The sequence below is a fragment of the Pseudorca crassidens genome, chromosome 21, assembly GCF_039906515.1.
Source record: "Pseudorca crassidens isolate mPseCra1 chromosome 21, mPseCra1.hap1, whole genome shotgun sequence".
Taxonomy (NCBI): Eukaryota; Metazoa; Chordata; class Mammalia; order Artiodactyla; family Delphinidae; genus Pseudorca; species Pseudorca crassidens.
The window spans coordinates 154333-294751 of NC_090316.1; positions in this window are offsets into that span (position 1 = coordinate 154333).

Genomic DNA, 140419 nt, shown 5'->3' on the forward strand with positions numbered 1-140419 from the left:
ACGTGGCCCGGAGAAGTTCTCACGGAGCCGAATCCAGCACCCTTCCTCCACCACGTGTGTACCCAAAGGAGCGCTGGGCAGTGGGTGTTCTCAAGGCCAAGAGAGAAGCCCTTGTTCTGTGCTGCACCTGCTGGGTGGTTCGAAGGTTTTCTCACCTTCCTGCTCTGGAAGCTTTTCAGAGCTGAGGCTACGCCTGGGCTGCGAAAGCAGAGAGGCGTAGAGGCCTTTCACACGGAAGGCGTGGGCCTGTTTCCCATGGAGAAAGTGTACGTCGCCCAACCCCCACCCCCACCCCTCCCCACCCCAACCCACCCCCAGCTGGAGGCGTGCGGCTTGACACCATTTTGTCCTGCCCATGGAAAATACAAAGAGGCCTACACGATTTGGGCTGTCTGGCGAAAGAATTTTGAATCGGCGGCACCCTGAGTACCTTTCCCGAAGTTTGCTTCCTAGCTGGTTAAACTCGGCATTCGGAGGCGAGGTGAGAGCAAACTTGCTCCGCGCGCGGCCAAGTGCCTTGATGCCCTGCCCTAAATGTTTGAGCTTCTGGCCAGCGTCACGCAAGTACTTTGACACGTAGGATTCTCACTTTTACTCCAAGCTGTCCCTGTTGGCTGAAGCAGTCGGCGTGTCTGTATCGCAGCCTGGGAGGCCGGGCGTTGGGGGAGTCTGCCAAGTGACTGGCCTCCATTTATAGCTAACTGAGAAACGGCGTCGAAGCTTTCGGGAGCCTCTTACAGGGAATGGTTGCAGTTCGGAATTGGAGACTGTGCTGGCCAACGTCAGCAGCTCCTCTCCCTCGGAGGGCTCTTGGTGTGCCGACCCCTAACAGCCAGCACGGTCCCCAGCTCGTGAACGGTCCCATTGCGAGCCGGTCTCGTCCGTGAAAGAGCCACGTGAGGCTGATCTCCAACAGTCGGGCTCCACACCTGGAGCCTTTGGGACAGGGCAGTCCTGAGCCGATGTGCCCACCAGGGGACGCGACCAAAGTTTACGTACCACAGGAAAGCGCCATCAGGGCCTCGTGTTCTCTCCATGAAATGAACGTGAGCTTGAAGGGTGACGCGTCAGCGTGCACTGTGAACAGCTCGCTGGCACGCCTGTCTTCGGCCCCTCTCACGGTCTCACGCACCCGGGCTCAGTTCCGTGTAGGAATGCTGAGTGGGAGCGCCAGCCTCGCTTCTGGACTCTAAAGCCTTCCACCCCCTAATGGCAGGTTGTGTGTGTCTCTCACGTGGGGGGAGGAATGAGGTCGCCCACAGAGGTTCTGCCATGAAAGATCTAAAGACGCACGCTGCTGAGGAGCTTGCTCCTCATGGAGCGTCCCCGAAGGCCAGAGGAATGCCGAAGGTCTCTTTCAAAGCTGCCGGACGCTCTGCCGTTCTAGGCCTGAGATAGGGACCTTGTGACGGCACTGTAACCCCGCGAGGTCCAGGAGACATCGCCAGTGCGAGTGGCAATCCGCAAGGAAGAACCTTCAAGGCGGAGTGTCCTTCCCTGTACAAAACGGCGCCCAAGTGGCTGAGGCAGGGAGCATTTTCCTTCACAGAACCGGCATCCTCGTAGGCCTGTGGGTTACTCTAAAGAAACGACACTGTGAGCAACCTCTTCGAAAAGGCCTTCGCAAGCGACTTGGAGACAACAGCAGCGCAGTGGAGGCACAGACCATTATCCTAGAGAGCAGCAGCACAGTGTCTCCAGCAGCGATCGCTTCCCGGAGGATACTTAAGCCACACCGAGATTCCAGCAGGGAGTTTTGCCTTGTAGCAGTACAACTCACTCAGGAAAGAGGGATGAGGTGTAGGGCTAATCTACGTGCGCTCACGCTCTGTGTCCCCGAGAAGGTTTCACGGAGCAGAATGCATCACCGACCGCTACCACGTGTGTGCACCAAAGAAGCCCTGTGCCGTGGGTGTTCTCAGGCCGACAGCGAAGACCTAGGTGTGTGCTGCACCCGCGCTCGGTGGTTCACACGTTGCGTGACCCTGTGCCTTTGGAAGATGTTCAGAGCGGGTGGCACCTGCGTGCTGCGAGCGCAAGAGGTGTAGAGTGTAGAGGCCTTTCACACTGGAGGAAGGGCTTGCATCTCATGGAGAAAATGTGTACGTCGCCCGGGAGACGGAGGCGCGCTCCTGACACCGTTTCCTCTGCCCGTTTAAAGCACAAGTGTTTGTACTCGATCTGGGCTGCCTGGTGAAACGCTTGGCAGTCCGCATCACCCTGAGCACCTTTCCTGAAGTTTGATTCGTAGCTGGGTAAACTCGGGCTTCAGAGGCTTAGATGGGACCAAACGTGTTCAGCTTGTGGCGAAAGCCTTTGACCAGAGGCATATACGCTTGTGCTTGGGGCGAGGGCTAGGCAAGAACGTTTACACACTGGGTTTTTATCTTTACCCTAAGCTGTCCCTTTCGGCGGCCGCAGGCGGAGAGAACCCGCGGAGAGAGAACAGCTGCGAAGTGGATGCACAGAACAGTCACCTCGATACCAGCCCCGGGGTCCCAAGCAACGATCCTTCCCCGGAGGGTACTTAACCCACCCAGGGATTCAAGCAGGGAGTTCGCCTTGTCCAACTCGCACAGGAGACTGGCATGAGACGTAGGGCTCATCTACTTGCGTTCACACTACGTGGCCCGGAGAAGTTCTCACGGAGCCGAATCCAGCACCCTTCCTCCACCACGTGTGTACCCAAAGGAGCGCTGGGCAGTGGGTGTTCTCAAGGCCAAGAGAGAAGCCCTTGTTCTGTGCTGCACCTGCTGGGTGGTTCGAAGGTTTTCTCACCTTCCTGCTCTGGAAGCTTTTCAGAGCTGAGGCTACGCCTGGGCTGCGAAAGCAGAGAGGCGTAGAGGCCTTTCACACGGAAGGCGTGGGCCTGTTTCCCATGGAGAAAGTGTACGTCGCCCAACCCCCACCCCCACCCCTCCCCACCCCAACCCACCCCCAGCTGGAGGCGTGCGGCTTGACACCATTTTGTCCTGCCCATGGAAAATACAAAGAGGCCTACACGATTTGGGCTGTCTGGCGAAAGAATTTTGAATCGGCGGCACCCTGAGTACCTTTCCCGAAGTTTGCTTCCTAGCTGGTTAAACTCGGCATTCGGAGGCGAGGTGAGAGCAAACTTGCTCCGCGCGCGGCCAAGTGCCTTGATGCCCTGCCCTAAATGTTTGAGCTTCTGGCCAGCGTCACGCAAGTACTTTGACACGTAGGATTCTCACTTTTACTCCAAGCTGTCCCTGTTGGCTGAAGCAGTCGGCGTGTCTGTATCGCAGCCTGGGAGGCCGGGCGTTGGGGGAGTCTGCCAAGTGACTGGCCTCCATTTATAGCTAACTGAGAAACGGCGTCGAAGCTTTCGGGAGCCTCTTACAGGGAATGGTTGCAGTTCGGAATTGGAGACTGTGCTGGCCAACGTCAGCAGCTCCTCTCCCTCGGAGGGCTCTTGGTGTGCCGACCCCTAACAGCCAGCACGGTCCCCAGCTCGTGAACGGTCCCATTGCGAGCCGGTCTCGTCCGTGAAAGAGCCACGTGAGGCTGATCTCCAACAGTCGGGCTCCACACCTGGAGCCTTTGGGACAGGGCAGTCCTGAGCCGATGTGCCCACCAGGGGACGCGACCAAAGTTTACGTACCACAGGAAAGCGCCATCAGGGCCTCGTGTTCTCTCCATGAAATGAACGTGAGCTTGAAGGGTGACGCGTCAGCGTGCACTGTGAACAGCTCGCTGGCACGCCTGTCTTCGGCCCCTCTCACGGTCTCACGCACCCGGGCTCAGTTCCGTGTAGGAATGCTGAGTGGGAGCGCCAGCCTCGCTTCTGGACTCTAAAGCCTTCCACCCCCTAATGGCAGGTTGTGTGTGTCTCTCACGTGGGGGGAGGAATGAGGTCGCCCACAGAGGTTCTGCCATGAAAGATCTAAAGACGCACGCTGCTGAGGAGCTTGCTCCTCATGGAGCGTCCCCGAAGGCCAGAGGAATGCCGAAGGTCTCTTTCAAAGCTGCCGGACGCTCTGCCGTTCTAGGCCTGAGATAGGGACCTTGTGACGGCACTGTAACCCCGCGAGGTCCAGGAGACATCGCCAGTGCGAGTGGCAATCCGCAAGGAAGAACCTTCAAGGCGGAGTGTCCTTCCCTGTACAAAACGGCGCCCAAGTGGCTGAGGCAGGGAGCATTTTCCTTCACAGAACCGGCATCCTCGTAGGCCTGTGGGTTACTCTAAAGAAACGACACTGTGAGCAACCTCTTCGAAAAGGCCTTCGCAAGCGACTTGGAGACAACAGCAGCGCAGTGGAGGCACAGACCATTATCCTAGAGAGCAGCAGCACAGTGTCTCCAGCAGCGATCGCTTCCCGGAGGATACTTAAGCCACACCGAGATTCCAGCAGGGAGTTTTGCCTTGTAGCAGTACAACTCACTCAGGAAAGAGGGATGAGGTGTAGGGCTAATCTACGTGCGCTCACGCTCTGTGTCCCCGAGAAGGTTTCACGGAGCAGAATGCATCACCGACCGCTACCACGTGTGTGCACCAAAGAAGCCCTGTGCCGTGGGTGTTCTCAGGCCGACAGCGAAGACCTAGGTGTGTGCTGCACCCGCGCTCGGTGGTTCACACGTTGCGTGACCCTGTGCCTTTGGAAGATGTTCAGAGCGGGTGGCACCTGCGTGCTGCGAGCGCAAGAGGTGTAGAGTGTAGAGGCCTTTCACACTGGAGGAAGGGCTTGCATCTCATGGAGAAAATGTGTACGTCGCCCGGGAGACGGAGGCGCGCTCCTGACACCGTTTCCTCTGCCCGTTTAAAGCACAAGTGTTTGTACTCGATCTGGGCTGCCTGGTGAAACGCTTGGCAGTCCGCATCACCCTGAGCACCTTTCCGGAAGTTTGATTCGTAGCTGGGTAAACTCGGGCTTCAGAGGCTTAGATGGGACCAAACGTGTTCAGCTTGTGGCGAAAGCCTTTGACCAGAGGCATATACGCTTGTGCTTGGGGCGAGGGCTAGGCAAGAACGTTTACACACTGGGTTTTTATCTTTACCCTAAGCTGTCCCTTTCGGCGGCCGCAGGCGGAGAGAACCCGCGGAGAGAGAACAGCTGCGAAGTGGATGCACAGAACAGTCACCTCGATACCAGCCCCGGGGTCCCAAGCAACGATCCTTCCCCGGAGGGTACTTAACCCACCCAGGGATTCAAGCAGGGAGTTCGCCTTGTCCAACTCGCACAGGAGACTGGCATGAGACGTAGGGCTCATCTACTTGCGTTCACACTACGTGGCCCGGAGAAGTTCTCACGGAGCCGAATCCAGCACCCTTCCTCCACCACGTGTGTACCCAAAGGAGCGCTGGGCAGTGGGTGTTCTCAAGGCCAAGAGAGAAGCCCTTGTTCTGTGCTGCACCTGCTGGGTGGTTCGAAGGTTTTCTCACCTTCCTGCTCTGGAAGCTTTTCAGAGCTGAGGCTACGCCTGGGCTGCGAAAGCAGAGAGGCGTAGAGGCCTTTCACACGGAAGGCGTGGGCCTGTTTCCCATGGAGAAAGTGTACGTCGCCCAACCCCCACCCCCACCCCTCCCCACCCCAACCCACCCCCAGCTGGAGGCGTGCGGCTTGACACCATTTTGTCCTGCCCATGGAAAATACAAAGAGGCCTACACGATTTGGGCTGTCTGGCGAAAGAATTTTGAATCGGCGGCACCCTGAGTACCTTTCCCGAAGTTTGCTTCCTAGCTGGTTAAACTCGGCATTCGGAGGCGAGGTGAGAGCAAACTTGCTCCGCGCGCGGCCAAGTGCCTTGATGCCCTGCCCTAAATGTTTGAGCTTCTGGCCAGCGTCACGCAAGTACTTTGACACGTAGGATTCTCACTTTTACTCCAAGCTGTCCCTGTTGGCTGAAGCAGTCGGCGTGTCTGTATCGCAGCCTGGGAGGCCGGGCGTTGGGGGAGTCTGCCAAGTGACTGGCCTCCATTTATAGCTAACTGAGAAACGGCGTCGAAGCTTTCGGGAGCCTCTTACAGGGAATGGTTGCAGTTCGGAATTGGAGACTGTGCTGGCCAACGTCAGCAGCTCCTCTCCCTCGGAGGGCTCTTGGTGTGCCGACCCCTAACAGCCAGCACGGTCCCCAGCTCGTGAACGGTCCCATTGCGAGCCGGTCTCGTCCGTGAAAGAGCCACGTGAGGCTGATCTCCAACAGTCGGGCTCCACACCTGGAGCCTTTGGGACAGGGCAGTCCTGAGCCGATGTGCCCACCAGGGGACGCGACCAAAGTTTACGTACCACAGGAAAGCGCCATCAGGGCCTCGTGTTCTCTCCATGAAATGAACGTGAGCTTGAAGGGTGACGCGTCAGCGTGCACTGTGAACAGCTCGCTGGCACGCCTGTCTTCGGCCCCTCTCACGGTCTCACGCACCCGGGCTCAGTTCCGTGTAGGAATGCTGAGTGGGAGCGCCAGCCTCGCTTCTGGACTCTAAAGCCTTCCACCCCCTAATGGCAGGTTGTGTGTGTCTCTCACGTGGGGGGAGGAATGAGGTCGCCCACAGAGGTTCTGCCATGAAAGATCTAAAGACGCACGCTGCTGAGGAGCTTGCTCCTCATGGAGCGTCCCCGAAGGCCAGAGGAATGCCGAAGGTCTCTTTCAAAGCTGCCGGACGCTCTGCCGTTCTAGGCCTGAGATAGGGACCTTGTGACGGCACTGTAACCCCGCGAGGTCCAGGAGACATCGCCAGTGCGAGTGGCAATCCGCAAGGAAGAACCTTCAAGGCGGAGTGTCCTTCCCTGTACAAAACGGCGCCCAAGTGGCTGAGGCAGGGAGCATTTTCCTTCACAGAACCGGCATCCTCGTAGGCCTGTGGGTTACTCTAAAGAAACGACACTGTGAGCAACCTCTTCGAAAAGGCCTTCGCAAGCGACTTGGAGACAACAGCAGCGCAGTGGAGGCACAGACCATTATCCTAGAGAGCAGCAGCACAGTGTCTCCAGCAGCGATCGCTTCCCGGAGGATACTTAAGCCACACCGAGATTCCAGCAGGGAGTTTTGCCTTGTAGCAGTACAACTCACTCAGGAAAGAGGGATGAGGTGTAGGGCTAATCTACGTGCGCTCACACTCTGTGTCCCCGAGAAGGTTTCACGGAGCAGAATGCATCACCGACCGCTACCACGTGTGTGCACCAAAGAAGCCCTGTGCCGTGGGTGTTCTCAGGCCGACAGCGAAGACCTAGGTGTGTGCTGCACCCGCGCTCGGTGGTTCACACGTTGCGTGACCCTGTGCCTTTGGAAGATGTTCAGAGCGGGTGGCACCTGCGTGCTGCGAGCGCAAGAGGTGTAGAGTGTAGAGGCCTTTCACACTGGAGGAAGGGCTTGCATCTCATGGAGAAAATGTGTACGTCGCCCGGGAGACGGAGGCGCGCTCCTGACACCGTTTCCTCTGCCCGTTTAAAGCACAAGTGTTTGTACTCGATCTGGGCTGCCTGGTGAAACGCTTGGCAGTCCGCATCACCCTGAGCACCTTTCCTGAAGTTTGATTCGTAGCTGGGTAAACTCGGGCTTCAGAGGCTTAGATGGGACCAAACGTGTTCAGCTTGTGGCGAAAGCCTTTGACCAGAGGCATATACGCTTGTGCTTGGGGCGAGGGCTAGGCAAGAACGTTTACACACTGGGTTTTTATCTTTACCCTAAGCTGTCCCTTTCGGCGGCCGCAGGCGGAGAGAACCCGCGGAGAGAGAACAGCTGCGAAGTGGATGCACAGAACAGTCACCTCGATACCAGCCCCGGGGTCCCAAGCAACGATCCTTCCCCGGAGGGTACTTAACCCACCCAGGGATTCAAGCAGGGAGTTCGCCTTGTCCAACTCGCACAGGAGACTGGCATGAGACGTAGGGCTCATCTACTTGCGTTCACACTACGTGGCCCGGAGAAGTTCTCACGGAGCCGAATCCAGCACCCTTCCTCCACCACGTGTGTACCCAAAGGAGCGCTGGGCAGTGGGTGTTCTCAAGGCCAAGAGAGAAGCCCTTGTTCTGTGCTGCACCTGCTGGGTGGTTCGAAGGTTTTCTCACCTTCCTGCTCTGGAAGCTTTTCAGAGCTGAGGCTACGCCTGGGCTGCGAAAGCAGAGAGGCGTAGAGGCCTTTCACACGGAAGGCGTGGGCCTGTTTCCCATGGAGAAAGTGTACGTCGCCCAACCCCCACCCCCACCCCTCCCCACCCCAACCCACCCCCAGCTGGAGGCGTGCGGCTTGACACCATTTTGTCCTGCCCATGGAAAATACAAAGAGGCCTACACGATTTGGGCTGTCTGGCGAAAGAATTTTGAATCGGCGGCACCCTGAGTACCTTTCCCGAAGTTTGCTTCCTAGCTGGTTAAACTCGGCATTCGGAGGCGAGGTGAGAGCAAACTTGCTCCGCGCGCGGCCAAGTGCCTTGATGCCCTGCCCTAAATGTTTGAGCTTCTGGCCAGCGTCACGCAAGTACTTTGACACGTAGGATTCTCACTTTTACTCCAAGCTGTCCCTGTTGGCTGAAGCAGTCGGCGTGTCTGTATCGCAGCCTGGGAGGCCGGGCGTTGGGGGAGTCTGCCAAGTGACTGGCCTCCATTTATAGCTAACTGAGAAACGGCGTCGAAGCTTTCGGGAGCCTCTTACAGGGAATGGTTGCAGTTCGGAATTGGAGACTGTGCTGGCCAACGTCAGCAGCTCCTCTCCCTCGGAGGGCTCTTGGTGTGCCGACCCCTAACAGCCAGCACGGTCCCCAGCTCGTGAACGGTCCCATTGCGAGCCGGTCTCGTCCGTGAAAGAGCCACGTGAGGCTGATCTCCAACAGTCGGGCTCCACACCTGGAGCCTTTGGGACAGGGCAGTCCTGAGCCGATGTGCCCACCAGGGGACGCGACCAAAGTTTACGTACCACAGGAAAGCGCCATCAGGGCCTCGTGTTCTCTCCATGAAATGAACGTGAGCTTGAAGGGTGACGCGTCAGCGTGCACTGTGAACAGCTCGCTGGCACGCCTGTCTTCGGCCCCTCTCACGGTCTCACGCACCCGGGCTCAGTTCCGTGTAGGAATGCTGAGTGGGAGCGCCAGCCTCGCTTCTGGACTCTAAAGCCTTCCACCCCCTAATGGCAGGTTGTGTGTGTCTCTCACGTGGGGGGAGGAATGAGGTCGCCCACAGAGGTTCTGCCATGAAAGATCTAAAGACGCACGCTGCTGAGGAGCTTGCTCCTCATGGAGCGTCCCCGAAGGCCAGAGGAATGCCGAAGGTCTCTTTCAAAGCTGCCGGACGCTCTGCCGTTCTAGGCCTGAGATAGGGACCTTGTGACGGCACTGTAACCCCGCGAGGTCCAGGAGACATCGCCAGTGCGAGTGGCAATCCGCAAGGAAGAACCTTCAAGGCGGAGTGTCCTTCCCTGTACAAAACGGCGCCCAAGTGGCTGAGGCAGGGAGCATTTTCCTTCACAGAACCGGCATCCTCGTAGGCCTGTGGGTTACTCTAAAGAAACGACACTGTGAGCAACCTCTTCGAAAAGGCCTTCGCAAGCGACTTGGAGACAACAGCAGCGCAGTGGAGGCACAGACCATTATCCTAGAGAGCAGCAGCACAGTGTCTCCAGCAGCGATCGCTTCCCGGAGGATACTTAAGCCACACCGAGATTCCAGCAGGGAGTTTTGCCTTGTAGCAGTACAACTCACTCAGGAAAGAGGGATGAGGTGTAGGGCTAATCTACGTGCGCTCACGCTCTGTGTCCCCGAGAAGGTTTCACGGAGCAGAATGCATCACCGACCGCTACCACGTGTGTGCACCAAAGAAGCCCTGTGCCGTGGGTGTTCTCAGGCCGACAGCGAAGACCTAGGTGTGTGCTGCACCCGCGCTCGGTGGTTCACACGTTGCGTGACCCTGTGCCTTTGGAAGATGTTCAGAGCGGGTGGCACCTGCGTGCTGCGAGCGCAAGAGGTGTAGAGTGTAGAGGCCTTTCACACTGGAGGAAGGGCTTGCATCTCATGGAGAAAATGTGTACGTCGCCCGGGAGACGGAGGCGCGCTCCTGACACCGTTTCCTCTGCCCGTTTAAAGCACAAGTGTTTGTACTCGATCTGGGCTGCCTGGTGAAACGCTTGGCAGTCCGCATCACCCTGAGCACCTTTCCTGAAGTTTGATTCGTAGCTGGGTAAACTCGGGCTTCAGAGGCTTAGATGGGACCAAACGTGTTCAGCTTGTGGCGAAAGCCTTTGACCAGAGGCATATACGCTTGTGCTTGGGGCGAGGGCTAGGCAAGAACGTTTACACACTGGGTTTTTATCTTTACCCTAAGCTGTCCCTTTCGGCGGCCGCAGGCGGAGAGAACCCGCGGAGAGAGAACAGCTGCGAAGTGGATGCACAGAACAGTCACCTCGATACCAGCCCCGGGGTCCCAAGCAACGATCCTTCCCCGGAGGGTACTTAACCCACCCAGGGATTCAAGCAGGGAGTTCGCCTTGTCCAACTCGCACAGGAGACTGGCATGAGACGTAGGGCTCATCTACTTGCGTTCACACTACGTGGCCCGGAGAAGTTCTCACGGAGCCGAATCCAGCACCCTTCCTCCACCACGTGTGTACCCAAAGGAGCGCTGGGCAGTGGGTGTTCTCAAGGCCAAGAGAGAAGCCCTTGTTCTGTGCTGCACCTGCTGGGTGGTTCGAAGGTTTTCTCACCTTCCTGCTCTGGAAGCTTTTCAGAGCTGAGGCTACGCCTGGGCTGCGAAAGCAGAGAGGCGTAGAGGCCTTTCACACGGAAGGCGTGGGCCTGTTTCCCATGGAGAAAGTGTACGTCGCCCAACCCCCACCCCCACCCCTCCCCACCCCAACCCACCCCCAGCTGGAGGCGTGCGGCTTGACACCATTTTGTCCTGCCCATGGAAAATACAAAGAGGCCTACACGATTTGGGCTGTCTGGCGAAAGAATTTTGAATCGGCGGCACCCTGAGTACCTTTCCCGAAGTTTGCTTCCTAGCTGGTTAAACTCGGCATTCGGAGGCGAGGTGAGAGCAAACTTGCTCCGCGCGCGGCCAAGTGCCTTGATGCCCTGCCCTAAATGTTTGAGCTTCTGGCCAGCGTCACGCAAGTACTTTGACACGTAGGATTCTCACTTTTACTCCAAGCTGTCCCTGTTGGCTGAAGCAGTCGGCGTGTCTGTATCGCAGCCTGGGAGGCCGGGCGTTGGGGGAGTCTGCCAAGTGACTGGCCTCCATTTATAGCTAACTGAGAAACGGCGTCGAAGCTTTCGGGAGCCTCTTACAGGGAATGGTTGCAGTTCGGAATTGGAGACTGTGCTGGCCAACGTCAGCAGCTCCTCTCCCTCGGAGGGCTCTTGGTGTGCCGACCCCTAACAGCCAGCACGGTCCCCAGCTCGTGAACGGTCCCATTGCGAGCCGGTCTCGTCCGTGAAAGAGCCACGTGAGGCTGATCTCCAACAGTCGGGCTCCACACCTGGAGCCTTTGGGACAGGGCAGTCCTGAGCCGATGTGCCCACCAGGGGACGCGACCAAAGTTTACGTACCACAGGAAAGCGCCATCAGGGCCTCGTGTTCTCTCCATGAAATGAACGTGAGCTTGAAGGGTGACGCGTCAGCGTGCACTGTGAACAGCTCGCTGGCACGCCTGTCTTCGGCCCCTCTCACGGTCTCACGCACCCGGGCTCAGTTCCGTGTAGGAATGCTGAGTGGGAGCGCCAGCCTCGCTTCTGGACTCTAAAGCCTTCCACCCCCTAATGGCAGGTTGTGTGTGTCTCTCACGTGGGGGGAGGAATGAGGTCGCCCACAGAGGTTCTGCCATGAAAGATCTAAAGACGCACGCTGCTGAGGAGCTTGCTCCTCATGGAGCGTCCCCGAAGGCCAGAGGAATGCCGAAGGTCTCTTTCAAAGCTGCCGGACGCTCTGCCGTTCTAGGCCTGAGATAGGGACCTTGTGACGGCACTGTAACCCCGCGAGGTCCAGGAGACATCGCCAGTGCGAGTGGCAATCCGCAAGGAAGAACCTTCAAGGCGGAGTGTCCTTCCCTGTACAAAACGGCGCCCAAGTGGCTGAGGCAGGGAGCATTTTCCTTCACAGAACCGGCATCCTCGTAGGCCTGTGGGTTACTCTAAAGAAACGACACTGTGAGCAACCTCTTCGAAAAGGCCTTCGCAAGCGACTTGGAGACAACAGCAGCGCAGTGGAGGCACAGACCATTATCCTAGAGAGCAGCAGCACAGTGTCTCCAGCAGCGATCGCTTCCCGGAGGATACTTAAGCCACACCGAGATTCCAGCAGGGAGTTTTGCCTTGTAGCAGTACAACTCACTCAGGAAAGAGGGATGAGGTGTAGGGCTAATCTACGTGCGCTCACGCTCTGTGTCCCCGAGAAGGTTTCACGGAGCAGAATGCATCACCGACCGCTACCACGTGTGTGCACCAAAGAAGCCCTGTGCCGTGGGTGTTCTCAGGCCGACAGCGAAGACCTAGGTGTGTGCTGCACCCGCGCTCGGTGGTTCACACGTTGCGTGACCCTGTGCCTTTGGAAGATGTTCAGAGCGGGTGGCACCTGCGTGCTGCGAGCGCAAGAGGTGTAGAGTGTAGAGGCCTTTCACACTGGAGGAAGGGCTTGCATCTCATGGAGAAAATGTGTACGTCGCCCGGGAGACGGAGGCGCGCTCCTGACACCGTTTCCTCTGCCCGTTTAAAGCACAAGTGTTTGTACTCGATCTGGGCTGCCTGGTGAAACGCTTGGCAGTCCGCATCACCCTGAGCACCTTTCCTGAAGTTTGATTCGTAGCTGGGTAAACTCGGGCTTCAGAGGCTTAGATGGGACCAAACGTGTTCAGCTTGTGGCGAAAGCCTTTGACCAGAGGCATATACGCTTGTGCTTGGGGCGAGGGCTAGGCAAGAACGTTTACACACTGGGTTTTTATCTTTACCCTAAGCTGTCCCTTTCGGCGGCCGCAGGCGGAGAGAACCCGCGGAGAGAGAACAGCTGCGAAGTGGATGCACAGAACAGTCACCTCGATACCAGCCCCGGGGTCCCAAGCAACGATCCTTCCCCGGAGGGTACTTAACCCACCCAGGGATTCAAGCAGGGAGTTCGCCTTGTCCAACTCGCACAGGAGACTGGCATGAGACGTAGGGCTCATCTACTTGCGTTCACACTACGTGGCCCGGAGAAGTTCTCACGGAGCCGAATCCAGCACCCTTCCTCCACCACGTGTGTACCCAAAGGAGCGCTGGGCAGTGGGTGTTCTCAAGGCCAAGAGAGAAGCCCTTGTTCTGTGCTGCACCTGCTGGGTGGTTCGAAGGTTTTCTCACCTTCCTGCTCTGGAAGCTTTTCAGAGCTGAGGCTACGCCTGGGCTGCGAAAGCAGAGAGGCGTAGAGGCCTTTCACACGGAAGGCGTGGGCCTGTTTCCCATGGAGAAAGTGTACGTCGCCCAACCCCCACCCCCACCCCTCCCCACCCCAACCCACCCCCAGCTGGAGGCGTGCGGCTTGACACCATTTTGTCCTGCCCATGGAAAATACAAAGAGGCCTACACGATTTGGGCTGTCTGGCGAAAGAATTTTGAATCGGCGGCACCCTGAGTACCTTTCCCGAAGTTTGCTTCCTAGCTGGTTAAACTCGGCATTCGGAGGCGAGGTGAGAGCAAACTTGCTCCGCGCGCGGCCAAGTGCCTTGATGCCCTGCCCTAAATGTTTGAGCTTCTGGCCAGCGTCACGCAAGTACTTTGACACGTAGGATTCTCACTTTTACTCCAAGCTGTCCCTGTTGGCTGAAGCAGTCGGCGTGTCTGTATCGCAGCCTGGGAGGCCGGGCGTTGGGGGAGTCTGCCAAGTGACTGGCCTCCATTTATAGCTAACTGAGAAACGGCGTCGAAGCTTTCGGGAGCCTCTTACAGGGAATGGTTGCAGTTCGGAATTGGAGACTGTGCTGGCCAACGTCAGCAGCTCCTCTCCCTCGGAGGGCTCTTGGTGTGCCGACCCCTAACAGCCAGCACGGTCCCCAGCTCGTGAACGGTCCCATTGCGAGCCGGTCTCGTCCGTGAAAGAGCCACGTGAGGCTGATCTCCAACAGTCGGGCTCCACACCTGGAGCCTTTGGGACAGGGCAGTCCTGAGCCGATGTGCCCACCAGGGGACGCGACCAAAGTTTACGTACCACAGGAAAGCGCCATCAGGGCCTCGTGTTCTCTCCATGAAATGAACGTGAGCTTGAAGGGTGACGCGTCAGCGTGCACTGTGAACAGCTCGCTGGCACGCCTGTCTTCGGCCCCTCTCACGGTCTCACGCACCCGGGCTCAGTTCCGTGTAGGAATGCTGAGTGGGAGCGCCAGCCTCGCTTCTGGACTCTAAAGCCTTCCACCCCCTAATGGCAGGTTGTGTGTGTCTCTCACGTGGGGGGAGGAATGAGGTCGCCCACAGAGGTTCTGCCATGAAAGATCTAAAGACGCACGCTGCTGAGGAGCTTGCTCCTCATGGAGCGTCCCCGAAGGCCAGAGGAATGCCGAAGGTCTCTTTCAAAGCTGCCGGACGCTCTGCCGTTCTAGGCCTGAGATAGGGACCTTGTGACGGCACTGTAACCCCGCGAGGTCCAGGAGACATCGCCAGTGCGAGTGGCAATCCGCAAGGAAGAACCTTCAAGGCGGAGTGTCCTTCCCTGTACAAAACGGCGCCCAAGTGGCTGAGGCAGGGAGCATTTTCCTTCACAGAACCGGCATCCTCGTAGGCCTGTGGGTTACTCTAAAGAAACGACACTGTGAGCAACCTCTTCGAAAAGGCCTTCGCAAGCGACTTGGAGACAACAGCAGCGCAGTGGAGGCACAGACCATTATCCTAGAGAGCAGCAGCACAGTGTCTCCAGCAGCGATCGCTTCCCGGAGGATACTTAAGCCACACCGAGATTCCAGCAGGGAGTTTTGCCTTGTAGCAGTACAACTCACTCAGGAAAGAGGGATGAGGTGTAGGGCTAATCTACGTGCGCTCACGCTCTGTGTCCCCGAGAAGGTTTCACGGAGCAGAATGCGTCACCGACCGCTACCACGTGTGTGCACCAAAGAAGCCCTGTGCCGTGGGTGTTCTCAGGCCGACAGCGAAGACCTAGGTGTGTGCTGCACCCGCGCTCGGTGGTTCACACGTTGCGTGACCCTGTGCCTTTGGAAGATGTTCAGAGCGGGTGGCACCTGCGTGCTGCGAGCGCAAGAGGTGTAGAGTGTAGAGGCCTTTCACACTGGAGGAAGGGCTTGCATCTCATGGAGAAAATGTGTACGTCGCCCGGGAGACGGAGGCGCGCTCCTGACACCGTTTCCTCTGCCCGTTTAAAGCACAAGTGTTTGTACTCGATCTGGGCTGCCTGGTGAAACGCTTGGCAGTCCGCATCACCCTGAGCACCTTTCCTGAAGTTTGATTCGTAGCTGGGTAAACTCGGGCTTCAGAGGCTTAGATGGGACCAAACGTGTTCAGCTTGTGGCGAAAGCCTTTGACCAGAGGCATATACGCTTGTGCTTGGGGCGAGGGCTAGGCAAGAACGTTTACACACTGGGTTTTTATCTTTACCCTAAGCTGTCCCTTTCGGCGGCCGCAGGCGGAGAGAACCCGCGGAGAGAGAACAGCTGCGAAGTGGATGCACAGAACAGTCACCTCGATACCAGCCCCGGGGTCCCAAGCAACGATCCTTCCCCGGAGGGTACTTAACCCACCCAGGGATTCAAGCAGGGAGTTCGCCTTGTCCAACTCGCACAGGAGACTGGCATGAGACGTAGGGCTCATCTACTTGCGTTCACACTACGTGGCCCGGAGAAGTTCTCACGGAGCCGAATCCAGCACCCTTCCTCCACCACGTGTGTACCCAAAGGAGCGCTGGGCAGTGGGTGTTCTCAAGGCCAAGAGAGAAGCCCTTGTTCTGTGCTGCACCTGCTGGGTGGTTCGAAGGTTTTCTCACCTTCCTGCTCTGGAAGCTTTTCAGAGCTGAGGCTACGCCTGGGCTGCGAAAGCAGAGAGGCGTAGAGGCCTTTCACACGGAAGGCGTGGGCCTGTTTCCCATGGAGAAAGTGTACGTCGCCCAACCCCCACCCCCACCCCTCCCCACCCCAACCCACCCCCAGCTGGAGGCGTGCGGCTTGACACCATTTTGTCCTGCCCATGGAAAATACAAAGAGGCCTACACGATTTGGGCTGTCTGGCGAAAGAATTTTGAATCGGCGGCACCCTGAGTACCTTTCCCGAAGTTTGCTTCCTAGCTGGTTAAACTCGGCATTCGGAGGCGAGGTGAGAGCAAACTTGCTCCGCGCGCGGCCAAGTGCCTTGATGCCCTGCCCTAAATGTTTGAGCTTCTGGCCAGCGTCACGCAAGTACTTTGACACGTAGGATTCTCACTTTTACTCCAAGCTGTCCCTGTTGGCTGAAGCAGTCGGCGTGTCTGTATCGCAGCCTGGGAGGCCGGGCGTTGGGGGAGTCTGCCAAGTGACTGGCCTCCATTTATAGCTAACTGAGAAACGGCGTCGAAGCTTTCGGGAGCCTCTTACAGGGAATGGTTGCAGTTCGGAATTGGAGACTGTGCTGGCCAACGTCAGCAGCTCCTCTCCCTCGGAGGGCTCTTGGTGTGCCGACCCCTAACAGCCAGCACGGTCCCCAGCTCGTGAACGGTCCCATTGCGAGCCGGTCTCGTCCGTGAAAGAGCCACGTGAGGCTGATCTCCAACAGTCGGGCTCCACACCTGGAGCCTTTGGGACAGGGCAGTCCTGAGCCGATGTGCCCACCAGGGGACGCGACCAAAGTTTACGTACCACAGGAAAGCGCCATCAGGGCCTCGTGTTCTCTCCATGAAATGAACGTGAGCTTGAAGGGTGACGCGTCAGCGTGCACTGTGAACAGCTCGCTGGCACGCCTGTCTTCGGCCCCTCTCACGGTCTCACGCACCCGGGCTCAGTTCCGTGTAGGAATGCTGAGTGGGAGCGCCAGCCTCGCTTCTGGACTCTAAAGCCTTCCACCCCCTAATGGCAGGTTGTGTGTGTCTCTCACGTGGGGGGAGGAATGAGGTCGCCCACAGAGGTTCTGCCATGAAAGATCTAAAGACGCACGCTGCTGAGGAGCTTGCTCCTCATGGAGCGTCCCCGAAGGCCAGAGGAATGCCGAAGGTCTCTTTCAAAGCTGCCGGACGCTCTGCCGTTCTAGGCCTGAGATAGGGACCTTGTGACGGCACTGTAACCCCGCGAGGTCCAGGAGACATCGCCAGTGCGAGTGGCAATCCGCAAGGAAGAACCTTCAAGGCGGAGTGTCCTTCCCTGTACAAAACGGCGCCCAAGTGGCTGAGGCAGGGAGCATTTTCCTTCACAGAACCGGCATCCTCGTAGGCCTGTGGGTTACTCTAAAGAAACGACACTGTGAGCAACCTCTTCGAAAAGGCCTTCGCAAGCGACTTGGAGACAACAGCAGCGCAGTGGAGGCACAGACCATTATCCTAGAGAGCAGCAGCACAGTGTCTCCAGCAGCGATCGCTTCCCGGAGGATACTTAAGCCACACCGAGATTCCAGCAGGGAGTTTTGCCTTGTAGCAGTACAACTCACTCAGGAAAGAGGGATGAGGTGTAGGGCTAATCTACGTGCGCTCACGCTCTGTGTCCCCGAGAAGGTTTCACGGAGCAGAATGCATCACCGACCGCTACCACGTGTGTGCACCAAAGAAGCCCTGTGCCGTGGGTGTTCTCAGGCCGACAGCGAAGACCTAGGTGTGTGCTGCACCCGCGCTCGGTGGTTCACACGTTGCGTGACCCTGTGCCTTTGGAAGATGTTCAGAGCGGGTGGCACCTGCGTGCTGCGAGCGCAAGAGGTGTAGAGTGTAGAGGCCTTTCACACTGGAGGAAGGGCTTGCATCTCATGGAGAAAATGTGTACGTCGCCCGGGAGACGGAGGCGCGCTCCTGACACCGTTTCCTCTGCCCGTTTAAAGCACAAGTGTTTGTACTCGATCTGGGCTGCCTGGTGAAACGCTTGGCAGTCCGCATCACCCTGAGCACCTTTCCTGAAGTTTGATTCGTAGCTGGGTAAACTCGGGCTTCAGAGGCTTAGATGGGACCAAACGTGTTCAGCTTGTGGCGAAAGCCTTTGACCAGAGGCATATACGCTTGTGCTTGGGGCGAGGGCTAGGCAAGAACGTTTACACACTGGGTTTTTATCTTTACCCTAAGCTGTCCCTTTCGGCGGCCGCAGGCGGAGAGAACCCGCGGAGAGAGAACAGCTGCGAAGTGGATGCACAGAACAGTCACCTCGATACCAGCCCCGGGGTCCCAAGCAACGATCCTTCCCCGGAGGGTACTTAACCCACCCAGGGATTCAAGCAGGGAGTTCGCCTTGTCCAACTCGCACAGGAGACTGGCATGAGACGTAGGGCTCATCTACTTGCGTTCACACTACGTGGCCCGGAGAAGTTCTCACGGAGCCGAATCCAGCACCCTTCCTCCACCACGTGTGTACCCAAAGGAGCGCTGGGCAGTGGGTGTTCTCAAGGCCAAGAGAGAAGCCCTTGTTCTGTGCTGCACCTGCTGGGTGGTTCGAAGGTTTTCTCACCTTCCTGCTCTGGAAGCTTTTCAGAGCTGAGGCTACGCCTGGGCTGCGAAAGCAGAGAGGCGTAGAGGCCTTTCACACGGAAGGCGTGGGCCTGTTTCCCATGGAGAAAGTGTACGTCGCCCAACCCCCACCCCCACCCCTCCCCACCCCAACCCACCCCCAGCTGGAGGCGTGCGGCTTGACACCATTTTGTCCTGCCCATGGAAAATACAAAGAGGCCTACACGATTTGGGCTGTCTGGCGAAAGAATTTTGAATCGGCGGCACCCTGAGTACCTTTCCCGAAGTTTGCTTCCTAGCTGGTTAAACTCGGCATTCGGAGGCGAGGTGAGAGCAAACTTGCTCCGCGCGCGGCCAAGTGCCTTGATGCCCTGCCCTAAATGTTTGAGCTTCTGGCCAGCGTCACGCAAGTACTTTGACACGTAGGATTCTCACTTTTACTCCAAGCTGTCCCTGTTGGCTGAAGCAGTCGGCGTGTCTGTATCGCAGCCTGGGAGGCCGGGCGTTGGGGGAGTCTGCCAAGTGACTGGCCTCCATTTATAGCTAACTGAGAAACAGCGTCGAAGCTTTCGGGAGCCTCTTACAGGGAATGGTTGCAGTTCGGAATTGGAGACTGTGCTGGCCAACGTCAGCAGCTCCTCTCCCTCGGAGGGCTCTTGGTGTGCCGACCCCTAACAGCCAGCACGGTCCCCAGCTCGTGAACGGTCCCATTGCGAGCCGGTCTCGTCCGTGAAAGAGCCACGTGAGGCTGATCTCCAACAGTCGGGCTCCACACCTGGAGCCTTTGGGACAGGGCAGTCCTGAGCCGATGTGCCCACCAGGGGACGCGACCAAAGTTTACGTACCACAGGAAAGCGCCATCAGGGCCTCGTGTTCTCTCCATGAAATGAACGTGAGCTTGAAGGGTGACGCGTCAGCGTGCACTGTGAACAGCTCGCTGGCACGCCTGTCTTCGGCCCCTCTCACGGTCTCACGCACCCGGGCTCAGTTCCGTGTAGGAATGCTGAGTGGGAGCGCCAGCCTCGCTTCTGGACTCTAAAGCCTTCCACCCCCTAATGGCAGGTTGTGTGTGTCTCTCACGTGGGGGGAGGAATGAGGTCGCCCACAGAGGTTCTGCCATGAAAGATCTAAAGACGCACGCTGCTGAGGAGCTTGCTCCTCATGGAGCGTCCCCGAAGGCCAGAGGAATGCCGAAGGTCTCTTTCAAAGCTGCCGGACGCTCTGCCGTTCTAGGCCTGAGATAGGGACCTTGTGACGGCACTGTAACCCCGCGAGGTCCAGGAGACATCGCCAGTGCGAGTGGCAATCCGCAAGGAAGAACCTTCAAGGCGGAGTGTCCTTCCCTGTACAAAACGGCGCCCAAGTGGCTGAGGCAGGGAGCATTTTCCTTCACAGAACCGGCATCCTCGTAGGCCTGTGGGTTACTCTAAAGAAACGACACTGTGAGCAACCTCTTCGAAAAGGCCTTCGCAAGCGACTTGGAGACAACAGCAGCGCAGTGGAGGCACAGACCATTATCCTAGAGAGCAGCAGCACAGTGTCTCCAGCAGCGATCGCTTCCCGGAGGATACTTAAGCCACACCGAGATTCCAGCAGGGAGTTTTGCCTTGTAGCAGTACAACTCACTCAGGAAAGAGGGATGAGGTGTAGGGCTAATCTACGTGCGCTCACGCTCTGTGTCCCCGAGAAGGTTTCACGGAGCAGAATGCATCACCGACCGCTACCACGTGTGTGCACCAAAGAAGCCCTGTGCCGTGGGTGTTCTCAGGCCGACAGCGAAGACCTAGGTGTGTGCTGCACCCGCGCTCGGTGGTTCACACGTTGCGTGACCCTGTGCCTTTGGAAGATGTTCAGAGCGGGTGGCACCTGCGTGCTGCGAGCGCAAGAGGTGTAGAGTGTAGAGGCCTTTCACACTGGAGGAAGGGCTTGCATCTCATGGAGAGAATGTGTACGTCGCCCGGGAGACGGAGGCGCGCTCCTGACACCGTTTCCTCTGCCCGTTTAAAGCACAAGTGTTTGTACTCGATCTGGGCTGCCTGGTGAAACGCTTGGCAGTCCGCATCACCCTGAGCACCTTTCCTGAAGTTTGATTCGTAGCTGGGTAAACTCGGGCTTCAGAGGCTTAGATGGGACCAAACGTGTTCAGCTTGTGGCGAAAGCCTTTGACCAGAGGCATATACGCTTGTGCTTGGGGCGAGGGCTAGGCAAGAACGTTTACACACTGGGTTTTTATCTTTACCCTAAGCTGTCCCTTTCGGCGGCCGCAGGCGGAGAGAACCCGCGGAGAGAGAACAGCTGCGAAGTGGATGCACAGAACAGTCACCTCGATACCAGCCCCGGGGTCCCAAGCAACGATCCTTCCCCGGAGGGTACTTAACCCACCCAGGGATTCAAGCAGGGAGTTCGCCTTGTCCAACTCGCACAGGAGACTGGCATGAGACGTAGGGCTCATCTACTTGCGTTCACACTACGTGGCCCGGAGAAGTTCTCACGGAGCCGAATCCAGCACCCTTCCTCCACCACGTGTGTACCCAAAGGAGCGCTGGGCAGTGGGTGTTCTCAAGGCCAAGAGAGAAGCCCTTGTTCTGTGCTGCACCTGCTGGGTGGTTCGAAGGTTTTCTCACCTTCCTGCTCTGGAAGCTTTTCAGAGCTGAGGCTACGCCTGGGCTGCGAAAGCAGAGAGGCGTAGAGGCCTTTCACACGGAAGGCGTGGGCCTGTTTCCCATGGAGAAAGTGTACGTCGCCCAACCCCCACCCCCACCCCTCCCCACCCCAACCCACCCCCAGCTGGAGGCGTGCGGCTTGACACCATTTTGTCCTGCCCATGGAAAATACAAAGAGGCCTACACGATTTGGGCTGTCTGGCGAAAGAATTTTGAATCGGCGGCACCCTGAGTACCTTTCCCGAAGTTTGCTTCCTAGCTGGTTAAACTCGGCATTCGGAGGCGAGGTGAGAGCAAACTTGCTCCGCGCGCGGCCAAGTGCCTTGATGCCCTGCCCTAAATGTTTGAGCTTCTGGCCAGCGTCACGCAAGTACTTTGACACGTAGGATTCTCACTTTTACTCCAAGCTGTCCCTGTTGGCTGAAGCAGTCGGCGTGTCTGTATCGCAGCCTGGGAGGCCGGGCGTTGGGGGAGTCTGCCAAGTGACTGGCCTCCATTTATAGCTAACTGAGAAACGGCGTCGAAGCTTTCGGGAGCCTCTTACAGGGAATGGTTGCAGTTCGGAATTGGAGACTGTGCTGGCCAACGTCAGCAGCTCCTCTCCCTCGGAGGGCTCTTGGTGTGCCGACCCCTAACAGCCAGCACGGTCCCCAGCTCGTGAACGGTCCCATTGCGAGCCGGTCTCGTCCGTGAAAGAGCCACGTGAGGCTGATCTCCAACAGTCGGGCTCCACACCTGGAGCCTTTGGGACAGGGCAGTCCTGAGCCGATGTGCCCACCAGGGGACGCGACCAAAGTTTACGTACCACAGGAAAGCGCCATCAGGGCCTCGTGTTCTCTCCATGAAATGAACGTGAGCTTGAAGGGTGACGCGTCAGCGTGCACTGTGAACAGCTCGCTGGCACGCCTGTCTTCGGCCCCTCTCACGGTCTCACGCACCCGGGCTCAGTTCCGTGTAGGAATGCTGAGTGGGAGCGCCAGCCTCGCTTCTGGACTCTAAAGCCTTCCACCCCCTAATGGCAGGTTGTGTGTGTCTCTCACGTGGGGGGAGGAATGAGGTCGCCCACAGAGGTTCTGCCATGAAAGATCTAAAGACGCACGCTGCTGAGGAGCTTGCTCCTCATGGAGCGTCCCCGAAGGCCAGAGGAATGCCGAAGGTCTCTTTCAAAGCTGCCGGACGCTCTGCCGTTCTAGGCCTGAGATAGGGACCTTGTGACGGCACTGTAACCCCGCGAGGTCCAGGAGACATCGCCAGTGCGAGTGGCAATCCGCAAGGAAGAACCTTCAAGGCGGAGTGTCCTTCCCTGTACAAAACGGCGCCCAAGTGGCTGAGGCAGGGAGCATTTTCCTTCACAGAACCGGCATCCTCGTAGGCCTGTGGGTTACTCTAAAGAAACGACACTGTGAGCAACCTCTTCGAAAAGGCCTTCGCAAGCGACTTGGAGACAACAGCAGCGCAGTGGAGGCACAGACCATTATCCTAGAGAGCAGCAGCACAGTGTCTCCAGCAGCGATCGCTTCCCGGAGGATACTTAAGCCACACCGAGATTCCAGCAGGGAGTTTTGCCTTGTAGCAGTACAACTCACTCAGGAAAGAGGGATGAGGTGTAGGGCTAATCTACGTGCGCTCACGCTCTGTGTCCCCGAGAAGGTTTCACGGAGCAGAATGCATCACCGACCGCTACCACGTGTGTGCACCAAAGAAGCCCTGTGCCGTGGGTGTTCTCAGGCCGACAGCGAAGACCTAGGTGTGTGCTGCACCCGCGCTCGGTGGTTCACACGTTGCGTGACCCTGTGCCTTTGGAAGATGTTCAGAGCGGGTGGCACCTGCGTGCTGCGAGCGCAAGAGGTGTAGAGTGTAGAGGCCTTTCACACTGGAGGAAGGGCTTGCATCTCATGGAGAGAATGTGTACGTCGCCCGGGAGACGGAGGCGCGCTCCTGACACCGTTTCCTCTGCCCGTTTAAAGCACAAGTGTTTGTACTCGATCTGGGCTGCCTGGTGAAACGCTTGGCAGTCCGCATCACCCTGAGCACCTTTCCTGAAGTTTGATTCGTAGCTGGGTAAACTCGGGCTTCAGAGGCTTAGATGGGACCAAACGTGTTCAGCTTGTGGCGAAAGCCTTTGACCAGAGGCATATACGCTTGTGCTTGGGGCGAGGGCTAGGCAAGAACGTTTACACACTGGGTTTTTATCTTTACCCTAAGCTGTCCCTTTCGGCGGCCGCAGGCGGAGAGAACCCGCGGAGAGAGAACAGCTGCGAAGTGGATGCACAGAACAGTCACCTCGATACCAGCCCCGGGGTCCCAAGCAACGATCCTTCCCCGGAGGGTACTTAACCCACCCAGGGATTCAAGCAGGGAGTTCGCCTTGTCCAACTCGCACAGGAGACTGGCATGAGACGTAGGGCTCATCTACTTGCGTTCACACTACGTGGCCCGGAGAAGTTCTCACGGAGCCGAATCCAGCACCCTTCCTCCACCACGTGTGTACCCAAAGGAGCGCTGGGCAGTGGGTGTTCTCAAGGCCAAGAGAGAAGCCCTTGTTCTGTGCTGCACCTGCTGGGTGGTTCGAAGGTTTTCTCACCTTCCTGCTCTGGAAGCTTTTCAGAGCTGAGGCTACGCCTGGGCTGCGAAAGCAGAGAGGCGTAGAGGCCTTTCACACGGAAGGCGTGGGCCTGTTTCCCATGGAGAAAGTGTACGTCGCCCAACCCCCACCCCCACCCCTCCCCACCCCAACCCACCCCCAGCTGGAGGCGTGCGGCTTGACACCATTTTGTCCTGCCCATGGAAAATACAAAGAGGCCTACACGATTTGGGCTGTCTGGCGAAAGAATTTTGAATCGGCGGCACCCTGAGTACCTTTCCCGAAGTTTGCTTCCTAGCTGGTTAAACTCGGCATTCGGAGGCGAGGTGAGAGCAAACTTGCTCCGCGCGCGGCCAAGTGCCTTGATGCCCTGCCCTAAATGTTTGAGCTTCTGGCCAGCGTCACGCAAGTACTTTGACACGTAGGATTCTCACTTTTACTCCAAGCTGTCCCTGTTGGCTGAAGCAGTCGGCGTGTCTGTATCGCAGCCTGGGAGGCCGGGCGTTGGGGGAGTCTGCCAAGTGACTGGCCTCCATTTATAGCTAACTGAGAAACGGCGTCGAAGCTTTCGGGAGCCTCTTACAGGGAATGGTTGCAGTTCGGAATTGGAGACTGTGCTGGCCAACGTCAGCAGCTCCTCTCCCTCGGAGGGCTCTTGGTGTGCCGACCCCTAACAGCCAGCACGGTCCCCAGCTCGTGAACGGTCCCATTGCGAGCCGGTCTCGTCCGTGAAAGAGCCACGTGAGGCTGATCTCCAACAGTCGGGCTCCACACCTGGAGCCTTTGGGACAGGGCAGTCCTGAGCCGATGTGCCCACCAGGGGACGCGACCAAAGTTTACGTACCACAGGAAAGCGCCATCAGGGCCTCGTGTTCTCTCCATGAAATGAACGTGAGCTTGAAGGGTGACGCGTCAGCGTGCACTGTGAACAGCTCGCTGGCACGCCTGTCTTCGGCCCCTCTCACGGTCTCACGCACCCGGGCTCAGTTCCGTGTAGGAATGCTGAGTGGGAGCGCCAGCCTCGCTTCTGGACTCTAAAGCCTTCCACCCCCTAATGGCAGGTTGTGTGTGTCTCTCACGTGGGGGGAGGAATGAGGTCGCCCACAGAGGTTCTGCCATGAAAGATCTAAAGACGCACGCTGCTGAGGAGCTTGCTCCTCATGGAGCGTCCCCGAAGGCCAGAGGAATGCCGAAGGTCTCTTTCAAAGCTGCCGGACGCTCTGCCGTTCTAGGCCTGAGATAGGGACCTTGTGACGGCACTGTAACCCCGCGAGGTCCAGGAGACATCGCCAGTGCGAGTGGCAATCCGCAAGGAAGAACCTTCAAGGCGGAGTGTCCTTCCCTGTACAAAACGGCGCCCAAGTGGCTGAGGCAGGGAGCATTTTCCTTCACAGAACCGGCATCCTCGTAGGCCTGTGGGTTACTCTAAAGAAACGACACTGTGAGCAACCTCTTCGAAAAGGCCTTCGCAAGCGACTTGGAGACAACAGCAGCGCAGTGGAGGCACAGACCATTATCCTAGAGAGCAGCAGCACAGTGTCTCCAGCAGCGATCGCTTCCCGGAGGATACTTAAGCCACACCGAGATTCCAGCAGGGAGTTTTGCCTTGTAGCAGTACAACTCACTCAGGAAAGAGGGATGAGGTGTAGGGCTAATCTACGTGCGCTCACGCTCTGTGTCCCCGAGAAGGTTTCACGGAGCAGAATGCATCACCGACCGCTACCACGTGTGTGCACCAAAGAAGCCCTGTGCCGTGGGTGTTCTCAGGCCGACAGCGAAGACCTAGGTGTGTGCTGCACCCGCGCTCGGTGGTTCACACGTTGCGTGACCCTGTGCCTTTGGAAGATGTTCAGAGCGGGTGGCACCTGCGTGCTGCGAGCGCAAGAGGTGTAGAGTGTAGAGGCCTTTCACACTGGAGGAAGGGCTTGCATCTCATGGAGAGAATGTGTACGTCGCCCGGGAGACGGAGGCGCGCTCCTGACACCGTTTCCTCTGCCCGTTTAAAGCACAAGTGTTTGTACTCGATCTGGGCTGCCTGGTGAAACGCTTGGCAGTCCGCATCACCCTGAGCACCTTTCCTGAAGTTTGATTCGTAGCTGGGTAAACTCGGGCTTCAGAGGCTTAGATGGGACCAAACGTGTTCAGCTTGTGGCGAAAGCCTTTGACCAGAGGCATATACGCTTGTGCTTGGGGCGAGGGCTAGGCAAGAACGTTTACACACTGGGTTTTTATCTTTACCCTAAGCTGTCCCTTTCGGCGGCCGCAGGCGGAGAGAACCCGCGGAGAGAGAACAGCTGCGAAGTGGATGCACAGAACAGTCACCTCGATACCAGCCCCGGGGTCCCAAGCAACGATCCTTCCCCGGAGGGTACTTAACCCACCCAGGGATTCAAGCAGGGAGTTCGCCTTGTCCAACTCGCACAGGAGACTGGCATGAGACGTAGGGCTCATCTACTTGCGTTCACACTACGTGGCCCGGAGAAGTTCTCACGGAGCCGAATCCAGCACCCTTCCTCCACCACGTGTGTACCCAAAGGAGCGCTGGGCAGTGGGTGTTCTCAAGGCCAAGAGAGAAGCCCTTGTTCTGTGCTGCACCTGCTGGGTGGTTCGAAGGTTTTCTCACCTTCCTGCTCTGGAAGCTTTTCAGAGCTGAGGCTACGCCTGGGCTGCGAAAGCAGAGAGGCGTAGAGGCCTTTCACACGGAAGGCGTGGGCCTGTTTCCCATGGAGAAAGTGTACGTCGCCCAACCCCCACCCCCACCCCTCCCCACCCCAACCCACCCCCAGCTGGAGGCGTGCGGCTTGACACCATTTTGTCCTGCCCATGGAAAATACAAAGAGGCCTACACGATTTGGGCTGTCTGGCGAAAGAATTTTGAATCGGCGGCACCCTGAGTACCTTTCCCGAAGTTTGCTTCCTAGCTGGTTAAACTCGGCATTCGGAGGCGAGGTGAGAGCAAACTTGCTCCGCGCGCGGCCAAGTGCCTTGATGCCCTGCCCTAAATGTTTGAGCTTCTGGCCAGCGTCACGCAAGTACTTTGACACGTAGGATTCTCACTTTTACTCCAAGCTGTCCCTGTTGGCTGAAGCAGTCGGCGTGTCTGTATCGCAGCCTGGGAGGCCGGGCGTTGGGGGAGTCTGCCAAGTGACTGGCCTCCATTTATAGCTAACTGAGAAACGGCGTCGAAGCTTTCGGGAGCCTCTTACAGGGAATGGTTGCAGTTCGGAATTGGAGACTGTGCTGGCCAACGTCAGCAGCTCCTCTCCCTCGGAGGGCTCTTGGTGTGCCGACCCCTAACAGCCAGCACGGTCCCCAGCTCGTGAACGGTCCCATTGCGAGCCGGTCTCGTCCGTGAAAGAGCCACGTGAGGCTGATCTCCAACAGTCGGGCTCCACACCTGGAGCCTTTGGGACAGGGCAGTCCTGAGCCGATGTGCCCACCAGGGGACGCGACCAAAGTTTACGTACCACAGGAAAGCGCCATCAGGGCCTCGTGTTCTCTCCATGAAATGAACGTGAGCTTGAAGGGTGACGCGTCAGCGTGCACTGTGAACAGCTCGCTGGCACGCCTGTCTTCGGCCCCTCTCACGGTCTCACGCACCCGGGCTCAGTTCCGTGTAGGAATGCTGAGTGGGAGCGCCAGCCTCGCTTCTGGACTCTAAAGCCTTCCACCCCCTAATGGCAGGTTGTGTGTGTCTCTCACGTGGGGGGAGGAATGAGGTCGCCCACAGAGGTTCTGCCATGAAAGATCTAAAGACGCACGCTGCTGAGGAGCTTGCTCCTCATGGAGCGTCCCCGAAGGCCAGAGGAATGCCGAAGGTCTCTTTCAAAGCTGCCGGACGCTCTGCCGTTCTAGGCCTGAGATAGGGACCTTGTGACGGCACTGTAACCCCGCGAGGTCCAGGAGACATCGCCAGTGCGAGTGGCAATCCGCAAGGAAGAACCTTCAAGGCGGAGTGTCCTTCCCTGTACAAAACGGCGCCCAAGTGGCTGAGGCAGGGAGCATTTTCCTTCACAGAACCGGCATCCTCGTAGGCCTGTGGGTTACTCTAAAGAAACGACACTGTGAGCAACCTCTTCGAAAAGGCCTTCGCAAGCGACTTGGAGACAACAGCAGCGCAGTGGAGGCACAGACCATTATCCTAGAGAGCAGCAGCACAGTGTCTCCAGCAGCGATCGCTTCCCGGAGGATACTTAAGCCACACCGAGATTCCAGCAGGGAGTTTTGCCTTGTAGCAGTACAACTCACTCAGGAAAGAGGGATGAGGTGTAGGGCTAATCTACGTGCGCTCACGCTCTGTGTCCCCGAGAAGGTTTCACGGAGCAGAATGCATCACCGACCGCTACCACGTGTGTGCACCAAAGAAGCCCTGTGCCGTGGGTGTTCTCAGGCCGACAGCGAAGACCTAGGTGTGTGCTGCACCCGCGCTCGGTGGTTCACACGTTGCGTGACCCTGTGCCTTTGGAAGATGTTCAGAGCGGGTGGCACCTGCGTGCTGCGAGCGCAAGAGGTGTAGAGTGTAGAGGCCTTTCACACTGGAGGAAGGGCTTGCATCTCATGGAGAGAATGTGTACGTCGCCCGGGAGACGGAGGCGCGCTCCTGACACCGTTTCCTCTGCCCGTTTAAAGCACAAGTGTTTGTACTCGATCTGGGCTGCCTGGTGAAACGCTTGGCAGTCCGCATCACCCTGAGCACCTTTCCTGAAGTTTGATTCGTAGCTGGGTAAACTCGGGCTTCAGAGGCTTAGATGGGACCAAACGTGTTCAGCTTGTGGCGAAAGCCTTTGACCAGAGGCATATACGCTTGTGCTTGGGGCGAGGGCTAGGCAAGAACGTTTACACACTGGGTTTTTATCTTTACCCTAAGCTGTCCCTTTCGGCGGCCGCAGGCGGAGAGAACCCGCGGAGAGAGAACAGCTGCGAAGTGGATGCACAGAACAGTCACCTCGATACCAGCCCCGGGGTCCCAAGCAACGATCCTTCCCCGGAGGGTACTTAACCCACCCAGGGATTCAAGCAGGGAGTTCGCCTTGTCCAACTCGCACAGGAGACTGGCATGAGACGTAGGGCTCATCTACTTGCGTTCACACTACGTGGCCCGGAGAAGTTCTCACGGAGCCGAATCCAGCACCCTTCCTCCACCACGTGTGTACCCAAAGGAGCACTGGGCAGTGGGTGTTCTCAAGGCCAAGAGAGAAGCCCTTGTTCTGTGCTGCACCTGCTGGGTGGTTCGAAGGTTTTCTCACCTTCCTGCTCTGGAAGCTTTTCAGAGCTGAGGCTACGCCTGGGCTGCGAAAGCAGAGAGGCGTAGAGGCCTTTCACACGGAAGGCGTGGGCCTGTTTCCCATGGAGAAAGTGTACGTCGCCCAACCCCCACCCCCACCCCTCCCCACCCCAACCCACCCCCAGCTGGAGGCGTGCGGCTTGACACCATTTTGTCCTGCCCATGGAAAATACAAAGAGGCCTACACGATTTGGGCTGTCTGGCGAAAGAATTTTGAATCGGCGGCACCCTGAGTACCTTTCCCGAAGTTTGCTTCCTAGCTGGTTAAACTCGGCATTCGGAGGCGAGGTGAGAGCAAACTTGCTCCGCGCGCGGCCAAGTGCCTTGATGCCCTGCCCTAAATGTTTGAGCTTCTGGCCAGCGTCACGCAAGTACTTTGACACGTAGGATTCTCACTTTTACTCCAAGCTGTCCCTGTTGGCTGAAGCAGTCGGCGTGTCTGTATCGCAGCCTGGGAGGCCGGGCGTTGGGGGAGTCTGCCAAGTGACTGGCCTCCATTTATAGCTAACTGAGAAACGGCGTCGAAGCTTTCGGGAGCCTCTTACAGGGAATGGTTGCAGTTCGGAATTGGAGACTGTGCTGGCCAACGTCAGCAGCTCCTCTCCCTCGGAGGGCTCTTGGTGTGCCGACCCCTAACAGCCAGCACGGTCCCCAGCTCGTGAACGGTCCCATTGCGAGCCGGTCTCGTCCGTGAAAGAGCCACGTGAGGCTGATCTCCAACAGTCGGGCTCCACACCTGGAGCCTTTGGGACAGGGCAGTCCTGAGCCGATGTGCCCACCAGGGGACGCGACCAAAGTTTACGTACCACAGGAAAGCGCCATCAGGGCCTCGTGTTCTCTCCATGAAATGAACGTGAGCTTGAAGGGTGACGCGTCAGCGTGCACTGTGAACAGCTCGCTGGCACGCCTGTCTTCGGCCCCTCTCACGGTCTCACGCACCCGGGCTCAGTTCCGTGTAGGAATGCTGAGTGGGAGCGCCAGCCTCGCTTCTGGACTCTAAAGCCTTCCACCCCCTAATGGCAGGTTGTGTGTGTCTCTCACGTGGGGGGAGGAATGAGGTCGCCCACAGAGGTTCTGCCATGAAAGATCTAAAGACGCACGCTGCTGAGGAGCTTGCTCCTCATGGAGCGTCCCCGAAGGCCAGAGGAATGCCGAAGGTCTCTTTCAAAGCTGCCGGACGCTCTGCCGTTCTAGGCCTGAGATAGGGACCTTGTGACGGCACTGTAACCCCGCGAGGTCCAGGAGACATCGCCAGTGCGAGTGGCAATCCGCAAGGAAGAACCTTCAAGGCGGAGTGTCCTTCCCTGTACAAAACGGCGCCCAAGTGGCTGAGGCAGGGAGCATTTTCCTTCACAGAACCGGCATCCTCGTAGGCCTGTGGGTTACTCTAAAGAAACGACACTGTGAGCAACCTCTTCGAAAAGGCCTTCGCAAGCGACTTGGAGACAACAGCAGCGCAGTGGAGGCACAGACCATTATCCTAGAGAGCAGCAGCACAGTGTCTCCAGCAGCGATCGCTTCCCGGAGGATACTTAAGCCACACCGAGATTCCAGCAGGGAGTTTTGCCTTGTAGCAGTACAACTCACTCAGGAAAGAGGGATGAGGTGTAGGGCTAATCTACGTGCGCTCACGCTCTGTGTCCCCGAGAAGGTTTCACGGAGCAGAATGCATCACCGACCGCTACCACGTGTGTGCACCAAAGAAGCCCTGTGCCGTGGGTGTTCTCAGGCCGACAGCGAAGACCTAGGTGTGTGCTGCACCCGCGCTCGGTGGTTCACACGTTGCGTGACCCTGTGCCTTTGGAAGATGTTCAGAGCGGGTGGCACCTGCGTGCTGCGAGCGCAAGAGGTGTAGAGTGTAGAGGCCTTTCACACTGGAGGAAGGGCTTGCATCTCATGGAGAGAATGTGTACGTCGCCCGGGAGACGGAGGCGCGCTCCTGACACCGTTTCCTCTGCCCGTTTAAAGCACAAGTGTTTGTACTCGATCTGGGCTGCCTGGTGAAACGCTTGGCAGTCCGCATCACCCTGAGCACCTTTCCTGAAGTTTGATTCGTAGCTGGGTAAACTCGGGCTTCAGAGGCTTAGATGGGACCAAACGTGTTCAGCTTGTGGCGAAAGCCTTTGACCAGAGGCATATACGCTTGTGCTTGGGGCGAGGGCTAGGCAAGAACGTTTACACACTGGGTTTTTATCTTTACCCTAAGCTGTCCCTTTCGGCGGCCGCAGGCGGAGAGAACCCGCGGAGAGAGAACAGCTGCGAAGTGGATGCACAGAACAGTCACCTCGATACCAGCCCCGGGGTCCCAAGCAACGATCCTTCCCCGGAGGGTACTTAACCCACCCAGGGATTCAAGCAGGGAGTTCGCCTTGTCCAACTCGCACAGGAGACTGGCATGAGACGTAGGGCTCATCTACTTGCGTTCACACTACGTGGCCCGGAGAAGTTCTCACGGAGCCGAATCCAGCACCCTTCCTCCACCACGTGTGTACCCAAAGGAGCGCTGGGCAGTGGGTGTTCTCAAGGCCAAGAGAGAAGCCCTTGTTCTGTGCTGCACCTGCTGGGTGGTTCGAAGGTTTTCTCACCTTCCTGCTCTGGAAGCTTTTCAGAGCTGAGGCTACGCCTGGGCTGCGAAAGCAGAGAGGCGTAGAGGCCTTTCACACGGAAGGCGTGGGCCTGTTTCCCATGGAGAAAGTGTACGTCGCCCAACCCCCACCCCCACCCCTCCCCACCCCAACCCACCCCCAGCTGGAGGCGTGCGGCTTGACACCATTTTGTCCTGCCCATGGAAAATACAAAGAGGCCTACACGATTTGGGCTGTCTGGCGAAAGAATTTTGAATCGGCGGCACCCTGAGTACCTTTCCCGAAGTTTGCTTCCTAGCTGGTTAAACTCGGCATTCGGAGGCGAGGTGAGAGCAAACTTGCTCCGCGCGCGGCCAAGTGCCTTGATGCCCTGCCCTAAATGTTTGAGCTTCTGGCCAGCGTCACGCAAGTACTTTGACACGTAGGATTCTCACTTTTACTCCAAGCTGTCCCTGTTGGCTGAAGCAGTCGGCGTGTCTGTATCGCAGCCTGGGAGGCCGGGCGTTGGGGGAGTCTGCCAAGTGACTGGCCTCCATTTATAGCTAACTGAGAAACGGCGTCGAAGCTTTCGGGAGCCTCTTACAGGGAATGGTTGCAGTTCGGAATTGGAGACTGTGCTGGCCAACGTCAGCAGCTCCTCTCCCTCGGAGGGCTCTTGGTGTGCCGACCCCTAACAGCCAGCACGGTCCCCAGCTCGTGAACGGTCCCATTGCGAGCCGGTCTCGTCCGTGAAAGAGCCACGTGAGGCTGATCTCCAACAGTCGGGCTCCACACCTGGAGCCTTTGGGACAGGGCAGTCCTGAGCCGATGTGCCCACCAGGGGACGCGACCAAAGTTTACGTACCACAGGAAAGCGCCATCAGGGCCTCGTGTTCTCTCCATGAAATGAACGTGAGCTTGAAGGGTGACGCGTCAGCGTGCACTGTGAACAGCTCGCTGGCACGCCTGTCTTCGGCCCCTCTCACGGTCTCACGCACCCGGGCTCAGTTCCGTGTAGGAATGCTGAGTGGGAGCGCCAGCCTCGCTTCTGGACTCTAAAGCCTTCCACCCCCTAATGGCAGGTTGTGTGTGTCTCTCACGTGGGGGGAGGAATGAGGTCGCCCACAGAGGTTCTGCCATGAAAGATCTAAAGACGCACGCTGCTGAGGAGCTTGCTCCTCATGGAGCGTCCCCGAAGGCCAGAGGAATGCCGAAGGTCTCTTTCAAAGCTGCCGGACGCTCTGCCGTTCTAGGCCTGAGATAGGGACCTTGTGACGGCACTGTAACCCCGCGAGGTCCAGGAGACATCGCCAGTGCGAGTGGCAATCCGCAAGGAAGAACCTTCAAGGCGGAGTGTCCTTCCCTGTACAAAACGGCGCCCAAGTGGCTGAGGCAGGGAGCATTTTCCTTCACAGAACCGGCATCCTCGTAGGCCTGTGGGTTACTCTAAAGAAACGACACTGTGAGCAACCTCTTCGAAAAGGCCTTCGCAAGCGACTTGGAGACAACAGCAGCGCAGTGGAGGCACAGACCATTATCCTAGAGAGCAGCAGCACAGTGTCTCCAGCAGCGATCGCTTCCCGGAGGATACTTAAGCCACACCGAGATTCCAGCAGGGAGTTTTGCCTTGTAGCAGTACAACTCACTCAGGAAAGAGGGATGAGGTGTAGGGCTAATCTACGTGCGCTCACGCTCTGTGTCCCCGAGAAGGTTTCACGGAGCAGAATGCATCACCGACCGCTACCACGTGTGTGCACCAAAGAAGCCCTGTGCCGTGGGTGTTCTCAGGCCGACAGCGAAGACCTAGGTGTGTGCTGCACCCGCGCTCGGTGGTTCACACGTTGCGTGACCCTGTGCCTTTGGAAGATGTTCAGAGCGGGTGGCACCTGCGTGCTGCGAGCGCAAGAGGTGTAGAGTGTAGAGGCCTTTCACACTGGAGGAAGGGCTTGCATCTCATGGAGAGAATGTGTACGTCGCCCGGGAGACGGAGGCGCGCTCCTGACACCGTTTCCTCTGCCCGTTTAAAGCACAAGTGTTTGTACTCGATCTGGGCTGCCTGGTGAAACGCTTGGCAGTCCGCATCACCCTGAGCACCTTTCCTGAAGTTTGATTCGTAGCTGGGTAAACTCGGGCTTCAGAGGCTTAGATGGGACCAAACGTGTTCAGCTTGTGGCGAAAGCCTTTGACCAGAGGCATATACGCTTGTGCTTGGGGCGAGGGCTAGGCAAGAACGTTTACACACTGGGTTTTTATCTTTACCCTAAGCTGTCCCTTTCGGCGGCCGCAGGCGGAGAGAACCCGCGGAGAGAGAACAGCTGCGAAGTGGATGCACAGAACAGTCACCTCGATACCAGCCCCGGGGTCCCAAGCAACGATCCTTCCCCGGAGGGTACTTAACCCACCCAGGGATTCAAGCAGGGAGTTCGCCTTGTCCAACTCGCACAGGAGACTGGCATGAGACGTAGGGCTCATCTACTTGCGTTCACACTACGTGGCCCGGAGAAGTTCTCACGGAGCCGAATCCAGCACCCTTCCTCCACCACGTGTGTACCCAAAGGAGCGCTGGGCAGTGGGTGTTCTCAAGGCCAAGAGAGAAGCCCTTGTTCTGTGCTGCACCTGCTGGGTGGTTCGAAGGTTTTCTCACCTTCCTGCTCTGGAAGCTTTTCAGAGCTGAGGCTACGCCTGGGCTGCGAAAGCAGAGAGGCGTAGAGGCCTTTCACACGGAAGGCGTGGGCCTGTTTCCCATGGAGAAAGTGTACGTCGCCCAACCCCCACCCCCACCCCTCCCCACCCCAACCCACCCCCAGCTGGAGGCGTGCGGCTTGACACCATTTTGTCCTGCCCATGGAAAATACAAAGAGGCCTACACGATTTGGGCTGTCTGGCGAAAGAATTTTGAATCGGCGGCACCCTGAGTACCTTTCCCGAAGTTTGCTTCCTAGCTGGTTAAACTCGGCATTCGGAGGCGAGGTGAGAGCAAACTTGCTCCGCGCGCGGCCAAGTGCCTTGATGCCCTGCCCTAAATGTTTGAGCTTCTGGCCAGCGTCACGCAAGTACTTTGACACGTAGGATTCTCACTTTTACTCCAAGCTGTCCCTGTTGGCTGAAGCAGTCGGCGTGTCTGTATCGCAGCCTGGGAGGCCGGGCGTTGGGGGAGTCTGCCAAGTGACTGGCCTCCATTTATAGCTAACTGAGAAACGGCGTCGAAGCTTTCGGGAGCCTCTTACAGGGAATGGTTGCAGTTCGGAATTGGAGACTGTGCTGGCCAACGTCAGCAGCTCCTCTCCCTCGGAGGGCTCTTGGTGTGCCGACCCCTAACAGCCAGCACGGTCCCCAGCTCGTGAACGGTCCCATTGCGAGCCGGTCTCGTCCGTGAAAGAGCCACGTGAGGCTGATCTCCAACAGTCGGGCTCCACACCTGGAGCCTTTGGGACAGGGCAGTCCTGAGCCGATGTGCCCACCAGGGGACGCGACCAAAGTTTACGTACCACAGGAAAGCGCCATCAGGGCCTCGTGTTCTCTCCATGAAATGAACGTGAGCTTGAAGGGTGACGCGTCAGCGTGCACTGTGAACAGCTCGCTGGCACGCCTGTCTTCGGCCCCTCTCACGGTCTCACGCACCCGGGCTCAGTTCCGTGTAGGAATGCTGAGTGGGAGCGCCAGCCTCGCTTCTGGACTCTAAAGCCTTCCACCCCCTAATGGCAGGTTGTGTGTGTCTCTCACGTGGGGGGAGGAATGAGGTCGCCCACAGAGGTTCTGCCATGAAAGATCTAAAGACGCACGCTGCTGAGGAGCTTGCTCCTCATGGAGCGTCCCCGAAGGCCAGAGGAATGCCGAAGGTCTCTTTCAAAGCTGCCGGACGCTCTGCCGTTCTAGGCCTGAGATAGGGACCTTGTGACGGCACTGTAACCCCGCGAGGTCCAGGAGACATCGCCAGTGCGAGTGGCAATCCGCAAGGAAGAACCTTCAAGGCGGAGTGTCCTTCCCTGTACAAAACGGCGCCCAAGTGGCTGAGGCAGGGAGCATTTTCCTTCACAGAACCGGCATCCTCGTAGGCCTGTGGGTTACTCTAAAGAAACGACACTGTGAGCAACCTCTTCGAAAAGGCCTTCGCAAGCGACTTGGAGACAACAGCAGCGCAGTGGAGGCACAGACCATTATCCTAGAGAGCAGCAGCACAGTGTCTCCAGCAGCGATCGCTTCCCGGAGGATACTTAAGCCACACCGAGATTCCAGCAGGGAGTTTTGCCTTGTAGCAGTACAACTCACTCAGGAAAGAGGGATGAGGTGTAGGGCTAATCTACGTGCGCTCACGCTCTGTGTCCCCGAGAAGGTTTCACGGAGCAGAATGCATCACCGACCGCTACCACGTGTGTGCACCAAAGAAGCCCTGTGCCGTGGGTGTTCTCAGGCCGACAGCGAAGACCTAGGTGTGTGCTGCACCCGCGCTCGGTGGTTCACACGTTGCGTGACCCTGTGCCTTTGGAAGATGTTCAGAGCGGGTGGCACCTGCGTGCTGCGAGCGCAAGAGGTGTAGAGTGTAGAGGCCTTTCACACTGGAGGAAGGGCTTGCATCTCATGGAGAGAATGTGTACGTCGCCCGGGAGACGGAGGCGCGCTCCTGACACCGTTTCCTCTGCCCGTTTAAAGCACAAGTGTTTGTACTCGATCTGGGCTGCCTGGTGAAACGCTTGGCAGTCCGCATCACCCTGAGCACCTTTCCTGAAGTTTGATTCGTAGCTGGGTAAACTCGGGCTTCAGAGGCTTAGATGGGACCAAACGTGTTCAGCTTGTGGCGAAAGCCTTTGACCAGAGGCATATACGCTTGTGCTTGGGGCGAGGGCTAGGCAAGAACGTTTACACACTGGGTTTTTATCTTTACCCTAAGCTGTCCCTTTCGGCGGCCGCAGGCGGAGAGAACCCGCGGAGAGAGAACAGCTGCGAAGTGGATGCACAGAACAGTCACCTCGATACCAGCCCCGGGGTCCCAAGCAACGATCCTTCCCCGGAGGGTACTTAACCCACCCAGGGATTCAAGCAGGGAGTTCGCCTTGTCCAACTCGCACAGGAGACTGGCATGAGACGTAGGGCTCATCTACTTGCGTTCACACTACGTGGCCCGGAGAAGTTCTCACGGAGCCGAATCCAGCACCCTTCCTCCACCACGTGTGTACCCAAAGGAGCGCTGGGCAGTGGGTGTTCTCAAGGCCAAGAGAGAAGCCCTTGTTCTGTGCTGCACCTGCTGGGTGGTTCGAAGGTTTTCTCACCTTCCTGCTCTGGAAGCTTTTCAGAGCTGAGGCTACGCCTGGGCTGCGAAAGCAGAGAGGCGTAGAGGCCTTTCACACGGAAGGCGTGGGCCTGTTTCCCATGGAGAAAGTGTACGTCGCCCAACCCCCACCCCCACCCCTCCCCACCCCAACCCACCCCCAGCTGGAGGCGTGCGGCTTGACACCATTTTGTCCTGCCCATGGAAAATACAAAGAGGCCTACACGATTTGGGCTGTCTGGCGAAAGAATTTTGAATCGGCGGCACCCTGAGTACCTTTCCCGAAGTTTGCTTCCTAGCTGGTTAAACTCGGCATTCGGAGGCGAGGTGAGAGCAAACTTGCTCCGCGCGCGGCCAAGTGCCTTGATGCCCTGCCCTAAATGTTTGAGCTTCTGGCCAGCGTCACGCAAGTACTTTGACACGTAGGATTCTCACTTTTACTCCAAGCTGTCCCTGTTGGCTGAAGCAGTCGGCGTGTCTGTATCGCAGCCTGGGAGGCCGGGCGTTGGGGGAGTCTGCCAAGTGACTGGCCTCCATTTATAGCTAACTGAGAAACGGCGTCGAAGCTTTCGGGAGCCTCTTACAGGGAATGGTTGCAGTTCGGAATTGGAGACTGTGCTGGCCAACGTCAGCAGCTCCTCTCCCTCGGAGGGCTCTTGGTGTGCCGACCCCTAACAGCCAGCACGGTCCCCAGCTCGTGAACGGTCCCATTGCGAGCCGGTCTCGTCCGTGAAAGAGCCACGTGAGGCTGATCTCCAACAGTCGGGCTCCACACCTGGAGCCTTTGGGACAGGGCAGTCCTGAGCCGATGTGCCCACCAGGGGACGCGACCAAAGTTTACGTACCACAGGAAAGCGCCATCAGGGCCTCGTGTTCTCTCCATGAAATGAACGTGAGCTTGAAGGGTGACGCGTCAGCGTGCACTGTGAACAGCTCGCTGGCACGCCTGTCTTCGGCCCCTCTCACGGTCTCACGCACCCGGGCTCAGTTCCGTGTAGGAATGCTGAGTGGGAGCGCCAGCCTCGCTTCTGGACTCTAAAGCCTTCCACCCCCTAATGGCAGGTTGTGTGTGTCTCTCACGTGGGGGGAGGAATGAGGTCGCCCACAGAGGTTCTGCCATGAAAGATCTAAAGACGCACGCTGCTGAGGAGCTTGCTCCTCATGGAGCGTCCCCGAAGGCCAGAGGAATGCCGAAGGTCTCTTTCAAAGCTGCCGGACGCTCTGCCGTTCTAGGCCTGAGATAGGGACCTTGTGACGGCACTGTAACCCCGCGAGGTCCAGGAGACATCGCCAGTGCGAGTGGCAATCCGCAAGGAAGAACCTTCAAGGCGGAGTGTCCTTCCCTGTACAAAACGGCGCCCAAGTGGCTGAGGCAGGGAGCATTTTCCTTCACAGAACCGGCATCCTCGTAGGCCTGTGGGTTACTCTAAAGAAACGACACTGTGAGCAACCTCTTCGAAAAGGCCTTCGCAAGCGACTTGGAGACAACAGCAGCGCAGTGGAGGCACAGACCATTATCCTAGAGAGCAGCAGCACAGTGTCTCCAGCAGCGATCGCTTCCCGGAGGATACTTAAGCCACACCGAGATTCCAGCAGGGAGTTTTGCCTTGTAGCAGTACAACTCACTCAGGAAAGAGGGATGAGGTGTAGGGCTAATCTACGTGCGCTCACGCTCTGTGTCCCCGAGAAGGTTTCACGGAGCAGAATGCATCACCGACCGCTACCACGTGTGTGCACCAAAGAAGCCCTGTGCCGTGGGTGTTCTCAGGCCGACAGCGAAGACCTAGGTGTGTGCTGCACCCGCGCTCGGTGGTTCACACGTTGCGTGACCCTGTGCCTTTGGAAGATGTTCAGAGCGGGTGGCACCTGCGTGCTGCGAGCGCAAGAGGTGTAGAGTGTAGAGGCCTTTCACACTGGAGGAAGGGCTTGCATCTCATGGAGAGAATGTGTACGTCGCCCGGGAGACGGAGGCGCGCTCCTGACACCGTTTCCTCTGCCCGTTTAAAGCACAAGTGTTTGTACTCGATCTGGGCTGCCTGGTGAAACGCTTGGCAGTCCGCATCACCCTGAGCACCTTTCCTGAAGTTTGATTCGTAGCTGGGTAAACTCGGGCTTCAGAGGCTTAGATGGGACCAAACGTGTTCAGCTTGTGGCGAAAGCCTTTGACCAGAGGCATATACGCTTGTGCTTGGGGCGAGGGCTAGGCAAGAACGTTTACACACTGGGTTTTTATCTTTACCCTAAGCTGTCCCTTTCGGCGGCCGCAGGCGGAGAGAACCCGCGGAGAGAGAACAGCTGCGAAGTGGATGCACAGAACAGTCACCTCGATACCAGCCCCGGGGTCCCAAGCAACGATCCTTCCCCGGAGGGTACTTAACCCACCCAGGGATTCAAGCAGGGAGTTCGCCTTGTCCAACTCGCACAGGAGACTGGCATGAGACGTAGGGCTCATCTACTTGCGTTCACACTACGTGGCCCGGAGAAGTTCTCACGGAGCCGAATCCAGCACCCTTCCTCCACCACGTGTGTACCCAAAGGAGCGCTGGGCAGTGGGTGTTCTCAAGGCCAAGAGAGAAGCCCTTGTTCTGTGCTGCACCTGCTGGGTGGTTCGAAGGTTTTCTCACCTTCCTGCTCTGGAAGCTTTTCAGAGCTGAGGCTACGCCTGGGCTGCGAAAGCAGAGAGGCGTAGAGGCCTTTCACACGGAAGGCGTGGGCCTGTTTCCCATGGAGAAAGTGTACGTCGCCCAACCCCCACCCCCACCCCTCCCCACCCCAACCCACCCCCAGCTGGAGGCGTGCGGCTTGACACCATTTTGTCCTGCCCATGGAAAATACAAAGAGGCCTACACGATTTGGGCTGTCTGGCGAAAGAATTTTGAATCGGCGGCACCCTGAGTACCTTTCCCGAAGTTTGCTTCCTAGCTGGTTAAACTCGGCATTCGGAGGCGAGGTGAGAGCAAACTTGCTCCGCGCGCGGCCAAGTGCCTTGATGCCCTGCCCTAAATGTTTGAGCTTCTGGCCAGCGTCACGCAAGTACTTTGACACGTAGGATTCTCACTTTTACTCCAAGCTGTCCCTGTTGGCTGAAGCAGTCGGCGTGTCTGTATCGCAGCCTGGGAGGCCGGGCGTTGGGGGAGTCTGCCAAGTGACTGGCCTCCATTTATAGCTAACTGAGAAACGGCGTCGAAGCTTTCGGGAGCCTCTTACAGGGAATGGTTGCAGTTCGGAATTGGAGACTGTGCTGGCCAACGTCAGCAGCTCCTCTCCCTCGGAGGGCTCTTGGTGTGCCGACCCCTAACAGCCAGCACGGTCCCCAGCTCGTGAACGGTCCCATTGCGAGCCGGTCTCGTCCGTGAAAGAGCCACGTGAGGCTGATCTCCAACAGTCGGGCTCCACACCTGGAGCCTTTGGGACAGGGCAGTCCTGAGCCGATGTGCCCACCAGGGGACGCGACCAAAGTTTACGTACCACAGGAAAGCGCCATCAGGGCCTCGTGTTCTCTCCATGAAATGAACGTGAGCTTGAAGGGTGACGCGTCAGCGTGCACTGTGAACAGCTCGCTGGCACGCCTGTCTTCGGCCCCTCTCACGGTCTCACGCACCCGGGCTCAGTTCCGTGTAGGAATGCTGAGTGGGAGCGCCAGCCTCGCTTCTGGACTCTAAAGCCTTCCACCCCCTAATGGCAGGTTGTGTGTGTCTCTCACGTGGGGGGAGGAATGAGGTCGCCCACAGAGGTTCTGCCATGAAAGATCTAAAGACGCACGCTGCTGAGGAGCTTGCTCCTCATGGAGCGTCCCCGAAGGCCAGGGGAATGCCGAAGGTCTCTTTCAAAGCTGCCGGACGCTCTGCCGTTCTAGGCCTGAGATAGGGACCTTGTGACGGCACTGTAACCCCGCGAGGTCCAGGAGACATCGCCAGTGCGAGTGGCAATCCGCAAGGAAGAACCTTCAAGGCGGAGTGTCCTTCCCTGTACAAAACGGCGCCCAAGTGGCTGAGGCAGGGAGCATTTTCCTTCACAGAACCGGCATCCTCGTAGGCCTGTGGGTTACTCTAAAGAAACGACACTGTGAGCAACCTCTTCGAAAAGGCCTTCGCAAGCGACTTGGAGACAACAGCAGCGCAGTGGAGGCACAGACCATTATCCTAGAGAGCAGCAGCACAGTGTCTCCAGCAGCGATCGCTTCCCGGAGGATACTTAAGCCACACCGAGATTCCAGCAGGGAGTTTTGCCTTGTAGCAGTACAACTCACTCAGGAAAGAGGGATGAGGTGTAGGGCTAATCTACGTGCGCTCACGCTCTGTGTCCCCGAGAAGGTTTCACGGAGCAGAATGCATCACCGACCGCTACCACGTGTGTGCACCAAAGAAGCCCTGTGCCGTGGGTGTTCTCAGGCCGACAGCGAAGACCTAGGTGTGTGCTGCACCCGCGCTCGGTGGTTCACACGTTGCGTGACCCTGTGCCTTTGGAAGATGTTCAGAGTGGGTGGCACCTGCGTGCTGCGAGCGCAAGAGGTGTAGAGTGTAGAGGCCTTTCACACTGGAGGAAGGGCTTGCATCTCATGGAGAGAATGTGTACGTCGCCCGGGAGACGGAGGCGCGCTCCTGACACCGTTTCCTCTGCCCGTTTAAAGCACAAGTGTTTGTACTCGATCTGGGCTGCCTGGTGAAACGCTTGGCAGTCCGCATCACCCTGAGCACCTTTCCTGAAGTTTGATTCGTAGCTGGGTAAACTCGGGCTTCAGAGGCTTAGATGGGACCAAACGTGTTCAGCTTGTGGCGAAAGCCTTTGACCAGAGGCATATACGCTTGTGCTTGGGGCGAGGGCTAGGCAAGAACGTTTACACACTGGGTTTTTATCTTTACCCTAAGCTGTCCCTTTCGGCGGCCGCAGGCGGAGAGAACCCGCGGAGAGAGAACAGCTGCGAAGTGGATGCACAGAACAGTCACCTCGATACCAGCCCCGGGGTCCCAAGCAACGATCCTTCCCCGGAGGGTACTTAACCCACCCAGGGATTCAAGCAGGGAGTTCGCCTTGTCCAACTCGCACAGGAGACTGGCATGAGACGTAGGGCTCATCTACTTGCGTTCACACTACGTGGCCCGGAGAAGTTCTCACGGAGCCGAATCCAGCACCCTTCCTCCACCACGTGTGTACCCAAAGGAGCGCTGGGCAGTGGGTGTTCTCAAGGCCAAGAGAGAAGCCCTTGTTCTGTGCTGCACCTGCTGGGTGGTTCGAAGGTTTTCTCACCTTCCTGCTCTGGAAGCTTTTCAGAGCTGAGGCTACGCCTGGGCTGCGAAAGCAGAGAGGCGTAGAGGCCTTTCACACGGAAGGCGTGGGCCTGTTTCCCATGGAGAAAGTGTACGTCGCCCAACCCCCACCCCCACCCCTCCCCACCCCAACCCACCCCCAGCTGGAGGCGTGCGGCTTGACACCATTTTGTCCTGCCCATGGAAAATACAAAGAGGCCTACACGATTTGGGCTGTCTGGCGAAAGAATTTTGAATCGGCGGCACCCTGAGTACCTTTCCCGAAGTTTGCTTCCTAGCTGGTTAAACTCGGCATTCGGAGGCGAGGTGAGAGCAAACTTGCTCCGCGCGCGGCCAAGTGCCTTGATGCCCTGCCCTAAATGTTTGAGCTTCTGGCCAGCGTCACGCAAGTACTTTGACACGTAGGATTCTCACTTTTACTCCAAGCTGTCCCTGTTGGCTGAAGCAGTCGGCGTGTCTGTATCGCAGCCTGGGAGGCCGGGCGTTGGGGGAGTCTGCCAAGTGACTGGCCTCCATTTATAGCTAACTGAGAAACGGCGTCGAAGCTTTCGGGAGCCTCTTACAGGGAATGGTTGCAGTTCGGAATTGGAGACTGTGCTGGCCAACGTCAGCAGCTCCTCTCCCTCGGAGGGCTCTTGGTGTGCCGACCCCTAACAGCCAGCACGGTCCCCAGCTCGTGAACGGTCCCATTGCGAGCCGGTCTCGTCCGTGAAAGAGCCACGTGAGGCTGATCTCCAACAGTCGGGCTCCACACCTGGAGCCTTTGGGACAGGGCAGTCCTGAGCCGATGTGCCCACCAGGGGACGCGACCAAAGTTTACGTACCACAGGAAAGCGCCATCAGGGCCTCGTGTTCTCTCCATGAAATGAACGTGAGCTTGAAGGGTGACGCGTCAGCGTGCACTGTGAACAGCTCGCTGGCACGCCTGTCTTCGGCCCCTCTCACGGTCTCACGCACCCGGGCTCAGTTCCGTGTAGGAATGCTGAGTGGGAGCGCCAGCCTCGCTTCTGGACTCTAAAGCCTTCCACCCCCTAATGGCAGGTTGTGTGTGTCTCTCACGTGGGGGGAGGAATGAGGTCGCCCACAGAGGTTCTGCCATGAAAGATCTAAAGACGCACGCTGCTGAGGAGCTTGCTCCTCATGGAGCGTCCCCGAAGGCCAGGGGAATGCCGAAGGTCTCTTTCAAAGCTGCCGGACGCTCTGCCGTTCTAGGCCTGAGATAGGGACCTTGTGACGGCACTGTAACCCCGCGAGGTCCAGGAGACATCGCCAGTGCGAGTGGCAATCCGCAAGGAAGAACCTTCAAGGCGGAGTGTCCTTCCCTGTACAAAACGGCGCCCAAGTGGCTGAGGCAGGGAGCATTTTCCTTCACAGAACCGGCATCCTCGTAGGCCTGTGGGTTACTCTAAAGAAACGACACTGTGAGCAACCTCTTCGAAAAGGCCTTCGCAAGCGACTTGGAGACAACAGCAGCGCAGTGGAGGCACAGACCATTATCCTAGAGAGCAGCAGCACAGTGTCTCCAGCAGCGATCGCTTCCCGGAGGATACTTAAGCCACACCGAGATTCCAGCAGGGAGTTTTGCCTTGTAGCAGTACAACTCACTCAGGAAAGAGGGATGAGGTGTAGGGCTAATCTACGTGCGCTCACGCTCTGTGTCCCCGAGAAGGTTTCACGGAGCAGAATGCATCACCGACCGCTACCACGTGTGTGCACCAAAGAAGCCCTGTGCCGTGGGTGTTCTCAGGCCGACAGCGAAGACCTAGGTGTGTGCTGCACCCGCGCTCGGTGGTTCACACGTTGCGTGACCCTGTGCCTTTGGAAGATGTTCAGAGCGGGTGGCACCTGCGTGCTGCGAGCGCAAGAGGTGTAGAGTGTAGAGGCCTTTCACACTGGAGGAAGGGCTTGCATCTCATGGAGAGAATGTGTACGTCGCCCGGGAGACGGAGGCGCGCTCCTGACACCGTTTCCTCTGCCCGTTTAAAGCACAAGTGTTTGTACTCGATCTGGGCTGCCTGGTGAAACGCTTGGCAGTCCGCATCACCCTGAGCACCTTTCCTGAAGTTTGATTCGTAGCTGGGTAAACTCGGGCTTCAGAGGCTTAGATGGGACCAAACGTGTTCAGCTTGTGGCGAAAGCCTTTGACCAGAGGCATATACGCTTGTGCTTGGGGCGAGGGCTAGGCAAGAACGTTTACACACTGGGTTTTTATCTTTACCCTAAGCTGTCCCTTTCGGCGGCCGCAGGCGGAGAGAACCCGCGGAGAGAGAACAGCTGCGAAGTGGATGCACAGAACAGTCACCTCGATACCAGCCCCGGGGTCCCAAGCAACGATCCTTCCCCGGAGGGTACTTAACCCACCCAGGGATTCAAGCAGGGAGTTCGCCTTGTCCAACTCGCACAGGAGACTGGCATGAGACGTAGGGCTCATCTACTTGCGTTCACACTACGTGGCCCGGAGAAGTTCTCACGGAGCCGAATCCAGCACCCTTCCTCCACCACGTGTGTACCCAAAGGAGCGCTGGGCAGTGGGTGTTCTCAAGGCCAAGAGAGAAGCCCTTGTTCTGTGCTGCACCTGCTGGGTGGTTCGAAGGTTTTCTCACCTTCCTGCTCTGGAAGCTTTTCAGAGCTGAGGCTACGCCTGGGCTGCGAAAGCAGAGAGGCGTAGAGGCCTTTCACACGGAAGGCGTGGGCCTGTTTCCCATGGAGAAAGTGTACGTCGCCCAACCCCCACCCCCACCCCTCCCCACCCCAACCCACCCCCAGCTGGAGGCGTGCGGCTTGACACCATTTTGTCCTGCCCATGGAAAATACAAAGAGGCCTACACGATTTGGGCTGTCTGGCGAAAGAATTTTGAATCGGCGGCACCCTGAGTACCTTTCCCGAAGTTTGCTTCCTAGCTGGTTAAACTCGGCATTCGGAGGCGAGGTGAGAGCAAACTTGCTCCGCGCGCGGCCAAGTGCCTTGATGCCCTGCCCTAAATGTTTGAGCTTCTGGCCAGCGTCACGCAAGTACTTTGACACGTAGGATTCTCACTTTTACTCCAAGCTGTCCCTGTTGGCTGAAGCAGTCGGCGTGTCTGTATCGCAGCCTGGGAGGCCGGGCGTTGGGGGAGTCTGCCAAGTGACTGGCCTCCATTTATAGCTAACTGAGAAACGGCGTCGAAGCTTTCGGGAGCCTCTTACAGGGAATGGTTGCAGTTCGGAATTGGAGACTGTGCTGGCCAACGTCAGCAGCTCCTCTCCCTCGGAGGGCTCTTGGTGTGCCGACCCCTAACAGCCAGCACGGTCCCCAGCTCGTGAACGGTCCCATTGCGAGCCGGTCTCGTCCGTGAAAGAGCCACGTGAGGCTGATCTCCAACAGTCGGGCTCCACACCTGGAGCCTTTGGGACAGGGCAGTCCTGAGCCGATGTGCCCACCAGGGGACGCGACCAAAGTTTACGTACCACAGGAAAGCGCCATCAGGGCCTCGTGTTCTCTCCATGAAATGAACGTGAGCTTGAAGGGTGACGCGTCAGCGTGCACTGTGAACAGCTCGCTGGCACGCCTGTCTTCGGCCCCTCTCACGGTCTCACGCACCCGGGCTCAGTTCCGTGTAGGAATGCTGAGTGGGAGCGCCAGCCTCGCTTCTGGACTCTAAAGCCTTCCACCCCCTAATGGCAGGTTGTGTGTGTCTCTCACGTGGGGGGAGGAATGAGGTCGCCCACAGAGGTTCTGCCATGAAAGATCTAAAGACGCACGCTGCTGAGGAGCTTGCTCCTCATGGAGCGTCCCCGAAGGCCAGGGGAATGCCGAAGGTCTCTTTCAAAGCTGCCGGACGCTCTGCCGTTCTAGGCCTGAGATAGGGACCTTGTGACGGCACTGTAACCCCGCGAGGTCCAGGAGACATCGCCAGTGCGAGTGGCAATCCGCAAGGAAGAACCTTCAAGGCGGAGTGTCCTTCCCTGTACAAAACGGCGCCCAAGTGGCTGAGGCAGGGAGCATTTTCCTTCACAGAACCGGCATCCTCGTAGGCCTGTGGGTTACTCTAAAGAAACGACACTGTGAGCAACCTCTTCGAAAAGGCCTTCGCAAGCGACTTGGAGACAACAGCAGCGCAGTGGAGGCACAGACCATTATCCTAGAGAGCAGCAGCACAGTGTCTCCAGCAGCGATCGCTTCCCGGAGGATACTTAAGCCACACCGAGATTCCAGCAGGGAGTTTTGCCTTGTAGCAGTACAACTCACTCAGGAAAGAGGGATGAGGTGTAGGGCTAATCTACGTGCGCTCACGCTCTGTGTCCCCGAGAAGGTTTCACGGAGCAGAATGCATCACCGACCGCTACCACGTGTGTGCACCAAAGAAGCCCTGTGCCGTGGGTGTTCTCAGGCCGACAGCGAAGACCTAGGTGTGTGCTGCACCCGCGCTCGGTGGTTCACACGTTGCGTGACCCTGTGCCTTTGGAAGATGTTCAGAGCGGGTGGCACCTGCGTGCTGCGAGCGCAAGAGGTGTAGAGTGTAGAGGCCTTTCACACTGGAGGAAGGGCTTGCATCTCATGGAGAGAATGTGTACGTCGCCCGGGAGACGGAGGCGCGCTCCTGACACCGTTTCCTCTGCCCGTTTAAAGCACAAGTGTTTGTACTCGATCTGGGCTGCCTGGTGAAACGCTTGGCAGTCCGCATCACCCTGAGCACCTTTCCTGAAGTTTGATTCGTAGCTGGGTAAACTCGGGCTTCAGAGGCTTAGATGGGACCAAACGTGTTCAGCTTGTGGCGAAAGCCTTTGACCAGAGGCATATACGCTTGTGCTTGGGGCGAGGGCTAGGCAAGAACGTTTACACACTGGGTTTTTATCTTTACCCTAAGCTGTCCCTTTCGGCGGCCGCAGGCGGAGAGAACCCGCGGAGAGAGAACAGCTGCGAAGTGGATGCACAGAACAGTCACCTCGATACCAGCCCCGGGGTCCCAAGCAACGATCCTTCCCCGGAGGGTACTTAACCCACCCAGGGATTCAAGCAGGGAGTTCGCCTTGTCCAACTCGCACAGGAGACTGGCATGAGACGTAGGGCTCATCTACTTGCGTTCACACTACGTGGCCCGGAGAAGTTCTCACGGAGCCGAATCCAGCACCCTTCCTCCACCACGTGTGTACCCAAAGGAGCGCTGGGCAGTGGGTGTTCTCAAGGCCAAGAGAGAAGCCCTTGTTCTGTGCTGCACCTGCTGGGTGGTTCGAAGGTTTTCTCACCTTCCTGCTCTGGAAGCTTTTCAGAGCTGAGGCTACGCCTGGGCTGCGAAAGCAGAGAGGCGTAGAGGCCTTTCACACGGAAGGCGTGGGCCTGTTTCCCATGGAGAAAGTGTACGTCGCCCAACCCCCACCCCCACCCCTCCCCACCCCAACCCACCCCCAGCTGGAGGCGTGCGGCTTGACACCATTTTGTCCTGCCCATGGAAAATACAAAGAGGCCTACACGATTTGGGCTGTCTGGCGAAAGAATTTTGAATCGGCGGCACCCTGAGTACCTTTCCCGAAGTTTGCTTCCTAGCTGGTTAAACTCGGCATTCGGAGGCGAGGTGAGAGCAAACTTGCTCCGCGCGCGGCCAAGTGCCTTGATGCCCTGCCCTAAATGTTTGAGCTTCTGGCCAGCGTCACGCAAGTACTTTGACACGTAGGATTCTCACTTTTACTCCAAGCTGTCCCTGTTGGCTGAAGCAGTCGGCGTGTCTGTATCGCAGCCTGGGAGGCCGGGCGTTGGGGGAGTCTGCCAAGTGACTGGCCTCCATTTATAGCTAACTGAGAAACGGCGTCGAAGCTTTCGGGAGCCTCTTACAGGGAATGGTTGCAGTTCGGAATTGGAGACTGTGCTGGCCAACGTCAGCAGCTCCTCTCCCTCGGAGGGCTCTTGGTGTGCCGACCCCTAACAGCCAGCACGGTCCCCAGCTCGTGAACGGTCCCATTGCGAGCCGGTCTCGTCCGTGAAAGAGCCACGTGAGGCTGATCTCCAACAGTCGGGCTCCACACCTGGAGCCTTTGGGACAGGGCAGTCCTGAGCCGATGTGCCCACCAGGGGACGCGACCAAAGTTTACGTACCACAGGAAAGCGCCATCAGGGCCTCGTGTTCTCTCCATGAAATGAACGTGAGCTTGAAGGGTGACGCGTCAGCGTGCACTGTGAACAGCTCGCTGGCACGCCTGTCTTCGGCCCCTCTCACGGTCTCACGCACCCGGGCTCAGTTCCGTGTAGGAATGCTGAGTGGGAGCGCCAGCCTCGCTTCTGGACTCTAAAGCCTTCCACCCCCTAATGGCAGGTTGTGTGTGTCTCTCACGTGGGGGGAGGAATGAGGTCGCCCACAGAGGTTCTGCCATGAAAGATCTAAAGACGCACGCTGCTGAGGAGCTTGCTCCTCATGGAGCGTCCCCGAAGGCCAGGGGAATGCCGAAGGTCTCTTTCAAAGCTGCCGGACGCTCTGCCGTTCTAGGCCTGAGATAGGGACCTTGTGACGGCACTGTAACCCCGCGAGGTCCAGGAGACATCGCCAGTGCGAGTGGCAATCCGCAAGGAAGAACCTTCAAGGCGGAGTGTCCTTCCCTGTACAAAACGGCGCCCAAGTGGCTGAGGCAGGGAGCATTTTCCTTCACAGAACCGGCATCCTCGTAGGCCTGTGGGTTACTCTAAAGAAACGACACTGTGAGCAACCTCTTCGAAAAGGCCTTCGCAAGCGACTTGGAGACAACAGCAGCGCAGTGGAGGCACAGACCATTATCCTAGAGAGCAGCAGCACAGTGTCTCCAGCAGCGATCGCTTCCCGGAGGATACTTAAGCCACACCGAGATTCCAGCAGGGAGTTTTGCCTTGTAGCAGTACAACTCACTCAGGAAAGAGGGATGAGGTGTAGGGCTAATCTACGTGCGCTCACGCTCTGTGTCCCCGAGAAGGTTTCACGGAGCAGAATGCATCACCGACCGCTACCACGTGTGTGCACCAAAGAAGCCCTGTGCCGTGGGTGTTCTCAGGCCGACAGCGAAGACCTAGGTGTGTGCTGCACCCGCGCTCGGTGGTTCACACGTTGCGTGACCCTGTGCCTTTGGAAGATGTTCAGAGCGGGTGGCACCTGCGTGCTGCGAGCGCAAGAGGTGTAGAGTGTAGAGGCCTTTCACACTGGAGGAAGGGCTTGCATCTCATGGAGAGAATGTGTACGTCGCCCGGGAGACGGAGGCGCGCTCCTGACACCGTTTCCTCTGCCCGTTTAAAGCACAAGTGTTTGTACTCGATCTGGGCTGCCTGGTGAAACGCTTGGCAGTCCGCATCACCCTGAGCACCTTTCCTGAAGTTTGATTCGTAGCTGGGTAAACTCGGGCTTCAGAGGCTTAGATGGGACCAAACGTGTTCAGCTTGTGGCGAAAGCCTTTGACCAGAGGCATATACGCTTGTGCTTGGGGCGAGGGCTAGGCAAGAACGTTTACACACTGGGTTTTTATCTTTACCCTAAGCTGTCCCTTTCGGCGGCCGCAGGCGGAGAGAACCCGCGGAGAGAGAACAGCTGCGAAGTGGATGCACAGAACAGTCACCTCGATACCAGCCCCGGGGTCCCAAGCAACGATCCTTCCCCGGAGGGTACTTAACCCACCCAGGGATTCAAGCAGGGAGTTCGCCTTGTCCAACTCGCACAGGAGACTGGCATGAGACGTAGGGCTCATCTACTTGCGTTCACACTACGTGGCCCGGAGAAGTTCTCACGGAGCCGAATCCAGCACCCTTCCTCCACCACGTGTGTACCCAAAGGAGCGCTGGGCAGTGGGTGTTCTCAAGGCCAAGAGAGAAGCCCTTGTTCTGTGCTGCACCTGCTGGGTGGTTCGAAGGTTTTCTCACCTTCCTGCTCTGGAAGCTTTTCAGAGCTGAGGCTACGCCTGGGCTGCGAAAGCAGAGAGGCGTAGAGGCCTTTCACACGGAAGGCGTGGGCCTGTTTCCCATGGAGAAAGTGTACGTCGCCCAACCCCCACCCCCACCCCTCCCCACCCCAACCCACCCCCAGCTGGAGGCGTGCGGCTTGACACCATTTTGTCCTGCCCATGGAAAATACAAAGAGGCCTACACGATTTGGGCTGTCTGGCGAAAGAATTTTGAATCGGCGGCACCCTGAGTACCTTTCCCGAAGTTTGCTTCCTAGCTGGTTAAACTCGGCATTCGGAGGCGAGGTGAGAGCAAACTTGCTCCGCGCGCGGCCAAGTGCCTTGATGCCCTGCCCTAAATGTTTGAGCTTCTGGCCAGCGTCACGCAAGTACTTTGACACGTAGGATTCTCACTTTTACTCCAAGCTGTCCCTGTTGGCTGAAGCAGTCGGCGTGTCTGTATCGCAGCCTGGGAGGCCGGGCGTTGGGGGAGTCTGCCAAGTGACTGGCCTCCATTTATAGCTAACTGAGAAACGGCGTCGAAGCTTTCGGGAGCCTCTTACAGGGAATGGTTGCAGTTCGGAATTGGAGACTGTGCTGGCCAACGTCAGCAGCTCCTCTCCCTCGGAGGGCTCTTGGTGTGCCGACCCCTAACAGCCAGCACGGTCCCCAGCTCGTGAACGGTCCCATTGCGAGCCGGTCTCGTCCGTGAAAGAGCCACGTGAGGCTGATCTCCAACAGTCGGGCTCCACACCTGGAGCCTTTGGGACAGGGCAGTCCTGAGCCGATGTGCCCACCAGGGGACGCGACCAAAGTTTACGTACCACAGGAAAGCGCCATCAGGGCCTCGTGTTCTCTCCATGAAATGAACGTGAGCTTGAAGGGTGACGCGTCAGCGTGCACTGTGAACAGCTCGCTGGCACGCCTGTCTTCGGCCCCTCTCACGGTCTCACGCACCCGGGCTCAGTTCCGTGTAGGAATGCTGAGTGGGAGCGCCAGCCTCGCTTCTGGACTCTAAAGCCTTCCACCCCCTAATGGCAGGTTGTGTGTGTCTCTCACGTGGGGGGAGGAATGAGGTCGCCCACAGAGGTTCTGCCATGAAAGATCTAAAGACGCACGCTGCTGAGGAGCTTGCTCCTCATGGAGCGTCCCCGAAGGCCAGGGGAATGCCGAAGGTCTCTTTCAAAGCTGCCGGACGCTCTGCCGTTCTAGGCCTGAGATAGGGACCTTGTGACGGCACTGTAACCCCGCGAGGTCCAGGAGACATCGCCAGTGCGAGTGGCAATCCGCAAGGAAGAACCTTCAAGGCGGAGTGTCCTTCCCTGTACAAAACGGCGCCCAAGTGGCTGAGGCAGGGAGCATTTTCCTTCACAGAACCGGCATCCTCGTAGGCCTGTGGGTTACTCTAAAGAAACGACACTGTGAGCAACCTCTTCGAAAAGGCCTTCGCAAGCGACTTGGAGACAACAGCAGCGCAGTGGAGGCACAGACCATTATCCTAGAGAGCAGCAGCACAGTGTCTCCAGCAGCGATCGCTTCCCGGAGGATACTTAAGCCACACCGAGATTCCAGCAGGGAGTTTTGCCTTGTAGCAGTACAACTCACTCAGGAAAGAGGGATGAGGTGTAGGGCTAATCTACGTGCGCTCACGCTCTGTGTCCCCGAGAAGGTTTCACGGAGCAGAATGCATCACCGACCGCTACCACGTGTGTGCACCAAAGAAGCCCTGTGCCGTGGGTGTTCTCAGGCCGACAGCGAAGACCTAGGTGTGTGCTGCACCCGCGCTCGGTGGTTCACACGTTGCGTGACCCTGTGCCTTTGGAAGATGTTCAGAGCGGGTGGCACCTGCGTGCTGCGAGCGCAAGAGGTGTAGAGTGTAGAGGCCTTTCACACTGGAGGAAGGGCTTGCATCTCATGGAGAGAATGTGTACGTCGCCCGGGAGACGGAGGCGCGCTCCTGACACCGTTTCCTCTGCCCGTTTAAAGCACAAGTGTTTGTACTCGATCTGGGCTGCCTGGTGAAACGCTTGGCAGTCCGCATCACCCTGAGCACCTTTCCTGAAGTTTGATTCGTAGCTGGGTAAACTCGGGCTTCAGAGGCTTAGATGGGACCAAACGTGTTCAGCTTGTGGCGAAAGCCTTTGACCAGAGGCATATACGCTTGTGCTTGGGGCGAGGGCTAGGCAAGAACGTTTACACACTGGGTTTTTATCTTTACCCTAAGCTGTCCCTTTCGGCGGCCGCAGGCGGAGAGAACCCGCGGAGAGAGAACAGCTGCGAAGTGGATGCACAGAACAGTCACCTCGATACCAGCCCCGGGGTCCCAAGCAACGATCCTTCCCCGGAGGGTACTTAACCCACCCAGGGATTCAAGCAGGGAGTTCGCCTTGTCCAACTCGCACAGGAGACTGGCATGAGACGTAGGGCTCATCTACTTGCGTTCACACTACGTGGCCCGGAGAAGTTCTCACGGAGCCGAATCCAGCACCCTTCCTCCACCACGTGTGTACCCAAAGGAGCGCTGGGCAGTGGGTGTTCTCAAGGCCAAGAGAGAAGCCCTTGTTCTGTGCTGCACCTGCTGGGTGGTTCGAAGGTTTTCTCACCTTCCTGCTCTGGAAGCTTTTCAGAGCTGAGGCTACGCCTGGGCTGCGAAAGCAGAGAGGCGTAGAGGCCTTTCACACGGAAGGCGTGGGCCTGTTTCCCATGGAGAAAGTGTACGTCGCCCAACCCCCACCCCCACCCCTCCCCACCCCAACCCACCCCCAGCTGGAGGCGTGCGGCTTGACACCATTTTGTCCTGCCCATGGAAAATACAAAGAGGCCTACACGATTTGGGCTGTCTGGCGAAAGAATTTTGAATCGGCGGCACCCTGAGTACCTTTCCCGAAGTTTGCTTCCTAGCTGGTTAAACTCGGCATTCGGAGGCGAGGTGAGAGCAAACTTGCTCCGCGCGCGGCCAAGTGCCTTGATGCCCTGCCCTAAATGTTTGAGCTTCTGGCCAGCGTCACGCAAGTACTTTGACACGTAGGATTCTCACTTTTACTCCAAGCTGTCCCTGTTGGCTGAAGCAGTCGGCGTGTCTGTATCGCAGCCTGGGAGGCCGGGCGTTGGGGGAGTCTGCCAAGTGACTGGCCTCCATTTATAGCTAACTGAGAAACGGCGTCGAAGCTTTCGGGAGCCTCTTACAGGGAATGGTTGCAGTTCGGAATTGGAGACTGTGCTGGCCAACGTCAGCAGCTCCTCTCCCTCGGAGGGCTCTTGGTGTGCCGACCCCTAACAGCCAGCACGGTCCCCAGCTCGTGAACGGTCCCATTGCGAGCCGGTCTCGTCCGTGAAAGAGCCACGTGAGGCTGATCTCCAACAGTCGGGCTCCACACCTGGAGCCTTTGGGACAGGGCAGTCCTGAGCCGATGTGCCCACCAGGGGACGCGACCAAAGTTTACGTACCACAGGAAAGCGCCATCAGGGCCTCGTGTTCTCTCCATGAAATGAACGTGAGCTTGAAGGGTGACGCGTCAGCGTGCACTGTGAACAGCTCGCTGGCACGCCTGTCTTCGGCCCCTCTCACGGTCTCACGCACCCGGGCTCAGTTCCGTGTAGGAATGCTGAGTGGGAGCGCCAGCCTCGCTTCTGGACTCTAAAGCCTTCCACCCCCTAATGGCAGGTTGTGTGTGTCTCTCACGTGGGGGGAGGAATGAGGTCGCCCACAGAGGTTCTGCCATGAAAGATCTAAAGACGCACGCTGCTGAGGAGCTTGCTCCTCATGGAGCGTCCCCGAAGGCCAGGGGAATGCCGAAGGTCTCTTTCAAAGCTGCCGGACGCTCTGCCGTTCTAGGCCTGAGATAGGGACCTTGTGACGGCACTGTAACCCCGCGAGGTCCAGGAGACATCGCCAGTGCGAGTGGCAATCCGCAAGGAAGAACCTTCAAGGCGGAGTGTCCTTCCCTGTACAAAACGGCGCCCAAGTGGCTGAGGCAGGGAGCATTTTCCTTCACAGAACCGGCATCCTCGTAGGCCTGTGGGTTACTCTAAAGAAACGACACTGTGAGCAACCTCTTCGAAAAGGCCTTCGCAAGCGACTTGGAGACAACAGCAGCGCAGTGGAGGCACAGACCATTATCCTAGAGAGCAGCAGCACAGTGTCTCCAGCAGCGATCGCTTCCCGGAGGATACTTAAGCCACACCGAGATTCCAGCAGGGAGTTTTGCCTTGTAGCAGTACAACTCACTCAGGAAAGAGGGATGAGGTGTAGGGCTAATCTACGTGCGCTCACGCTCTGTGTCCCCGAGAAGGTTTCACGGAGCAGAATGCATCACCGACCGCTACCACGTGTGTGCACCAAAGAAGCCCTGTGCCGTGGGTGTTCTCAGGCCGACAGCGAAGACCTAGGTGTGTGCTGCACCCGCGCTCGGTGGTTCACACGTTGCGTGACCCTGTGCCTTTGGAAGATGTTCAGAGCGGGTGGCACCTGCGTGCTGCGAGCGCAAGAGGTGTAGAGTGTAGAGGCCTTTCACACTGGAGGAAGGGCTTGCATCTCATGGAGAGAATGTGTACGTCGCCCGGGAGACGGAGGCGCGCTCCTGACACCGTTTCCTCTGCCCGTTTAAAGCACAAGTGTTTGTACTCGATCTGGGCTGCCTGGTGAAACGCTTGGCAGTCCGCATCACCCTGAGCACCTTTCCTGAAGTTTGATTCGTAGCTGGGTAAACTCGGGCTTCAGAGGCTTAGATGGGACCAAACGTGTTCAGCTTGTGGCGAAAGCCTTTGACCAGAGGCATATACGCTTGTGCTTGGGGCGAGGGCTAGGCAAGAACGTTTACACACTGGGTTTTTATCTTTACCCTAAGCTGTCCCTTTCGGCGGCCGCAGGCGGAGAGAACCCGCGGAGAGAGAACAGCTGCGAAGTGGATGCACAGAACAGTCACCTCGATACCAGCCCCGGGGTCCCAAGCAACGATCCTTCCCCGGAGGGTACTTAACCCACCCAGGGATTCAAGCAGGGAGTTCGCCTTGTCCAACTCGCACAGGAGACTGGCATGAGACGTAGGGCTCATCTACTTGCGTTCACACTACGTGGCCCGGAGAAGTTCTCACGGAGCCGAATCCAGCACCCTTCCTCCACCACGTGTGTACCCAAAGGAGCGCTGGGCAGTGGGTGTTCTCAAGGCCAAGAGAGAAGCCCTTGTTCTGTGCTGCACCTGCTGGGTGGTTCGAAGGTTTTCTCACCTTCCTGCTCTGGAAGCTTTTCAGAGCTGAGGCTACGCCTGGGCTGCGAAAGCAGAGAGGCGTAGAGGCCTTTCACACGGAAGGCGTGGGCCTGTTTCCCATGGAGAAAGTGTACGTCGCCCAACCCCCACCCCCACCCCTCCCCACCCCAACCCACCCCCAGCTGGAGGCGTGCGGCTTGACACCATTTTGTCCTGCCCATGGAAAATACAAAGAGGCCTACACGATTTGGGCTGTCTGGCGAAAGAATTTTGAATCGGCGGCACCCTGAGTACCTTTCCCGAAGTTTGCTTCCTAGCTGGTTAAACTCGGCATTCGGAGGCGAGGTGAGAGCAAACTTGCTCCGCGCGCGGCCAAGTGCCTTGATGCCCTGCCCTAAATGTTTGAGCTTCTGGCCAGCGTCACGCAAGTACTTTGACACGTAGGATTCTCACTTTTACTCCAAGCTGTCCCTGTTGGCTGAAGCAGTCGGCGTGTCTGTATCGCAGCCTGGGAGGCCGGGCGTTGGGGGAGTCTGCCAAGTGACTGGCCTCCATTTATAGCTAACTGAGAAACGGCGTCGAAGCTTTCGGGAGCCTCTTACAGGGAATGGTTGCAGTTCGGAATTGGAGACTGTGCTGGCCAACGTCAGCAGCTCCTCTCCCTCGGAGGGCTCTTGGTGTGCCGACCCCTAACAGCCAGCACGGTCCCCAGCTCGTGAACGGTCCCATTGCGAGCCGGTCTCGTCCGTGAAAGAGCCACGTGAGGCTGATCTCCAACAGTCGGGCTCCACACCTGGAGCCTTTGGGACAGGGCAGTCCTGAGCCGATGTGCCCACCAGGGGACGCGACCAAAGTTTACATACCACAGGAAAGCGCCATCAGGGCCTCGTGTTCTCTCCATGAAATGAACGTGAGCTTGAAGGGTGACGCGTCAGCGTGCACTGTGAACAGCTCGCTGGCACGCCTGTCTTCGGCCCCTCTCACGGTCTCACGCACCCGGGCTCAGTTCCGTGTAGGAATGCTGAGTGGGAGCGCCAGCCTCGCTTCTGGACTCTAAAGCCTTCCACCCCCTAATGGCAGGTTGTGTGTGTCTCTCACGTGGGGGGAGGAATGAGGTCGCCCACAGAGGTTCTGCCATGAAAGATCTAAAGACGCACGCTGCTGAGGAGCTTGCTCCTCATGGAGCGTCCCCGAAGGCCAGGGGAATGCCGAAGGTCTCTTTCAAAGCTGCCGGACGCTCTGCCGTTCTAGGCCTGAGATAGGGACCTTGTGACGGCACTGTAACCCCGCGAGGTCCAGGAGACATCGCCAGTGCGAGTGGCAATCCGCAAGGAAGAACCTTCAAGGCGGAGTGTCCTTCCCTGTACAAAACGGCGCCCAAGTGGCTGAGGCAGGGAGCATTTTCCTTCACAGAACCGGCATCCTCGTAGGCCTGTGGGTTACTCTAAAGAAACGACACTGTGAGCAACCTCTTCGAAAAGGCCTTCGCAAGCGACTTGGAGACAACAGCAGCGCAGTGGAGGCACAGACCATTATCCTAGAGAGCAGCAGCACAGTGTCTCCAGCAGCGATCGCTTCCCGGAGGATACTTAAGCCACACCGAGATTCCAGCAGGGAGTTTTGCCTTGTAGCAGTACAACTCACTCAGGAAAGAGGGATGAGGTGTAGGGCTAATCTACGTGCGCTCACGCTCTGTGTCCCCGAGAAGGTTTCACGGAGCAGAATGCATCACCGACCGCTACCACGTGTGTGCACCAAAGAAGCCCTGTGCCGTGGGTGTTCTCAGGCCGACAGCGAAGACCTAGGTGTGTGCTGCACCCGCGCTCGGTGGTTCACACGTTGCGTGACCCTGTGCCTTTGGAAGATGTTCAGAGCGGGTGGCACCTGCGTGCTGCGAGCGCAAGAGGTGTAGAGTGTAGAGGCCTTTCACACTGGAGGAAGGGCTTGCATCTCATGGAGAGAATGTGTACGTCGCCCGGGAGACGGAGGCGCGCTCCTGACACCGTTTCCTCTGCCCGTTTAAAGCACAAGTGTTTGTACTCGATCTGGGCTGCCTGGTGAAACGCTTGGCAGTCCGCATCACCCTGAGCACCTTTCCTGAAGTTTGATTCGTAGCTGGGTAAACTCGGGCTTCAGAGGCTTAGATGGGACCAAACGTGTTCAGCTTGTGGCGAAAGCCTTTGACCAGAGGCATATACGCTTGTGCTTGGGGCGAGGGCTAGGCAAGAACGTTTACACACTGGGTTTTTATCTTTACCCTAAGCTGTCCCTTTCGGCGGCCGCAGGCGGAGAGAACCCGCGGAGAGAGAACAGCTGCGAAGTGGATGCACAGAACAGTCACCTCGATACCAGCCCCGGGGTCCCAAGCAACGATCCTTCCCCGGAGGGTACTTAACCCACCCAGGGATTCAAGCAGGGAGTTCGCCTTGTCCAACTCGCACAGGAGACTGGCATGAGACGTAGGGCTCATCTACTTGCGTTCACACTACGTGGCCCGGAGAAGTTCTCACGGAGCCGAATCCAGCACCCTTCCTCCACCACGTGTGTACCCAAAGGAGCGCTGGGCAGTGGGTGTTCTCAAGGCCAAGAGAGAAGCCCTTGTTCTGTGCTGCACCTGCTGGGTGGTTCGAAGGTTTTCTCACCTTCCTGCTCTGGAAGCTTTTCAGAGCTGAGGCTACGCCTGGGCTGCGAAAGCAGAGAGGCGTAGAGGCCTTTCACACGGAAGGCGTGGGCCTGTTTCCCATGGAGAAAGTGTACGTCGCCCAACCCCCACCCCCACCCCTCCCCACCCCAACCCACCCCCAGCTGGAGGCGTGCGGCTTGACACCATTTTGTCCTGCCCATGGAAAATACAAAGAGGCCTACACGATTTGGGCTGTCTGGCGAAAGAATTTTGAATCGGCGGCACCCTGAGTACCTTTCCCGAAGTTTGCTTCCTAGCTGGTTAAACTCGGCATTCGGAGGCGAGGTGAGAGCAAACTTGCTCCGCGCGCGGCCAAGTGCCTTGATGCCCTGCCCTAAATGTTTGAGCTTCTGGCCAGCGTCACGCAAGTACTTTGACACGTAGGATTCTCACTTTTACTCCAAGCTGTCCCTGTTGGCTGAAGCAGTCGGCGTGTCTGTATCGCAGCCTGGGAGGCCGGGCGTTGGGGGAGTCTGCCAAGTGACTGGCCTCCATTTATAGCTAACTGAGAAACGGCGTCGAAGCTTTCGGGAGCCTCTTACAGGGAATGGTTGCAGTTCGGAATTGGAGACTGTGCTGGCCAACGTCAGCAGCTCCTCTCCCTCGGAGGGCTCTTGGTGTGCCGACCCCTAACAGCCAGCACGGTCCCCAGCTCGTGAACGGTCCCATTGCGAGCCGGTCTCGTCCGTGAAAGAGCCACGTGAGGCTGATCTCCAACAGTCGGGCTCCACACCTGGAGCCTTTGGGACAGGGCAGTCCTGAGCCGATGTGCCCACCAGGGGACGCGACCAAAGTTTACGTACCACAGGAAAGCGCCATCAGGGCCTCGTGTTCTCTCCATGAAATGAACGTGAGCTTGAAGGGTGACGCGTCAGCGTGCACTGTGAACAGCTCGCTGGCACGCCTGTCTTCGGCCCCTCTCACGGTCTCACGCACCCGGGCTCAGTTCCGTGTAGGAATGCTGAGTGGGAGCGCCAGCCTCGCTTCTGGACTCTAAAGCCTTCCACCCCCTAATGGCAGGTTGTGTGTGTCTCTCACGTGGGGGGAGGAATGAGGTCGCCCACAGAGGTTCTGCCATGAAAGATCTAAAGACGCACGCTGCTGAGGAGCTTGCTCCTCATGGAGCGTCCCCGAAGGCCAGGGGAATGCCGAAGGTCTCTTTCAAAGCTGCCGGACGCTCTGCCGTTCTAGGCCTGAGATAGGGACCTTGTGACGGCACTGTAACCCCGCGAGGTCCAGGAGACATCGCCAGTGCGAGTGGCAATCCGCAAGGAAGAACCTTCAAGGCGGAGTGTCCTTCCCTGTACAAAACGGCGCCCAAGTGGCTGAGGCAGGGAGCATTTTCCTTCACAGAACCGGCATCCTCGTAGGCCTGTGGGTTACTCTAAAGAAACGACACTGTGAGCAACCTCTTCGAAAAGGCCTTCGCAAGCGACTTGGAGACAACAGCAGCGCAGTGGAGGCACAGACCATTATCCTAGAGAGCAGCAGCACAGTGTCTCCAGCAGCGATCGCTTCCCGGAGGATACTTAAGCCACACCGAGATTCCAGCAGGGAGTTTTGCCTTGTAGCAGTACAACTCACTCAGGAAAGAGGGATGAGGTGTAGGGCTAATCTACGTGCGCTCACGCTCTGTGTCCCCGAGAAGGTTTCACGGAGCAGAATGCATCACCGACCGCTACCACGTGTGTGCACCAAAGAAGCCCTGTGCCGTGGGTGTTCTCAGGCCGACAGCGAAGACCTAGGTGTGTGCTGCACCCGCGCTCGGTGGTTCACACGTTGCGTGACCCTGTGCCTTTGGAAGATGTTCAGAGCGGGTGGCACCTGCGTGCTGCGAGCGCAAGAGGTGTAGAGTGTAGAGGCCTTTCACACTGGAGGAAGGGCTTGCATCTCATGGAGAGAATGTGTACGTCGCCCGGGAGACGGAGGCGCGCTCCTGACACCGTTTCCTCTGCCCGTTTAAAGCACAAGTGTTTGTACTCGATCTGGGCTGCCTGGTGAAACGCTTGGCAGTCCGCATCACCCTGAGCACCTTTCCTGAAGTTTGATTCGTAGCTGGGTAAACTCGGGCTTCAGAGGCTTAGATGGGACCAAACGTGTTCAGCTTGTGGCGAAAGCCTTTGACCAGAGGCATATACGCTTGTGCTTGGGGCGAGGGCTAGGCAAGAACGTTTACACACTGGGTTTTTATCTTTACCCTAAGCTGTCCCTTTCGGCGGCCGCAGGCGGAGAGAACCCGCGGAGAGAGAACAGCTGCGAAGTGGATGCACAGAACAGTCACCTCGATACCAGCCCCGGGGTCCCAAGCAACGATCCTTCCCCGGAGGGTACTTAACCCACCCAGGGATTCAAGCAGGGAGTTCGCCTTGTCCAACTCGCACAGGAGACTGGCATGAGACGTAGGGCTCATCTACTTGCGTTCACACTACGTGGCCCGGAGAAGTTCTCACGGAGCCGAATCCAGCACCCTTCCTCCACCACGTGTGTACCCAAAGGAGCGCTGGGCAGTGGGTGTTCTCAAGGCCAAGAGAGAAGCCCTTGTTCTGTGCTGCACCTGCTGGGTGGTTCGAAGGTTTTCTCACCTTCCTGCTCTGGAAGCTTTTCAGAGCTGAGGCTACGCCTGGGCTGCGAAAGCAGAGAGGCGTAGAGGCCTTTCACACGGAAGGCGTGGGCCTGTTTCCCATGGAGAAAGTGTACGTCGCCCAACCCCCACCCCCACCCCTCCCCACCCCAACCCACCCCCAGCTGGAGGCGTGCGGCTTGACACCATTTTGTCCTGCCCATGGAAAATACAAAGAGGCCTACACGATTTGGGCTGTCTGGCGAAAGAATTTTGAATCGGCGGCACCCTGAGTACCTTTCCCGAAGTTTGCTTCCTAGCTGGTTAAACTCGGCATTCGGAGGCGAGGTGAGAGCAAACTTGCTCCGCGCGCGGCCAAGTGCCTTGATGCCCTGCCCTAAATGTTTGAGCTTCTGGCCAGCGTCACGCAAGTACTTTGACACGTAGGATTCTCACTTTTACTCCAAGCTGTCCCTGTTGGCTGAAGCAGTCGGCGTGTCTGTATCGCAGCCTGGGAGGCCGGGCGTTGGGGGAGTCTGCCAAGTGACTGGCCTCCATTTATAGCTAACTGAGAAACGGCGTCGAAGCTTTCGGGAGCCTCTTACAGGGAATGGTTGCAGTTCGGAATTGGAGACTGTGCTGGCCAACGTCAGCAGCTCCTCTCCCTCGGAGGGCTCTTGGTGTGCCGACCCCTAACAGCCAGCACGGTCCCCAGCTCGTGAACGGTCCCATTGCGAGCCGGTCTCGTCCGTGAAAGAGCCACGTGAGGCTGATCTCCAACAGTCGGGCTCCACACCTGGAGCCTTTGGGACAGGGCAGTCCTGAGCCGATGTGCCCACCAGGGGACGCGACCAAAGTTTACGTACCACAGGAAAGCGCCATCAGGGCCTCGTGTTCTCTCCATGAAATGAACGTGAGCTTGAAGGGTGACGCGTCAGCGTGCACTGTGAACAGCTCGCTGGCACGCCTGTCTTCGGCCCCTCTCACGGTCTCACGCACCCGGGCTCAGTTCCGTGTAGGAATGCTGAGTGGGAGCGCCAGCCTCGCTTCTGGACTCTAAAGCCTTCCACCCCCTAATGGCAGGTTGTGTGTGTCTCTCACGTGGGGGGAGGAATGAGGTCGCCCACAGAGGTTCTGCCATGAAAGATCTAAAGACGCACGCTGCTGAGGAGCTTGCTCCTCATGGAGCGTCCCCGAAGGCCAGAGGAATGCCGAAGGTCTCTTTCAAAGCTGCCGGACGCTCTGCCGTTCTAGGCCTGAGATAGGGACCTTGTGACGGCACTGTAACCCCGCGAGGTCCAGGAGACATCGCCAGTGCGAGTGGCAATCCGCAAGGAAGAACCTTCAAGGCGGAGTGTCCTTCCCTGTACAAAACGGCGCCCAAGTGGCTGAGGCAGGGAGCATTTTCCTTCACAGAACCGGCATCCTCGTAGGCCTGTGGGTTACTCTAAAGAAACGACACTGTGAGCAACCTCTTCGAAAAGGCCTTCGCAAGCGACTTGGAGACAACAGCAGCGCAGTGGAGGCACAGACCATTATCCTAGAGAGCAGCAGCACAGTGTCTCCAGCAGCGATCGCTTCCCGGAGGATACTTAAGCCACACCGAGATTCCAGCAGGGAGTTTTGCCTTGTAGCAGTACAACTCACTCAGGAAAGAGGGATGAGGTGTAGGGCTAATCTACGTGCGCTCACGCTCTGTGTCCCCGAGAAGGTTTCACGGAGCAGAATGCATCACCGACCGCTACCACGTGTGTGCACCAAAGAAGCCCTGTGCCGTGGGTGTTCTCAGGCCGACAGCGAAGACCTAGGTGTGTGCTGCACCCGCGCTCGGTGGTTCACACGTTGCGTGACCCTGTGCCTTTGGAAGATGTTCAGAGCGGGTGGCACCTGCGTGCTGCGAGCGCAAGAGGTGTAGAGTGTAGAGGCCTTTCACACTGGAGGAAGGGCTTGCATCTCATGGAGAGAATGTGTACGTCGCCCGGGAGACGGAGGCGCGCTCCTGACACCGTTTCCTCTGCCCGTTTAAAGCACAAGTGTTTGTACTCGATCTGGGCTGCCTGGTGAAACGCTTGGCAGTCCGCATCACCCTGAGCACCTTTCCTGAAGTTTGATTCGTAGCTGGGTAAACTCGGGCTTCAGAGGCTTAGATGGGACCAAACGTGTTCAGCTTGTGGCGAAAGCCTTTGACCAGAGGCATATACGCTTGTGCTTGGGGCGAGGGCTAGGCAAGAACGTTTACACACTGGGTTTTTATCTTTACCCTAAGCTGTCCCTTTCGGCGGCCGCAGGCGGAGAGAACCCGCGGAGAGAGAACAGCTGCGAAGTGGATGCACAGAACAGTCACCTCGATACCAGCCCCGGGGTCCCAAGCAACGATCCTTCCCCGGAGGGTACTTAACCCACCCAGGGATTCAAGCAGGGAGTTCGCCTTGTCCAACTCGCACAGGAGACTGGCATGAGACGTAGGGCTCATCTACTTGCGTTCACACTACGTGGCCCGGAGAAGTTCTCACGGAGCCGAATCCAGCACCCTTCCTCCACCACGTGTGTACCCAAAGGAGCGCTGGGCAGTGGGTGTTCTCAAGGCCAAGAGAGAAGCCCTTGTTCTGTGCTGCACCTGCTGGGTGGTTCGAAGGTTTTCTCACCTTCCTGCTCTGGAAGCTTTTCAGAGCTGAGGCTACGCCTGGGCTGCGAAAGCAGAGAGGCGTAGAGGCCTTTCACACGGAAGGCGTGGGCCTGTTTCCCATGGAGAAAGTGTACGTCGCCCAACCCCCACCCCCACCCCTCCCCACCCCAACCCACCCCCAGCTGGAGGCGTGCGGCTTGACACCATTTTGTCCTGCCCATGGAAAATACAAAGAGGCCTACACGATTTGGGCTGTCTGGCGAAAGAATTTTGAATCGGCGGCACCCTGAGTACCTTTCCCGAAGTTTGCTTCCTAGCTGGTTAAACTCGGCATTCGGAGGCGAGGTGAGAGCAAACTTGCTCCGCGCGCGGCCAAGTGCCTTGATGCCCTGCCCTAAATGTTTGAGCTTCTGGCCAGCGTCACGCAAGTACTTTGACACGTAGGATTCTCACTTTTACTCCAAGCTGTCCCTGTTGGCTGAAGCAGTCGGCGTGTCTGTATCGCAGCCTGGGAGGCCGGGCGTTGGGGGAGTCTGCCAAGTGACTGGCCTCCATTTATAGCTAACTGAGAAACGGCGTCGAAGCTTTCGGGAGCCTCTTACAGGGAATGGTTGCAGTTCGGAATTGGAGACTGTGCTGGCCAACGTCAGCAGCTCCTCTCCCTCGGAGGGCTCTTGGTGTGCCGACCCCTAACAGCCAGCACGGTCCCCAGCTCGTGAACGGTCCCATTGCGAGCCGGTCTCGTCCGTGAAAGAGCCACGTGAGGCTGATCTCCAACAGTCGGGCTCCACACCTGGAGCCTTTGGGACAGGGCAGTCCTGAGCCGATGTGCCCACCAGGGGACGCGACCAAAGTTTACGTACCACAGGAAAGCGCCATCAGGGCCTCGTGTTCTCTCCATGAAATGAACGTGAGCTTGAAGGGTGACGCGTCAGCGTGCACTGTGAACAGCTCGCTGGCACGCCTGTCTTCGGCCCCTCTCACGGTCTCACGCACCCGGGCTCAGTTCCGTGTAGGAATGCTGAGTGGGAGCGCCAGCCTCGCTTCTGGACTCTAAAGCCTTCCACCCCCTAATGGCAGGTTGTGTGTGTCTCTCACGTGGGGGGAGGAATGAGGTCGCCCACAGAGGTTCTGCCATGAAAGATCTAAAGACGCACGCTGCTGAGGAGCTTGCTCCTCATGGAGCGTCCCCGAAGGCCAGGGGAATGCCGAAGGTCTCTTTCAAAGCTGCCGGACGCTCTGCCGTTCTAGGCCTGAGATAGGGACCTTGTGACGGCACTGTAACCCCGCGAGGTCCAGGAGACATCGCCAGTGCGAGTGGCAATCCGCAAGGAAGAACCTTCAAGGCGGAGTGTCCTTCCCTGTACAAAACGGCGCCCAAGTGGCTGAGGCAGGGAGCATTTTCCTTCACAGAACCGGCATCCTCGTAGGCCTGTGGGTTACTCTAAAGAAACGACACTGTGAGCAACCTCTTCGAAAAGGCCTTCGCAAGCGACTTGGAGACAACAGCAGCGCAGTGGAGGCACAGACCATTATCCTAGAGAGCAGCAGCACAGTGTCTCCAGCAGCGATCGCTTCCCGGAGGATACTTAAGCCACACCGAGATTCCAGCAGGGAGTTTTGCCTTGTAGCAGTACAACTCACTCAGGAAAGAGGGATGAGGTGTAGGGCTAATCTACGTGCGCTCACGCTCTGTGTCCCCGAGAAGGTTTCACGGAGCAGAATGCATCACCGACCGCTACCACGTGTGTGCACCAAAGAAGCCCTGTGCCGTGGGTGTTCTCAGGCCGACAGCGAAGACCTAGGTGTGTGCTGCACCCGCGCTCGGTGGTTCACACGTTGCGTGACCCTGTGCCTTTGGAAGATGTTCAGAGCGGGTGGCACCTGCGTGCTGCGAGCGCAAGAGGTGTAGAGTGTAGAGGCCTTTCACACTGGAGGAAGGGCTTGCATCTCATGGAGAGAATGTGTACGTCGCCCGGGAGACGGAGGCGCGCTCCTGACACCGTTTCCTCTGCCCGTTTAAAGCACAAGTGTTTGTACTCGATCTGGGCTGCCTGGTGAAACGCTTGGCAGTCCGCATCACCCTGAGCACCTTTCCTGAAGTTTGATTCGTAGCTGGGTAAACTCGGGCTTCAGAGGCTTAGATGGGACCAAACGTGTTCAGCTTGTGGCGAAAGCCTTTGACCAGAGGCATATACGCTTGTGCTTGGGGCGAGGGCTAGGCAAGAACGTTTACACACTGGGTTTTTATCTTTACCCTAAGCTGTCCCTTTCGGCGGCCGCAGGCGGAGAGAACCCGCGGAGAGAGAACAGCTGCGAAGTGGATGCACAGAACAGTCACCTCGATACCAGCCCCGGGGTCCCAAGCAACGATCCTTCCCCGGAGGGTACTTAACCCACCCAGGGATTCAAGCAGGGAGTTCGCCTTGTCCAACTCGCACAGGAGACTGGCATGAGACGTAGGGCTCATCTACTTGCGTTCACACTACGTGGCCCGGAGAAGTTCTCACGGAGCCGAATCCAGCACCCTTCCTCCACCACGTGTGTACCCAAAGGAGCGCTGGGCAGTGGGTGTTCTCAAGGCCAAGAGAGAAGCCCTTGTTCTGTGCTGCACCTGCTGGGTGGTTCGAAGGTTTTCTCACCTTCCTGCTCTGGAAGCTTTTCAGAGCTGAGGCTACGCCTGGGCTGCGAAAGCAGAGAGGCGTAGAGGCCTTTCACACGGAAGGCGTGGGCCTGTTTCCCATGGAGAAAGTGTACGTCGCCCAACCCCCACCCCCACCCCTCCCCACCCCAACCCACCCCCAGCTGGAGGCGTGCGGCTTGACACCATTTTGTCCTGCCCATGGAAAATACAAAGAGGCCTACACGATTTGGGCTGTCTGGCGAAAGAATTTTGAATCGGCGGCACCCTGAGTACCTTTCCCGAAGTTTGCTTCCTAGCTGGTTAAACTCGGCATTCGGAGGCGAGGTGAGAGCAAACTTGCTCCGCGCGCGGCCAAGTGCCTTGATGCCCTGCCCTAAATGTTTGAGCTTCTGGCCAGCGTCACGCAAGTACTTTGACACGTAGGATTCTCACTTTTACTCCAAGCTGTCCCTGTTGGCTGAAGCAGTCGGCGTGTCTGTATCGCAGCCTGGGAGGCCGGGCGTTGGGGGAGTCTGCCAAGTGACTGGCCTCCATTTATAGCTAACTGAGAAACGGCGTCGAAGCTTTCGGGAGCCTCTTACAGGGAATGGTTGCAGTTCGGAATTGGAGACTGTGCTGGCCAACGTCAGCAGCTCCTCTCCCTCGGAGGGCTCTTGGTGTGCCGACCCCTAACAGCCAGCACGGTCCCCAGCTCGTGAACGGTCCCATTGCGAGCCGGTCTCGTCCGTGAAAGAGCCACGTGAGGCTGATCTCCAACAGTCGGGCTCCACACCTGGAGCCTTTGGGACAGGGCAGTCCTGAGCCGATGTGCCCACCAGGGGACGCGACCAAAGTTTACGTACCACAGGAAAGCGCCATCAGGGCCTCGTGTTCTCTCCATGAAATGAACGTGAGCTTGAAGGGTGACGCGTCAGCGTGCACTGTGAACAGCTCGCTGGCACGCCTGTCTTCGGCCCCTCTCACGGTCTCACGCACCCGGGCTCAGTTCCGTGTAGGAATGCTGAGTGGGAGCGCCAGCCTCGCTTCTGGACTCTAAAGCCTTCCACCCCCTAATGGCAGGTTGTGTGTGTCTCTCACGTGGGGGGAGGAATGAGGTCGCCCACAGAGGTTCTGCCATGAAAGATCTAAAGACGCACGCTGCTGAGGAGCTTGCTCCTCATGGAGCGTCCCCGAAGGCCAGAGGAATGCCGAAGGTCTCTTTCAAAGCTGCCGGACGCTCTGCCGTTCTAGGCCTGAGATAGGGACCTTGTGACGGCACTGTAACCCCGCGAGGTCCAGGAGACATCGCCAGTGCGAGTGGCAATCCGCAAGGAAGAACCTTCAAGGCGGAGTGTCCTTCCCTGTACAAAACGGCGCCCAAGTGGCTGAGGCAGGGAGCATTTTCCTTCACAGAACCGGCATCCTCGTAGGCCTGTGGGTTACTCTAAAGAAACGACACTGTGAGCAACCTCTTCGAAAAGGCCTTCGCAAGCGACTTGGAGACAACAGCAGCGCAGTGGAGGCACAGACCATTATCCTAGAGAGCAGCAGCACAGTGTCTCCAGCAGCGATCGCTTCCCGGAGGATACTTAAGCCACACCGAGATTCCAGCAGGGAGTTTTGCCTTGTAGCAGTACAACTCACTCAGGAAAGAGGGATGAGGTGTAGGGCTAATCTACGTGCGCTCACGCTCTGTGTCCCCGAGAAGGTTTCACGGAGCAGAATGCATCACCGACCGCTACCACGTGTGTGCACCAAAGAAGCCCTGTGCCGTGGGTGTTCTCAGGCCGACAGCGAAGACCTAGGTGTGTGCTGCACCCGCGCTCGGTGGTTCACACGTTGCGTGACCCTGTGCCTTTGGAAGATGTTCAGAGCGGGTGGCACCTGCGTGCTGCGAGCGCAAGAGGTGTAGAGTGTAGAGGCCTTTCACACTGGAGGAAGGGCTTGCATCTCATGGAGAGAATGTGTACGTCGCCCGGGAGACGGAGGCGCGCTCCTGACACCGTTTCCTCTGCCCGTTTAAAGCACAAGTGTTTGTACTCGATCTGGGCTGCCTGGTGAAACGCTTGGCAGTCCGCATCACCCTGAGCACCTTTCCTGAAGTTTGATTCGTAGCTGGGTAAACTCGGGCTTCAGAGGCTTAGATGGGACCAAACGTGTTCAGCTTGTGGCGAAAGCCTTTGACCAGAGGCATATACGCTTGTGCTTGGGGCGAGGGCTAGGCAAGAACGTTTACACACTGGGTTTTTATCTTTACCCTAAGCTGTCCCTTTCGGCGGCCGCAGGCGGAGAGAACCCGCGGAGAGAGAACAGCTGCGAAGTGGATGCACAGAACAGTCACCTCGATACCAGCCCCGGGGTCCCAAGCAACGATCCTTCCCCGGAGGGTACTTAACCCACCCAGGGATTCAAGCAGGGAGTTCGCCTTGTCCAACTCGCACAGGAGACTGGCATGAGACGTAGGGCTCATCTACTTGCGTTCACACTACGTGGCCCGGAGAAGTTCTCACGGAGCCGAATCCAGCACCCTTCCTCCACCACGTGTGTACCCAAAGGAGCGCTGGGCAGTGGGTGTTCTCAAGGCCAAGAGAGAAGCCCTTGTTCTGTGCTGCACCTGCTGGGTGGTTCGAAGGTTTTCTCACCTTCCTGCTCTGGAAGCTTTTCAGAGCTGAGGCTACGCCTGGGCTGCGAAAGCAGAGAGGCGTAGAGGCCTTTCACACGGAAGGCGTGGGCCTGTTTCCCATGGAGAAAGTGTACGTCGCCCAACCCCCACCCCCACCCCTCCCCACCCCAACCCACCCCCAGCTGGAGGCGTGCGGCTTGACACCATTTTGTCCTGCCCATGGAAAATACAAAGAGGCCTACACGATTTGGGCTGTCTGGCGAAAGAATTTTGAATCGGCGGCACCCTGAGTACCTTTCCCGAAGTTTGCTTCCTAGCTGGTTAAACTCGGCATTCGGAGGCGAGGTGAGAGCAAACTTGCTCCGCGCGCGGCCAAGTGCCTTGATGCCCTGCCCTAAATGTTTGAGCTTCTGGCCAGCGTCACGCAAGTACTTTGACACGTAGGATTCTCACTTTTACTCCAAGCTGTCCCTGTTGGCTGAAGCAGTCGGCGTGTCTGTATCGCAGCCTGGGAGGCCGGGCGTTGGGGGAGTCTGCCAAGTGACTGGCCTCCATTTATAGCTAACTGAGAAACGGCGTCGAAGCTTTCGGGAGCCTCTTACAGGGAATGGTTGCAGTTCGGAATTGGAGACTGTGCTGGCCAACGTCAGCAGCTCCTCTCCCTCGGAGGGCTCTTGGTGTGCCGACCCCTAACAGCCAGCACGGTCCCCAGCTCGTGAACGGTCCCATTGCGAGCCGGTCTCGTCCGTGAAAGAGCCACGTGAGGCTGATCTCCAACAGTCGGGCTCCACACCTGGAGCCTTTGGGACAGGGCAGTCCTGAGCCGATGTGCCCACCAGGGGACGCGACCAAAGTTTACGTACCACAGGAAAGCGCCATCAGGGCCTCGTGTTCTCTCCATGAAATGAACGTGAGCTTGAAGGGTGACGCGTCAGCGTGCACTGTGAACAGCTCGCTGGCACGCCTGTCTTCGGCCCCTCTCACGGTCTCACGCACCCGGGCTCAGTTCCGTGTAGGAATGCTGAGTGGGAGCGCCAGCCTCGCTTCTGGACTCTAAAGCCTTCCACCCCCTAATGGCAGGTTGTGTGTGTCTCTCACGTGGGGGGAGGAATGAGGTCGCCCACAGAGGTTCTGCCATGAAAGATCTAAAGACGCACGCTGCTGAGGAGCTTGCTCCTCATGGAGCGTCCCCGAAGGCCAGAGGAATGCCGAAGGTCTCTTTCAAAGCTGCCGGACGCTCTGCCGTTCTAGGCCTGAGATAGGGACCTTGTGACGGCACTGTAACCCCGCGAGGTCCAGGAGACATCGCCAGTGCGAGTGGCAATCCGCAAGGAAGAACCTTCAAGGCGGAGTGTCCTTCCCTGTACAAAACGGCGCCCAAGTGGCTGAGGCAGGGAGCATTTTCCTTCACAGAACCGGCATCCTCGTAGGCCTGTGGGTTACTCTAAAGAAACGACACTGTGAGCAACCTCTTCGAAAAGGCCTTCGCAAGCGACTTGGAGACAACAGCAGCGCAGTGGAGGCACAGACCATTATCCTAGAGAGCAGCAGCACAGTGTCTCCAGCAGCGATCGCTTCCCGGAGGATACTTAAGCCACACCGAGATTCCAGCAGGGAGTTTTGCCTTGTAGCAGTACAACTCACTCAGGAAAGAGGGATGAGGTGTAGGGCTAATCTACGTGCGCTCACGCTCTGTGTCCCCGAGAAGGTTTCACGGAGCAGAATGCATCACCGACCGCTACCACGTGTGTGCACCAAAGAAGCCCTGTGCCGTGGGTGTTCTCAGGCCGACAGCGAAGACCTAGGTGTGTGCTGCACCCGCGCTCGGTGGTTCACACGTTGCGTGACCCTGTGCCTTTGGAAGATGTTCAGAGCGGGTGGCACCTGCGTGCTGCGAGCGCAAGAGGTGTAGAGTGTAGAGGCCTTTCACACTGGAGGAAGGGCTTGCATCTCATGGAGAGAATGTGTACGTCGCCCGGGAGACGGAGGCGCGCTCCTGACACCGTTTCCTCTGCCCGTTTAAAGCACAAGTGTTTGTACTCGATCTGGGCTGCCTGGTGAAACGCTTGGCAGTCCGCATCACCCTGAGCACCTTTCCTGAAGTTTGATTCGTAGCTGGGTAAACTCGGGCTTCAGAGGCTTAGATGGGACCAAACGTGTTCAGCTTGTGGCGAAAGCCTTTGACCAGAGGCATATACGCTTGTGCTTGGGGCGAGGGCTAGGCAAGAACGTTTACACACTGGGTTTTTATCTTTACCCTAAGCTGTCCCTTTCGGCGGCCGCAGGCGGAGAGAACCCGCGGAGAGAGAACAGCTGCGAAGTGGATGCACAGAACAGTCACCTCGATACCAGCCCCGGGGTCCCAAGCAACGATCCTTCCCCGGAGGGTACTTAACCCACCCAGGGATTCAAGCAGGGAGTTCGCCTTGTCCAACTCGCACAGGAGACTGGCATGAGACGTAGGGCTCATCTACTTGCGTTCACACTACGTGGCCCGGAGAAGTTCTCACGGAGCCGAATCCAGCACCCTTCCTCCACCACGTGTGTACCCAAAGGAGCGCTGGGCAGTGGGTGTTCTCAAGGCCAAGAGAGAAGCCCTTGTTCTGTGCTGCACCTGCTGGGTGGTTCGAAGGTTTTCTCACCTTCCTGCTCTGGAAGCTTTTCAGAGCTGAGGCTACGCCTGGGCTGCGAAAGCAGAGAGGCGTAGAGGCCTTTCACACGGAAGGCGTGGGCCTGTTTCCCATGGAGAAAGTGTACGTCGCCCAACCCCCACCCCCACCCCTCCCCACCCCAACCCACCCCCAGCTGGAGGCGTGCGGCTTGACACCATTTTGTCCTGCCCATGGAAAATACAAAGAGGCCTACACGATTTGGGCTGTCTGGCGAAAGAATTTTGAATCGGCGGCACCCTGAGTACCTTTCCCGAAGTTTGCTTCCTAGCTGGTTAAACTCGGCATTCGGAGGCGAGGTGAGAGCAAACTTGCTCCGCGCGCGGCCAAGTGCCTTGATGCCCTGCCCTAAATGTTTGAGCTTCTGGCCAGCGTCACGCAAGTACTTTGACACGTAGGATTCTCACTTTTACTCCAAGCTGTCCCTGTTGGCTGAAGCAGTCGGCGTGTCTGTATCGCAGCCTGGGAGGCCGGGCGTTGGGGGAGTCTGCCAAGTGACTGGCCTCCATTTATAGCTAACTGAGAAACGGCGTCGAAGCTTTCGGGAGCCTCTTACAGGGAATGGTTGCAGTTCGGAATTGGAGACTGTGCTGGCCAACGTCAGCAGCTCCTCTCCCTCGGAGGGCTCTTGGTGTGCCGACCCCTAACAGCCAGCACGGTCCCCAGCTCGTGAACGGTCCCATTGCGAGCCGGTCTCGTCCGTGAAAGAGCCACGTGAGGCTGATCTCCAACAGTCGGGCTCCACACCTGGAGCCTTTGGGACAGGGCAGTCCTGAGCCGATGTGCCCACCAGGGGACGCGACCAAAGTTTACGTACCACAGGAAAGCGCCATCAGGGCCTCGTGTTCTCTCCATGAAATGAACGTGAGCTTGAAGGGTGACGCGTCAGCGTGCACTGTGAACAGCTCGCTGGCACGCCTGTCTTCGGCCCCTCTCACGGTCTCACGCACCCGGGCTCAGTTCCGTGTAGGAATGCTGAGTGGGAGCGCCAGCCTCGCTTCTGGACTCTAAAGCCTTCCACCCCCTAATGGCAGGTTGTGTGTGTCTCTCACGTGGGGGGAGGAATGAGGTCGCCCACAGAGGTTCTGCCATGAAAGATCTAAAGACGCACGCTGCTGAGGAGCTTGCTCCTCATGGAGCGTCCCCGAAGGCCAGAGGAATGCCGAAGGTCTCTTTCAAAGCTGCCGGACGCTCTGCCGTTCTAGGCCTGAGATAGGGACCTTGTGACGGCACTGTAACCCCGCGAGGTCCAGGAGACATCGCCAGTGCGAGTGGCAATCCGCAAGGAAGAACCTTCAAGGCGGAGTGTCCTTCCCTGTACAAAACGGCGCCCAAGTGGCTGAGGCAGGGAGCATTTTCCTTCACAGAACCGGCATCCTCGTAGGCCTGTGGGTTACTCTAAAGAAACGACACTGTGAGCAACCTCTTCGAAAAGGCCTTCGCAAGCGACTTGGAGACAACAGCAGCGCAGTGGAGGCACAGACCATTATCCTAGAGAGCAGCAGCACAGTGTCTCCAGCAGCGATCGCTTCCCGGAGGATACTTAAGCCACACCGAGATTCCAGCAGGGAGTTTTGCCTTGTAGCAGTACAACTCACTCAGGAAAGAGGGATGAGGTGTAGGGCTAATCTACGTGCGCTCACGCTCTGTGTCCCCGAGAAGGTTTCACGGAGCAGAATGCATCACCGACCGCTACCACGTGTGTGCACCAAAGAAGCCCTGTGCCGTGGGTGTTCTCAGGCCGACAGCGAAGACCTAGGTGTGTGCTGCACCCGCGCTCGGTGGTTCACACGTTGCGTGACCCTGTGCCTTTGGAAGATGTTCAGAGCGGGTGGCACCTGCGTGCTGCGAGCGCAAGAGGTGTAGAGTGTAGAGGCCTTTCACACTGGAGGAAGGGCTTGCATCTCATGGAGAGAATGTGTACGTCGCCCGGGAGACGGAGGCGCGCTCCTGACACCGTTTCCTCTGCCCGTTTAAAGCACAAGTGTTTGTACTCGATCTGGGCTGCCTGGTGAAACGCTTGGCAGTCCGCATCACCCTGAGCACCTTTCCGGAAGTTTGATTCGTAGCTGGGTAAACTCGGGCTTCAGAGGCTTAGATGGGACCAAACGTGTTCAGCTTGTGGCGAAAGCCTTTGACCAGAGGCATATACGCTTGTGCTTGGGGCGAGGGCTAGGCAAGAACGTTTACACACTGGGTTTTTATCTTTACCCTAAGCTGTCCCTTTCGGCGGCCGCAGGCGGAGAGAACCCGCGGAGAGAGAACAGCTGCGAAGTGGATGCACAGAACAGTCACCTCGATACCAGCCCCGGGGTCCCAAGCAACGATCCTTCCCCGGAGGGTACTTAACCCACCCAGGGATTCAAGCAGGGAGTTCGCCTTGTCCAACTCGCACAGGAGACTGGCATGAGACGTAGGGCTCATCTACTTGCGTTCACACTACGTGGCCCGGAGAAGTTCTCACGGAGCCGAATCCAGCACCCTTCCTCCACCACGTGTGTACCCAAAGGAGCGCTGGGCAGTGGGTGTTCTCAAGGCCAAGAGAGAAGCCCTTGTTCTGTGCTGCACCTGCTGGGTGGTTCGAAGGTTTTCTCACCTTCCTGCTCTGGAAGCTTTTCAGAGCTGAGGCTACGCCTGGGCTGCGAAAGCAGAGAGGCGTAGAGGCCTTTCACACGGAAGGCGTGGGCCTGTTTCCCATGGAGAAAGTGTACGTCGCCCAACCCCCACCCCCACCCCTCCCCACCCCAACCCACCCCCAGCTGGAGGCGTGCGGCTTGACACCATTTTGTCCTGCCCATGGAAAATACAAAGAGGCCTACACGATTTGGGCTGTCTGGCGAAAGAATTTTGAATCGGCGGCACCCTGAGTACCTTTCCCGAAGTTTGCTTCCTAGCTGGTTAAACTCGGCATTCGGAGGCGAGGTGAGAGCAAACTTGCTCCGCGCGCGGCCAAGTGCCTTGATGCCCTGCCCTAAATGTTTGAGCTTCTGGCCAGCGTCACGCAAGTACTTTGACACGTAGGATTCTCACTTTTACTCCAAGCTGTCCCTGTTGGCTGAAGCAGTCGGCGTGTCTGTATCGCAGCCTGGGAGGCCGGGCGTTGGGGGAGTCTGCCAAGTGACTGGCCTCCATTTATAGCTAACTGAGAAACGGCGTCGAAGCTTTCGGGAGCCTCTTACAGGGAATGGTTGCAGTTCGGAATTGGAGACTGTGCTGGCCAACGTCAGCAGCTCCTCTCCCTCGGAGGGCTCTTGGTGTGCCGACCCCTAACAGCCAGCACGGTCCCCAGCTCGTGAACGGTCCCATTGCGAGCCGGTCTCGTCCGTGAAAGAGCCACGTGAGGCTGATCTCCAACAGTCGGGCTCCACACCTGGAGCCTTTGGGACAGGGCAGTCCTGAGCCGATGTGCCCACCAGGGGACGCGACCAAAGTTTACGTACCACAGGAAAGCGCCATCAGGGCCTCGTGTTCTCTCCATGAAATGAACGTGAGCTTGAAGGGTGACGCGTCAGCGTGCACTGTGAACAGCTCGCTGGCACGCCTGTCTTCGGCCCCTCTCACGGTCTCACGCACCCGGGCTCAGTTCCGTGTAGGAATGCTGAGTGGGAGCGCCAGCCTCGCTTCTGGACTCTAAAGCCTTCCACCCCCTAATGGCAGGTTGTGTGTGTCTCTCACGTGGGGGGAGGAATGAGGTCGCCCACAGAGGTTCTGCCATGAAAGATCTAAAGACGCACGCTGCTGAGGAGCTTGCTCCTCATGGAGCGTCCCCGAAGGCCAGAGGAATGCCGAAGGTCTCTTTCAAAGCTGCCGGACGCTCTGCCGTTCTAGGCCTGAGATAGGGACCTTGTGACGGCACTGTAACCCCGCGAGGTCCAGGAGACATCGCCAGTGCGAGTGGCAATCCGCAAGGAAGAACCTTCAAGGCGGAGTGTCCTTCCCTGTACAAAACGGCGCCCAAGTGGCTGAGGCAGGGAGCATTTTCCTTCACAGAACCGGCATCCTCGTAGGCCTGTGGGTTACTCTAAAGAAACGACACTGTGAGCAACCTCTTCGAAAAGGCCTTCGCAAGCGACTTGGAGACAACAGCAGCGCAGTGGAGGCACAGACCATTATCCTAGAGAGCAGCAGCACAGTGTCTCCAGCAGCGATCGCTTCCCGGAGGATACTTAAGCCACACCGAGATTCCAGCAGGGAGTTTTGCCTTGTAGCAGTACAACTCACTCAGGAAAGAGGGATGAGGTGTAGGGCTAATCTACGTGCGCTCACGCTCTGTGTCCCCGAGAAGGTTTCACGGAGCAGAATGCATCACCGACCGCTACCACGTGTGTGCACCAAAGAAGCCCTGTGCCGTGGGTGTTCTCAGGCCGACAGCGAAGACCTAGGTGTGTGCTGCACCCGCGCTCGGTGGTTCACACGTTGCGTGACCCTGTGCCTTTGGAAGATGTTCAGAGCGGGTGGCACCTGCGTGCTGCGAGCGCAAGAGGTGTAGAGTGTAGAGGCCTTTCACACTGGAGGAAGGGCTTGCATCTCATGGAGAGAATGTGTACGTCGCCCGGGAGACGGAGGCGCGCTCCTGACACCGTTTCCTCTGCCCGTTTAAAGCACAAGTGTTTGTACTCGATCTGGGCTGCCTGGTGAAACGCTTGGCAGTCCGCATCACCCTGAGCACCTTTCCTGAAGTTTGATTCGTAGCTGGGTAAACTCGGGCTTCAGAGGCTTAGATGGGACCAAACGTGTTCAGCTTGTGGCGAAAGCCTTTGACCAGAGGCATATACGCTTGTGCTTGGGGCGAGGGCTAGGCAAGAACGTTTACACACTGGGTTTTTATCTTTACCCTAAGCTGTCCCTTTCGGCGGCCGCAGGCGGAGAGAACCCGCGGAGAGAGAACAGCTGCGAAGTGGATGCACAGAACAGTCACCTCGATACCAGCCCCGGGGTCCCAAGCAACGATCCTTCCCCGGAGGGTACTTAACCCACCCAGGGATTCAAGCAGGGAGTTCGCCTTGTCCAACTCGCACAGGAGACTGGCATGAGACGTAGGGCTCATCTACTTGCGTTCACACTACGTGGCCCGGAGAAGTTCTCACGGAGCCGAATCCAGCACCCTTCCTCCACCACGTGTGTACCCAAAGGAGCGCTGGGCAGTGGGTGTTCTCAAGGCCAAGAGAGAAGCCCTTGTTCTGTGCTGCACCTGCTGGGTGGTTCGAAGGTTTTCTCACCTTCCTGCTCTGGAAGCTTTTCAGAGCTGAGGCTACGCCTGGGCTGCGAAAGCAGAGAGGCGTAGAGGCCTTTCACACGGAAGGCGTGGGCCTGTTTCCCATGGAGAAAGTGTACGTCGCCCAACCCCCACCCCCACCCCTCCCCACCCCAACCCACCCCCAGCTGGAGGCGTGCGGCTTGACACCATTTTGTCCTGCCCATGGAAAATACAAAGAGGCCTACACGATTTGGGCTGTCTGGCGAAAGAATTTTGAATCGGCGGCACCCTGAGTACCTTTCCCGAAGTTTGCTTCCTAGCTGGTTAAACTCGGCATTCGGAGGCGAGGTGAGAGCAAACTTGCTCCGCGCGCGGCCAAGTGCCTTGATGCCCTGCCCTAAATGTTTGAGCTTCTGGCCAGCGTCACGCAAGTACTTTGACACGTAGGATTCTCACTTTTACTCCAAGCTGTCCCTGTTGGCTGAAGCAGTCGGCGTGTCTGTATCGCAGCCTGGGAGGCCGGGCGTTGGGGGAGTCTGCCAAGTGACTGGCCTCCATTTATAGCTAACTGAGAAACGGCGTCGAAGCTTTCGGGAGCCTCTTACAGGGAATGGTTGCAGTTCGGAATTGGAGACTGTGCTGGCCAACGTCAGCAGCTCCTCTCCCTCGGAGGGCTCTTGGTGTGCCGACCCCTAACAGCCAGCACGGTCCCCAGCTCGTGAACGGTCCCATTGCGAGCCGGTCTCGTCCGTGAAAGAGCCACGTGAGGCTGATCTCCAACAGTCGGGCTCCACACCTGGAGCCTTTGGGACAGGGCAGTCCTGAGCCGATGTGCCCACCAGGGGACGCGACCAAAGTTTACGTACCACAGGAAAGCGCCATCAGGGCCTCGTGTTCTCTCCATGAAATGAACGTGAGCTTGAAGGGTGACGCGTCAGCGTGCACTGTGAACAGCTCGCTGGCACGCCTGTCTTCGGCCCCTCTCACGGTCTCACGCACCCGGGCTCAGTTCCGTGTAGGAATGCTGAGTGGGAGCGCCAGCCTCGCTTCTGGACTCTAAAGCCTTCCACCCCCTAATGGCAGGTTGTGTGTGTCTCTCACGTGGGGGGAGGAATGAGGTCGCCCACAGAGGTTCTGCCATGAAAGATCTAAAGACGCACGCTGCTGAGGAGCTTGCTCCTCATGGAGCGTCCCCGAAGGCCAGGGGAATGCCGAAGGTCTCTTTCAAAGCTGCCGGACGCTCTGCCGTTCTAGGCCTGAGATAGGGACCTTGTGACGGCACTGTAACCCCGCGAGGTCCAGGAGACATCGCCAGTGCGAGTGGCAATCCGCAAGGAAGAACCTTCAAGGCGGAGTGTCCTTCCCTGTACAAAACGGCGCCCAAGTGGCTGAGGCAGGGAGCATTTTCCTTCACAGAACCGGCATCCTCGTAGGCCTGTGGGTTACTCTAAAGAAACGACACTGTGAGCAACCTCTTCGAAAAGGCCTTCGCAAGCGACTTGGAGACAACAGCAGCGCAGTGGAGGCACAGACCATTATCCTAGAGAGCAGCAGCACAGTGTCTCCAGCAGCGATCGCTTCCCGGAGGATACTTAAGCCACACCGAGATTCCAGCAGGGAGTTTTGCCTTGTAGCAGTACAACTCACTCAGGAAAGAGGGATGAGGTGTAGGGCTAATCTACGTGCGCTCACGCTCTGTGTCCCCGAGAAGGTTTCACGGAGCAGAATGCATCACCGACCGCTACCACGTGTGTGCACCAAAGAAGCCCTGTGCCGTGGGTGTTCTCAGGCCGACAGCGAAGACCTAGGTGTGTGCTGCACCCGCGCTCGGTGGTTCACACGTTGCGTGACCCTGTGCCTTTGGAAGATGTTCAGAGCGGGTGGCACCTGCGTGCTGCGAGCGCAAGAGGTGTAGAGTGTAGAGGCCTTTCACACTGGAGGAAGGGCTTGCATCTCATGGAGAGAATGTGTACGTCGCCCGGGAGACGGAGGCGCGCTCCTGACACCGTTTCCTCTGCCCGTTTAAAGCACAAGTGTTTGTACTCGATCTGGGCTGCCTGGTGAAACGCTTGGCAGTCCGCATCACCCTGAGCACCTTTCCTGAAGTTTGATTCGTAGCTGGGTAAACTCGGGCTTCAGAGGCTTAGATGGGACCAAACGTGTTCAGCTTGTGGCGAAAGCCTTTGACCAGAGGCATATACGCTTGTGCTTGGGGCGAGGGCTAGGCAAGAACGTTTACACACTGGGTTTTTATCTTTACCCTAAGCTGTCCCTTTCGGCGGCCGCAGGCGGAGAGAACCCGCGGAGAGAGAACAGCTGCGAAGTGGATGCACAGAACAGTCACCTCGATACCAGCCCCGGGGTCCCAAGCAACGATCCTTCCCCGGAGGGTACTTAACCCACCCAGGGATTCAAGCAGGGAGTTCGCCTTGTCCAACTCGCACAGGAGACTGGCATGAGACGTAGGGCTCATCTACTTGCGTTCACACTACGTGGCCCGGAGAAGTTCTCACGGAGCCGAATCCAGCACCCTTCCTCCACCACGTGTGTACCCAAAGGAGCGCTGGGCAGTGGGTGTTCTCAAGGCCAAGAGAGAAGCCCTTGTTCTGTGCTGCACCTGCTGGGTGGTTCGAAGGTTTTCTCACCTTCCTGCTCTGGAAGCTTTTCAGAGCTGAGGCTACGCCTGGGCTGCGAAAGCAGAGAGGCGTAGAGGCCTTTCACACGGAAGGCGTGGGCCTGTTTCCCATGGAGAAAGTGTACGTCGCCCAACCCCCACCCCCACCCCTCCCCACCCCAACCCACCCCCAGCTGGAGGCGTGCGGCTTGACACCATTTTGTCCTGCCCATGGAAAATACAAAGAGGCCTACACGATTTGGGCTGTCTGGCGAAAGAATTTTGAATCGGCGGCACCCTGAGTACCTTTCCCGAAGTTTGCTTCCTAGCTGGTTAAACTCGGCATTCGGAGGCGAGGTGAGAGCAAACTTGCTCCGCGCGCGGCCAAGTGCCTTGATGCCCTGCCCTAAATGTTTGAGCTTCTGGCCAGCGTCACGCAAGTACTTTGACACGTAGGATTCTCACTTTTACTCCAAGCTGTCCCTGTTGGCTGAAGCAGTCGGCGTGTCTGTATCGCAGCCTGGGAGGCCGGGCGTTGGGGGAGTCTGCCAAGTGACTGGCCTCCATTTATAGCTAACTGAGAAACGGCGTCGAAGCTTTCGGGAGCCTCTTACAGGGAATGGTTGCAGTTCGGAATTGGAGACTGTGCTGGCCAACGTCAGCAGCTCCTCTCCCTCGGAGGGCTCTTGGTGTGCCGACCCCTAACAGCCAGCACGGTCCCCAGCTCGTGAACGGTCCCATTGCGAGCCGGTCTCGTCCGTGAAAGAGCCACGTGAGGCTGATCTCCAACAGTCGGGCTCCACACCTGGAGCCTTTGGGACAGGGCAGTCCTGAGCCGATGTGCCCACCAGGGGACGCGACCAAAGTTTACGTACCACAGGAAAGCGCCATCAGGGCCTCGTGTTCTCTCCATGAAATGAACGTGAGCTTGAAGGGTGACGCGTCAGCGTGCACTGTGAACAGCTCGCTGGCACGCCTGTCTTCGGCCCCTCTCACGGTCTCACGCACCCGGGCTCAGTTCCGTGTAGGAATGCTGAGTGGGAGCGCCAGCCTCGCTTCTGGACTCTAAAGCCTTCCACCCCCTAATGGCAGGTTGTGTGTGTCTCTCACGTGGGGGGAGGAATGAGGTCGCCCACAGAGGTTCTGCCATGAAAGATCTAAAGACGCACGCTGCTGAGGAGCTTGCTCCTCATGGAGCGTCCCCGAAGGCCAGGGGAATGCCGAAGGTCTCTTTCAAAGCTGCCGGACGCTCTGCCGTTCTAGGCCTGAGATAGGGACCTTGTGACGGCACTGTAACCCCGCGAGGTCCAGGAGACATCGCCAGTGCGAGTGGCAATCCGCAAGGAAGAACCTTCAAGGCGGAGTGTCCTTCCCTGTACAAAACGGCGCCCAAGTGGCTGAGGCAGGGAGCATTTTCCTTCACAGAACCGGCATCCTCGTAGGCCTGTGGGTTACTCTAAAGAAACGACACTGTGAGCAACCTCTTCGAAAAGGCCTTCGCAAGCGACTTGGAGACAACAGCAGCGCAGTGGAGGCACAGACCATTATCCTAGAGAGCAGCAGCACAGTGTCTCCAGCAGCGATCGCTTCCCGGAGGATACTTAAGCCACACCGAGATTCCAGCAGGGAGTTTTGCCTTGTAGCAGTACAACTCACTCAGGAAAGAGGGATGAGGTGTAGGGCTAATCTACGTGCGCTCACGCTCTGTGTCCCCGAGAAGGTTTCACGGAGCAGAATGCATCACCGACCGCTACCACGTGTGTGCACCAAAGAAGCCCTGTGCCGTGGGTGTTCTCAGGCCGACAGCGAAGACCTAGGTGTGTGCTGCACCCGCGCTCGGTGGTTCACACGTTGCGTGACCCTGTGCCTTTGGAAGATGTTCAGAGCGGGTGGCACCTGCGTGCTGCGAGCGCAAGAGGTGTAGAGTGTAGAGGCCTTTCACACTGGAGGAAGGGCTTGCATCTCATGGAGAGAATGTGTACGTCGCCCGGGAGACGGAGGCGCGCTCCTGACACCGTTTCCTCTGCCCGTTTAAAGCACAAGTGTTTGTACTCGATCTGGGCTGCCTGGTGAAACGCTTGGCAGTCCGCATCACCCTGAGCACCTTTCCTGAAGTTTGATTCGTAGCTGGGTAAACTCGGGCTTCAGAGGCTTAGATGGGACCAAACGTGTTCAGCTTGTGGCGAAAGCCTTTGACCAGAGGCATATACGCTTGTGCTTGGGGCGAGGGCTAGGCAAGAACGTTTACACACTGGGTTTTTATCTTTACCCTAAGCTGTCCCTTTCGGCGGCCGCAGGCGGAGAGAACCCGCGGAGAGAGAACAGCTGCGAAGTGGATGCACAGAACAGTCACCTCGATACCAGCCCCGGGGTCCCAAGCAACGATCCTTCCCCGGAGGGTACTTAACCCACCCAGGGATTCAAGCAGGGAGTTCGCCTTGTCCAACTCGCACAGGAGACTGGCATGAGACGTAGGGCTCATCTACTTGCGTTCACACTACGTGGCCCGGAGAAGTTCTCACGGAGCCGAATCCAGCACCCTTCCTCCACCACGTGTGTACCCAAAGGAGCGCTGGGCAGTGGGTGTTCTCAAGGCCAAGAGAGAAGCCCTTGTTCTGTGCTGCACCTGCTGGGTGGTTCGAAGGTTTTCTCACCTTCCTGCTCTGGAAGCTTTTCAGAGCTGAGGCTACGCCTGGGCTGCGAAAGCAGAGAGGCGTAGAGGCCTTTCACACGGAAGGCGTGGGCCTGTTTCCCATGGAGAAAGTGTACGTCGCCCAACCCCCACCCCCACCCCTCCCCACCCCAACCCACCCCCAGCTGGAGGCGTGCGGCTTGACACCATTTTGTCCTGCCCATGGAAAATACAAAGAGGCCTACACGATTTGGGCTGTCTGGCGAAAGAATTTTGAATCGGCGGCACCCTGAGTACCTTTCCCGAAGTTTGCTTCCTAGCTGGTTAAACTCGGCATTCGGAGGCGAGGTGAGAGCAAACTTGCTCCGCGCGCGGCCAAGTGCCTTGATGCCCTGCCCTAAATGTTTGAGCTTCTGGCCAGCGTCACGCAAGTACTTTGACACGTAGGATTCTCACTTTTACTCCAAGCTGTCCCTGTTGGCTGAAGCAGTCGGCGTGTCTGTATCGCAGCCTGGGAGGCCGGGCGTTGGGGGAGTCTGCCAAGTGACTGGCCTCCATTTATAGCTAACTGAGAAACGGCGTCGAAGCTTTCGGGAGCCTCTTACAGGGAATGGTTGCAGTTCGGAATTGGAGACTGTGCTGGCCAACGTCAGCAGCTCCTCTCCCTCGGAGGGCTCTTGGTGTGCCGACCCCTAACAGCCAGCACGGTCCCCAGCTCGTGAACGGTCCCATTGCGAGCCGGTCTCGTCCGTGAAAGAGCCACGTGAGGCTGATCTCCAACAGTCGGGCTCCACACCTGGAGCCTTTGGGACAGGGCAGTCCTGAGCCGATGTGCCCACCAGGGGACGCGACCAAAGTTTACGTACCACAGGAAAGCGCCATCAGGGCCTCGTGTTCTCTCCATGAAATGAACGTGAGCTTGAAGGGTGACGCGTCAGCGTGCACTGTGAACAGCTCGCTGGCACGCCTGTCTTCGGCCCCTCTCACGGTCTCACGCACCCGGGCTCAGTTCCGTGTAGGAATGCTGAGTGGGAGCGCCAGCCTCGCTTCTGGACTCTAAAGCCTTCCACCCCCTAATGGCAGGTTGTGTGTGTCTCTCACGTGGGGGGAGGAATGAGGTCGCCCACAGAGGTTCTGCCATGAAAGATCTAAAGACGCACGCTGCTGAGGAGCTTGCTCCTCATGGAGCGTCCCCGAAGGCCAGAGGAATGCCGAAGGTCTCTTTCAAAGCTGCCGGACGCTCTGCCGTTCTAGGCCTGAGATAGGGACCTTGTGACGGCACTGTAACCCCGCGAGGTCCAGGAGACATCGCCAGTGCGAGTGGCAATCCGCAAGGAAGAACCTTCAAGGCGGAGTGTCCTTCCCTGTACAAAACGGCGCCCAAGTGGCTGAGGCAGGGAGCATTTTCCTTCACAGAACCGGCATCCTCGTAGGCCTGTGGGTTACTCTAAAGAAACGACACTGTGAGCAACCTCTTCGAAAAGGCCTTCGCAAGCGACTTGGAGACAACAGCAGCGCAGTGGAGGCACAGACCATTATCCTAGAGAGCAGCAGCACAGTGTCTCCAGCAGCGATCGCTTCCCGGAGGATACTTAAGCCACACCGAGATTCCAGCAGGGAGTTTTGCCTTGTAGCAGTACAACTCACTCAGGAAAGAGGGATGAGGTGTAGGGCTAATCTACGTGCGCTCACGCTCTGTGTCCCCGAGAAGGTTTCACGGAGCAGAATGCATCACCGACCGCTACCACGTGTGTGCACCAAAGAAGCCCTGTGCCGTGGGTGTTCTCAGGCCGACAGCGAAGACCTAGGTGTGTGCTGCACCCGCGCTCGGTGGTTCACACGTTGCGTGACCCTGTGCCTTTGGAAGATGTTCAGAGCGGGTGGCACCTGCGTGCTGCGAGCGCAAGAGGTGTAGAGTGTAGAGGCCTTTCACACTGGAGGAAGGGCTTGCATCTCATGGAGAGAATGTGTACGTCGCCCGGGAGACGGAGGCGCGCTCCTGACACCGTTTCCTCTGCCCGTTTAAAGCACAAGTGTTTGTACTCGATCTGGGCTGCCTGGTGAAACGCTTGGCAGTCCGCATCACCCTGAGCACCTTTCCGGAAGTTTGATTCGTAGCTGGGTAAACTCGGGCTTCAGAGGCTTAGATGGGACCAAACGTGTTCAGCTTGTGGCGAAAGCCTTTGACCAGAGGCATATACGCTTGTGCTTGGGGCGAGGGCTAGGCAAGAACGTTTACACACTGGGTTTTTATCTTTACCCTAAGCTGTCCCTTTCGGCGGCCGCAGGCGGAGAGAACCCGCGGAGAGAGAACAGCTGCGAAGTGGATGCACAGAACAGTCACCTCGATACCAGCCCCGGGGTCCCAAGCAACGATCCTTCCCCGGAGGGTACTTAACCCACCCAGGGATTCAAGCAGGGAGTTCGCCTTGTCCAACTCGCACAGGAGACTGGCATGAGACGTAGGGCTCATCTACTTGCGTTCACACTACGTGGCCCGGAGAAGTTCTCACGGAGCCGAATCCAGCACCCTTCCTCCACCACGTGTGTACCCAAAGGAGCGCTGGGCAGTGGGTGTTCTCAAGGCCAAGAGAGAAGCCCTTGTTCTGTGCTGCACCTGCTGGGTGGTTCGAAGGTTTTCTCACCTTCCTGCTCTGGAAGCTTTTCAGAGCTGAGGCTACGCCTGGGCTGCGAAAGCAGAGAGGCGTAGAGGCCTTTCACACGGAAGGCGTGGGCCTGTTTCCCATGGAGAAAGTGTACGTCGCCCAACCCCCACCCCCACCCCTCCCCACCCCAACCCACCCCCAGCTGGAGGCGTGCGGCTTGACACCATTTTGTCCTGCCCATGGAAAATACAAAGAGGCCTACACGATTTGGGCTGTCTGGCGAAAGAATTTTGAATCGGCGGCACCCTGAGTACCTTTCCCGAAGTTTGCTTCCTAGCTGGTTAAACTCGGCATTCGGAGGCGAGGTGAGAGCAAACTTGCTCCGCGCGCGGCCAAGTGCCTTGATGCCCTGCCCTAAATGTTTGAGCTTCTGGCCAGCGTCACGCAAGTACTTTGACACGTAGGATTCTCACTTTTACTCCAAGCTGTCCCTGTTGGCTGAAGCAGTCGGCGTGTCTGTATCGCAGCCTGGGAGGCCGGGCGTTGGGGGAGTCTGCCAAGTGACTGGCCTCCATTTATAGCTAACTGAGAAACGGCGTCGAAGCTTTCGGGAGCCTCTTACAGGGAATGGTTGCAGTTCGGAATTGGAGACTGTGCTGGCCAACGTCAGCAGCTCCTCTCCCTCGGAGGGCTCTTGGTGTGCCGACCCCTAACAGCCAGCACGGTCCCCAGCTCGTGAACGGTCCCATTGCGAGCCGGTCTCGTCCGTGAAAGAGCCACGTGAGGCTGATCTCCAACAGTCGGGCTCCACACCTGGAGCCTTTGGGACAGGGCAGTCCTGAGCCGATGTGCCCACCAGGGGACGCGACCAAAGTTTACGTACCACAGGAAAGCGCCATCAGGGCCTCGTGTTCTCTCCATGAAATGAACGTGAGCTTGAAGGGTGACGCGTCAGCGTGCACTGTGAACAGCTCGCTGGCACGCCTGTCTTCGGCCCCTCTCACGGTCTCACGCACCCGGGCTCAGTTCCGTGTAGGAATGCTGAGTGGGAGCGCCAGCCTCGCTTCTGGACTCTAAAGCCTTCCACCCCCTAATGGCAGGTTGTGTGTGTCTCTCACGTGGGGGGAGGAATGAGGTCGCCCACAGAGGTTCTGCCATGAAAGATCTAAAGACGCACGCTGCTGAGGAGCTTGCTCCTCATGGAGCGTCCCCGAAGGCCAGAGGAATGCCGAAGGTCTCTTTCAAAGCTGCCGGACGCTCTGCCGTTCTAGGCCTGAGATAGGGACCTTGTGACGGCACTGTAACCCCGCGAGGTCCAGGAGACATCGCCAGTGCGAGTGGCAATCCGCAAGGAAGAACCTTCAAGGCGGAGTGTCCTTCCCTGTACAAAACGGCGCCCAAGTGGCTGAGGCAGGGAGCATTTTCCTTCACAGAACCGGCATCCTCGTAGGCCTGTGGGTTACTCTAAAGAAACGACACTGTGAGCAACCTCTTCGAAAAGGCCTTCGCAAGCGACTTGGAGACAACAGCAGCGCAGTGGAGGCACAGACCATTATCCTAGAGAGCAGCAGCACAGTGTCTCCAGCAGCGATCGCTTCCCGGAGGATACTTAAGCCACACCGAGATTCCAGCAGGGAGTTTTGCCTTGTAGCAGTACAACTCACTCAGGAAAGAGGGATGAGGTGTAGGGCTAATCTACGTGCGCTCACGCTCTGTGTCCCCGAGAAGGTTTCACGGAGCAGAATGCATCACCGACCGCTACCACGTGTGTGCACCAAAGAAGCCCTGTGCCGTGGGTGTTCTCAGGCCGACAGCGAAGACCTAGGTGTGTGCTGCACCCGCGCTCGGTGGTTCACACGTTGCGTGACCCTGTGCCTTTGGAAGATGTTCAGAGCGGGTGGCACCTGCGTGCTGCGAGCGCAAGAGGTGTAGAGTGTAGAGGCCTTTCACACTGGAGGAAGGGCTTGCATCTCATGGAGAGAATGTGTACGTCGCCCGGGAGACGGAGGCGCGCTCCTGACACCGTTTCCTCTGCCCGTTTAAAGCACAAGTGTTTGTACTCGATCTGGGCTGCCTGGTGAAACGCTTGGCAGTCCGCATCACCCTGAGCACCTTTCCTGAAGTTTGATTCGTAGCTGGGTAAACTCGGGCTTCAGAGGCTTAGATGGGACCAAACGTGTTCAGCTTGTGGCGAAAGCCTTTGACCAGAGGCATATACGCTTGTGCTTGGGGCGAGGGCTAGGCAAGAACGTTTACACACTGGGTTTTTATCTTTACCCTAAGCTGTCCCTTTCGGCGGCCGCAGGCGGAGAGAACCCGCGGAGAGAGAACAGCTGCGAAGTGGATGCACAGAACAGTCACCTCGATACCAGCCCCGGGGTCCCAAGCAACGATCCTTCCCCGGAGGGTACTTAACCCACCCAGGGATTCAAGCAGGGAGTTCGCCTTGTCCAACTCGCACAGGAGACTGGCATGAGACGTAGGGCTCATCTACTTGCGTTCACACTACGTGGCCCGGAGAAGTTCTCACGGAGCCGAATCCAGCACCCTTCCTCCACCACGTGTGTACCCAAAGGAGCGCTGGGCAGTGGGTGTTCTCAAGGCCAAGAGAGAAGCCCTTGTTCTGTGCTGCACCTGCTGGGTGGTTCGAAGGTTTTCTCACCTTCCTGCTCTGGAAGCTTTTCAGAGCTGAGGCTACGCCTGGGCTGCGAAAGCAGAGAGGCGTAGAGGCCTTTCACACGGAAGGCGTGGGCCTGTTTCCCATGGAGAAAGTGTACGTCGCCCAACCCCCACCCCCACCCCTCCCCACCCCAACCCACCCCCAGCTGGAGGCGTGCGGCTTGACACCATTTTGTCCTGCCCATGGAAAATACAAAGAGGCCTACACGATTTGGGCTGTCTGGCGAAAGAATTTTGAATCGGCGGCACCCTGAGTACCTTTCCCGAAGTTTGCTTCCTAGCTGGTTAAACTCGGCATTCGGAGGCGAGGTGAGAGCAAACTTGCTCCGCGCGCGGCCAAGTGCCTTGATGCCCTGCCCTAAATGTTTGAGCTTCTGGCCAGCGTCACGCAAGTACTTTGACACGTAGGATTCTCACTTTTACTCCAAGCTGTCCCTGTTGGCTGAAGCAGTCGGCGTGTCTGTATCGCAGCCTGGGAGGCCGGGCGTTGGGGGAGTCTGCCAAGTGACTGGCCTCCATTTATAGCTAACTGAGAAACGGCGTCGAAGCTTTCGGGAGCCTCTTACAGGGAATGGTTGCAGTTCGGAATTGGAGACTGTGCTGGCCAACGTCAGCAGCTCCTCTCCCTCGGAGGGCTCTTGGTGTGCCGACCCCTAACAGCCAGCACGGTCCCCAGCTCGTGAACGGTCCCATTGCGAGCCGGTCTCGTCCGTGAAAGAGCCACGTGAGGCTGATCTCCAACAGTCGGGCTCCACACCTGGAGCCTTTGGGACAGGGCAGTCCTGAGCCGATGTGCCCACCAGGGGACGCGACCAAAGTTTACGTACCACAGGAAAGCGCCATCAGGGCCTCGTGTTCTCTCCATGAAATGAACGTGAGCTTGAAGGGTGACGCGTCAGCGTGCACTGTGAACAGCTCGCTGGCACGCCTGTCTTCGGCCCCTCTCACGGTCTCACGCACCCGGGCTCAGTTCCGTGTAGGAATGCTGAGTGGGAGCGCCAGCCTCGCTTCTGGACTCTAAAGCCTTCCACCCCCTAATGGCAGGTTTTGTGTGTCTCTCACGTGGGGGGAGGAATGAGGTCGCCCACAGAGGTTCTGCCATGAAAGATCTAAAGACGCACGCTGCTGAGGAGCTTGCTCCTCATGGAGCGTCCCCGAAGGCCAGAGGAATGCCGAAGGTCTCTTTCAAAGCTGCCGGACGCTCTGCCGTTCTAGGCCTGAGATAGGGACCTTGTGACGGCACTGTAACCCCGCGAGGTCCAGGAGACATCGCCAGTGCGAGTGGCAATCCGCAAGGAAGAACCTTCAAGGCGGAGTGTCCTTCCCTGTACAAAACGGCGCCCAAGTGGCTGAGGCAGGGAGCATTTTCCTTCACAGAACCGGCATCCTCGTAGGCCTGTGGGTTACTCTAAAGAAACGACACTGTGAGCAACCTCTTCGAAAAGGCCTTCGCAAGCGACTTGGAGACAACAGCAGCGCAGTGGAGGCACAGACCATTATCCTAGAGAGCAGCAGCACAGTGTCTCCAGCAGCGATCGCTTCCCGGAGGATACTTAAGCCACACCGAGATTCCAGCAGGGAGTTTTGCCTTGTAGCAGTACAACTCACTCAGGAAAGAGGGATGAGGTGTAGGGCTAATCTACGTGCGCTCACGCTCTGTGTCCCCGAGAAGGTTTCACGGAACAGAATGCATCACCGACCGCTACCACGTGTGTGCACCAAAGAAGCCCTGTGCCGTGGGTGTTCTCAGGCCGACAGCGAAGACCTAGGTGTGTGCTGCACCCGCGCTCGGTGGTTCACACGTTGCGTGACCCTGTGCCTTTGGAAGATGTTCAGAGCGGGTGGCACCTGCGTGCTGCGAGCGCAAGAGGTGTAGAGTGTAGAGGCCTTTCACACTGGAGGAAGGGCTTGCATCTCATGGAGAAAATGTGTACGTCGCCCGGGAGACGGAGGCGCGCTCCTGACACCGTTTCCTCTGCCCGTTTAAAGCACAAGTGTTTGTACTCGATCTGGGCTGCCTGGTGAAACGCTTGGCAGTCCGCATCACCCTGAGCACCTTTCCTGAAGTTTGATTCGTAGCTGGGTAAACTCGGGCTTCAGAGGCTTAGATGGGACCAAACGTGTTCAGCTTGTGGCGAAAGCCTTTGACCAGAGGCATATACGCTTGTGCTTGGGGCGAGGGCTAGGCAAGAACGTTTACACACTGGGTTTTTATCTTTACCCTAAGCTGTCCCTTTCGGCGGCCGCAGGCGGAGAGAACCCGCGGAGAGAGAACAGCTGCGAAGTGGATGCACAGAACAGTCACCTCGATACCAGCCCCGGGGTCCCAAGCAACGATCCTTCCCCGGAGGGTACTTAACCCACCCAGGGATTCAAGCAGGGAGTTCGCCTTGTCCAACTCGCACAGGAGACTGGCATGAGACGTAGGGCTCATCTACTTGCGTTCACACTACGTGGCCCGGAGAAGTTCTCACGGAGCCGAATCCAGCACCCTTCCTCCACCACGTGTGTACCCAAAGGAGCGCTGGGCAGTGGGTGTTCTCAAGGCCAAGAGAGAAGCCCTTGTTCTGTGCTGCACCTGCTGGGTGGTTCGAAGGTTTTCTCACCTTCCTGCTCTGGAAGCTTTTCAGAGCTGAGGCTACGCCTGGGCTGCGAAAGCAGAGAGGCGTAGAGGCCTTTCACACGGAAGGCGTGGGCCTGTTTCCCATGGAGAAAGTGTACGTCGCCCAACCCCCACCCCCACCCCTCCCCACCCCAACCCACCCCCAGCTGGAGGCGTGCGGCTTGACACCATTTTGTCCTGCCCATGGAAAATACAAAGAGGCCTACACGATTTGGGCTGTCTGGCGAAAGAATTTTGAATCGGCGGCACCCTGAGTACCTTTCCCGAAGTTTGCTTCCTAGCTGGTTAAACTCGGCATTCGGAGGCGAGGTGAGAGCAAACTTGCTCCGCGCGCGGCCAAGTGCCTTGATGCCCTGCCCTAAATGTTTGAGCTTCTGGCCAGCGTCACGCAAGTACTTTGACACGTAGGATTCTCACTTTTACTCCAAGCTGTCCCTGTTGGCTGAAGCAGTCGGCGTGTCTGTATCGCAGCCTGGGAGGCCGGGCGTTGGGGGAGTCTGCCAAGTGACTGGCCTCCATTTATAGCTAACTGAGAAACGGCGTCGAAGCTTTCGGGAGCCTCTTACAGGGAATGGTTGCAGTTCGGAACTGGAGACTGTGCTGGCCAACGTCAGCAGCTCCTCTCCCTCGGAGGGCTCTTGGTGTGCCGACCCCTAACAGCCAGCACGGTCCCCAGCTCGTGAACGGTCCCATTGCGAGCCGGTCTCGTCCGTGAAAGAGCCACGTGAGGCTGATCTCCAACAGTCGGGCTCCACACCTGGAGCCTTTGGGACAGGGCAGTCCTGAGCCGATGTGCCCACCAGGGGACGCGACCAAAGTTTACGTACCACAGGAAAGCGCCATCAGGGCCTCGTGTTCTCTCCATGAAATGAACGTGAGCTTGAAGGGTGACGCGTCAGCGTGCACTGTGAACAGCTCGCTGGCACGCCTGTCTTCGGCCCCTCTCACGGTCTCACGCACCCGGGCTCAGTTCCGTGTAGGAATGCTGAGTGGGAGCGCCAGCCTCGCTTCTGGACTCTAAAGCCTTCCACCCCCTAATGGCAGGTTGTGTGTGTCTCTCACGTGGGGGGAGGAATGAGGTCGCCCACAGAGGTTCTGCCATGAAAGATCTAAAGACGCACGCTGCTGAGGAGCTTGCTCCTCATGGAGCGTCCCCGAAGGCCAGAGGAATGCCGAAGGTCTCTTTCAAAGCTGCCGGACGCTCTGCCGTTCTAGGCCTGAGATAGGGACCTTGTGACGGCACTGTAACCCCGCGAGGTCCAGGAGACATCGCCAGTGCGAGTGGCAATCCGCAAGGAAGAACCTTCAAGGCGGAGTGTCCTTCCCTGTACAAAACGGCGCCCAAGTGGCTGAGGCAGGGAGCATTTTCCTTCACAGAACCGGCATCCTCGTAGGCCTGTGGGTTACTCTAAAGAAACGACACTGTGAGCAACCTCTTCGAAAAGGCCTTCGCAAGCGACTTGGAGACAACAGCAGCGCAGTGGAGGCACAGACCATTATCCTAGAGAGCAGCAGCACAGTGTCTCCAGCAGCGATCGCTTCCCGGAGGATACTTAAGCCACACCGAGATTCCAGCAGGGAGTTTTGCCTTGTAGCAGTACAACTCACTCAGGAAAGAGGGATGAGGTGTAGGGCTAATCTACGTGCGCTCACGCTCTGTGTCCCCGAGAAGGTTTCACGGAGCAGAATGCATCACCGACCGCTACCACGTGTGTGCACCAAAGAAGCCCTGTGCCGTGGGTGTTCTCAGGCCGACAGCGAAGACCTAGGTGTGTGCTGCACCCGCGCTCGGTGGTTCACACGTTGCGTGACCCTGTGCCTTTGGAAGATGTTCAGAGCGGGTGGCACCTGCGTGCTGCGAGCGCAAGAGGTGTAGAGTGTAGAGGCCTTTCACACTGGAGGAAGGGCTTGCATCTCATGGAGAAAATGTGTACGTCGCCCGGGAGACGGAGGCGCGCTCCTGACACCGCTTCCTCTGCCCGTTTAAAGCACAAGTGTTTGTACTCGATCTGGGCTGCCTGGTGAAACGCTTGGCAGTCCGCATCACCCTGAGCACCTTTCCTGAAGTTTGATTCGTAGCTGGGTAAACTCGGGCTTCAGAGGCTTAGATGGGACCAAACGTGTTCAGCTTGTGGCGAAAGCCTTTGACCAGAGGCATATACGCTTGTGCTTGGGGCGAGGGCTAGGCAAGAACGTTTACACACTGGGTTTTTATCTTTACCCTAAGCTGTCCCTTTCGGCGGCCGCAGGCGGAGAGAACCCGCGGAGAGAGAACAGCTGCGAAGTGGATGCACAGAACAGTCACCTCGATACCAGCCCCGGGGTCCCAAGCAACGATCCTTCCCCGGAGGGTACTTAACCCACCCAGGGATTCAAGCAGGGAGTTCGCCTTGTCCAACTCGCACAGGAGACTGGCATGAGACGTAGGGCTCATCTACTTGCGTTCACACTACGTGGCCCGGAGAAGTTCTCACGGAGCCGAATCCAGCACCCTTCCTCCACCACGTGTGTACCCAAAGGAGCGCTGGGCAGTGGGTGTTCTCAAGGCCAAGAGAGAAGCCCTTGTTCTGTGCTGCACCTGCTGGGTGGTTCGAAGGTTTTCTCACCTTCCTGCTCTGGAAGCTTTTCAGAGCTGAGGCTACGCCTGGGCTGCGAAAGCAGAGAGGCGTAGAGGCCTTTCACACGGAAGGCGTGGGCCTGTTTCCCATGGAGAAAGTGTACGTCGCCCAACCCCCACCCCCACCCCTCCCCACCCCAACCCACCCCCAGCTGGAGGCGTGCGGCTTGACACCATTTTGTCCTGCCCATGGAAAATACAAAGAGGCCTACACGATTTGGGCTGTCTGGCGAAAGAATTTTGAATCGGCGGCACCCTGAGTACCTTTCCCGAAGTTTGCTTCCTAGCTGGTTAAACTCGGCATTCGGAGGCGAGGTGAGAGCAAACTTGCTCCGCGCGCGGCCAAGTGCCTTGATGCCCTGCCCTAAATGTTTGAGCTTCTGGCCAGCGTCACGCAAGTACTTTGACACGTAGGATTCTCACTTTTACTCCAAGCTGTCCCTGTTGGCTGAAGCAGTCGGCGTGTCTGTGTCGCAGCCTGGGAGGCCGGGCGTTGGGGGAGTCTGCCAAGTGACTGGCCTCCATTTATCGCTAACTGAGAAACGGCGTCGAAGCTTTCGGGAGCCTCTTACAGGGAATGGTTGCAGTTCGGAACTGGAGACTGTGCTGGCCAACGTCAGCAGCTCCTCTCCCTCGGAGGGCTCTTGGTGTGCCGACCCCTAACAGCCAGCACGGTCCCCAGCTCGTGAACGGTCCCATTGCGAGCCGGTCTCGTCCGTGAAAGAGCCACGTGAGGCTGATCTCCAACAGTCGGGCTCCACACCTGGAGCCTTTGGGACAGGGCAGTCCTGAGCCGATGTGCCCACCAGGGGACGCGACCAAAGTTTACGTACCACAGGAAAGCGCCATCAGGGCCTCGTGTTCTCTCCATGAAATGAACGTGAGCTTGAAGGGTGACGCGTCAGCGTGCACTGTGAACAGCTCGCTGGCACGCCTGTCTTCGGCCCCTCTCACGGTCTCACGCACCCGGGCTCAGTTCCGTGTAGGAATGCTGAGTGGGAGCGCCAGCCTCGCTTCTGGACTCTAAAGCCTTCCACCCCCTAATGGCAGGTTGTGTGTGTCTCTCACGTGGGGGGAGGAATGAGGTCGCCCACAGAGGTTCTGCCATGAAAGATCTAAAGACGCACGCTGCTGAGGAGCTTGCTCCTCATGGAGCGTCCCCGAAGGCCAGAGGAATGCCGAAGGTCTCTTTCAAAGCTGCCGGACGCTCTGCCGTTCTAGGCCTGAGATAGGGACCTTGTGACGGCACTGTAACCCCGCGAGGTCCAGGAGACATCGCCAGTGCGAGTGGCAATCCGCAAGGAAGAACCTTCAAGGCGGAGTGTCCTTCCCTGTACAAAACGGCGCCCAAGTGGCTGAGGCAGGGAGCATTTTCCTTCACAGAACCGGCATCCTCGTAGGCCTGTGGGTTACTCTAAAGAAACGACACTGTGAGCAACCTCTTCGAAAAGGCCTTCGCAAGCGACTTGGAGACAACAGCAGCGCAGTGGAGGCACAGACCATTATCCTAGAGAGCAGCAGCACAGTGTCTCCAGCAGCGATCGCTTCCCGGAGGATACTTAAGCCACACCGAGATTCCAGCAGGGAGTTTTGCCTTGTAGCAGTACAACTCACTCAGGAAAGAGGGATGAGGTGTAGGGCTAATCTACGTGCGCTCACGCTCTGTGTCCCCGAGAAGGTTTCACGGAGCAGAATGCATCACCGACCGCTACCACGTGTGTGCACCAAAGAAGCCCTGTGCCGTGGGTGTTCTCAGGCCGACAGCGAAGACCTAGGTGTGTGCTGCACCCGCGCTCGGTGGTTCACACGTTGCGTGACCCTGTGCCTTTGGAAGATGTTCAGAGCGGGTGGCACCTGCGTGCTGCGAGCGCAAGAGGTGTAGAGTGTAGAGGCCTTTCACACTGGAGGAAGGGCTTGCATCTCATGGAGAAAATGTGTACGTCGCCCGGGAGACGGAGGCGCGCTCCTGACACCGCTTCCTCTGCCCGTTTAAAGCACAAGTGTTTGTACTCGATCTGGGCTGCCTGGTGAAACGCTTGGCAGTCCGCATCACCCTGAGCACCTTTCCTGAAGTTTGATTCGTAGCTGGGTAAACTCGGGCTTCAGAGGCTTAGATGGGACCAAACGTGTTCAGCTTGTGGCGAAAGCCTTTGACCAGAGGCATATACGCTTGTGCTTGGGGCGAGGGCTAGGCAAGAACGTTTACACACTGGGTTTTTATCTTTACCCTAAGCTGTCCCTTTCGGCGGCCGCAGGCGGAGAGAACCCGCGGAGAGAGAACAGCTGCGAAGTGGATGCACAGAACAGTCACCTCGATACCAGCCCCGGGGTCCCAAGCAACGATCCTTCCCCGGAGGGTACTTAACCCACCCAGGGATTCAAGCAGGGAGTTCGCCTTGTCCAACTCGCACAGGAGACTGGCATGAGACGTAGGGCTCATCTACTTGCGTTCACACTACGTGGCCCGGAGAAGTTCTCACGGAGCCGAATCCAGCACCCTTCCTCCACCACGTGTGTACCCAAAGGAGCGCTGGGCAGTGGGTGTTCTCAAGGCCAAGAGAGAAGCCCTTGTTCTGTGCTGCACCTGCTGGGTGGTTCGAAGGTTTTCTCACCTTCCTGCTCTGGAAGCTTTTCAGAGCTGAGGCTACGCCTGGGCTGCGAAAGCAGAGAGGCGTAGAGGCCTTTCACACGGAAGGCGTGGGCCTGTTTCCCATGGAGAAAGTGTACGTCGCCCAACCCCCACCCCCACCCCTCCCCACCCCAACCCACCCCCAGCTGGAGGCGTGCGGCTTGACACCATTTTGTCCTGCCCATGGAAAATACAAAGAGGCCTACACGATTTGGGCTGTCTGGCGAAAGAATTTTGAATCGGCGGCACCCTGAGTACCTTTCCCGAAGTTTGCTTCCTAGCTGGTTAAACTCGGCATTCGGAGGCGAGGTGAGAGCAAACTTGCTCCGCGCGCGGCCAAGTGCCTTGATGCCCTGCCCTAAATGTTTGAGCTTCTGGCCAGCGTCACGCAAGTACTTTGACACGTAGGATTCTCACTTTTACTCCAAGCTGTCCCTGTTGGCTGAAGCAGTCGGCGTGTCTGTGTCGCAGCCTGGGAGGCCGGGCGTTGGGGGAGTCTGCCAAGTGACTGGCCTCCATTTATCGCTAACTGAGAAACGGCGTCGAAGCTTTCGGGAGCCTCTTACAGGGAATGGTTGCAGTTCGGAACTGGAGACTGTGCTGGCCAACGTCAGCAGCTCCTCTCCCTCGGAGGGCTCTTGGTGTGCCGACCCCTAACAGCCAGCACGGTCCCCAGCTCGTGAACGGTCCCATTGCGAGCCGGTCTCGTCCGTGAAAGAGCCACGTGAGGCTGATCTCCAACAGTCGGGCTCCACACCTGGAGCCTTTGGGACAGGGCAGTCCTGAGCCGATGTGCCCACCAGGGGACGCGACCAAAGTTTACGTACCACAGGAAAGCGCCATCAGGGCCTCGTGTTCTCTCCATGAAATGAACGTGAGCTTGAAGGGTGACGCGTCAGCGTGCACTGTGAACAGCTCGCTGGCACGCCTGTCTTCGGCCCCTCTCACGGTCTCACGCACCCGGGCTCAGTTCCGTGTAGGAATGCTGAGTGGGAGCGCCAGCCTCGCTTCTGGACTCTAAAGCCTTCCACCCCCTAATGGCAGGTTGTGTGTGTCTCTCACGTGGGGGGAGGAATGAGGTCGCCCACAGAGGTTCTGCCATGAAAGATCTAAAGACGCACGCTGCTGAGGAGCTTGCTCCTCATGGAGCGTCCCCGAAGGCCAGAGGAATGCCGAAGGTCTCTTTCAAAGCTGCCGGACGCTCTGCCGTTCTAGGCCTGAGATAGGGACCTTGTGACGGCACTGTAACCCCGCGAGGTCCAGGAGACATCGCCAGTGCGAGTGGCAATCCGCAAGGAAGAACCTTCAAGGCGGAGTGTCCTTCCCTGTACAAAACGGCGCCCAAGTGGCTGAGGCAGGGAGCATTTTCCTTCACAGAACCGGCATCCTCGTAGGCCTGTGGGTTACTCTAAAGAAACGACACTGTGAGCAACCTCTTCGAAAAGGCCTTCGCAAGCGACTTGGAGACAACAGCAGCGCAGTGGAGGCACAGACCATTATCCTAGAGAGCAGCAGCACAGTGTCTCCAGCAGCGATCGCTTCCCGGAGGATACTTAAGCCACACCGAGATTCCAGCAGGGAGTTTTGCCTTGTAGCAGTACAACTCACTCAGGAAAGAGGGATGAGGTGTAGGGCTAATCTACGTGCGCTCACGCTCTGTGTCCCCGAGAAGGTTTCACGGAGCAGAATGCATCACCGACCGCTACCACGTGTGTGCACCAAAGAAGCCCTGTGCCGTGGGTGTTCTCAGGCCGACAGCGAAGACCTAGGTGTGTGCTGCACCCGCGCTCGGTGGTTCACACGTTGCGTGACCCTGTGCCTTTGGAAGATGTTCAGAGCGGGTGGCACCTGCGTGCTGCGAGCGCAAGAGGTGTAGAGTGTAGAGGCCTTTCACACTGGAGGAAGGGCTTGCATCTCATGGAGAAAATGTGTACGTCGCCCGGGAGACGGAGGCGCGCTCCTGACACCGCTTCCTCTGCCCGTTTAAAGCACAAGTGTTTGTACTCGATCTGGGCTGCCTGGTGAAACGCTTGGCAGTCCGCATCACCCTGAGCACCTTTCCTGAAGTTTGATTCGTAGCTGGGTAAACTCGGGCTTCAGAGGCTTAGATGGGACCAAACGTGTTCAGCTTGTGGCGAAAGCCTTTGACCAGAGGCATATACGCTTGTGCTTGGGGCGAGGGCTAGGCAAGAACGTTTACACACTGGGTTTTTATCTTTACCCTAAGCTGTCCCTTTCGGCGGCCGCAGGCGGAGAGAACCCGCGGAGAGAGAACAGCTGCGAAGTGGATGCACAGAACAGTCACCTCGATACCAGCCCCGGGGTCCCAAGCAACGATCCTTCCCCGGAGGGTACTTAACCCACCCAGGGATTCAAGCAGGGAGTTCGCCTTGTCCAACTCGCACAGGAGACTGGCATGAGACGTAGGGCTCATCTACTTGCGTTCACACTACGTGGCCCGGAGAAGTTCTCACGGAGCCGAATCCAGCACCCTTCCTCCACCACGTGTGTACCCAAAGGAGCGCTGGGCAGTGGGTGTTCTCAAGGCCAAGAGAGAAGCCCTTGTTCTGTGCTGCACCTGCTGGGTGGTTCGAAGGTTTTCTCACCTTCCTGCTCTGGAAGCTTTTCAGAGCTGAGGCTACGCCTGGGCTGCGAAAGCAGAGAGGCGTAGAGGCCTTTCACACGGAAGGCGTGGGCCTGTTTCCCATGGAGAAAGTGTACGTCGCCCAACCCCCACCCCCACCCCTCCCCACCCCAACCCACCCCCAGCTGGAGGCGTGCGGCTTGACACCATTTTGTCCTGCCCATGGAAAATACAAAGAGGCCTACACGATTTGGGCTGTCTGGCGAAAGAATTTTGAATCGGCGGCACCCTGAGTACCTTTCCCGAAGTTTGCTTCCTAGCTGGTTAAACTCGGCATTCGGAGGCGAGGTGAGAGCAAACTTGCTCCGCGCGCGGCCAAGTGCCTTGATGCCCTGCCCTAAATGTTTGAGCTTCTGGCCAGCGTCACGCAAGTACTTTGACACGTAGGATTCTCACTTTTACTCCAAGCTGTCCCTGTTGGCTGAAGCAGTCGGCGTGTCTGTGTCGCAGCCTGGGAGGCCGGGCGTTGGGGGAGTCTGCCAAGTGACTGGCCTCCATTTATCGCTAACTGAGAAACGGCGTCGAAGCTTTCGGGAGCCTCTTACAGGGAATGGTTGCAGTTCGGAACTGGAGACTGTGCTGGCCAACGTCAGCAGCTCCTCTCCCTCGGAGGGCTCTTGGTGTGCCGACCCCTAACAGCCAGCACGGTCCCCAGCTCGTGAACGGTCCCATTGCGAGCCGGTCTCGTCCGTGAAAGAGCCACGTGAGGCTGATCTCCAACAGTCGGGCTCCACACCTGGAGCCTTTGGGACAGGGCAGTCCTGAGCCGATGTGCCCACCAGGGGACGCGACCAAAGTTTACGTACCACAGGAAAGCGCCATCAGGGCCTCGTGTTCTCTCCATGAAATGAACGTGAGCTTGAAGGGTGACGCGTCAGCGTGCACTGTGAACAGCTCGCTGGCACGCCTGTCTTCGGCCCCTCTCACGGTCTCACGCACCCGGGCTCAGTTCCGTGTAGGAATGCTGAGTGGGAGCGCCAGCCTCGCTTCTGGACTCTAAAGCCTTCCACCCCCTAATGGCAGGTTGTGTGTGTCTCTCACGTGGGGGGAGGAATGAGGTCGCCCACAGAGGTTCTGCCATGAAAGATCTAAAGACGCACGCTGCTGAGGAGCTTGCTCCTCATGGAGCGTCCCCGAAGGCCAGAGGAATGCCGAAGGTCTCTTTCAAAGCTGCCGGACGCTCTGCCGTTCTAGGCCTGAGATAGGGACCTTGTGACGGCACTGTAACCCCGCGAGGTCCAGGAGACATCGCCAGTGCGAGTGGCAATCCGCAAGGAAGAACCTTCAAGGCGGAGTGTCCTTCCCTGTACAAAACGGCGCCCAAGTGGCTGAGGCAGGGAGCATTTTCCTTCACAGAACCGGCATCCTCGTAGGCCTGTGGGTTACTCTAAAGAAACGACACTGTGAGCAACCTCTTCGAAAAGGCCTTCGCAAGCGACTTGGAGACAACAGCAGCGCAGTGGAGGCACAGACCATTATCCTAGAGAGCAGCAGCACAGTGTCTCCAGCAGCGATCGCTTCCCGGAGGATACTTAAGCCACACCGAGATTCCAGCAGGGAGTTTTGCCTTGTAGCAGTACAACTCACTCAGGAAAGAGGGATGAGGTGTAGGGCTAATCTACGTGCGCTCACGCTCTGTGTCCCCGAGAAGGTTTCACGGAGCAGAATGCATCACCGACCGCTACCACGTGTGTGCACCAAAGAAGCCCTGTGCCGTGGGTGTTCTCAGGCCGACAGCGAAGACCTAGGTGTGTGCTGCACCCGCGCTCGGTGGTTCACACGTTGCGTGACCCTGTGCCTTTGGAAGATGTTCAGAGCGGGTGGCACCTGCGTGCTGCGAGCGCAAGAGGTGTAGAGTGTAGAGGCCTTTCACACTGGAGGAAGGGCTTGCATCTCATGGAGAAAATGTGTACGTCGCCCGGGAGACGGAGGCGCGCTCCTGACACCGCTTCCTCTGCCCGTTTAAAGCACAAGTGTTTGTACTCGATCTGGGCTGCCTGGTGAAACGCTTGGCAGTCCGCATCACCCTGAGCACCTTTCCTGAAGTTTGATTCGTAGCTGGGTAAACTCGGGCTTCAGAGGCTTAGATGGGACCAAACGTGTTCAGCTTGTGGCGAAAGCCTTTGACCAGAGGCATATACGCTTGTGCTTGGGGCGAGGGCTAGGCAAGAACGTTTACACACTGGGTTTTTATCTTTACCCTAAGCTGTCCCTTTCGGCGGCCGCAGGCGGAGAGAACCCGCGGAGAGAGAACAGCTGCGAAGTGGATGCACAGAACAGTCACCTCGATACCAGCCCCGGGGTCCCAAGCAACGATCCTTCCCCGGAGGGTACTTAACCCACCCAGGGATTCAAGCAGGGAGTTCGCCTTGTCCAACTCGCACAGGAGACTGGCATGAGACGTAGGGCTCATCTACTTGCGTTCACACTACGTGGCCCGGAGAAGTTCTCACGGAGCCGAATCCAGCACCCTTCCTCCACCACGTGTGTACCCAAAGGAGCGCTGGGCAGTGGGTGTTCTCAAGGCCAAGAGAGAAGCCCTTGTTCTGTGCTGCACCTGCTGGGTGGTTCGAAGGTTTTCTCACCTTCCTGCTCTGGAAGCTTTTCAGAGCTGAGGCTACGCCTGGGCTGCGAAAGCAGAGAGGCGTAGAGGCCTTTCACACGGAAGGCGTGGGCCTGTTTCCCATGGAGAAAGTGTACGTCGCCCAACCCCCACCCCCACCCCTCCCCACCCCAACCCACCCCCAGCTGGAGGCGTGCGGCTTGACACCATTTTGTCCTGCCCATGGAAAATACAAAGAGGCCTACACGATTTGGGCTGTCTGGCGAAAGAATTTTGAATCGGCGGCACCCTGAGTACCTTTCCCGAAGTTTGCTTCCTAGCTGGTTAAACTCGGCATTCGGAGGCGAGGTGAGAGCAAACTTGCTCCGCGCGCGGCCAAGTGCCTTGATGCCCTGCCCTAAATGTTTGAGCTTCTGGCCAGCGTCACGCAAGTACTTTGACACGTAGGATTCTCACTTTTACTCCAAGCTGTCCCTGTTGGCTGAAGCAGTCGGCGTGTCTGTGTCGCAGCCTGGGAGGCCGGGCGTTGGGGGAGTCTGCCAAGTGACTGGCCTCCATTTATCGCTAACTGAGAAACGGCGTCGAAGCTTTCGGGAGCCTCTTACAGGGAATGGTTGCAGTTCGGAACTGGAGACTGTGCTGGCCAACGTCAGCAGCTCCTCTCCCTCGGAGGGCTCTTGGTGTGCCGACCCCTAACAGCCAGCACGGTCCCCAGCTCGTGAACGGTCCCATTGCGAGCCGGTCTCGTCCGTGAAAGAGCCACGTGAGGCTGATCTCCAACAGTCGGGCTCCACACCTGGAGCCTTTGGGACAGGGCAGTCCTGAGCCGATGTGCCCACCAGGGGACGCGACCAAAGTTTACGTACCACAGGAAAGCGCCATCAGGGCCTCGTGTTCTCTCCATGAAATGAACGTGAGCTTGAAGGGTGACGCGTCAGCGTGCACTGTGAACAGCTCGCTGGCACGCCTGTCTTCGGCCCCTCTCACGGTCTCACGCACCCGGGCTCAGTTCCGTGTAGGAATGCTGAGTGGGAGCGCCAGCCTCGCTTCTGGACTCTAAAGCCTTCCACCCCCTAATGGCAGGTTGTGTGTGTCTCTCACGTGGGGGGAGGAATGAGGTCGCCCACAGAGGTTCTGCCATGAAAGATCTAAAGACGCACGCTGCTGAGGAGCTTGCTCCTCATGGAGCGTCCCCGAAGGCCAGAGGAATGCCGAAGGTCTCTTTCAAAGCTGCCGGACGCTCTGCCGTTCTAGGCCTGAGATAGGGACCTTGTGACGGCACTGTAACCCCGCGAGGTCCAGGAGACATCGCCAGTGCGAGTGGCAATCCGCAAGGAAGAACCTTCAAGGCGGAGTGTCCTTCCCTGTACAAAACGGCGCCCAAGTGGCTGAGGCAGGGAGCATTTTCCTTCACAGAACCGGCATCCTCGTAGGCCTGTGGGTTACTCTAAAGAAACGACACTGTGAGCAACCTCTTCGAAAAGGCCTTCGCAAGCGACTTGGAGACAACAGCAGCGCAGTGGAGGCACAGACCATTATCCTAGAGAGCAGCAGCACAGTGTCTCCAGCAGCGATCGCTTCCCGGAGGATACTTAAGCCACACCGAGATTCCAGCAGGGAGTTTTGCCTTGTAGCAGTACAACTCACTCAGGAAAGAGGGATGAGGTGTAGGGCTAATCTACGTGCGCTCACGCTCTGTGTCCCCGAGAAGGTTTCACGGAGCAGAATGCATCACCGACCGCTACCACGTGTGTGCACCAAAGAAGCCCTGTGCCGTGGGTGTTCTCAGGCCGACAGCGAAGACCTAGGTGTGTGCTGCACCCGCGCTCGGTGGTTCACACGTTGCGTGACCCTGTGCCTTTGGAAGATGTTCAGAGCGGGTGGCACCTGCGTGCTGCGAGCGCAAGAGGTGTAGAGTGTAGAGGCCTTTCACACTGGAGGAAGGGCTTGCATCTCATGGAGAAAATGTGTACGTCGCCCGGGAGACGGAGGCGCGCTCCTGACACCGCTTCCTCTGCCCGTTTAAAGCACAAGTGTTTGTACTCGATCTGGGCTGCCTGGTGAAACGCTTGGCAGTCCGCATCACCCTGAGCACCTTTCCTGAAGTTTGATTCGTAGCTGGGTAAACTCGGGCTTCAGAGGCTTAGATGGGACCAAACGTGTTCAGCTTGTGGCGAAAGCCTTTGACCAGAGGCATATACGCTTGTGCTTGGGGCGAGGGCTAGGCAAGAACGTTTACACACTGGGTTTTTATCTTTACCCTAAGCTGTCCCTTTCGGCGGCCGCAGGCGGAGAGAACCCGCGGAGAGAGAACAGCTGCGAAGTGGATGCACAGAACAGTCACCTCGATACCAGCCCCGGGGTCCCAAGCAACGATCCTTCCCCGGAGGGTACTTAACCCACCCAGGGATTCAAGCAGGGAGTTCGCCTTGTCCAACTCGCACAGGAGACTGGCATGAGACGTAGGGCTCATCTACTTGCGTTCACACTACGTGGCCCGGAGAAGTTCTCACGGAGCCGAATCCAGCACCCTTCCTCCACCACGTGTGTACCCAAAGGAGCGCTGGGCAGTGGGTGTTCTCAAGGCCAAGAGAGAAGCCCTTGTTCTGTGCTGCACCTGCTGGGTGGTTCGAAGGTTTTCTCACCTTCCTGCTCTGGAAGCTTTTCAGAGCTGAGGCTACGCCTGGGCTGCGAAAGCAGAGAGGCGTAGAGGCCTTTCACACGGAAGGCGTGGGCCTGTTTCCCATGGAGAAAGTGTACGTCGCCCAACCCCCACCCCCACCCCTCCCCACCCCAACCCACCCCCAGCTGGAGGCGTGCGGCTTGACACCATTTTGTCCTGCCCATGGAAAATACAAAGAGGCCTACACGATTTGGGCTGTCTGGCGAAAGAATTTTGAATCGGCGGCACCCTGAGTACCTTTCCCGAAGTTTGCTTCCTAGCTGGTTAAACTCGGCATTCGGAGGCGAGGTGAGAGCAAACTTGCTCCGCGCGCGGCCAAGTGCCTTGATGCCCTGCCCTAAATGTTTGAGCTTCTGGCCAGCGTCACGCAAGTACTTTGACACGTAGGATTCTCACTTTTACTCCAAGCTGTCCCTGTTGGCTGAAGCAGTCGGCGTGTCTGTGTCGCAGCCTGGGAGGCCGGGCGTTGGGGGAGTCTGCCAAGTGACTGGCCTCCATTTATCGCTAACTGAGAAACGGCGTCGAAGCTTTCGGGAGCCTCTTACAGGGAATGGTTGCAGTTCGGAACTGGAGACTGTGCTGGCCAACGTCAGCAGCTCCTCTCCCTCGGAGGGCTCTTGGTGTGCCGACCCCTAACAGCCAGCACGGTCCCCAGCTCGTGAACGGTCCCATTGCGAGCCGGTCTCGTCCGTGAAAGAGCCACGTGAGGCTGATCTCCAACAGTCGGGCTCCACACCTGGAGCCTTTGGGACAGGGCAGTCCTGAGCCGATGTGCCCACCAGGGGACGCGACCAAAGTTTACGTACCACAGGAAAGCGCCATCAGGGCCTCGTGTTCTCTCCATGAAATGAACGTGAGCTTGAAGGGTGACGCGTCAGCGTGCACTGTGAACAGCTCGCTGGCACGCCTGTCTTCGGCCCCTCTCACGGTCTCACGCACCCGGGCTCAGTTCCGTGTAGGAATGCTGAGTGGGAGCGCCAGCCTCGCTTCTGGACTCTAAAGCCTTCCACCCCCTAATGGCAGGTTGTGTGTGTCTCTCACGTGGGGGGAGGAATGAGGTCGCCCACAGAGGTTCTGCCATGAAAGATCTAAAGACGCACGCTGCTGAGGAGCTTGCTCCTCATGGAGCGTCCCCGAAGGCCAGAGGAATGCCGAAGGTCTCTTTCAAAGCTGCCGGACGCTCTGCCGTTCTAGGCCTGAGATAGGGACCTTGTGACGGCACTGTAACCCCGCGAGGTCCAGGAGACATCGCCAGTGCGAGTGGCAATCCGCAAGGAAGAACCTTCAAGGCGGAGTGTCCTTCCCTGTACAAAACGGCGCCCAAGTGGCTGAGGCAGGGAGCATTTTCCTTCACAGAACCGGCATCCTCGTAGGCCTGTGGGTTACTCTAAAGAAACGACACTGTGAGCAACCTCTTCGAAAAGGCCTTCGCAAGCGACTTGGAGACAACAGCAGCGCAGTGGAGGCACAGACCATTATCCTAGAGAGCAGCAGCACAGTGTCTCCAGCAGCGATCGCTTCCCGGAGGATACTTAAGCCACACCGAGATTCCAGCAGGGAGTTTTGCCTTGTAGCAGTACAACTCACTCAGGAAAGAGGGATGAGGTGTAGGGCTAATCTACGTGCGCTCACGCTCTGTGTCCCCGAGAAGGTTTCACGGAGCAGAATGCATCACCGACCGCTACCACGTGTGTGCACCAAAGAAGCCCTGTGCCGTGGGTGTTCTCAGGCCGACAGCGAAGACCTAGGTGTGTGCTGCACCCGCGCTCGGTGGTTCACACGTTGCGTGACCCTGTGCCTTTGGAAGATGTTCAGAGCGGGTGGCACCTGCGTGCTGCGAGCGCAAGAGGTGTAGAGTGTAGAGGCCTTTCACACTGGAGGAAGGGCTTGCATCTCATGGAGAAAATGTGTACGTCGCCCGGGAGACGGAGGCGCGCTCCTGACACCGCTTCCTCTGCCCGTTTAAAGCACAAGTGTTTGTACTCGATCTGGGCTGCCTGGTGAAACGCTTGGCAGTCCGCATCACCCTGAGCACCTTTCCTGAAGTTTGATTCGTAGCTGGGTAAACTCGGGCTTCAGAGGCTTAGATGGGACCAAACGTGTTCAGCTTGTGGCGAAAGCCTTTGACCAGAGGCATATACGCTTGTGCTTGGGGCGAGGGCTAGGCAAGAACGTTTACACACTGGGTTTTTATCTTTACCCTAAGCTGTCCCTTTCGGCGGCCGCAGGCGGAGAGAACCCGCGGAGAGAGAACAGCTGCGAAGTGGATGCACAGAACAGTCACCTCGATACCAGCCCCGGGGTCCCAAGCAACGATCCTTCCCCGGAGGGTACTTAACCCACCCAGGGATTCAAGCAGGGAGTTCGCCTTGTCCAACTCGCACAGGAGACTGGCATGAGACGTAGGGCTCATCTACTTGCGTTCACACTACGTGGCCCGGAGAAGTTCTCACGGAGCCGAATCCAGCACCCTTCCTCCACCACGTGTGTACCCAAAGGAGCGCTGGGCAGTGGGTGTTCTCAAGGCCAAGAGAGAAGCCCTTGTTCTGTGCTGCACCTGCTGGGTGGTTCGAAGGTTTTCTCACCTTCCTGCTCTGGAAGCTTTTCAGAGCTGAGGCTACGCCTGGGCTGCGAAAGCAGAGAGGCGTAGAGGCCTTTCACACGGAAGGCGTGGGCCTGTTTCCCATGGAGAAAGTGTACGTCGCCCAACCCCCACCCCCACCCCTCCCCACCCCAACCCACCCCCAGCTGGAGGCGTGCGGCTTGACACCATTTTGTCCTGCCCATGGAAAATACAAAGAGGCCTACACGATTTGGGCTGTCTGGCGAAAGAATTTTGAATCGGCGGCACCCTGAGTACCTTTCCCGAAGTTTGCTTCCTAGCTGGTTAAACTCGGCATTCGGAGGCGAGGTGAGAGCAAACTTGCTCCGCGCGCGGCCAAGTGCCTTGATGCCCTGCCCTAAATGTTTGAGCTTCTGGCCAGCGTCACGCAAGTACTTTGACACGTAGGATTCTCACTTTTACTCCAAGCTGTCCCTGTTGGCTGAAGCAGTCGGCGTGTCTGTGTCGCAGCCTGGGAGGCCGGGCGTTGGGGGAGTCTGCCAAGTGACTGGCCTCCATTTATCGCTAACTGAGAAACGGCGTCGAAGCTTTCGGGAGCCTCTTACAGGGAATGGTTGCAGTTCGGAACTGGAGACTGTGCTGGCCAACGTCAGCAGCTCCTCTCCCTCGGAGGGCTCTTGGTGTGCCGACCCCTAACAGCCAGCACGGTCCCCAGCTCGTGAACGGTCCCATTGCGAGCCGGTCTCGTCCGTGAAAGAGCCACGTGAGGCTGATCTCCAACAGTCGGGCTCCACACCTGGAGCCTTTGGGACAGGGCAGTCCTGAGCCGATGTGCCCACCAGGGGACGCGACCAAAGTTTACGTACCACAGGAAAGCGCCATCAGGGCCTCGTGTTCTCTCCATGAAATGAACGTGAGCTTGAAGGGTGACGCGTCAGCGTGCACTGTGAACAGCTCGCTGGCACGCCTGTCTTCGGCCCCTCTCACGGTCTCACGCACCCGGGCTCAGTTCCGTGTAGGAATGCTGAGTGGGAGCGCCAGCCTCGCTTCTGGACTCTAAAGCCTTCCACCCCCTAATGGCAGGTTGTGTGTGTCTCTCACGTGGGGGGAGGAATGAGGTCGCCCACAGAGGTTCTGCCATGAAAGATCTAAAGACGCACGCTGCTGAGGAGCTTGCTCCTCATGGAGCGTCCCCGAAGGCCAGAGGAATGCCGAAGGTCTCTTTCAAAGCTGCCGGACGCTCTGCCGTTCTAGGCCTGAGATAGGGACCTTGTGACGGCACTGTAACCCCGCGAGGTCCAGGAGACATCGCCAGTGCGAGTGGCAATCCGCAAGGAAGAACCTTCAAGGCGGAGTGTCCTTCCCTGTACAAAACGGCGCCCAAGTGGCTGAGGCAGGGAGCATTTTCCTTCACAGAACCGGCATCCTCGTAGGCCTGTGGGTTACTCTAAAGAAACGACACTGTGAGCAACCTCTTCGAAAAGGCCTTCGCAAGCGACTTGGAGACAACAGCAGCGCAGTGGAGGCACAGACCATTATCCTAGAGAGCAGCAGCACAGTGTCTCCAGCAGCGATCGCTTCCCGGAGGATACTTAAGCCACACCGAGATTCCAGCAGGGAGTTTTGCCTTGTAGCAGTACAACTCACTCAGGAAAGAGGGATGAGGTGTAGGGCTAATCTACGTGCGCTCACGCTCTGTGTCCCCGAGAAGGTTTCACGGAGCAGAATGCATCACCGACCGCTACCACGTGTGTGCACCAAAGAAGCCCTGTGCCGTGGGTGTTCTCAGGCCGACAGCGAAGACCTAGGTGTGTGCTGCACCCGCGCTCGGTGGTTCACACGTTGCGTGACCCTGTGCCTTTGGAAGATGTTCAGAGCGGGTGGCACCTGCGTGCTGCGAGCGCAAGAGGTGTAGAGTGTAGAGGCCTTTCACACTGGAGGAAGGGCTTGCATCTCATGGAGAAAATGTGTACGTCGCCCGGGAGACGGAGGCGCGCTCCTGACACCGCTTCCTCTGCCCGTTTAAAGCACAAGTGTTTGTACTCGATCTGGGCTGCCTGGTGAAACGCTTGGCAGTCCGCATCACCCTGAGCACCTTTCCTGAAGTTTGATTCGTAGCTGGGTAAACTCGGGCTTCAGAGGCTTAGATGGGACCAAACGTGTTCAGCTTGTGGCGAAAGCCTTTGACCAGAGGCATATACGCTTGTGCTTGGGGCGAGGGCTAGGCAAGAACGTTTACACACTGGGTTTTTATCTTTACCCTAAGCTGTCCCTTTCGGCGGCCGCAGGCGGAGAGAACCCGCGGAGAGAGAACAGCTGCGAAGTGGATGCACAGAACAGTCACCTCGATACCAGCCCCGGGGTCCCAAGCAACGATCCTTCCCCGGAGGGTACTTAACCCACCCAGGGATTCAAGCAGGGAGTTCGCCTTGTCCAACTCGCACAGGAGACTGGCATGAGACGTAGGGCTCATCTACTTGCGTTCACACTACGTGGCCCGGAGAAGTTCTCACGGAGCCGAATCCAGCACCCTTCCTCCACCACGTGTGTACCCAAAGGAGCGCTGGGCAGTGGGTGTTCTCAAGGCCAAGAGAGAAGCCCTTGTTCTGTGCTGCACCTGCTGGGTGGTTCGAAGGTTTTCTCACCTTCCTGCTCTGGAAGCTTTTCAGAGCTGAGGCTACGCCTGGGCTGCGAAAGCAGAGAGGCGTAGAGGCCTTTCACACGGAAGGCGTGGGCCTGTTTCCCATGGAGAAAGTGTACGTCGCCCAACCCCCACCCCCACCCCTCCCCACCCCAACCCACCCCCAGCTGGAGGCGTGCGGCTTGACACCATTTTGTCCTGCCCATGGAAAATACAAAGAGGCCTACACGATTTGGGCTGTCTGGCGAAAGAATTTTGAATCGGCGGCACCCTGAGTACCTTTCCCGAAGTTTGCTTCCTAGCTGGTTAAACTCGGCATTCGGAGGCGAGGTGAGAGCAAACTTGCTCCGCGCGCGGCCAAGTGCCTTGATGCCCTGCCCTAAATGTTTGAGCTTCTGGCCAGCGTCACGCAAGTACTTTGACACGTAGGATTCTCACTTTTACTCCAAGCTGTCCCTGTTGGCTGAAGCAGTCGGCGTGTCTGTGTCGCAGCCTGGGAGGCCGGGCGTTGGGGGAGTCTGCCAAGTGACTGGCCTCCATTTATCGCTAACTGAGAAACGGCGTCGAAGCTTTCGGGAGCCTCTTACAGGGAATGGTTGCAGTTCGGAACTGGAGACTGTGCTGGCCAACGTCAGCAGCTCCTCTCCCTCGGAGGGCTCTTGGTGTGCCGACCCCTAACAGCCAGCACGGTCCCCAGCTCGTGAACGGTCCCATTGCGAGCCGGTCTCGTCCGTGAAAGAGCCACGTGAGGCTGATCTCCAACAGTCGGGCTCCACACCTGGAGCCTTTGGGACAGGGCAGTCCTGAGCCGATGTGCCCACCAGGGGACGCGACCAAAGTTTACGTACCACAGGAAAGCGCCATCAGGGCCTCGTGTTCTCTCCATGAAATGAACGTGAGCTTGAAGGGTGACGCGTCAGCGTGCACTGTGAACAGCTCGCTGGCACGCCTGTCTTCGGCCCCTCTCACGGTCTCACGCACCCGGGCTCAGTTCCGTGTAGGAATGCTGAGTGGGAGCGCCAGCCTCGCTTCTGGACTCTAAAGCCTTCCACCCCCTAATGGCAGGTTGTGTGTGTCTCTCACGTGGGGGGAGGAATGAGGTCGCCCACAGAGGTTCTGCCATGAAAGATCTAAAGACGCACGCTGCTGAGGAGCTTGCTCCTCATGGAGCGTCCCCGAAGGCCAGAGGAATGCCGAAGGTCTCTTTCAAAGCTGCCGGACGCTCTGCCGTTCTAGGCCTGAGATAGGGACCTTGTGACGGCACTGTAACCCCGCGAGGTCCAGGAGACATCGCCAGTGCGAGTGGCAATCCGCAAGGAAGAACCTTCAAGGCGGAGTGTCCTTCCCTGTACAAAACGGCGCCCAAGTGGCTGAGGCAGGGAGCATTTTCCTTCACAGAACCGGCATCCTCGTAGGCCTGTGGGTTACTCTAAAGAAACGACACTGTGAGCAACCTCTTCGAAAAGGCCTTCGCAAGCGACTTGGAGACAACAGCAGCGCAGTGGAGGCACAGACCATTATCCTAGAGAGCAGCAGCACAGTGTCTCCAGCAGCGATCGCTTCCCGGAGGATACTTAAGCCACACCGAGATTCCAGCAGGGAGTTTTGCCTTGTAGCAGTACAACTCACTCAGGAAAGAGGGATGAGGTGTAGGGCTAATCTACGTGCGCTCACGCTCTGTGTCCCCGAGAAGGTTTCACGGAGCAGAATGCATCACCGACCGCTACCACGTGTGTGCACCAAAGAAGCCCTGTGCCGTGGGTGTTCTCAGGCCGACAGCGAAGACCTAGGTGTGTGCTGCACCCGCGCTCGGTGGTTCACACGTTGCGTGACCCTGTGCCTTTGGAAGATGTTCAGAGCGGGTGGCACCTGCGTGCTGCGAGCGCAAGAGGTGTAGAGTGTAGAGGCCTTTCACACTGGAGGAAGGGCTTGCATCTCATGGAGAAAATGTGTACGTCGCCCGGGAGACGGAGGCGCGCTCCTGACACCGCTTCCTCTGCCCGTTTAAAGCACAAGTGTTTGTACTCGATCTGGGCTGCCTGGTGAAACGCTTGGCAGTCCGCATCACCCTGAGCACCTTTCCGGAAGTTTGATTCGTAGCTGGGTAAACTCGGGCTTCAGAGGCTTAGATGGGACCAAACGTGTTCAGCTTGTGGCGAAAGCCTTTGACCAGAGGCATATACGCTTGTGCTTGGGGCGAGGGCTAGGCAAGAACGTTTACACACTGGGTTTTTATCTTTACCCTAAGCTGTCCCTTTCGGCGGCCGCAGGCGGAGAGAACCCGCGGAGAGAGAACAGCTGCGAAGTGGATGCACAGAACAGTCACCTCGATACCAGCCCCGGGGTCCCAAGCAACGATCCTTCCCCGGAGGGTACTTAACCCACCCAGGGATTCAAGCAGGGAGTTCGCCTTGTCCAACTCGCACAGGAGACTGGCATGAGACGTAGGGCTCATCTACTTGCGTTCACACTACGTGGCCCGGAGAAGTTCTCACGGAGCCGAATCCAGCACCCTTCCTCCACCACGTGTGTACCCAAAGGAGCGCTGGGCAGTGGGTGTTCTCAAGGCCAAGAGAGAAGCCCTTGTTCTGTGCTGCACCTGCTGGGTGGTTCGAAGGTTTTCTCACCTTCCTGCTCTGGAAGCTTTTCAGAGCTGAGGCTACGCCTGGGCTGCGAAAGCAGAGAGGCGTAGAGGCCTTTCACACGGAAGGCGTGGGCCTGTTTCCCATGGAGAAAGTGTACGTCGCCCACCCCCCACCCCCACCCCTCCCCACCCCAACCCACCCCCAGCTGGAGGCGTGCGGCTTGACACCATTTTGTCCTGCCCATGGAAAATACAAAGAGGCCTACACGATTTGGGCTGTCTGGCGAAAGAATTTTGAATCGGCGGCACCCTGAGTACCTTTCCCGAAGTTTGCTTCCTAGCTGGTTAAACTCGGCATTCGGAGGCGAGGTGAGAGCAAACTTGCTCCGCGCGCGGCCAAGTGCCTTGATGCCCTGCCCTAAATGTTTGAGCTTCTGGCCAGCGTCACGCAAGTACTTTGACACGTAGGATTCTCACTTTTACTCCAAGCTGTCCCTGTTGGCTGAAGCAGTCGGCGTGTCTGTGTCGCAGCCTGGGAGGCCGGGCGTTGGGGGAGTCTGCCAAGTGACTGGCCTCCATTTATCGCTAACTGAGAAACGGCGTCGAAGCTTTCGGGAGCCTCTTACAGGGAATGGTTGCAGTTCGGAACTGGAGACTGTGCTGGCCAACGTCAGCAGCTCCTCTCCCTCGGAGGGCTCTTGGTGTGCCGACCCCTAACAGCCAGCACGGTCCCCAGCTCGTGAACGGTCCCATTGCGAGCCGGTCTCGTCCGTGAAAGAGCCACGTGAGGCTGATCTCCAACAGTCGGGCTCCACACCTGGAGCCTTTGGGACAGGGCAGTCCTGAGCCGATGTGCCCACCAGGGGACGCGACCAAAGTTTACGTACCACAGGAAAGCGCCATCAGGGCCTCGTGTTCTCTCCATGAAATGAACGTGAGCTTGAAGGGTGACGCGTCAGCGTGCACTGTGAACAGCTCGCTGGCACGCCTGTCTTCGGCCCCTCTCACGGTCTCACGCACCCGGGCTCAGTTCCGTGTAGGAATGCTGAGTGGGAGCGCCAGCCTCGCTTCTGGACTCTAAAGCCTTCCACCCCCTAATGGCAGGTTGTGTGTGTCTCTCACGTGGGGGGAGGAATGAGGTCGCCCACAGAGGTTCTGCCATGAAAGATCTAAAGACGCACGCTGCTGAGGAGCTTGCTCCTCATGGAGCGTCCCCGAAGGCCAGAGGAATGCCGAAGGTCTCTTTCAAAGCTGCCGGACGCTCTGCCGTTCTAGGCCTGAGATAGGGACCTTGTGACGGCACTGTAACCCCGCGAGGTCCAGGAGACATCGCCAGTGCGAGTGGCAATCCGCAAGGAAGAACCTTCAAGGCGGAGTGTCCTTCCCTGTACAAAACGGCGCCCAAGTGGCTGAGGCAGGGAGCATTTTCCTTCACAGAACCGGCATCCTCGTAGGCCTGTGGGTTACTCTAAAGAAACGACACTGTGAGCAACCTCTTCGAAAAGGCCTTCGCAAGCGACTTGGAGACAACAGCAGCGCAGTGGAGGCACAGACCATTATCCTAGAGAGCAGCAGCACAGTGTCTCCAGCAGCGATCGCTTCCCGGAGGATACTTAAGCCACACCGAGATTCCAGCAGGGAGTTTTGCCTTGTAGCAGTACAACTCACTCAGGAAAGAGGGATGAGGTGTAGGGCTAATCTACGTGCGCTCACGCTCTGTGTCCCCGAGAAGGTTTCACGGAGCAGAATGCATCACCGACCGCTACCACGTGTGTGCACCAAAGAAGCCCTGTGCCGTGGGTGTTCTCAGGCCGACAGCGAAGACCTAGGTGTGTGCTGCACCCGCGCTCGGTGGTTCACACGTTGCGTGACCCTGTGCCTTTGGAAGATGTTCAGAGCGGGTGGCACCTGCGTGCTGCGAGCGCAAGAGGTGTAGAGTGTAGAGGCCTTTCACACTGGAGGAAGGGCTTGCATCTCATGGAGAAAATGTGTACGTCGCCCGGGAGACGGAGGCGCGCTCCTGACACCGCTTCCTCTGCCCGTTTAAAGCACAAGTGTTTGTACTCGATCTGGGCTGCCTGGTGAAACGCTTGGCAGTCCGCATCACCCTGAGCACCTTTCCTGAAGTTTGATTCGTAGCTGGGTAAACTCGGGCTTCAGAGGCTTAGATGGGACCAAACGTGTTCAGCTTGTGGCGAAAGCCTTTGACCAGAGGCATATACGCTTGTGCTTGGGGCGAGGGCTAGGCAAGAACGTTTACACACTGGGTTTTTATCTTTACCCTAAGCTGTCCCTTTCGGCGGCCGCAGGCGGAGAGAACCCGCGGAGAGAGAACAGCTGCGAAGTGGATGCACAGAACAGTCACCTCGATACCAGCCCCGGGGTCCCAAGCAACGATCCTTCCCCGGAGGGTACTTAACCCACCCAGGGATTCAAGCAGGGAGTTCGCCTTGTCCAACTCGCACAGGAGACTGGCATGAGACGTAGGGCTCATCTACTTGCGTTCACACTACGTGGCCCGGAGAAGTTCTCACGGAGCCGAATCCAGCACCCTTCCTCCACCACGTGTGTACCCAAAGGAGCGCTGGGCAGTGGGTGTTCTCAAGGCCAAGAGAGAAGCCCTTGTTCTGTGCTGCACCTGCTGGGTGGTTCGAAGGTTTTCTCACCTTCCTGCTCTGGAAGCTTTTCAGAGCTGAGGCTACGCCTGGGCTGCGAAAGCAGAGAGGCGTAGAGGCCTTTCACACGGAAGGCGTGGGCCTGTTTCCCATGGAGAAAGTGTACGTCGCCCAACCCCCACCCCCACCCCTCCCCACCCCAACCCACCCCCAGCTGGAGGCGTGCGGCTTGACACCATTTTGTCCTGCCCATGGAAAATACAAAGAGGCCTACACGATTTGGGCTGTCTGGCGAAAGAATTTTGAATCGGCGGCACCCTGAGTACCTTTCCCGAAGTTTGCTTCCTAGCTGGTTAAACTCGGCATTCGGAGGCGAGGTGAGAGCAAACTTGCTCCGCGCGCGGCCAAGTGCCTTGATGCCCTGCCCTAAATGTTTGAGCTTCTGGCCAGCGTCACGCAAGTACTTTGACACGTAGGATTCTCACTTTTACTCCAAGCTGTCCCTGTTGGCTGAAGCAGTCGGCGTGTCTGTGTCGCAGCCTGGGAGGCCGGGCGTTGGGGGAGTCTGCCAAGTGACTGGCCTCCATTTATCGCTAACTGAGAAACGGCGTCGAAGCTTTCGGGAGCCTCTTACAGGGAATGGTTGCAGTTCGGAACTGGAGACTGTGCTGGCCAACGTCAGCAGCTCCTCTCCCTCGGAGGGCTCTTGGTGTGCCGACCCCTAACAGCCAGCACGGTCCCCAGCTCGTGAACGGTCCCATTGCGAGCCGGTCTCGTCCGTGAAAGAGCCACGTGAGGCTGATCTCCAACAGTCGGGCTCCACACCTGGAGCCTTTGGGACAGGGCAGTCCTGAGCCGATGTGCCCACCAGGGGACGCGACCAAAGTTTACGTACCACAGGAAAGCGCCATCAGGGCCTCGTGTTCTCTCCATGAAATGAACGTGAGCTTGAAGGGTGACGCGTCAGCGTGCACTGTGAACAGCTCGCTGGCACGCCTGTCTTCGGCCCCTCTCACGGTCTCACGCACCCGGGCTCAGTTCCGTGTAGGAATGCTGAGTGGGAGCGCCAGCCTCGCTTCTGGACTCTAAAGCCTTCCACCCCCTAATGGCAGGTTGTGTGTGTCTCTCACGTGGGGGGAGGAATGAGGTCGCCCACAGAGGTTCTGCCATGAAAGATCTAAAGACGCACGCTGCTGAGGAGCTTGCTCCTCATGGAGCGTCCCCGAAGGCCAGAGGAATGCCGAAGGTCTCTTTCAAAGCTGCCGGACGCTCTGCCGTTCTAGGCCTGAGATAGGGACCTTGTGACGGCACTGTAACCCCGCGAGGTCCAGGAGACATCGCCAGTGCGAGTGGCAATCCGCAAGGAAGAACCTTCAAGGCGGAGTGTCCTTCCCTGTACAAAACGGCGCCCAAGTGGCTGAGGCAGGGAGCATTTTCCTTCACAGAACCGGCATCCTCGTAGGCCTGTGGGTTACTCTAAAGAAACGACACTGTGAGCAACCTCTTCGAAAAGGCCTTCGCAAGCGACTTGGAGACAACAGCAGCGCAGTGGAGGCACAGACCATTATCCTAGAGAGCAGCAGCACAGTGTCTCCAGCAGCGATCGCTTCCCGGAGGATACTTAAGCCACACCGAGATTCCAGCAGGGAGTTTTGCCTTGTAGCAGTACAACTCACTCAGGAAAGAGGGATGAGGTGTAGGGCTAATCTACGTGCGCTCACGCTCTGTGTCCCCGAGAAGGTTTCACGGAGCAGAATGCATCACCGACCGCTACCACGTGTGTGCACCAAAGAAGCCCTGTGCCGTGGGTGTTCTCAGGCCGACAGCGAAGACCTAGGTGTGTGCTGCACCCGCGCTCGGTGGTTCACACGTTGCGTGACCCTGTGCCTTTGGAAGATGTTCAGAGCGGGTGGCACCTGCGTGCTGCGAGCGCAAGAGGTGTAGAGTGTAGAGGCCTTTCACACTGGAGGAAGGGCTTGCATCTCATGGAGAAAATGTGTACGTCGCCCGGGAGACGGAGGCGCGCTCCTGACACCGCTTCCTCTGCCCGTTTAAAGCACAAGTGTTTGTACTCGATCTGGGCTGCCTGGTGAAACGCTTGGCAGTCCGCATCACCCTGAGCACCTTTCCTGAAGTTTGATTCGTAGCTGGGTAAACTCGGGCTTCAGAGGCTTAGATGGGACCAAACGTGTTCAGCTTGTGGCGAAAGCCTTTGACCAGAGGCATATACGCTTGTGCTTGGGGCGAGGGCTAGGCAAGAACGTTTACACACTGGGTTTTTATCTTTACCCTAAGCTGTCCCTTTCGGCGGCCGCAGGCGGAGAGAACCCGCGGAGAGAGAACAGCTGCGAAGTGGATGCACAGAACAGTCACCTCGATACCAGCCCCGGGGTCCCAAGCAACGATCCTTCCCCGGAGGGTACTTAACCCACCCAGGGATTCAAGCAGGGAGTTCGCCTTGTCCAACTCGCACAGGAGACTGGCATGAGACGTAGGGCTCATCTACTTGCGTTCACACTACGTGGCCCGGAGAAGTTCTCACGGAGCCGAATCCAGCACCCTTCCTCCACCACGTGTGTACCCAAAGGAGCGCTGGGCAGTGGGTGTTCTCAAGGCCAAGAGAGAAGCCCTTGTTCTGTGCTGCACCTGCTGGGTGGTTCGAAGGTTTTCTCACCTTCCTGCTCTGGAAGCTTTTCAGAGCTGAGGCTACGCCTGGGCTGCGAAAGCAGAGAGGCGTAGAGGCCTTTCACACGGAAGGCGTGGGCCTGTTTCCCATGGAGAAAGTGTACGTCGCCCAACCCCCACCCCCACCCCTCCCCACCCCAACCCACCCCCAGCTGGAGGCGTGCGGCTTGACACCATTTTGTCCTGCCCATGGAAAATACAAAGAGGCCTACACGATTTGGGCTGTCTGGCGAAAGAATTTTGAATCGGCGGCACCCTGAGTACCTTTCCCGAAGTTTGCTTCCTAGCTGGTTAAACTCGGCATTCGGAGGCGAGGTGAGAGCAAACTTGCTCCGCGCGCGGCCAAGTGCCTTGATGCCCTGCCCTAAATGTTTGAGCTTCTGGCCAGCGTCACGCAAGTACTTTGACACGTAGGATTCTCACTTTTACTCCAAGCTGTCCCTGTTGGCTGAAGCAGTCGGCGTGTCTGTGTCGCAGCCTGGGAGGCCGGGCGTTGGGGGAGTCTGCCAAGTGACTGGCCTCCATTTATCGCTAACTGAGAAACGGCGTCGAAGCTTTCGGGAGCCTCTTACAGGGAATGGTTGCAGTTCGGAACTGGAGACTGTGCTGGCCAACGTCAGCAGCTCCTCTCCCTCGGAGGGCTCTTGGTGTGCCGACCCCTAACAGCCAGCACGGTCCCCAGCTCGTGAACGGTCCCATTGCGAGCCGGTCTCGTCCGTGAAAGAGCCACGTGAGGCTGATCTCCAACAGTCGGGCTCCACACCTGGAGCCTTTGGGACAGGGCAGTCCTGAGCCGATGTGCCCACCAGGGGACGCGACCAAAGTTTACGTACCACAGGAAAGCGCCATCAGGGCCTCGTGTTCTCTCCATGAAATGAACGTGAGCTTGAAGGGTGACGCGTCAGCGTGCACTGTGAACAGCTCGCTGGCACGCCTGTCTTCGGCCCCTCTCACGGTCTCACGCACCCGGGCTCAGTTCCGTGTAGGAATGCTGAGTGGGAGCGCCAGCCTCGCTTCTGGACTCTAAAGCCTTCCACCCCCTAATGGCAGGTTGTGTGTGTCTCTCACGTGGGGGGAGGAATGAGGTCGCCCACAGAGGTTCTGCCATGAAAGATCTAAAGACGCACGCTGCTGAGGAGCTTGCTCCTCATGGAGCGTCCCCGAAGGCCAGAGGAATGCCGAAGGTCTCTTTCAAAGCTGCCGGACGCTCTGCCGTTCTAGGCCTGAGATAGGGACCTTGTGACGGCACTGTAACCCCGCGAGGTCCAGGAGACATCGCCAGTGCGAGTGGCAATCCGCAAGGAAGAACCTTCAAGGCGGAGTGTCCTTCCCTGTACAAAACGGCGCCCAAGTGGCTGAGGCAGGGAGCATTTTCCTTCACAGAACCGGCATCCTCGTAGGCCTGTGGGTTACTCTAAAGAAACGACACTGTGAGCAACCTCTTCGAAAAGGCCTTCGCAAGCGACTTGGAGACAACAGCAGCGCAGTGGAGGCACAGACCATTATCCTAGAGAGCAGCAGCACAGTGTCTCCAGCAGCGATCGCTTCCCGGAGGATACTTAAGCCACACCGAGATTCCAGCAGGGAGTTTTGCCTTGTAGCAGTACAACTCACTCAGGAAAGAGGGATGAGGTGTAGGGCTAATCTACGTGCGCTCACGCTCTGTGTCCCCGAGAAGGTTTCACGGAGCAGAATGCATCACCGACCGCTACCACGTGTGTGCACCAAAGAAGCCCTGTGCCGTGGGTGTTCTCAGGCCGACAGCGAAGACCTAGGTGTGTGCTGCACCCGCGCTCGGTGGTTCACACGTTGCGTGACCCTGTGCCTTTGGAAGATGTTCAGAGCGGGTGGCACCTGCGTGCTGCGAGCGCAAGAGGTGTAGAGTGTAGAGGCCTTTCACACTGGAGGAAGGGCTTGCATCTCATGGAGAAAATGTGTACGTCGCCCGGGAGACGGAGGCGCGCTCCTGACACCGCTTCCTCTGCCCGTTTAAAGCACAAGTGTTTGTACTCGATCTGGGCTGCCTGGTGAAACGCTTGGCAGTCCGCATCACCCTGAGCACCTTTCCTGAAGTTTGATTCGTAGCTGGGTAAACTCGGGCTTCAGAGGCTTAGATGGGACCAAACGTGTTCAGCTTGTGGCGAAAGCCTTTGACCAGAGGCATATACGCTTGTGCTTGGGGCGAGGGCTAGGCAAGAACGTTTACACACTGGGTTTTTATCTTTACCCTAAGCTGTCCCTTTCGGCGGCCGCAGGCGGAGAGAACCCGCGGAGAGAGAACAGCTGCGAAGTGGATGCACAGAACAGTCACCTCGATACCAGCCCCGGGGTCCCAAGCAACGATCCTTCCCCGGAGGGTACTTAACCCACCCAGGGATTCAAGCAGGGAGTTCGCCTTGTCCAACTCGCACAGGAGACTGGCATGAGACGTAGGGCTCATCTACTTGCGTTCACACTACGTGGCCCGGAGAAGTTCTCACGGAGCCGAATCCAGCACCCTTCCTCCACCACGTGTGTACCCAAAGGAGCGCTGGGCAGTGGGTGTTCTCAAGGCCAAGAGAGAAGCCCTTGTTCTGTGCTGCACCTGCTGGGTGGTTCGAAGGTTTTCTCACCTTCCTGCTCTGGAAGCTTTTCAGAGCTGAGGCTACGCCTGGGCTGCGAAAGCAGAGAGGCGTAGAGGCCTTTCACACGGAAGGCGTGGGCCTGTTTCCCATGGAGAAAGTGTACGTCGCCCACCCCCCACCCCCACCCCTCCCCACCCCAACCCACCCCCAGCTGGAGGCGTGCGGCTTGACACCATTTTGTCCTGCCCATGGAAAATACAAAGAGGCCTACACGATTTGGGCTGTCTGGCGAAAGAATTTTGAATCGGCGGCACCCTGAGTACCTTTCCCGAAGTTTGCTTCCTAGCTGGTTAAACTCGGCATTCGGAGGCGAGGTGAGAGCAAACTTGCTCCGCGCGCGGCCAAGTGCCTTGATGCCCTGCCCTAAATGTTTGAGCTTCTGGCCAGCGTCACGCAAGTACTTTGACACGTAGGATTCTCACTTTTACTCCAAGCTGTCCCTGTTGGCTGAAGCAGTCGGCGTGTCTGTGTCGCAGCCTGGGAGGCCGGGCGTTGGGGGAGTCTGCCAAGTGACTGGCCTCCATTTATCGCTAACTGAGAAACGGCGTCGAAGCTTTCGGGAGCCTCTTACAGGGAATGGTTGCAGTTCGGAACTGGAGACTGTGCTGGCCAACGTCAGCAGCTCCTCTCCCTCGGAGGGCTCTTGGTGTGCCGACCCCTAACAGCCAGCACGGTCCCCAGCTCGTGAACGGTCCCATTGCGAGCCGGTCTCGTCCGTGAAAGAGCCACGTGAGGCTGATCTCCAACAGTCGGGCTCCACACCTGGAGCCTTTGGGACAGGGCAGTCCTGAGCCGATGTGCCCACCAGGGGACGCGACCAAAGTTTACGTACCACAGGAAAGCGCCATCAGGGCCTCGTGTTCTCTCCATGAAATGAACGTGAGCTTGAAGGGTGACGCGTCAGCGTGCACTGTGAACAGCTCGCTGGCACGCCTGTCTTCGGCCCCTCTCACGGTCTCACGCACCCGGGCTCAGTTCCGTGTAGGAATGCTGAGTGGGAGCGCCAGCCTCGCTTCTGGACTCTAAAGCCTTCCACCCCCTAATGGCAGGTTGTGTGTGTCTCTCACGTGGGGGGAGGAATGAGGTCGCCCACAGAGGTTCTGCCATGAAAGATCTAAAGACGCACGCTGCTGAGGAGCTTGCTCCTCATGGAGCGTCCCCGAAGGCCAGAGGAATGCCGAAGGTCTCTTTCAAAGCTGCCGGACGCTCTGCCGTTCTAGGCCTGAGATAGGGACCTTGTGACGGCACTGTAACCCCGCGAGGTCCAGGAGACATCGCCAGTGCGAGTGGCAATCCGCAAGGAAGAACCTTCAAGGCGGAGTGTCCTTCCCTGTACAAAACGGCGCCCAAGTGGCTGAGGCAGGGAGCATTTTCCTTCACAGAACCGGCATCCTCGTAGGCCTGTGGGTTACTCTAAAGAAACGACACTGTGAGCAACCTCTTCGAAAAGGCCTTCGCAAGCGACTTGGAGACAACAGCAGCGCAGTGGAGGCACAGACCATTATCCTAGAGAGCAGCAGCACAGTGTCTCCAGCAGCGATCGCTTCCCGGAGGATACTTAAGCCACACCGAGATTCCAGCAGGGAGTTTTGCCTTGTAGCAGTACAACTCACTCAGGAAAGAGGGATGAGGTGTAGGGCTAATCTACGTGCGCTCACGCTCTGTGTCCCCGAGAAGGTTTCACGGAGCAGAATGCATCACCGACCGCTACCACGTGTGTGCACCAAAGAAGCCCTGTGCCGTGGGTGTTCTCAGGCCGACAGCGAAGACCTAGGTGTGTGCTGCACCCGCGCTCGGTGGTTCACACGTTGCGTGACCCTGTGCCTTTGGAAGATGTTCAGAGCGGGTGGCACCTGCGTGCTGCGAGCGCAAGAGGTGTAGAGTGTAGAGGCCTTTCACACTGGAGGAAGGGCTTGCATCTCATGGAGAAAATGTGTACGTCGCCCGGGAGACGGAGGCGCGCTCCTGACACCGCTTCCTCTGCCCGTTTAAAGCACAAGTGTTTGTACTCGATCTGGGCTGCCTGGTGAAACGCTTGGCAGTCCGCATCACCCTGAGCACCTTTCCTGAAGTTTGATTCGTAGCTGGGTAAACTCGGGCTTCAGAGGCTTAGATGGGACCAAACGTGTTCAGCTTGTGGCGAAAGCCTTTGACCAGAGGCATATACGCTTGTGCTTGGGGCGAGGGCTAGGCAAGAACGTTTACACACTGGGTTTTTATCTTTACCCTAAGCTGTCCCTTTCGGCGGCCGCAGGCGGAGAGAACCCGCGGAGAGAGAACAGCTGCGAAGTGGATGCACAGAACAGTCACCTCGATACCAGCCCCGGGGTCCCAAGCAACGATCCTTCCCCGGAGGGTACTTAACCCACCCAGGGATTCAAGCAGGGAGTTCGCCTTGTCCAACTCGCACAGGAGACTGGCATGAGACGTAGGGCTCATCTACTTGCGTTCACACTACGTGGCCCGGAGAAGTTCTCACGGAGCCGAATCCAGCACCCTTCCTCCACCACGTGTGTACCCAAAGGAGCGCTGGGCAGTGGGTGTTCTCAAGGCCAAGAGAGAAGCCCTTGTTCTGTGCTGCACCTGCTGGGTGGTTCGAAGGTTTTCTCACCTTCCTGCTCTGGAAGCTTTTCAGAGCTGAGGCTACGCCTGGGCTGCGAAAGCAGAGAGGCGTAGAGGCCTTTCACACGGAAGGCGTGGGCCTGTTTCCCATGGAGAAAGTGTACGTCGCCCAACCCCCACCCCCACCCCTCCCCACCCCAACCCACCCCCAGCTGGAGGCGTGCGGCTTGACACCATTTTGTCCTGCCCATGGAAAATACAAAGAGGCCTACACGATTTGGGCTGTCTGGCGAAAGAATTTTGAATCGGCGGCACCCTGAGTACCTTTCCCGAAGTTTGCTTCCTAGCTGGTTAAACTCGGCATTCGGAGGCGAGGTGAGAGCAAACTTGCTCCGCGCGCGGCCAAGTGCCTTGATGCCCTGCCCTAAATGTTTGAGCTTCTGGCCAGCGTCACGCAAGTACTTTGACACGTAGGATTCTCACTTTTACTCCAAGCTGTCCCTGTTGGCTGAAGCAGTCGGCGTGTCTGTGTCGCAGCCTGGGAGGCCGGGCGTTGGGGGAGTCTGCCAAGTGACTGGCCTCCATTTATCGCTAACTGAGAAACGGCGTCGAAGCTTTCGGGAGCCTCTTACAGGGAATGGTTGCAGTTCGGAACTGGAGACTGTGCTGGCCAACGTCAGCAGCTCCTCTCCCTCGGAGGGCTCTTGGTGTGCCGACCCCTAACAGCCAGCACGGTCCCCAGCTCGTGAACGGTCCCATTGCGAGCCGGTCTCGTCCGTGAAAGAGCCACGTGAGGCTGATCTCCAACAGTCGGGCTCCACACCTGGAGCCTTTGGGACAGGGCAGTCCTGAGCCGATGTGCCCACCAGGGGACGCGACCAAAGTTTACGTACCACAGGAAAGCGCCATCAGGGCCTCGTGTTCTCTCCATGAAATGAACGTGAGCTTGAAGGGTGACGCGTCAGCGTGCACTGTGAACAGCTCGCTGGCACGCCTGTCTTCGGCCCCTCTCACGGTCTCACGCACCCGGGCTCAGTTCCGTGTAGGAATGCTGAGTGGGAGCGCCAGCCTCGCTTCTGGACTCTAAAGCCTTCCACCCCCTAATGGCAGGTTGTGTGTGTCTCTCACGTGGGGGGAGGAATGAGGTCGCCCACAGAGGTTCTGCCATGAAAGATCTAAAGACGCACGCTGCTGAGGAGCTTGCTCCTCATGGAGCGTCCCCGAAGGCCAGAGGAATGCCGAAGGTCTCTTTCAAAGCTGCCGGACGCTCTGCCGTTCTAGGCCTGAGATAGGGACCTTGTGACGGCACTGTAACCCCGCGAGGTCCAGGAGACATCGCCAGTGCGAGTGGCAATCCGCAAGGAAGAACCTTCAAGGCGGAGTGTCCTTCCCTGTACAAAACGGCGCCCAAGTGGCTGAGGCAGGGAGCATTTTCCTTCACAGAACCGGCATCCTCGTAGGCCTGTGGGTTACTCTAAAGAAACGACACTGTGAGCAACCTCTTCGAAAAGGCCTTCGCAAGCGACTTGGAGACAACAGCAGCGCAGTGGAGGCACAGACCATTATCCTAGAGAGCAGCAGCACAGTGTCTCCAGCAGCGATCGCTTCCCGGAGGATACTTAAGCCACACCGAGATTCCAGCAGGGAGTTTTGCCTTGTAGCAGTACAACTCACTCAGGAAAGAGGGATGAGGTGTAGGGCTAATCTACGTGCGCTCACGCTCTGTGTCCCCGAGAAGGTTTCACGGAGCAGAATGCATCACCGACCGCTACCACGTGTGTGCACCAAAGAAGCCCTGTGCCGTGGGTGTTCTCAGGCCGACAGCGAAGACCTAGGTGTGTGCTGCACCCGCGCTCGGTGGTTCACACGTTGCGTGACCCTGTGCCTTTGGAAGATGTTCAGAGCGGGTGGCACCTGCGTGCTGCGAGCGCAAGAGGTGTAGAGTGTAGAGGCCTTTCACACTGGAGGAAGGGCTTGCATCTCATGGAGAAAATGTGTACGTCGCCCGGGAGACGGAGGCGCGCTCCTGACACCGCTTCCTCTGCCCGTTTAAAGCACAAGTGTTTGTACTCGATCTGGGCTGCCTGGTGAAACGCTTGGCAGTCCGCATCACCCTGAGCACCTTTCCTGAAGTTTGATTCGTAGCTGGGTAAACTCGGGCTTCAGAGGCTTAGATGGGACCAAACGTGTTCAGCTTGTGGCGAAAGCCTTTGACCAGAGGCATATACGCTTGTGCTTGGGGCGAGGGCTAGGCAAGAACGTTTACACACTGGGTTTTTATCTTTACCCTAAGCTGTCCCTTTCGGCGGCCGCAGGCGGAGAGAACCCGCGGAGAGAGAACAGCTGCGAAGTGGATGCACAGAACAGTCACCTCGATACCAGCCCCGGGGTCCCAAGCAACGATCCTTCCCCGGAGGGTACTTAACCCACCCAGGGATTCAAGCAGGGAGTTCGCCTTGTCCAACTCGCACAGGAGACTGGCATGAGACGTAGGGCTCATCTACTTGCGTTCACACTACGTGGCCCGGAGAAGTTCTCACGGAGCCGAATCCAGCACCCTTCCTCCACCACGTGTGTACCCAAAGGAGCGCTGGGCAGTGGGTGTTCTCAAGGCCAAGAGAGAAGCCCTTGTTCTGTGCTGCACCTGCTGGGTGGTTCGAAGGTTTTCTCACCTTCCTGCTCTGGAAGCTTTTCAGAGCTGAGGCTACGCCTGGGCTGCGAAAGCAGAGAGGCGTAGAGGCCTTTCACACGGAAGGCGTGGGCCTGTTTCCCATGGAGAAAGTGTACGTCGCCCAACCCCCACCCCCACCCCTCCCCACCCCAACCCACCCCCAGCTGGAGGCGTGCGGCTTGACACCATTTTGTCCTGCCCATGGAAAATACAAAGAGGCCTACACGATTTGGGCTGTCTGGCGAAAGAATTTTGAATCGGCGGCACCCTGAGTACCTTTCCCGAAGTTTGCTTCCTAGCTGGTTAAACTCGGCATTCGGAGGCGAGGTGAGAGCAAACTTGCTCCGCGCGCGGCCAAGTGCCTTGATGCCCTGCCCTAAATGTTTGAGCTTCTGGCCAGCGTCACGCAAGTACTTTGACACGTAGGATTCTCACTTTTACTCCAAGCTGTCCCTGTTGGCTGAAGCAGTCGGCGTGTCTGTGTCGCAGCCTGGGAGGCCGGGCGTTGGGGGAGTCTGCCAAGTGACTGGCCTCCATTTATAGCTAACTGAGAAACGGCGTCGAAGCTTTCGGGAGCCTCTTACAGGGAATGGTTGCAGTTCGGAACTGGAGACTGTGCTGGCCAACGTCAGCAGCTCCTCTCCCTCGGAGGGCTCTTGGTGTGCCGACCCCTAACAGCCAGCACGGTCCCCAGCTCGTGAACGGTCCCATTGCGAGCCGGTCTCGTCCGTGAAAGAGCCACGTGAGGCTGATCTCCAACAGTCGGGCTCCACACCTGGAGCCTTTGGGACAGGGCAGTCCTGAGCCGATGTGCCCACCAGGGGACGCGACCAAAGTTTACGTACCACAGGAAAGCGCCATCAGGGCCTCGTGTTCTCTCCATGAAATGAACGTGAGCTTGAAGGGTGACGCGTCAGCGTGCACTGTGAACAGCTCGCTGGCACGCCTGTCTTCGGCCCCTCTCACGGTCTCACGCACCCGGGCTCAGTTCCGTGTAGGAATGCTGAGTGGGAGCGCCAGCCTCGCTTCTGGACTCTAAAGCCTTCCACCCCCTAATGGCAGGTTGTGTGTGTCTCTCACGTGCGGGGAGGAATGAGGTCGCCCACAGAGGTTCTGCCATGAAAGATCTAAAGACGCACGCTGCTGAGGAGCTTGCTCCTCATGGAGCGTCCCCGAAGGCCAGAGGAATGCCGAAGGTCTCTTTCAAAGCTGCCGGACGCTCTGCCGTTCTAGGCCTGAGATAGGGACCTTGTGACGGCACTGTAACCCCGCGAGGTCCAGGAGACATCGCCAGTGCGAGTGGCAATCCGCAAGGAAGAACCTTCAAGGCGGAGTGTCCTTCCCTGTACAAAACGGCGCCCAAGTGGCTGAGGCAGGGAGCATTTTCCTTCACAGAACCGGCATCCTCGTAGGCCTGTGGGTTACTCTAAAGAAACGACACTGTGAGCAACCTCTTCGAAAAGGCCTTCGCAAGCGACTTGGAGACAACAGCAGCGCAGTGGAGGCACAGACCATTATCCTAGAGAGCAGCAGCACAGTGTCTCCAGCAGCGATCGCTTCCCGGAGGATACTTAAGCCACACCGAGATTCCAGCAGGGAGTTTTGCCTTGTAGCAGTACAACTCACTCAGGAAAGAGGGATGAGGTGTAGGGCTAATCTACGTGCGCTCACGCTCTGTGTCCCCGAGAAGGTTTCACGGAGCAGAATGCATCACCGACCGCTACCACGTGTGTGCACCAAAGAAGCCCTGTGCCGTGGGTGTTCTCAGGCCGACAGCGAAGACCTAGGTGTGTGCTGCACCCGCGCTCGGTGGTTCACACGTTGCGTGACCCTGTGCCTTTGGAAGATGTTCAGAGCGGGTGGCACCTGCGTGCTGCGAGCGCAAGAGGTGTAGAGTGTAGAGGCCTTTCACACTGGAGGAAGGGCTTGCATCTCATGGAGAAAATGTGTACGTCGCCCGGGAGACGGAGGCGCGCTCCTGACACCGCTTCCTCTGCCCGTTTAAAGCACAAGTGTTTGTACTCGATCTGGGCTGCCTGGTGAAACGCTTGGCAGTCCGCATCACCCTGAGCACCTTTCCGGAAGTTTGATTCGTAGCTGGGTAAACTCGGGCTTCAGAGGCTTAGATGGGACCAAACGTGTTCAGCTTGTGGCGAAAGCCTTTGACCAGAGGCATATACGCTTGTGCTTGGGGCGAGGGCTAGGCAAGAACGTTTACACACTGGGTTTTTATCTTTACCCTAAGCTGTCCCTTTCAGCGGCCGCAGGCGGAGAGAACCCGCGGAGAGAGAACAGCTGCGAAGTGGATGCACAGAACAGTCACCTCGATACCAGCCCCGGGGTCCCAAGCAACGATCCTTCCCCGGAGGGTACTTAACCCACCCAGGGATTCAAGCAGGGAGTTCGCCTTGTCCAACTCGCACAGGAGACTGGCATGAGACGTAGGGCTCATCTACTTGCGTTCACACTACGTGGCCCGGAGAAGTTCTCACGGAGCCGAATCCAGCACCCTTCCTCCACCACGTGTGTACCCAAAGGAGCGCTGGGCAGTGGGTGTTCTCAAGGCCAAGAGAGAAGCCCTTGTTCTGTGCTGCACCTGCTGGGTGGTTCGAAGGTTTTCTCACCTTCCTGCTCTGGAAGCTTTTCAGAGCTGAGGCTACGCCTGGGCTGCGAAAGCAGAGAGGCGTAGAGGCCTTTCACACGGAAGGCGTGGGCCTGTTTCCCATGGAGAAAGTGTACGTCGCCCAACCCCCACCCCCACCCCTCCCCACCCCAACCCACCCCCAGCTGGAGGCGTGCGGCTTGACACCATTTTGTCCTGCCCATGGAAAATACAAAGAGGCCTACACGATTTGGGCTGTCTGGCGAAAGAATTTTGAATCGGCGGCACCCTGAGTACCTTTCCCGAAGTTTGCTTCCTAGCTGGTTAAACTCGGCATTCGGAGGCGAGGTGAGAGCAAACTTGCTCCGCGCGCGGCCAAGTGCCTTGATGCCCTGCCCTAAATGTTTGAGCTTCTGGCCAGCGTCACGCAAGTACTTTGACACGTAGGATTCTCACTTTTACTCCAAGCTGTCCCTGTTGGCTGAAGCAGTCGGCGTGTCTGTGTCGCAGCCTGGGAGGCCGGGCGTTGGGGGAGTCTGCCAAGTGACTGGCCTCCATTTATAGCTAACTGAGAAACGGCGTCGAAGCTTTCGGGAGCCTCTTACAGGGAATGGTTGCAGTTCGGAACTGGAGACTGTGCTGGCCAACGTCAGCAGCTCCTCTCCCTCGGAGGGCTCTTGGTGTGCCGACCCCTAACAGCCAGCACGGTCCCCAGCTCGTGAACGGTCCCATTGCGAGCCGGTCTCGTCCGTGAAAGAGCCACGTGAGGCTGATCTCCAACAGTCGGGCTCCACACCTGGAGCCTTTGGGACAGGGCAGTCCTGAGCCGATGTGCCCACCAGGGGACGCGACCAAAGTTTACGTACCACAGGAAAGCGCCATCAGGGCCTCGTGTTCTCTCCATGAAATGAACGTGAGCTTGAAGGGTGACGCGTCAGCGTGCACTGTGAACAGCTCGCTGGCACGCCTGTCTTCGGCCCCTCTCACGGTCTCACGCACCCGGGCTCAGTTCCGTGTAGGAATGCTGAGTGGGAGCGCCAGCCTCGCTTCTGGACTCTAAAGCCTTCCACCCCCTAATGGCAGGTTGTGTGTGTCTCTCACGTGGGGGGAGGAATGAGGTCGCCCACAGAGGTTCTGCCATGAAAGATCTAAAGACGCACGCTGCTGAGGAGCTTGCTCCTCATGGAGCGTCCCCGAAGGCCAGAGGAATGCCGAAGGTCTCTTTCAAAGCTGCCGGACGCTCTGCCGTTCTAGGCCTGAGATAGGGACCTTGTGACGGCACTGTAACCCCGCGAGGTCCAGGAGACATCGCCAGTGCGAGTGGCAATCCGCAAGGAAGAACCTTCAAGGCGGAGTGTCCTTCCCTGTACAAAACGGCGCCCAAGTGGCTGAGGCAGGGAGCATTTTCCTTCACAGAACCGGCATCCTCGTAGGCCTGTGGGTTACTCTAAAGAAACGACACTGTGAGCAACCTCTTCGAAAAGGCCTTCGCAAGCGACTTGGAGACAACAGCAGCGCAGTGGAGGCACAGACCATTATCCTAGAGAGCAGCAGCACAGTGTCTCCAGCAGCGATCGCTTCCCGGAGGATACTTAAGCCACACCGAGATTCCAGCAGGGAGTTTTGCCTTGTAGCAGTACAACTCACTCAGGAAAGAGGGATGAGGTGTAGGGCTAATCTACGTGCGCTCACGCTCTGTGTCCCCGAGAAGGTTTCACGGAGCAGAATGCATCACCGACCGCTACCACGTGTGTGCACCAAAGAAGCCCTGTGCCGTGGGTGTTCTCAGGCCGACAGCGAAGACCTAGGTGTGTGCTGCACCCGCGCTCGGTGGTTCACACGTTGCGTGACCCTGTGCCTTTGGAAGATGTTCAGAGCGGGTGGCACCTGCGTGCTGCGAGCGCAAGAGGTGTAGAGTGTAGAGGCCTTTCACACTGGAGGAAGGGCTTGCATCTCATGGAGAAAATGTGTACGTCGCCCGGGAGACGGAGGCGCGCTCCTGACACCGCTTCCTCTGCCCGTTTAAAGCACAAGTGTTTGTACTCGATCTGGGCTGCCTGGTGAAACGCTTGGCAGTCCGCATCACCCTGAGCACCTTTCCTGAAGTTTGATTCGTAGCTGGGTAAACTCGGGCTTCAGAGGCTTAGATGGGACCAAACGTGTTCAGCTTGTGGCGAAAGCCTTTGACCAGAGGCATATACGCTTGTGCTTGGGGCGAGGGCTAGGCAAGAACGTTTACACACTGGGTTTTTATCTTTACCCTAAGCTGTCCCTTTCGGCGGCCGCAGGCGGAGAGAACCCGCGGAGAGAGAACAGCTGCGAAGTGGATGCACAGAACAGTCACCTCGATACCAGCCCCGGGGTCCCAAGCAACGATCCTTCCCCGGAGGGTACTTAACCCACCCAGGGATTCAAGCAGGGAGTTCGCCTTGTCCAACTCGCACAGGAGACTGGCATGAGACGTAGGGCTCATCTACTTGCGTTCACACTACGTGGCCCGGAGAAGTTCTCACGGAGCCGAATCCAGCACCCTTCCTCCACCACGTGTGTACCCAAAGGAGCGCTGGGCAGTGGGTGTTCTCAAGGCCAAGAGAGAAGCCCTTGTTCTGTGCTGCACCTGCTGGGTGGTTCGAAGGTTTTCTCACCTTCCTGCTCTGGAAGCTTTTCAGAGCTGAGGCTACGCCTGGGCTGCGAAAGCAGAGAGGCGTAGAGGCCTTTCACACGGAAGGCGTGGGCCTGTTTCCCATGGAGAAAGTGTACGTCGCCCAACCCCCACCCCCACCCCTCCCCACCCCAACCCACCCCCAGCTGGAGGCGTGCGGCTTGACACCATTTTGTCCTGCCCATGGAAAATACAAAGAGGCCTACACGATTTGGGCTGTCTGGCGAAAGAATTTTGAATCGGCGGCACCCTGAGTACCTTTCCCGAAGTTTGCTTCCTAGCTGGTTAAACTCGGCATTCGGAGGCGAGGTGAGAGCAAACTTGCTCCGCGCGCGGCCAAGTGCCTTGATGCCCTGCCCTAAATGTTTGAGCTTCTGGCCAGCGTCACGCAAGTACTTTGACACGTAGGATTCTCACTTTTACTCCAAGCTGTCCCTGTTGGCTGAAGCAGTCGGCGTGTCTGTGTCGCAGCCTGGGAGGCCGGGCGTTGGGGGAGTCTGCCAAGTGACTGGCCTCCATTTATAGCTAACTGAGAAACGGCGTCGAAGCTTTCGGGAGCCTCTTACAGGGAATGGTTGCAGTTCGGAACTGGAGACTGTGCTGGCCAACGTCAGCAGCTCCTCTCCCTCGGAGGGCTCTTGGTGTGCCGACCCCTAACAGCCAGCACGGTCCCCAGCTCGTGAACGGTCCCATTGCGAGCCGGTCTCGTCCGTGAAAGAGCCACGTGAGGCTGATCTCCAACAGTCGGGCTCCACACCTGGAGCCTTTGGGACAGGGCAGTCCTGAGCCGATGTGCCCACCAGGGGACGCGACCAAAGTTTACGTACCACAGGAAAGCGCCATCAGGGCCTCGTGTTCTCTCCATGAAATGAACGTGAGCTTGAAGGGTGACGCGTCAGCGTGCACTGTGAACAGCTCGCTGGCACGCCTGTCTTCGGCCCCTCTCACGGTCTCACGCACCCGGGCTCAGTTCCGTGTAGGAATGCTGAGTGGGAGCGCCAGCCTCGCTTCTGGACTCTAAAGCCTTCCACCCCCTAATGGCAGGTTGTGTGTGTCTCTCACGTGGGGGGAGGAATGAGGTCGCCCACAGAGGTTCTGCCATGAAAGATCTAAAGACGCACGCTGCTGAGGAGCTTGCTCCTCATGGAGCGTCCCCGAAGGCCAGAGGAATGCCGAAGGTCTCTTTCAAAGCTGCCGGACGCTCTGCCGTTCTAGGCCTGAGATAGGGACCTTGTGACGGCACTGTAACCCCGCGAGGTCCAGGAGACATCGCCAGTGCGAGTGGCAATCCGCAAGGAAGAACCTTCAAGGCGGAGTGTCCTTCCCTGTACAAAACGGCGCCCAAGTGGCTGAGGCAGGGAGCATTTTCCTTCACAGAACCGGCATCCTCGTAGGCCTGTGGGTTACTCTAAAGAAACGACACTGTGAGCAACCTCTTCGAAAAGGCCTTCGCAAGCGACTTGGAGACAACAGCAGCGCAGTGGAGGCACAGACCATTATCCTAGAGAGCAGCAGCACAGTGTCTCCAGCAGCGATCGCTTCCCGGAGGATACTTAAGCCACACCGAGATTCCAGCAGGGAGTTTTGCCTTGTAGCAGTACAACTCACTCAGGAAAGAGGGATGAGGTGTAGGGCTAATCTACGTGCGCTCACGCTCTGTGTCCCCGAGAAGGTTTCACGGAGCAGAATGCATCACCGACCGCTACCACGTGTGTGCACCAAAGAAGCCCTGTGCCGTGGGTGTTCTCAGGCCGACAGCGAAGACCTAGGTGTGTGCTGCACCCGCGCTCGGTGGTTCACACGTTGCGTGACCCTGTGCCTTTGGAAGATGTTCAGAGCGGGTGGCACCTGCGTGCTGCGAGCGCAAGAGGTGTAGAGTGTAGAGGCCTTTCACACTGGAGGAAGGGCTTGCATCTCATGGAGAAAATGTGTACGTCGCCCGGGAGACGGAGGCGCGCTCCTGACACCGTTTCCTCTGCCCGTTTAAAGCACAAGTGTTTGTACTCGATCTGGGCTGCCTGGTGAAACGCTTGGCAGTCCGCATCACCCTGAGCACCTTTCCGGAAGTTTGATTCGTAGCTGGGTAAACTCGGGCTTCAGAGGCTTAGATGGGACCAAACGTGTTCAGCTTGTGGCGAAAGCCTTTGACCAGAGGCATATACGCTTGTGCTTGGGGCGAGGGCTAGGCAAGAACGTTTACACACTGGGTTTTTATCTTTACCCTAAGCTGTCCCTTTCGGCGGCCGCAGGCGGAGAGAACCCGCGGAGAGAGAACAGCTGCGAAGTGGATGCACAGAACAGTCACCTCGATACCAGCCCCGGGGTCCCAAGCAACGATCCTTCCCCGGAGGGTACTTAACCCACCCAGGGATTCAAGCAGGGAGTTCGCCTTGTCCAACTCGCACAGGAGACTGGCATGAGACGTAGGGCTCATCTACTTGCGTTCACACTACGTGGCCCGGAGAAGTTCTCACGGAGCCGAATCCAGCACCCTTCCTCCACCACGTGTGTACCCAAAGGAGCGCTGGGCAGTGGGTGTTCTCAAGGCCAAGAGAGAAGCCCTTGTTCTGTGCTGCACCTGCTGGGTGGTTCGAAGGTTTTCTCACCTTCCTGCTCTGGAAGCTTTTCAGAGCTGAGGCTACGCCTGGGCTGCGAAAGCAGAGAGGCGTAGAGGCCTTTCACACGGAAGGCGTGGGCCTGTTTCCCATGGAGAAAGTGTACGTCGCCCAACCCCCACCCCCACCCCTCCCCACCCCAACCCACCCCCAGCTGGAGGCGTGCGGCTTGACACCATTTTGTCCTGCCCATGGAAAATACAAAGAGGCCTACACGATTTGGGCTGTCTGGCGAAAGAATTTTGAATCGGCGGCACCCTGAGTACCTTTCCCGAAGTTTGCTTCCTAGCTGGTTAAACTCGGCATTCGGAGGCGAGGTGAGAGCAAACTTGCTCCGCGCGCGGCCAAGTGCCTTGATGCCCTGCCCTAAATGTTTGAGCTTCTGGCCAGCGTCACGCAAGTACTTTGACACGTAGGATTCTCACTTTTACTCCAAGCTGTCCCTGTTGGCTGAAGCAGTCGGCGTGTCTGTGTCGCAGCCTGGGAGGCCGGGCGTTGGGGGAGTCTGCCAAGTGACTGGCCTCCATTTATAGCTAACTGAGAAACGGCGTCGAAGCTTTCGGGAGCCTCTTACAGGGAATGGTTGCAGTTCGGAACTGGAGACTGTGCTGGCCAACGTCAGCAGCTCCTCTCCCTCGGAGGGCTCTTGGTGTGCCGACCCCTAACAGCCAGCACGGTCCCCAGCTCGTGAACGGTCCCATTGCGAGCCGGTCTCGTCCGTGAAAGAGCCACGTGAGGCTGATCTCCAACAGTCGGGCTCCACACCTGGAGCCTTTGGGACAGGGCAGTCCTGAGCCGATGTGCCCACCAGGGGACGCGACCAAAGTTTACGTACCACAGGAAAGCGCCATCAGGGCCTCGTGTTCTCTCCATGAAATGAACGTGAGCTTGAAGGGTGACGCGTCAGCGTGCACTGTGAACAGCTCGCTGGCACGCCTGTCTTCGGCCCCTCTCACGGTCTCACGCACCCGGGCTCAGTTCCGTGTAGGAATGCTGAGTGGGAGCGCCAGCCTCGCTTCTGGACTCTAAAGCCTTCCACCCCCTAATGGCAGGTTGTGTGTGTCTCTCACGTGGGGGGAGGAATGAGGTCGCCCACAGAGGTTCTGCCATGAAAGATCTAAAGACGCACGCTGCTGAGGAGCTTGCTCCTCATGGAGCGTCCCCGAAGGCCAGAGGAATGCCGAAGGTCTCTTTCAAAGCTGCCAGACGCTCTGCCGTTCTAGGCCTGAGATAGGGACCTTGTGACGGCACTGTAACCCCGCGAGGTCCAGGAGACATCGCCAGTGCGAGTGGCAATCCGCAAGGAAGAACCTTCAAGGCGGAGTGTCCTTCCCTGTACAAAACGGCGCCCAAGTGGCTGAGGCAGGGAGCATTTTCCTTCACAGAACCGGCATCCTCGTAGGCCTGTGGGTTACTCTAAAGAAACGACACTGTGAGCAACCTCTTCGAAAAGGCCTTCGCAAGCGACTTGGAGACAACAGCAGCGCAGTGGAGGCACAGACCATTATCCTAGAGAGCAGCAGCACAGTGTCTCCAGCAGCGATCGCTTCCCGGAGGATACTTAAGCCACACCGAGATTCCAGCAGGGAGTTTTGCCTTGTAGCAGTACAACTCACTCAGGAAAGAGGGATGAGGTGTAGGGCTAATCTACGTGCGCTCACGCTCTGTGTCCCCGAGAAGGTTTCACGGAGCAGAATGCATCACCGACCGCTACCACGTGTGTGCACCAAAGAAGCCCTGTGCCGTGGGTGTTCTCAGGCCGACAGCGAAGACCTAGGTGTGTGCTGCACCCGCGCTCGGTGGTTCACACGTTGCGTGACCCTGTGCCTTTGGAAGATGTTCAGAGCGGGTGGCACCTGCGTGCTGCGAGCGCAAGAGGTGTAGAGTGTAGAGGCCTTTCACACTGGAGGAAGGGCTTGCATCTCATGGAGAAAATGTGTACGTCGCCCGGGAGACGGAGGCGCGCTCCTGACACCGTTTCCTCTGCCCGTTTAAAGCACAAGTGTTTGTACTCGATCTGGGCTGCCTGGTGAAACGCTTGGCAGTCCGCATCACCCTGAGCACCTTTCCTGAAGTTTGATTCGTAGCTGGGTAAACTCGGGCTTCAGAGGCTTAGATGGGACCAAACGTGTTCAGCTTGTGGCGAAAGCCTTTGACCAGAGGCATATACGCTTGTGCTTGGGGCGAGGGCTAGGCAAGAACGTTTACACACTGGGTTTTTATCTTTACCCTAAGCTGTCCCTTTCGGCGGCCGCAGGCGGAGAGAACCCGCGGAGAGAGAACAGCTGCGAAGTGGATGCACAGAACAGTCACCTCGATACCAGCCCCGGGGTCCCAAGCAACGATCCTTCCCCGGAGGGTACTTAACCCACCCAGGGATTCAAGCAGGGAGTTCGCCTTGTCCAACTCGCACAGGAGACTGGCATGAGACGTAGGGCTCATCTACTTGCGTTCACACTACGTGGCCCGGAGAAGTTCTCACGGAGCCGAATCCAGCACCCTTCCTCCACCACGTGTGTACCCAAAGGAGCGCTGGGCAGTGGGTGTTCTCAAGGCCAAGAGAGAAGCCCTTGTTCTGTGCTGCACCTGCTGGGTGGTTCGAAGGTTTTCTCACCTTCCTGCTCTGGAAGCTTTTCAGAGCTGAGGCTACGCCTGGGCTGCGAAAGCAGAGAGGCGTAGAGGCCTTTCACACGGAAGGCGTGGGCCTGTTTCCCATGGAGAAAGTGTACGTCGCCCAACCCCCACCCCCACCCCTCCCCACCCCAACCCACCCCCAGCTGGAGGCGTGCGGCTTGACACCATTTTGTCCTGCCCATGGAAAATACAAAGAGGCCTACACGATTTGGGCTGTCTGGCGAAAGAATTTTGAATCGGCGGCACCCTGAGTACCTTTCCCGAAGTTTGCTTCCTAGCTGGTTAAACTCGGCATTCGGAGGCGAGGTGAGAGCAAACTTGCTCCGCGCGCGGCCAAGTGCCTTGATGCCCTGCCCTAAATGTTTGAGCTTCTGGCCAGCGTCACGCAAGTACTTTGACACGTAGGATTCTCACTTTTACTCCAAGCTGTCCCTGTTGGCTGAAGCAGTCGGCGTGTCTGTGTCGCAGCCTGGGAGGCCGGGCGTTGGGGGAGTCTGCCAAGTGACTGGCCTCCATTTATAGCTAACTGAGAAACGGCGTCGAAGCTTTCGGGAGCCTCTTACAGGGAATGGTTGCAGTTCGGAACTGGAGACTGTGCTGGCCAACGTCAGCAGCTCCTCTCCCTCGGAGGGCTCTTGGTGTGCCGACCCCTAACAGCCAGCATGGTCCCCAGCTCGTGAACGGTCCCATTGCGAGCCGGTCTCGTCCGTGAAAGAGCCACGTGAGGCTGATCTCCAACAGTCGGGCTCCACACCTGGAGCCTTTGGGACAGGGCAGTCCTGAGCCGATGTGCCCACCAGGGGACGCGACCAAAGTTTACGTACCACAGGAAAGCGCCATCAGGGCCTCGTGTTCTCTCCATGAAATGAACGTGAGCTTGAAGGGTGACGCGTCAGCGTGCACTGTGAACAGCTCGCTGGCACGCCTGTCTTCGGCCCCTCTCACGGTCTCACGCACCCGGGCTCAGTTCCGTGTAGGAATGCTGAGTGGGAGCGCCAGCCTCGCTTCTGGACTCTAAAGCCTTCCACCCCCTAATGGCAGGTTGTGTGTGTCTCTCACGTGGGGGGAGGAATGAGGTCGCCCACAGAGGTTCTGCCATGAAAGATCTAAAGACGCACGCTGCTGAGGAGCTTGCTCCTCATGGAGCGTCCCCGAAGGCCAGAGGAATGCCGAAGGTCTCTTTCAAAGCTGCCGGACGCTCTGCCGTTCTAGGCCTGAGATAGGGACCTTGTGACGGCACTGTAACCCCGCGAGGTCCAGGAGACATCGCCAGTGCGAGTGGCAATCCGCAAGGAAGAACCTTCAAGGCGGAGTGTCCTTCCCTGTACAAAACGGCGCCCAAGTGGCTGAGGCAGGGAGCATTTTCCTTCACAGAACCGGCATCCTCGTAGGCCTGTGGGTTACTCTAAAGAAACGACACTGTGAGCAACCTCTTCGAAAAGGCCTTCGCAAGCGACTTGGAGACAACAGCAGCGCAGTGGAGGCACAGACCATTATCCTAGAGAGCAGCAGCACAGTGTCTCCAGCAGCGATCGCTTCCCGGAGGATACTTAAGCCACACCGAGATTCCAGCAGGGAGTTTTGCCTTGTAGCAGTACAACTCACTCAGGAAAGAGGGATGAGGTGTAGGGCTAATCTACGTGCGCTCACGCTCTGTGTCCCCGAGAAGGTTTCACGGAGCAGAATGCATCACCGACCGCTACCACGTGTGTGCACCAAAGAAGCCCTGTGCCGTGGGTGTTCTCAGGCCGACAGCGAAGACCTAGGTGTGTGCTGCACCCGCGCTCGGTGGTTCACACGTTGCGTGACCCTGTGCCTTTGGAAGATGTTCAGAGCGGGTGGCACCTGCGTGCTGCGAGCGCAAGAGGTGTAGAGTGTAGAGGCCTTTCACACTGGAGGAAGGGCTTGCATCTCATGGAGAAAATGTGTACGTCGCCCGGGAGACGGAGGCGCGCTCCTGACACCGTTTCCTCTGCCCGTTTAAAGCACAAGTGTTTGTACTCGATCTGGGCTGCCTGGTGAAACGCTTGGCAGTCCGCATCACCCTGAGCACCTTTCCGGAAGTTTGATTCGTAGCTGGGTAAACTCGGGCTTCAGAGGCTTAGATGGGACCAAACGTGTTCAGCTTGTGGCGAAAGCCTTTGACCAGAGGCATATACGCTTGTGCTTGGGGCGAGGGCTAGGCAAGAACGTTTACACACTGGGTTTTTATCTTTACCCTAAGCTGTCCCTTTCGGCGGCCGCAGGCGGAGAGAACCCGCGGAGAGAGAACAGCTGCGAAGTGGATGCACAGAACAGTCACCTCGATACCAGCCCCGGGGTCCCAAGCAACGATCCTTCCCCGGAGGGTACTTAACCCACCCAGGGATTCAAGCAGGGAGTTCGCCTTGTCCAACTCGCACAGGAGACTGGCATGAGACGTAGGGCTCATCTACTTGCGTTCACACTACGTGGCCCGGAGAAGTTCTCACGGAGCCGAATCCAGCACCCTTCCTCCACCACGTGTGTACCCAAAGGAGCGCTGGGCAGTGGGTGTTCTCAAGGCCAAGAGAGAAGCCCTTGTTCTGTGCTGCACCTGCTGGGTGGTTCGAAGGTTTTCTCACCTTCCTGCTCTGGAAGCTTTTCAGAGCTGAGGCTACGCCTGGGCTGCGAAAGCAGAGAGGCGTAGAGGCCTTTCACACGGAAGGCGTGGGCCTGTTTCCCATGGAGAAAGTGTACGTCGCCCAACCCCCACCCCCACCCCTCCCCACCCCAACCCACCCCCAGCTGGAGGCGTGCGGCTTGACACCATTTTGTCCTGCCCATGGAAAATACAAAGAGGCCTACACGATTTGGGCTGTCTGGCGAAAGAATTTTGAATCGGCGGCACCCTGAGTACCTTTCCCGAAGTTTGCTTCCTAGCTGGTTAAACTCGGCATTCGGAGGCGAGGTGAGAGCAAACTTGCTCCGCGCGCGGCCAAGTGCCTTGATGCCCTGCCCTAAATGTTTGAGCTTCTGGCCAGCGTCACGCAAGTACTTTGACACGTAGGATTCTCACTTTTACTCCAAGCTGTCCCTGTTGGCTGAAGCAGTCGGCGTGTCTGTGTCGCAGCCTGGGAGGCCGGGCGTTGGGGGAGTCTGCCAAGTGACTGGCCTCCATTTATAGCTAACTGAGAAACGGCGTCGAAGCTTTCGGGAGCCTCTTACAGGGAATGGTTGCAGTTCGGAACTGGAGACTGTGCTGGCCAACGTCAGCAGCTCCTCTCCCTCGGAGGGCTCTTGGTGTGCCGACCCCTAACAGCCAGCACGGTCCCCAGCTCGTGAACGGTCCCATTGCGAGCCGGTCTCGTCCGTGAAAGAGCCACGTGAGGCTGATCTCCAACAGTCGGGCTCCACACCTGGAGCCTTTGGGACAGGGCAGTCCTGAGCCGATGTGCCCACCAGGGGACGCGACCAAAGTTTACGTACCACAGGAAAGCGCCATCAGGGCCTCGTGTTCTCTCCATGAAATGAACGTGAGCTTGAAGGGTGACGCGTCAGCGTGCACTGTGAACAGCTCGCTGGCACGCCTGTCTTCGGCCCCTCTCACGGTCTCACGCACCCGGGCTCAGTTCCGTGTAGGAATGCTGAGTGGGAGCGCCAGCCTCGCTTCTGGACTCTAAAGCCTTCCACCCCCTAATGGCAGGTTGTGTGTGTCTCTCACGTGCGGGGAGGAATGAGGTCGCCCACAGAGGTTCTGCCATGAAAGATCTAAAGACGCACGCTGCTGAGGAGCTTGCTCCTCATGGAGCGTCCCCGAAGGCCAGAGGAATGCCGAAGGTCTCTTTCAAAGCTGCCGGACGCTCTGCCGTTCTAGGCCTGAGATAGGGACCTTGTGACGGCACTGTAACCCCGCGAGGTCCAGGAGACATCGCCAGTGCGAGTGGCAATCCGCAAGGAAGAACCTTCAAGGCGGAGTGTCCTTCCCTGTACAAAACGGCGCCCAAGTGGCTGAGGCAGGGAGCATTTTCCTTCACAGAACCGGCATCCTCGTAGGCCTGTGGGTTACTCTAAAGAAACGACACTGTGAGCAACCTCTTCGAAAAGGCCTTCGCAAGCGACTTGGAGACAACAGCAGCGCAGTGGAGGCACAGACCATTATCCTAGAGAGCAGCAGCACAGTGTCTCCAGCAGCGATCGCTTCCCGGAGGATACTTAAGCCACACCGAGATTCCAGCAGGGAGTTTTGCCTTGTAGCAGTACAACTCACTCAGGAAAGAGGGATGAGGTGTAGGGCTAATCTACGTGCGCTCACGCTCTGTGTCCCCGAGAAGGTTTCACGGAGCAGAATGCATCACCGACCGCTACCACGTGTGTGCACCAAAGAAGCCCTGTGCCGTGGGTGTTCTCAGGCCGACAGCGAAGACCTAGGTGTGTGCTGCACCCGCGCTCGGTGGTTCACACGTTGCGTGACCCTGTGCCTTTGGAAGATGTTCAGAGCGGGTGGCACCTGCGTGCTGCGAGCGCAAGAGGTGTAGAGTGTAGAGGCCTTTCACACTGGAGGAAGGGCTTGCATCTCATGGAGAAAATGTGTACGTCGTCCGGGAGACGGAGGCGCGCTCCTGACACCGTTTCCTCTGCCCGTTTAAAGCACAAGTGTTTGTACTCGATCTGGGCTGCCTGGTGAAACGCTTGGCAGTCCGCATCACCCTGAGCACCTTTCCTGAAGTTTGATTCGTAGCTGGGTAAACTCGGGCTTCAGAGGCTTAGATGGGACCAAACGTGTTCAGCTTGTGGCGAAAGCCTTTGACCAGAGGCATATACGCTTGTGCTTGGGGCGAGGGCTAGGCAAGAACGTTTACACACTGGGTTTTTATCTTTACCCTAAGCTGTCCCTTTCGGCGGCCGCAGGCGGAGAGAACCCGCGGAGAGAGAACAGCTGCAAAGTGGATGCACAGAACAGTCACCTCGATACCAGCCCCGGGGTCCCAAGCAACGATCCTTCCCCGGAGGGTACTTAACCCACCCAGGGATTCAAGCAGGGAGTTCGCCTTGTCCAACTCGCACAGGAGACTGGCATGAGACGTAGGGCTCATCTACTTGCGTTCACACTACGTGGCCCGGAGAAGTTCTCACGGAGCCGAATCCAGCACCCTTCCTCCACCACGTGTGTACCCAAAGGAGCGCTGGGCAGTGGGTGTTCTCAAGGCCAAGAGAGAAGCCTTGTTCTGTGCTGCACCTGCTGGGTGGTTCGAAGGTTTTCTCACCTTCCTGCTCTGGAAGCTTTTCAGAGCTGAGGCTACGCCTGGGCTGCGAAAGCAGAGAGGCGTAGAGGCCTTTCACACGGAAGGCGTGGGCCTGTTTCCCATGGAGAAAGTGTACGTCGCCCAACCCCCACCCCCACCCCTCCCCACCCCAACCCACCCCCAGCTGGAGGCGTGCGGCTTGACACCATTTTGTCCTGCCCATGGAAAATACAAAGAGGCCTACACGATTTGGGCTGTCTGGCGAAAGAATTTTGAATCGGCGGCACCCTGAGTACCTTTCCCGAAGTTTGCTTCCTAGCTGGTTAAACTCAGCATTCGGAGGCGAGGTGAGAGCAAACTTGCTCCGCGCGCGGCCAAGTGCCTTGATGCCCTGCCCTAAATGTTTGAGCTTCTGGCCAGCGTCACGCAAGTACTTTGACACGTAGGATTCTCACTTTTACTCCAAGCTGTCCCTGTTGGCTGAAGCAGTCGGCGTGTCTGTGTCGCAGCCTGGGAGGCCGGGCGTTGGGGGAGTCTGCCAAGTGACTGGCCTCCATTTATAGCTAACTGAGAAACGGCGTCGAAGCTTTCGGGAGCCTCTTACAGGGAATGGTTGCAGTTCGGAACTGGAGACTGTGCTGGCCAACGTCAGCAGCTCCTCTCCCTCGGAGGGCTCTTGGTGTGCCGACCCCTAACAGCCAGCACGGTCCCCAGCTCGTGAACGGTCCCATTGCGAGCCGGTCTCGTCCGTGAAAGAGCCACGTGAGGCTGATCTCCAACAGTCGGGCTCCACACCTGGAGCCTTTGGGACAGGGCAGTCCTGAGCCGATGTGCCCACCAGGGGACGCGACCAAAGTTTACGTACCACAGGAAAGCGCCATCAGGGCCTCGTGTTCTCTCCATGAAATGAACGTGAGCTTGAAGGGTGACGCGTCAGCGTGCACTGTGAACAGCTCGCTGGCACGCCTGTCTTCGGCCCCTCTCACGGTCTCACGCACCCGGGCTCAGTTCCGTGTAGGAATGCTGAGTGGGAGCGCCAGCCTCGCTTCTGGACTCTAAAGCCTTCCACCCCCTAATGGCAGGTTGTGTGTGTCTCTCACGTGGGGGGAGGAATGAGGTCGCCCACAGAGGTTCTGCCATGAAAGATCTAAAGACGCACGCTGCTGAGGAGCTTGCTCCTCATGGAGCGTCCCCGAAGGCCAGAGGAATGCCGAAGGTCTCTTTCAAAGCTGCCGGACGCTCTGCCGTTCTAGGCCTGAGATAGGGA